Source organism: Crocodylus siamensis, chromosome 2, assembly GCF_052110815.1.
Source record: "Crocodylus siamensis isolate JL-2025a chromosome 2, ASM5211081v1, whole genome shotgun sequence".
Lineage (NCBI taxonomy): Eukaryota > Metazoa > Chordata > Crocodylia > Crocodylidae > Crocodylus > Crocodylus siamensis.
In genome coordinates, this window is record NC_143396.1 from 101,562,058 (window position 1) to 101,706,236 (window position 144,179).

The following is a 144,179-nucleotide window of genomic DNA, read 5'->3' on the forward strand; positions in this document are numbered from 1 at the left end:
TAGACACGCTTTCCAATGCAAGACATTCTTTGTCAGGTCTTTGATTACAGGAAGCCAGGAACAGATGCTGTACCTGTGCTGTGTTTGGCTTCCTGTGATTAGAAAGCTGATGAAGAATGTCTTGCATTCAAAAGCTTGTCTAACTTGATCCCAACTAAATAGTTGGTTCAAGAAAATATATCACCCTAAGAAATCCTTGCCTCTCACATAATTTCTGGACTATCGTAGCTGCAATTACCTTTTACTACATGTTGAAAAATGCCATTTTTCATCTCCAGACTAGATATCTGTAATTTTTTGCCCTCTTTAAGTGTGGATCAACTCTCTGAACTATCTAGGCCAGTCACCTTTCATGCTTTACATATGCACTAGTCAGCCTTAAAGTTTGGTGTATTAAAATAATTATGTTTCAATAAATTTCTGCCAATAATTGTAACATACATCACTAGGCTTTTATTTAAGTTTAACAATTTTACATTTTTGCTTCTCCTGTACCATGATTTCTCATTCCCAGTTTTTGACCAAGTCATTGTCAGGAGCTTCGATTCACATGGTCACTTTTTTGTGTTCAATAAAGCCTTTATCATGAGAAGAGCTATTAGAATTTTAATGCCAAACGCATCCTATGAAATAGAGTAAAGTTCTTTACTGCCTTGACCTTTCAATATTTTGCATTTTATTTCATGGTAACATCATCCATTCTGCACAGATTATCAAGGCTGTCCACAGGAAGAAGACAGCCCATCAAAAATCGTCTGTCTAATTTGGCTACTGTATCCATTGGCATTTTTTATATTTTAGCTGTTAACTCTCTACTATGCTTTCTCATTGATATGAAAAAGGAAGAGTTCATTCCCATTTAAAAGGAAACAACCCCTTTTAAAGCCTTCATTCTGTGTAGAGATCAGAACCTTCTACATTCTTTGTGTTCTCTGAATAGGAATTGAGAGTGCTCAGAACCAGGCAGCATTAAACTCCTCCTTGCAGCAATGTCTAGATGTTAAATATTTTTTCAAACATTTTTACAGTGTCATGAAGTCCGTAGGCCAGTTCTTTTCTAACTGAGAAATCAGGCCGGACAGGGTGACACACCTTTGGCTATGAACAAGTGTTCACAGGACCTGGCTCAGGTTTAGGCAGTTTAATTTAAGCTGCCTAAACCTGAGTCAGGATCATCATAGGCAAGCATTCTCCACTTGCCAGGAGGAAGCATGGGCAGTCATAGGCAAGTAAGCTGGGGGGGAGAGGCTTGCAGTGTGTGGGGGGAGGAGTTGGCCAGTCTAGAGGGGGCTAGCAGGTCTGCAGGAGGGTGATGAGTCCAGAAGGTTTGGAGTGGGGGAGGTTAAAAACAGCACATGAACAGACTATGGAGAGTGACTGGGCTTTCTCGGCACTGGGGCTGTGCTGTGAACGTGTGCAAGCATCCACTAGGCTGGGTTATTCCTAGCTAGATTGTATTAATTTCATGACAATATAAATTTAGTTCTCATTAGAGGAGAACAAACTTTAGATTAGTAGTGCACACTTTGATATTTAGATCACCTTAACCTTGGTTAGGGTGGTTTAAATATAATGTCTGTACATACCCTTAGAGACTAACTAGGTCAAAGAGGCATGAGCTTTCATAAGTGATATCCTCTGTTGTCAGATGCTATGGCCATATAGATATATCTATGCTATTGCCAGTGAAAACTCATGCATCTTGACATCAGTTAGTATTTAAAGTGCTATCCTGCCCTAATTTCTCCCTGACTTCAGACAAAGATGGCTAACTGCCTCTACTCATGGTAGAAATCAGAATTTCTCAAAAGAATTTTAGGTTTACACCAGTAGAGCTGAAAGCAGCCTCTGTCTGAGCAGGAGATGGATAATTATATCCCCATGCAATATTTGAAAAATATAAAGGTTAAGAAGCACTCACTTCTTTGAATAACCTCTGGGCAAGTCCTTTGCTAAGAAACAATCTTAGTATTTTACTTTCTCTCAAGTGACGATCAAGTTAGGCAGCAAATAAACAAGTTTCAGTGATTTACCCTGTGCTAAAATTCAAGACAAACAAAAAGTGTGGGATGTTTAAAATGGATTTAAAATGAAGGAATCACAATTAAAACTAGCTGAGAATTTTCTATCAAAAAAGTTTTTGGCAGAAACCAACTTTTGAACAAGATGAATATTTTTGTGAAAAGTTCCTCTTTTTAACCTAAAATATTCCCCTTTTCAGTTTTTAGGAAAAAAATACCAAAAATGAAGGAAATAATTTTTTGGCAAAAATCATTTTTTGGGGGTTTTGTAGAATTATTTTGTGACCATCTTGTTGATGATACTTAATTTTTGCTGCCCAGTTTTCTATTGAAAGAATAGAAAAAAAGTTAACTGAAACAATTTTAGTAACTTTTATTTAAAAAGAAGAGATTTATCAATACCATGTTATAATTTGGTTTTTGTTTTTTTAAAAGCCCAACATATCTCCACCTCAACAAAATCCTCCCAGCAAACAACAAACCAAAGGGATAAAAAATAAAACTATATGTAATGATCCAATAATGAAGGGTGAAGGATTGGTAAAGACAAATATTTTTCAAAAATAAACCAGAATCTTCAACATGTTCATTAGTTCTTCATGTCCTTCTAGTGTTTTCAGCAAGCCAGAACATTTTGGCAAAATGACTTTCTTTGATGCTGGCAGTAAGTTCTTTTTTCAGTGAAGAAATACTTTTAAGAACAGATATAATCTGATTTTGTATTAATACTATTAGAGGTATTCATTTCATAATTAGGGATGTACTCAATTTACAGTTTAATGATTTCATGGAAACTGGGATTGTCCATGAAATACACAAAATCCTCAACAACAAAGTTAATAAAAATAAAATGGTGGCTCACTAGTGGGAGCCAGTGGCCCTTGCTGCCAGGAGGGGAAGGCGCTGCCTGGCAGGGCAGCATAAAGGGCAGCAGACAAGATGGAGACTATCCCTTCTTCCCTCCTCCCCTTGCTGCAGCCTCTCTGCCAATCAGCACCAAAGGGGGGGGGGGCACACAAAGGACAGCCAATGATCAAGATGGCTGCTGCATCCTTGTCCATCCTTCCTCTGGGGGCCTCTCTGCCTATCAGCCCCGAGGACCAAGGCTGCCTTGATATAACTACAGAATTAAAGCTTTACGTTGTTATCATCCTGCAAAAATGGATAAGTAACCCTACTGTTTTTAAGGCTAGGGACAGATATTCATGAAGTCCAAGCCTGAATTGATGAAATCTCTGTAGGTTAGGGTAACCTGCGTAGACTGAATGGATTTGCAAGTGGATAGACTTTCACTTTTGATTCAAGAAATGCAGGCACATGTCTGTAGTGGCTCAGACCAGAAGTCAGGGAGTGCTAGAGTAACCCCTTCCTTCCCTTCCACAGTGCTGAGATTAGGATGGGGGGGGGTGTGGCTAGGCCCCAGCAGGACACTATGATTGGGGAGAGGTTTAAACCCCCAAGGTTGGCCTGCACAGTCCCCAGCCTGGGTGTGGCTTGGGTGGGAAGCAGCCATTGCCAGCCTTTTCCCCCTGCCAGAGCTCAAGGGTGTGGGGAGTGTTGCCAGACCCTGGCCCCAGCTAGCACTCTGAGGCAAAGGGGAGGAGAGGGAGGAGCTACTTGTGTGGACTGCATGCATTTGTATTATCCTGCTAGCTGGTGCTTTGTATTTGCCTAAATCTCAAACTGACAGCACTGACAGGTCCCATTCATTGCAAACCAGGTCATTCTCACACTGCTCTCTGTCCCCTGCTGAACACTGACAGCTTGTGGGATGGGAAAATTGCACTCTGAACAGACTCAGTAACTAGTGCATAGAATCAATCACCAGCATTAATTGCTGCATAGTGAAACTTCATTTGATATAAGGGTTTCAGGGTGGGAGATGTCTCTGGCTTTGAAGCAAGCTAGCAGCCAACAGGGAGCTTATCAGAATACAAAGCTTATCAGCTCATCAAGAAAACTAAGGTCTCTCTCTCATTAGTTCAAGCTCTTCTTACTGAAGGGTACAGATATTTTGCAAGGCATTTGCAAACCACTAGCTTCGTGCTCAGGAAGAAAGGAAGGAGGGTGGCTGGCTGGCAGACATTACCAGCTGAGCTGCTGAATAGTTCCAGAAAGCCCTAAGTGGAAAGCCCTATTCTGTCTGTCTTTGTTCCAGTGAAATTGGAGACAGACACACATAGACACCTCTCAGAATTAGCTAGCATGGGGGGTTGGCCATATGTTGCCTAGGGTCCCAGCTGTGGGACAGGAGAGGGAGTGAGGAAAGAAATCCCTGCTTGAGCAGTGAGTGGCAAGCGGAAGCCTGGCAGATATTGCTGTGCCCCTGCCAGGCAGACCCTGGCTGCAGTTCCCCACCCCCTTCTCAGCCAGCTGGAGCTCAGGCTAGGGAGGAGAGGGATGGGGCCAGCCCTGCTTTCTGGAGCAGACAGCACAGCTGAGCCCAGCCCAGGGCTGAAAAGCATGCTGGGGGACTCTGATTTAACTTAAACCAGGACTGGGTCTGGGACAGAAGTTCCATAAACTGGTTTGACCCAAGTCAGTTAAGTCTGATACTACATTCAACCAGGTTTATCTTAAACCAGTTGCGGCCATTTTGAAACTTGTTATGTGCATTGAACTTATGTTCTGTTACAGGTTTAAACCAGTTTATGATCCCTTAAGTTGGTTTACGTATAACTTCTTTCCCTAGCCTAAAAGACAGAATGAAGAAAAGAAGATGTGTCCTTGAAAGTGCTGGCAAATAGCAGTAAGTAACTGACTACCCGCTGGAGCCTCTGCTGGGAAAAGAGAAAGTGTCAGCCAGCAGCTAGGGAGTGTTGCACACTCATTGCATTGACCTGTGACAGGAATATCAATATTGGAGCCTTTCTGGGAGTGGCTCCTCCCTCCTGTAATGGGCCAACCGCCTGCTTACTCTCCTGCCATGCCTTGATCTTACTTGATTAGAAGATGGTTATAATCAGTGGAACGTTGCCCATTTTTCCGCACCCTGGTGAGAGGGGGCACTACCTGCAGCTCCTTTTCCTCCCCTACACTGCAGCCCAAGCTTCGCAGATGGAATTGACGTGGTTTGACCTGGGCCTTGTTATGTTCTGGCCCTCCTCTTTACTCCCGGGGCTCCTCACTGCCCCCTCTCTTGCTCGCTCTGGGGCTCCTCGCTGCCCCTCTCCTGGGGCTCCTCACTGCCCCCTCCTCTCTCAGGGCTCCTCACTGCCCCCTCCTCTCTCAGGTCTACTTGCCGCCCCTTCTCTGTCGGGGCTTCTCGCCGCCCCCCTTCACTCCGGGGCTTCTCACCGCCCCCCCTTTGCTCCTGGGCTGGGGCCAATGTGCCCCCAAACAAACCTGCGCCCTCTCTGGTGCCAGGAGACCCCACGCTACTGTGGAGCTCCTATGAGGCCTCCTCCACCCCTAATAGCCTTGCCCGGTCCTCTGGTCAAAACAGTAAACATAAAACATAAAGCCCCTGGGCTACAATATAAAAACTAGACCATCTGGTCAAACAAAAATCTACTCCATACTAGAGAGTGAGGGAGCAAGGGGGGGAAGGAGGGCTCCCAACCTCAGCAGTGACTGGGGGGTGCTCTCACTGCCAGAGTCCTCCCCTCTGTCTGTCCGAGCTGAGTCCCTACTCCCACGGCTGCTGGAGAGGGACTGCCCTCCTGGCCTCCTACCTGGGCTTAAGAAGGGATAAGCCCTGCTCCTTCCTGGTCAGCTGCTTTTACCAGTTTCCCTGGCAACCAGCACCTGTGCAGCCCTGGTGACTGGCAGCTGAGCCTCCCATTTCTACCACTAGGGGTCTCCCAGAGCAGTCTCCGCTGTCAGGCGCAGGGCACCTGAGTGCACTGAGACATGACCCCAATGCAGCACATGCAGGATTACTTTCACTTTCTCCCAGAAGAGGCAGACACTGCTAGTTCCTCACTTGGAACACACACCCTGGCTTCTGTAGCTGAATTTTGGAAAGAAGGTGAGTGCTATATACCAGAAAAAATGGCAATGTTCACTGTAGCCATATTTTCTGGACAAAGTTGCATTGGTCTTTTATATGTGTCTACAAAGCCAGAACATTTCTGTTATTGGTTCAGCCTAGACCCAGATCTCTTTGAGGACTTGAATTTCTATAGAGGAGGGGACCTGTAGTCCTCACAGAATAGCATGCTGAAAAAAGGGAAGTTGTGTAAAAAACCTCCCTTTTCTGACTGAATGAGTACAGGTCATGCTGTGTGATAAAACCACAGACAGGAAAGAACCAGAGAAGGAGCCAGAGTAGCTGTTGGGGGGGTGGGGGAGCTAAAAGGAAATCTCTAGGGTACACCAAGTAAAGGTATTGTTTGTTTGAGAAATGATTGCTCGAGAGCCCTAGAACTGAGAAGCACTTGAATATCAGCACCTCAGAGTGACAGCTTTAGTTCTGTCTTATTTGCCTGCTTAGTTTAGGACTTCTGTTAGCTGGATAGATGTGAAATGTTTTAGTTTAGGAAGAAATAAGGCAATGGCCATATTATTACAGCACCACTATTTTAAAGATAGGAGATATTGTTGGAATTGGAATGGGCTTTTTAAGTACTTTGATTGGACTCATTCTAACATAAAGAAAGGAAAGAGATGATTTTTGGAGTTCCCACTTTAGCTTTCACCTTTAAGAACATAATCCAGATAGATGGAAAGACAAGGAAAAAACCCAGACAATTAAAGTGAAAGTACGGGAACAACCGAACGAGGAAAAACACATTGAGGTTTCACGTTTATTGATATCGTGCGTTGCTAGGCGTCTTAACTTTTTAGTTTGTCAGACCTCAAAACTGGGGCACTTTTCATAGTCTGTCTAAAAGCATTTAATAAATTCTGTTTAATTATTGATAATCTATGTCCTCATGACCTACCCACAGAGCTGATATCCTTCTGTCCACAGAAATATTTATTTTAAATTCCTTTATTAAAAATAAATAAAAGCCTGCCATTGCATGACCTGACTGTGAGTTGAGATAACAGCAGGTCAGGTTTATTCTTACTCAACTTTCTTTACATGCCTGAAGAACATGGTTTTTGGAGTAAATTGCCTTGACTTGTCACTCTAGTGGGAGCTCTGATCAGTCAGTTAGTCTGCTTCTTTGATGGGTACATGTTTATTTTATACACTGGTCTTGTTTTAGTATATTTAATATTTGGATGCAGATCCCAAAGGCTGAAAAATCAAAGCTGTTGGGCTAGATTTACCCTCATGAAACCAAGTATTAAAGGACATCTAGCCTCAGGGGAAGGTAGCTTCAATGTTGGGTGGAAGCTACATTTGAACTCTGCCAAAAGAAACTGGATCTCTGGCTCCAGCCCTTAGTGGAGTATATCTGGGTGGAAAGGGAAGTGGGGGTGGCAGGGACTAAGGGTCCCTTCCTATCCCTTACAAACCTCTTCACATATATTGTTTTGCAGGGCTTGCCTCTTGGATTCCACTGACAAGCCCTAGGAGAGCGCTATTATTTCAGCTTGAGCTTTGTTATGATATGTATCACCAGGTGGTGCTGTTATATAGTCTTCCAAGTTATTTTTCTCAACATGTAATCAAGGTTTTAGTCTTGGAATAAATGCTTGTATTGTTGTTCATTTGGTTACATAAGCATCTTTTGAGAGAAGCTGGGGTGTGAGCAGCAAAAAAGTTTTGTCGCGACCTTCATCTTTCTAACTTCGGTTAATTATTAGGCTGAGGATTTTCTTGGGAACCAAGTATTGGTACATGGCTAAGAAGACTGCCTGCATCTTGTTCATGACTATTTTTACTCCTACATAAAGTTACAGTTATCACAGGCACACTTTGGACCACTGATTTTTATTCCTCTCCTTGGAAACTGACTTGCAAAGTATAGAGTAGAGGATGATGTCAGAGCAGGACACTTCAAGTTGTGGTGAAAGAAGGGACAGAAAGGTTGTTTAAAGTAGGATGAATAATTGTATTTTAACTAACTTGTATTAGCTAATGTCATTTTGCAGTTTACTGTAGACAGGACACATACTTTTGTCTACACTGATGACTAGAAAATGATATTTAGAGATTTTCTTTTAGGAATTGTCTTGTAGATAAAGTAAATATTCTTTTAGAACAATGGTCTAGGGGAATGGCAAGGGTTAATTGGTTCTAAAAGTTTGTTTGTGACAAAGTTTTACATTCTCAGCCTTGCAGGCAGACACTGTGTCCAAACCTAGCAGACAAACAGGCTGGGAAATTGAAAACATGCCCTGAAAACCCATAACAAAGATAAGGACCTGCAGAATTGGCATAAGTGGCCACAGTGAGCAGCTGTAAAGCCCCTGGGATTTCTGGTTTTGATGGACTGACCGAATTAGGAAGCCAGGGCTGACTAAATTAAGACATCGGGTAAGTGACCAAATTAAGTTCTATGCATGTGATATATTTGCGAAACAGAGGGATATGCTGACAGGATGGAACATGAATAATATGTCCACAGAGAAACCAATGGGCATTACCCCAAAATGAAGAGTCATTAAGGGAGAAACAATAAAGAAAAGAGGGATTTCACAGCAGTTGGGGTGATCCTGAGGGCAATATGAGCAGAAGGCACACCATTGGAAGGGGTGGGCATTGGCCTTCAACCTCCAAGACTGCTGACGGCTGATATTCAAGCAGAGAACCATGGGACAGTGCTTGTGTACTGGCCAGGCATACCACTCCTTTGTGAAAACCCTGGACCTGGTAGATAAGTAGGATTGGGGAGGGGGGTATTTTGTTTGCTTGCCTGCATAACTCTCATCTGCTATTATTACGTGTCAATAAAATTAGCCTATTATTGAATGGAGGAGTTGTGGTTAGTCTGAGGGTTTGTGTCTGCCCAGAACCAGGTATCAGGACTGGATCATAAATTCAGTGTCAACATACATCAGGGCTATCCAACTGGGCTCATGAGCCACCTATAGCCCCTGATGGGTTAAACTGTGGCCCTTGTGCTTCTGGTCTGGTCACCTCCCTCCACTTTGCTTTTTTGTTGTTGTTGCTGTACGGCAGAGTGACAAGAGTGGTGCCTAGACAGGGAGGAAGGTGGGGGTGGGGGCATGGCACAGTGCATGCAAGACACCTCTGTAGCATAGCATGTCTGTCAGGGGCCCCTGTGGTGCAGTGGGGGGCTCCCATTATGCATCTGGGGCCACTGTAGTATTACAGAGCGAGCACTCATGCTGGGGGACCACATGGGGTAGTTGGGAAGTGGGGGCTTGCATGGCAGATTAGGGCCTATGTAGCATGCTGGGCAGGTCATGTGGTGCATCATAAGACCCACCCGGTGTGCAGCTGGGGGTCTTGCAGCCCCATCCACTCAGAATTTGGACAGTCCTGGTCTGCATAAAATTTATGTTGTGTCTGTTTTTATATTAGAAGTAGTGCTAAAACACGCACATTTTTTAACATGCTATAGTGCAATGCAGAAAACCCTAGTGCAGATATAAGTTCACTGAAGATCATATTTTGAGTGTGGAGAAGAAGGACTCCAAGTATGTTCAATAGTTAAACAAAGGCTGATTTCAGCACTAAAACGTTCTGCTTTCTTGAAATGTAGGAATAATATAAAGAGATATACTAGTATAAACTGCTGAAGCACATTGGCCATCCTCCAAGCTAGTGCTCTTTTTGATGGAAATTTTAGTACTTCAGGAGGACATAGCAGGCACATTTAGATGTCAATAAAATGATTCTCTGTGGGATCCACTGGCCACATTTCAATGTTAAGTTATGGTGATGGCATGAATGATTGACTGTCAGTCACAGCTGAGGTAGGCCCACATGGTCAGAATAGTGGGGTTTTTTTGCCATCCTGCATTCAAATTCCAGCTCTTGAGAGAATTTCAGTGACTGCATTGATCTTTTACTGAGAAGAGTCTGCCTGTCTCTTTGAAGGCTTTTGTTGTGCCAGTGAGTGTCTAACTACATGGTAAAGGAACTCTAACCAGCTAGCAAGTTATTGACTGGTGTCTGAAGTGACTGCGTGCACAGCCTATACAATACCATAGCCAAGGCTTGAACTTAGGTTTTTATCAAGTGAACCGGAAAGGCAACTTTTGAAAGTTGAGAAGCTGTTGCTAAACGTGGACAGAGAGATGAGACTGAACAGAAAGCTAAATAATATAAACTCTTCCATTACAGACAATTTCAAGGTCTCCAAAATATGAGATGAGTTTTCTGTGTTTTGAGAATACAATGTATACATGAAGGTAGTATAGAAAGGAAAAACAAATTACTTTCATGGCATGTCATATTTGTCCTTGGCTACATAGATAGTTCTTTACATAGATGAAATGAATATATTGCATGGGTAAAAAGGGTATGCCTCATGTCAGGAGTAATAAGCCATTGAAAGTTGTTTAGACTCAGAGAACTGAAGGGTGCTTGCTTCTCAGAGAAAATCAGTAAATTAAAGTTTTATTTAATGTCTTACAATTTTCTTTTTAGAGGTACCAAATTTAATAGATTATTTTAATAACAGAAACAGATGAATTGTGGAAGTGAATAAATGAATTATTCATTCTATCTATAAGATGGTTAAGTATTTTGTTAACTCTTTTAAGTATTTCTGGGATGAATTTGATCTTTACTATTGTTTGTATGGATTTGTGTTACTATAGGTCCTGTTCAAACAGAAGGTTAGGTAAGTATACCATAGATTCATTATTAGAGCATGCTTAAATATAATAGTCTTTGTTTGTTCTTTACTAAAAGGACAATAAAAACAAATAAAAAATATTAATCAAGTCAAATGAGTCTTTAGGCTGCTCTGAATTCTTTACTTGGAGATTTTTATTTGGTGTAAAGAATCCTTGTCTTGAGAGAGAGGAGAAGAAGGAACCAGGGACACTTGATGTCTAATCCAGGCTCTCCCCACAATTTCTTTAGGAGTTTTTGACATTTTTTGTGAATTCACATATTCAGAGTGTGGTTTAATTTTGTGCCTATGTCCAACTTGAGACTAGGACCAGACCTCATACCACCTTTCAGGTGCCCATGTACAATTTTGTTCCACCCTGCTTGAGTCCCTGAAAAACTGTTAATACTGAAGATGGGTAGGATGAATTGCTCCTCACTGCCTTTTTGTGACTTACTCTTACGGCCAAAATAACAATGTGTTTACAAAAGTAGATAAGTTAGTGGATTTTCTAGGACTTGAATGGGGTGAATATAATCACCAAAGTCCGCTTTGGCATATAGTAGTACATCAGAATCTGCACCTTAGTGTGAAGTGGCCCATGCAAGCCAATAGGAGTTTAGCAGTTGTATTTAAGAGGGCCAGGAATCCACCCCTGAATTCCTGATTTTCAGAAAGGAAGAGCATTTCCAATTGGATACCCCAAAAACTGAGGCACAAAAAAACATTGATTTAAAAAAAAACTACTAATATGGAAATGGCAAGTTTGAAAGGTTAAAGATATGAAAGATTAAAGCTCCCCACAAGCATGCAATTGTGAGGAATTTTTCATAATGTGTTTAATTTGCCCTGAATACTAATAACAATAGTAAGTATAAAATGTTTCCAGATGTATGGAAGTTTCATAAGAATTATGTGCCTGTGCCTTCAAATCTGAAGTTCTGTGCAAAGATAGTTGATTCATAGCCTTTCATACTAGAAAGGCACTACCTTTCATGCTAGACCTTAAGAGTTTCATAGATTTCATAGACATTAGGGCTGGAAGGGACCTCGGGAGATCATCGAGTCCAGCCCCCTGACCAAAGGGCAGGAAGTCAGCTGAGGTCATAGGATCCCAGCAAGATAAGCATCCAATTTACTCTTGAAGGTGTTCAATGTAGGTGCTTGAACCACCTCCGCTGGCAGACTGTTCCAGACCTTGGGGGCTCGGACAGTAAAGAAATTCTTCCTTATGTCCAGCCTGAAACTGTCTTGCAGGAGTTTGTGACCGTTCGACCTCGTCATCCCTTGGGACACTCTGGTGAACAAACGTTCCCCCAGATCCTGGTGGTCACCCCCGATAAACTTATAGGTGGCCATCAGATCATCCCTGAGCCTACGCTTTTCCAGGCTAAAGAGTCCCATGGCTCTCAGCCTGTCGTCGTAAGGTCTGTTTTCCTGACATCTGATCATGCGCGTGGCTCTCCTCTGGACTCTCTCAAGCTTCTCCACATCCTTTTTGAATTGTGGAGCCCAAAACTGGACGCAGTACTCCAGCTGCGGCCTCACCAAGGCCGAGTACAAGGGGAGAATGATGTCCCAGGATTTGCTCGAGAAGCATCTATGGATGCAAGCCAGCATTTTGGTCGCTTTACTAGCCGCAGCATCGCATTGCAGGCTCATGTTCATCTTGTGGTCAATGATGACCCCCAAGTCTCTTTCTTCTGTAGTGCTATCCAACATAGCACTGCTGAGCCTATAGGGAAGCTGCAGGTTTTTCCTCCCAAGGTGGAGAACCTTGCATTTTTCGGTGTTAAACACCATGAGGTTCTCGTCTGCCCATTTGCTGAGCTTGTCCAGGTCAGCCTGGATCACCCGCCCATCTTCTGGCGTGGATGCTTTGCCCCAAAGTTTGGTGTCATCGGCGAACTTGGCCAGTCCACTCCTGACTCTAATGTCCACATGGTTAATGAAGATGTTGAACAGTATGGGTCCAAGGACAGAGCCTTGAGGGACCACACTGGTCAAAGGGCACCACGATGAGTGACTGCCATCAATTACAACCCTTTGGGTCCGATCACGGGGCCAGTTTCCCAGCCCGCGGATCGTGGTGGAGCCAAGGCCACAACTGGGCAGTTTGGCCAAGAGGTGATCATGGGATACCAGATCAAAAGCTTTTTTGAAGTCAAGATATATGACATCAATCTCTTCTCCCTTGTCCAGGTGATAGGTCACCTGGTCATAGAAGGAAATGAGATTGGTCAAACAAGACCTACCCGCAACAAACCCGTGCTGGCTATCCCTTAGAATGTTAGCCTGGGCCAGTCCACCAAGGATGGCCTCCTTAATAAACTTTTCTAAGATCTTCCCCAGGATAGAAGTCAGGTTAATGGGCCTGTAGTTAGCTGGATCCACTCTCCTCCCTTTCTTGAAGATCAGCACCACATTGGCCTTCTTCCAGTCTTCGGGCACTACACCAGAACACCAGGAGTTTTCAAAGATCCGTGCCAGGGGGTGGGCTATGATGTTCGCCAGCTCCTTGAGTACCCTGGGGTGCAGATTGTCAGGGCCGGCTGACTTGAAGGTATCCAGCTTCTCAAGGTGTTCCTTCACGAGGTCAGCATTTATGGAGGGTAGGGGATCCCCATCACCTGGTTCTCCCTGTCCCATAGCAGGCATGGGCATCCCGTGTGACTGATGAAAGACTGACGCAAAGTACCTATTTAATAGGTTGGCTTTTTCCTGGGCGTCAGTTGTCAGTTGCCCCATCTGGTTTAGCAGGGGTCCAACATTGCCCTTGCTTTTCCTCTGGCTCCCCACATATCTGAAAAAGGACTTTTTGTTGTCCTTGATGCTTGAAGCTAGTTGGAGTTCAGTTGCAGCCTTGGCTTTCCTGGTTTGCTCCCTGCAGGATCGGACCAGCGCAGAATAATCCTCCTTGGATTACAGTTTAAGAATCCACTCAATGCCCAATCTATGGTAGTTTGTCTGGATTTTTCCTTTTTTTGACTCATCATAAAGCATCATTCACAATACAGATGAAATCATTGAAGATACCTTTTGAAATTTGGAGCAAGAAAGTGGGAGGGAACTCCCTGGAACTTGCTTAAGGAAACACTGAATCATCCTTTTCAAATAAAAGTTGTCTATCTACTCTCAACAAGGTGAAGATACTGGGATTCCAGGATATATTTGCTTTCTAATCACCTTCCATTGTTTATAGACTTCTTGCAGATAGATTTACATTTGTTGATTGAATAAGAATTTGGTTAAAACATTTTGTTAACTAAGCAGTTTGTTTCCTAGGTCAATCTTTAAAATAAAGGCAGTAATTTACGCTTCCATTTTTTACATTTCTCTGAGTTGTAAAAGCTTTTGATTTCTTCATATGGTCAATTGACTTTCTTTTCTGGTATCCAAAAAGTAGATGCACAAAGTTTTTTCAAGAATGTAGTTTGTAGAAATTGTATTTATGTATGCAATTTGGTAAGTCATAGCCTCCGATAAAAGAAATAATTGAATAACAGAATTTTGGCACCTAAGGTATATAAACTGTGATTTAGTGTTGGATATGATCCTTGGGAAGTGCAGATCACATTATTCAGAAACCTCTTCCTAATTGTAAGACCTTGCAGAAGAATCTCAAATTTTCATTTTGTAAGAGATGAAGAGTTTCATCAGTTGATGTGCTTTGAACCTCCTGGGAGGTGCCAACCACGTTTCCAATTGGCATTTCAGAGTTTCTATCCCTTTTCCAGATTTTTTCTACTACGTTAGTTAGAACTATTTTAATAGTAACACACAGAAAAAACATCAGAAAATTTGTCATCCAACATTTTCCTGGGCAGATATTTTTTATGGTTGTATACTATGTCCTCCTTCACTTTTGAAACCATATTGTCCCCCACCTCACGTAAGAGTATGTCCAGACTTATAACAGTTCTGAATTATACAGGAAAGATTCAACTCTTGTATTAAATACACCACCCTTACTCATGCTTTGCTGCCCCTCACTGAAGAGACTGAGATTTTGTATGCCTTTTCATTCTTGCTTAGCTTTTTTTCTTATTGCTGAATCTTGTCAGTTATACTTTCAGGGTACATACAAGCATCTCATTAAAACTGACCTAACCAAAGTTAGGTTGATCTAAATGATGGGAGGTACAGGTGTTCACAGAGCTTAAATTGCCATACAAATGGTGAACCTCAGAGGTGAACTAATTTTAGATTGACCTGGTTTAACCCAATCTAAATGGGTTAACTCTGTTTAGTGAATACCTGAACACATTCACGGCACAGGTCTGGAGCTGGGAAAGCCCAGCCATTTGCCCAGCCCTGGGGCTGTGCTGTTTTGAGCCCCCTAGGAAACCCCCTTGCTGATAAGCCAGCTCCCCCTAATCTCACCAGCCCCTTCCTCACCCCTCAGTTACTTACCTCAGCTGCTTGCACTACTTCTGGCAGCAGTGTGTTGGTTCTGGATTTAGGATTCAGGGGAGTCCCTCAAGGGAGCGATCCTCAATGCACAAGCTAATTTGATTCCATCTCGTACGAAAGGCAGCAGGAGGGCACAGCAACCCCTCTGGCTCTCCAGGGATCTAGCAGACCTTCTGAGGCTAAAAAGAAAGGCCTACAAAGGATGGAGGATGGGATTCACTTCCAAGGAGGAATATTCTGCACTGGTCCAGTCCTGCAGGGAGCAAACCAGGAAAGCCAAGGCTGTAATTGAACTCCAACTAGCTTCGAGCATCAAGGACAATAAAAAGTCCTTTTTCCGATATGTGGGGAGCCGGAGGAAAAGCAAGGGCAACACTGAACCCCTGCTGAACCAGATGGGGCAACTGACAACTGATGCCCAGGAAAAAGCCAACTTATTAAATGGGTACTTTGCCATTCAGTCTTTCATCAGTCCCATGGGACACCCATGCCTGCTACGGGACAGGGAGGTCCAGGTGAGGGAGATCCCCTGCCCTCCATCAATGCCAACCTCGTGAAGGAACACCTTGAGAGGCTGGATACCTTCAAGTCAGCCGGCCCTGACAATCTGCACCCCAGGGTACTCAAAGAGCTGGTAAGCATCATAGCCCAGCCTCTGGCACAAATCTTTGAAACCTCCTGGTGCTCTGGTGAAGTGCCCGAAGACTGGAAGAAGGCCAATGTGATGCCTATCTTCAAGAAAGGGAGGAAAGTGGATCTGGCAAACTATAGGCCCATCAGCCTGAGCTCTATCCTGGGGAAGATCTTAGAAAAGTTTATTAAAGAGGCCATCCTTAATGGACTGGCTGATGCCAGCATCCTAAGGGATAGCCAGCACGGGTTTGTTGCGGGTAGGTCTTGCTTGACCAATCTCATTTCCTTTTATGACCAGGTGACCTATCACCTGGACAAAGGAGAATAGATTGATGTTGTATATCTTGACTTCAAAAAAGCCTTCGATCTAGTATCCTATGATCACCTCTTGGCGAAACTGGCCAATTGTGGCCTTGGGTCCACCATGATTTGCTGGCTGGGATATTGGTTCCATGGTTGGACCCAAAGGGTGGTAATTGATGGAAGTCACTCCTCATGGTGTCCTGTGACCAGTGGGGTCCCCCAAGGCTCTGTCCTTGGACCCATATTGTTCAACATCTTCATTAATGATGTGGACGTTGGAGTCAGAAGCAGACTGGCCAAGTTCGCCGATGACACCAAATGTGGAGAAGCTTGAGAGAATCCAGAGAAGAGCCACGTGAATGATCAGAGGTCAGGAAAACAGACCTTACGACAACAGGCTGAGAGCCATGGGGCTCTTTAGCCTGGAAAAGTGCAGGCTCAGGGGTGATCTGATGGCCACCTATAAGTTTATCAGGGGTGACCACCAGGATCTGGGGGAACGTTTGTTCACCAGAGTGCCCCAAGTGATGATGAAGTTGAACGGTTATAAACTACTGCAAGACCATTTCAGGCTGGACATAAGGAAGAATTTCTTTACTGTCCAAGCCCCCAAGGTATGGAACAGCCTGCCAGCGGAGGTGGTTCAAGCACCTACATTGAACACCTTCAAGAGTAAACTGGATGCTTATCTTGCTGGGATCCTATGACCCCAGCTGACTTCCTGGCCTTCAGGAGGGGGGCTGGACTCGATGATCTTCCAAGGTCCCTTCCAGCCCTAATGTCTATGAAATCTGTGTGCGAGATCCAGGCTTTTTAGATATCAGTTAACCTCTGCTACCCATCCTAAACCATTATAATGCATATTCATATACCTATAACTCAGTTCCCAAAAAACAAACTTTAAAATTCCATTTCTAAGCCAACACAATGAACACCTGCACATGCTGCTCTGGTTTAGGTGTAGGCAGCTTAGAGTAAACTGCCTAAGCCTAAACTGGGGCATGTGAATGTTTGTGGGTTTAAGGGCAGAGATTGTGATGCAACAAAATGTCATGCAAATCTCTGAGAGGACTGACAAGGTGTTTTCACAGCACCTAGAAATTAGACAGATTTTCTGTCTTTCACAGGAATTTGGGGAGGGGGGAGTGGAAACTCAAGTCCAGGCTAGAATTTTAAGTTATTTACTTTGCTGTACCACAGAACAGATCTTCAGACTCAGAATCATGTGGAAAAAGTAACATGACTATCAAAAAGAACTCCAGCACAATTCACAGACTTTAAAAAAGCTTTTGACAGGGTGTGGTGAAAAGCAGTTTGGCTGGCAATGGAGAAGCATCACATCAGTCCCACGCTGATAAATCTTATAGAAGAACAATACAAGTAATGGAGCCCTACTTGACAACAGCATTGTGGATTGGTTTGCAGCATCAGTAGGAGTAGGCTAAGGCTGTCTTCTCTCACCATGCTTATTTAATTTATACCTGGAACAAATCATGTTAGAAGCCTTAGAAAACTTTACTGGAACAGTGTCAGTTGGAGGACAAGAAATTAACAGCCTTCATTAAGCTGATCATGTTGATCTAATAGTTGGAACTTCAGAAGAGCTTAAGGAAATAACAGAAAGGCTACATAAAAGGCTACAAAGAGATATGGAATGGAAATTAGTGCAGAGAAGAGCAAAGTCATGATCAGCCATTAGTAATGATGATGCATTAGTGAAAATTGGTGAGAAGCTAGAAAAAGTAACACACTTAGAATACCTTGGATCACTATCACAGAAGATGCTACATCAGAAAAAGAAGAAAAACAAGAATAGCCATTGCCATTGGACAACTAGCAAAGCTGAAGAAAGTCTGGACTAGCAGCAACATCACAATGAAAACAAAACTCCACCTACTATATGCTGTCGTCATTTCAACAACTCTTTATGGCTGCAAGACCTGGATACTCACTAGGGCACCAGAAAAGCAAACTGAGACCTTTGAAATGCGGTGCTTCAGAAGATTTCTACACCTACCCTACACTGCACACAGAACAAATGAATCTGTGAAAGATCAAATCAGATGAGAAGTCAGTAAATATGAACCCTTACTCAAAATCACACTAAGAAGAAAGATGCAGTCCTTTGTACATGTAACAAGAAGACCCGACACCCTTACCAACACCGGGATGGATGAAGAAGAGGAGGAAGATCTAGGACAAGCTGGATTACCAACATCAAAGACTTGACAGATTAAAATTAATGGATTGTACAAGGATTGCAAAACACCAGGAAGAATGGAGGAAAGTTATTGCTACATCAAAGGTGCCCCAATGGTTGGTATGGCCTCAGGACTGACTTGACTTGACTTTCCTGTAAGTGTGTTGTATCATTCTCATAAATATGTGTTAAAACATAGTTTTTGATCAGATGTTTCTAGGAAGAGGCTGGGAAGGTATTTATTTGGGATAGTTTAGGAATACTACATTTATGCTGAGAGCTGGACTTAAAATCATCTTTAAGGTCCCTTCCATCCTATACTTGTCTGATGCTACATCTTAGAGGTGGATGCTAGTGTGCTCTTATTTGTAAACACAGTGATTCATAGATCCTAATTTAATCTGTAAAGCAAATTAAAAAGTGTTTTCAACATATAGATTAAATACCTTGCTATTTCTTTGTTGCTGAAATCAAGAGGAGCTCATAAGGCTGGTCTAGCACAATGATTCTCACCCAGGGTGCTGAGGCACCTTATGGTATCTTAAGAAACTTTCAAGGGTGCCATGGGGTGTCACACAATGGATACAAATGAGTGTTCATTGTACGCAGTCTAGGTCAAGGCAGTTTGCTTTAAGGCACTTAAAACTAGACCAGGATCAGTATACACAGCAATTCACTACTTCTGGGAGCCCTACAGGAAACCCATGGGCATTTAGGTTGATCTAACCCTGGTTAGGTTGATCCAAAGCCTGCATATACCCAATATTAGCATGTCTAGGTGTGCAAGCATGATTCACAAGATAAACATACAGATTTCAAATAGAAATTCATGGTTTCAACAACATTCTGATTGGTTTGGTTTTTTTGAGTTCTTTGCAACTGAAGAATGGTTCTATTTAATTTTTCTGTAGTCAAAAATCTACTGAAAACTAAGAGCTGGCATTTTCTAAGGGATGTCTTAAGTCTAATAAGGGGTGCCTTGTATCTAAAAGGGTTGAGAACCATTGGTCTAGCAGGGTCATATGCTAATTCAGTTATCTGCAAATTTTAGGCAAAAACCTATAGAGAATTCATTAGGCTTACTCTTGATTAAGAATTTTGTTTGGCATAAAAAAGATAAATGTTTCATGACATGGTGATAGTAAGGTTCAGAAGGAGGAAACCATTTTACATTTTTTATCTAGTTTATGTATTAAAACTTTTGGTCAGGAAATGAACCTGACACTGGGAATATAGCATAGAAAATATGACAATGCTGTGCATCTTTCCAATTGCTAGCAGAGGTGAAATTTTATTTTGTTTTTTGTGGGAGGGCTTCCTATTGCCCTAAAATATTTTCAGCATCCTGAAGGAGTTATTGCCTTAAAAAATTAAAATTGTGGGTCTGACAGAGTATGTTTTCAGTAGTGAACAAGTTAAGCTTCAGGTGGCCTGAAGACTTCCCTAGGAAATATGGTTGTGTACTGTGCTGTGTTTTTTTTTAGTAATGCCATAATCCTGCATTAACTTGGAACAATTTAAATTAAACTACCGGTGAAAGTAACTCCTTGTGGCCACATCTGACTCAGGATAGATTGGGTAAGCAAGACATTGATTGTGAGCTCTTAAGGTGTCCGTCACTGTTTCCCTCTTGTCTTGGAAATAAGCTTAGATGGTAGAGAATTCACAGCAAATTTGCCAAAAAGACTAATTTTGTTCTCATCTTTAAAAGTGCCCCAGGGTTGTTTACTCCTTTCTGTGCAGAATATGGGATGCTGATGACACAAATGATTATTTTTTATGTTAAGAGCCCAAATGTCAAGTGGCTAGCTTTTGCCTTGGCCTCACAGTTACAGGATTTGCTACAGCAGTAACTAAGGGCTGCACAGGAAAGCACTGTAAGGAAAGAAGTATGCCTTACCTATAATTCCCTCCCTATTCCCTTCTTGCTCCAGGGGGTAGCAATTCACGGCAGTTCTGTACTAGTTGTAAACTACTCCTCCCTGTGCCAGCTCAGCATTGCTGGTAGCATGTTGAAAGAAGCAGTCAGGGCTCCACCCGTCAGTAAATGGATGTGCAGCTGCCCTTATCCATGCATGCCCAAACCTGAGATTTGGATAGCCTATTGGGACTTCAGGACCAATGGAGCTTTCTTTGCAGGGCACTTCCTCCAAATTAGTCTTGCCTGAAGCAAGGCAGACCAGTGTGAAAATGTGAAGCCACAGGTGTAATAACTCACTGTATGTTAAGTAGCAGGTGTTCATCAGAGATTAGTGAGGAAGCAAGAGAAGATGACAGAAAGGTTCAATGTCAAGAACTAAGCCTTTCCTTAATTTAGCTGATTTGTTTCCATTACTGAATGACCCTACTGTTCAAAATTGAATGTGACTGTTCTGACTTTGTTGAGTAGAATCATAGAAAATGAGGGCTGGAAGGGACCTCAGGAGGTCATTTAGTCCAAATCCTGCTCAGAGCAGGACCCATTCCCAGCTACATCATCTCAGCCAAGGCTTTGCCTAGCCAGGTCTTAAAAGCCTCCAAGGAAGGAGATTCCACAACAACTCTGGGTAACCTGTTCCAGTATTTTACTACCCTCCTTATGAGAGAGTTTTTCATTATAACTAACCTAAACATCCCTAACTGATACTTGAGACCATTGCTCCTTCTTCTGTCATCTGCCACCACTGAGAACAGTCTGGCTTCATTCTCTGTGTAACCACCCTTCAGGTAGCTGAAGGCTGCTATTAAAGTAGCTATTGTTACTATTTGTATTGCAGGACCCTTCAAACTGTTTCTACACAGAATTATGAGAACCCAGAGAGACTCAGTCTCAGCTACAGCGAAGAAGGCATATGAAAACATGACTTTAAATAAGTTTACCTCTTTTCTGCTCTTGGTCTAGCACTAAGTTAGAAACGCCATAGGCTACTCCAATGAATGCTGTGTGCCCAAGGGACTCATACAACATAAGGGAAATCGTAAGCTAAAGTAAAAGCTGTAGGTGCTATTACTGATAAATCATCTCAAGGTCTAAAGACATACAGAAAATCATAGTTTATGTTTTAATTGAACAGCTTATTGGTTAAATAATTATGTCGCCATATATATACATACACATGGAAGTCCATGTGAGTTGCTATCTTCCTAAAAGCAAGGAGGACCTGTGGTCAAATAAATGTGAAGGTTTTTAACTCCTTTGAAAGTTTGTACCAAATATTCAAGGCAGAGCTCTGAAGTGCTGGAAGCTGCCTTGGAGTTGTCTGGAAGCTTGCTTAATACTTCTTTTGATCTGTAGCTCCTTCCCATTTAATTACCTTCCCATTTAAATAAATGTCAGGCATTGATTAAGGACTATATAAGGGTATATATATAACATATATCCCTGAGGCACTGATTAAGGAAGTCCTGCTGGGTGCTTGTGATTCTGCACCTTTAAATTCAGTTTAAGAACATCAGCCCAGGCCAGTGGTTAATAATTTGATCAGGTACCTCACTGGCATGTACCTGAGTGGTATTCAATGTTTTTCAGTCAAAGAATCATTGCTCTTTTACCTAGGAGCAGATCAGGCACATGGTAGACAGACTAAGGAGGAGGCATAGGTGACAGGTAGGGGATGCATGGGGGTGCACGTTCCACCCCCCCCCGACAGAGTATAGAGGAAGAAGTGCAAATTTCTTTAAAAAATTGTAACAGTGCAAATATATGTGCAAAAATGGTGTTTTTTGTGTTTGTACCTCTGTATATTAATACCAGCCAAGATTTTTATAGCTAGTTTTACCACCACACAAATTATTACAGACAAGTCACAACCCCTGAAAATACAGGTCTTTTAGAATATTGATTTGGGTTTTACACCTAGAGTGTTAAGAGTGCAGCTCTACATTGAGTGTATTACTAAGATGCACTCAAAGAATAGTGTCTTCTTTTGAAATGATAAAATATTTAGCTAATATATTTTTCCATCTTGGAGCTAATTAAGCAATAACTGTAAAGGGAGCATGTGAGGCAATAATAATTTCTTATTGCGCTGATTAAATCTGAAGCCATGAGCAGCTGCTCTACTTATGTAGGATTCCCCCCTTTGGCATGTAGTACTCTGCACAGAAAGACTTGAGGGACTATTTTTGTTGTTGTTTTATGAACTGTTTTTGTTTGCGTGTTTGTTTTTAACTTTTCGTGTGGTGGTTTGAAATAAAATAATTCATGTGAGTTAGAAGGACATGAAAGTAAAGAATTTGGAATTTATCAGTTAATCTGCTCAGAAAAACATCATGGTTGCATGCAAATTTCTGGTATCTGAGTCACTGCATTCCCTTTAATGTTCCATTAGATCTTAAAAGAGTTTGCTGTAAATGTTAACAAGAGTTCCTGCAGGGGGATTCTCATCAGTAACTTCCTCATAAGCATCACAGAAACACTAACATGAGAGTGACTCTATGGAAATAACCTACATTTTTCACTAGTCTGATTTGGATGTGTTGCTGGGCAACATAAGGTAGCAAAAGGGTTATATGTAGTCTCTGTAAATATGTGTAGGATCTATGTCAATTTTCAGGTAAAGAAAATAGATTTTTAGACAAACAAACTAGACCTAACAAAACACAGAAGTTGAAAACCCTGAAGTATACGGTAGTGAAAAGAAGTTATTGAAAAAAAGAATTGGAGAAGACCCAAAGCTGACGTATCCTGTTTGATTTTTTTGTTTCTGGCTGAAGGGCTTTGTATTTTGAAACGGGCTTTTGTGTCTCACTACTAGTTCTTTTAAATACTTGGGAGTGTGTTTGAGTGTGTCGACATTAATGTACTACTGCCTGATAGGTTAAGGTTCCTTTTAAGTGAGAGCTTTGTTCTTCCTAAATTGCTCAGGTCAGTTGTGCAACATACCCCTACCGTTTAAAAAAAAAAGAAAGAAAGAAAGAAAGAAAAAAGTGCTGAATAATCCCAGATGGCTGATGCAAACCTGCAGAATTTGCATCATCATTCAGCAGGAGTAACTTGGTATGACAGGAGCTTAAATACAAGCCCATGCGGAAGCAGAACTGGTTTCCAATGACAAGGCAGCACCAGCCTGTGCTGGGAGAGTTCAGATGTTAGGGAATAGCATTTAGATTTCAATGAAGAGTGAAAATACACCTTGAATGGTTTACCTGTGTGTAGGAACAGCTTAGAAGGCATTGGAAAGACACGGAGAGCAATTAGCTACTCACAAATAGAGGAAGAAACCTTAAGTGTCTGCCACAACTTTTTTTTTTTTAAGTTTTGTTTGTTTTGAGTGTGCTGATTGCTAGCATGTTTAGGAAACCTGCTGTACCTACAGTCACTAATAGAAGCTATGTGGAGGGGCAATCTAATGGCAGGTTGCCTTCTATGGGCAGCAAAGAGCCAGTCCGGGAAGAAAAAGTAGTGCTGAAGAAAAAAGTAACTTTGTTGAGAGGGGTATCCATTATAATTGGTACTATCATTGGAGCAGGAATCTTCATCTCTCCTAAAGGAATTCTGGAGAACACCGGCAGCGTGGGAATGTCCTTGGTTGTCTGGACAGTGTGTGGTATCCTCTCACTGTTTGGTAAGTTAGTCAAAGTTTATAATTGCTCCTTTGGGACAGCTGGTGAATTCTTCTCTCCTTATTTTTGCTATTGGATATCAAAGATCAATCTGATGCTTGAGGACCAATAAGACTATGGATACTTATTTGTTATTTGATAGGCTCTTTCAATGGTACAGTTGTGTGCAATCTATATTGCCTCTCTCATTATGGTATAAAACTCTACTGAAAGGCTTTATGAAGACTCTAAGACCAAACAGTGTTTTTAATGCATCCCTGATATATCAGGAGAGGGAAGTATCCATTACTGTATTGTGAAGTGTGGTATATGTTTGATGTTTTTGTTTTAAATGTATGGATTAGTTTACAGCATGCTTGCAAGGTGCTGGCAGCTGGAGAGATGGGCTGGTCATTTTGAACACCTGTGAGAAGTTTAAACAGCTTTTCTCAGTTCCCTGCTCATCTGATCCAGTTGACTAACAGAAACATTTACTGGCAAGAAATTGAATGAAATTAAAACTTTCTGCAACTGTTTTTCACTTCATTTATCAGTTCACGATATTTTATGAAAGACTGCATCCCCAAAATTGAGGAATTTCGAAACATGCACATAGTGTGAACTTTGTCTTCTGGAATGCATTTGGCTACAATTTTTGCACATTTTCATTAGTAAAAGTATTAGAACTCCTTATGAATGCCAATTTATTTGTCTTGTATAAAGAGCTGCATTCACAGTGGATATCAGCACCCTTGATTATGTGGAACAGAAGGTCTATTGACCAACTTAATGAGTTAATCACAAAAAACCCTGAGCAACTGACATGAATACTGGCTTTACTTAAAATCCAGACTACTTGTTTCTGGCACGTGGTAAAGAGGGAAAACACTTAAGCAGCACGTGCCTGCTTAATAGATGGGACATGTGAATTTTGCCTTGGGTAAATTGCCCAGGAACATTGATTGTTGTGAAGGAATACAAAGAATGAAAAAGAACGTTGAAAAATGTTAGGGCCCCTTCTCATCAGAGGTTGAATATATTTCATTAGAGAAAAAATATAAGACACAACAATAATTTGCCATCAAGCTGTGAAGGTACTGCCTAATACCCAAACCTTTCTCTTGAAGTAAACACAGTTTGGGATCCCGTTATATGCTGGCCTTTAGATAAAACTAAAGAGACAACCTTGCCTGAACACAGGATATTTGAATTTAACCTTCATAGTTATATGGTACATGAACAAAGTGATTAAATATAGTACATTATTTTTTCCCCTCTGCCTTTACATGTTGTAATAAGATGTCATACATTTTTCACATCATCCACACATTGTAAAATGTCATACATTCATATTGTGATATGTTGTGATAAAATGTCATACATACTATTTCTCGTCACCGGTGGTCCTGGTGATGCTCATTGATTGCAATATTACAACAGCTTCTTTCAAACTGATTCTGTCTTACAACCTTCCAGATAAAGTTAGCAAGAAAAAACACATCAACTGGTTTCTCTAAATGTGACTCTCCAATCACTTTAGGTAGAATATCAGTTATATATATTAATACCACACAAAGACTTCAGCAGGGCCCCAAATCGAAGCAAGTGCGATATGCATGGAGTTTTTAATAAAAACATGTTATAATGGCTGTAGAATACATCCCTATGAATGAAAAAAAAATGTATATTATGTAGAGCTTTCTCTATTGTCAGACTATATCACAGGCAGGTAGGTATGTGACCAAGAACACTGGGCATACGAGTGGTTTTGAGTGTTGTGCCGCTTTGAAAAATGTGGTTTATACCTTAAAATGCTATAGCATTGTTGGCTGAGGGACTGCATCCTTGACCACTGCATATATATCACTGATCATAACACTGCAAGCCATGATTTATTGAAACCATATAGTTCTATTGATTCTGTATTCCTGCATGTTACTAAACCATTTATAACGGTATTTATGAGAAACACCTCTCCTTAACTAATGTTGTCCACACATGGAGCTGAGAACATTTGAGCCTCCTGGCTAAAATACTTTGTTCTTCTGCTCGGGGTCATCTGCTTTGCTGTTCTGTCAGTGGCCATGTCTACATGAAATTACTGTGTGTGAATGATTACTGTGCATTACTTTAGTACTTGCATAAACAGATAGTAAATAAATGTGGAGTAACCCAAGTTACTGTACAGTGGTGCTAGTGAATGTCTTCTTTGTGATGCTACTGTGCCTAATAATACTCCACAGTAGCGTTGCATCACAGTTTTTGCCATGCAACACTCCGGTGCACTAATATTGGGCTACTGCACCGTCAGGGTCTCAGGTAGACATGGCCACTGATTGACAAATTTGGACAGGAAGACTATGACTCTTAGGTCAGACTGGAAAAGACTGTGCCTTTCTCTGTAGCATGTGGTCTGGTCTCCTTCTTGTATTCATCCAAATTCATGTTAAGCAATTACTTCTGTCATAGCATTAGCAGTAGTCTAGGTTCCTCTATTTTTACCTGTGGGGTGTTACAGGGTGTTTTTTGGGTTTCTGGTTTTGTGCTTTGAAATTGTCTTTGTGGGTTTGAAATGGTCATATTGGGAATTCCTTGGGTAACAGTTTGCCTGAAAATACAGTGGTCCAGGAGACCCCTTTCAGTTCTTTGTTCTTATACTCCTAAATCCTTATAGTGGCTACCTACTCCCAAATGCTGCATGAAGGGTGAAGAAAGCAGGTGGCAGTCTTAGCGAATGCTCCACTGGTATGGTACCATTTTTTCTCAAATCCATTTAAAAAAGGAACAACCATTCCTGACTTTTGCAGGAACAGACTACCACAACACCAATATTGTTTTATTTTATTAAGTGTAAACATGTTGAAGACTGTGTTCTCCTATTCTATTGAAGAAGAGTCCTCCTGTTAAGGGGGCATGAAGGCCCTCTACGTTTAAGACAGAAATGCAGTTTAGGAGCGCATATCAGACTGTGCAAGTGCTGAAAAACTTCATTCTGGGTGTTGGTTAGCCATTGTGCACGAGGAATTCATAGATATTAGGGTCAGAAGGGACCTCAGTAAGTCAACCCCCCCAGTACTAGAGTAAATTAACAGTACTTGCAAGTACATTCCTGTATCAAGAGTGCATGCTTCCTGACATTGTCTCATCAATATGTTTCACAACAAGGGTTAAAAGTGTACAATTTCCAGGCCTTTGTCATTTCAGTAGGTTCTGAACCAATGATGTGTCATCCTGACGGGACTTGTGTGATAGGTAACCAGACCAGTTAGCATGACACAGCATTTTCATTTACCTGTTCACTATGAATTGGTTGAGCAATGAAACATTGTATCAACAAATAAGCTATTCAGTGTCTTAGGATCAAATGTAATTGAATACATTACACGCACACATTATTTGAGGCTGCTTGAATTAATGAAAAAAAATTTAAGAATATTTAAGATTTAACCAGCTCTACTATTTACCCTGTTCCTACTGTTTGTTATACAACATAATATAAATACATTTTTCATAGGTGCACTCTGTTACGCGGAACTAGGAACATGCATCAAGAAATCTGGAGGCCATTACACATACATCCTGGAAGCCTTTGGACCATTACCTGCTTTTGTTAGAGTCTGGGTGGAACTGCTTATAATACGGTGAGTCTCCTGTAGGTTTTCTTAACCCTTGTTGTTCCAATGTCAGTAAATTGAAACGCAGCAAAAAAAACTTGACTGGTGATGGACAGAGATAGTCTAATGCATTTTGACTCTCAGACTTTATTCTGCTTCCGAACCGTTTTCTGTTTGGTTTGCTAGCACTGGCATTTTGGTTTGCAGACTCTCTCTCTGTGTCTTCTGGAAAAAACCCCAAATCAAACTAGTTTTCATTCAAGTTCAGCTACAGTACTTGGTTTTATGGCTATGACATTACAAGGCTTACCCTTGTTAGTAATATTTCTGGTGCCTATGCAGTAAATAATAATACTAATGAATTCAGATAGGACTTCTCCTTGTACCCCTCATGTGTTTGGAACACATTACTATAGAACTGACTATGGCAACATATGATACCCCTGTTCAGCTTTTTATATTTATGCCTCCGTCACATAGCACAACCTTTTTAGATTTGAGGCGCCCCTCAATAGATTCCAGGAATCCCTCTGAAAATGTCTGCTCTTAGTTTTCGCTTGTGCTTTTTACAACAGATAAATACTAGAGTGATAATTCTGTTGCAGAGAACTCAGACCACAGCAGGGCAGAATGTTTTTGACACTCTGGATTCTTATTTGAAATTTCTGGGTTTATCTTATGATTTCAACACCTAACAGTATTAACATTATATGGCGCCCTGTGGTACCCTTGAAAGGGTCTCAAGGCACCCCAGAGTGCCATGGCAAACTGGTTGAGAATTACTGACATGGCTAGATGCAATAAAGGATGAAGAGCCATGAGAGTACATGATCTGACTCCCTAGTAGTAAGGCTCAATTATAACAGATTTATGCTTCAATATTTCTACTTCTTGTTATGGTCAAAACAAGAAATAGCAAAAGTGCTTGGAAATTTAAATGCAACAAAACAAAACAAATTAAATGGTGGACTCTGATCCTGGAAAAATGGTATAACTCTATAATTGAGTTGGGCGAAATCCCAGATTCCTGAAAAGGCAGTTTTATTGTACTGGTTTTCAAGAAAGGTTTGAAAGATAAGCAAGAATCTTATCACTCTATAAGTTTGATAGATGTTTAAGTTAAAATTTTTGGGTGCCATTTGTTATATCATCTCATAGCATGGGTAAAAGGGGAAAATATATTACATGAACGTCAGACCGGATTTAGGGACAGATATTCCACTATAGATAACATTTCATTCTTCAATTTTTGAAACATAATTTATATGCAAATGCACAAATCAGCACCATGTATGTTGCATTTGTAGATTTGTCAAGAGCCTTTGATAGTATAGATAGAAGTAAACTTTGGGAAAAACTGATAAATGAAGGGATTGACCCTTCTCTTCTGCATTTGTTGATAAAATATTATAAAGATACATGGGCCCAAGTTAGGTGAGGCTTGAAGGCTGAACTTGCACAAAAAAATTGCATACAAAAGGGGTTAGACAAGGACATATTTTGGCCCCTGGCTATTTAATCTTTACATGAATGATATTATTAGAAATATGCAGGATGTCCATTTTCATCCCCCAAAATTATAAGCAACCCTGATTCCTATTTTAATGTATGCAGATGACATTGTTATACTGTCAATAAGTCCTATTGGATTACAGAGAGCAATTACAACTTTTGAGCATTTTTGTGGACAAAATAATTTAAAGATAATTTATGATAAATCCAAAATAATGTATTGGGGAAGTCATGGGGAACCAAACTTCAAGTTGTTAAAACCTATAGATATTTGATGTCTTATGCACAGCTTCTCCATCATGGAAACATCATATACAGTCAACTAAAATTAAGGCAACCCAATTGGTTGTGGCTATAAAGAAATTTTATGAAACAACAGCAGGGCGATCAGTCCAAGCTTTTATATCAGCATACAAAGCCAAAGCTACCTCTCAGATCTTATATGGCACTGAAGGATGGGGTTATGCCTCTAGTAATGATGTAGACATACCTCTCTTCTGGCTCTGCCTCCCTCAACTCCTGCATCTTTTCTGAGATTAGAGATGGGAATTGATTCTATTTTAACTAATACTATTATTAGAATGGTGGGATTTTGGTTTAAAATCTAATCTTTTACCATCTCATCTGCTTAAATTATGCTACATAGAAGATGTTAATTATCCCCCTCCTCTCCATTCACCCTGGTTAGCTTTTCTTTCCCGCACTTTTGCACTTTCTGGAATGGGATACTATCTCAAAGATAATGAAAGATCTTTCTCCCCCATTGAAAAGGTTCGAACTTTCCAGAGGATACGATATATTGCCAGGCAGAATTATTTTGTGGTGGCTAGGGCTACTCGCATTGCCCCTTTATATACTCTTTGGAAATTAGATCGGGGGGAGAAAGTTATCTACAGTTGGATCTCAATAATAAATGGCAATTCTCTTTGACTAGACTCAGGACTGAACAGATGCCCACAGCTGTTCTGGTTGGACATAGATTTTCCATCCCAAGGGTTAAAAGATGTTGCCCAGTCTTGTCTAGGAGTTGTGGAAGCTACTGTCCACTACGTGTTAGAATGTTCTTTATATAATGATATAAAAAGAACCTATTTATTACCGTACCTGCAGAAATTGATACACTTCTCAAACGGAGAGCAATTAATCTGGCTTTTGCAGCAAACAAATCCAAATGTAATAAACTGTCTCACAATTTTTGCTTACAAGGCTGGGGAGATAAGAGCTAAATATCCTTTATTACTGATATGAGTGATACATTTTACATTTTAACATTAGACTTGATTTTATTGTCTCCATTGTATAACAATATTATAGTTTCATGTCTTGATTTACTACTATATTTATATTAATAAAATGTTTTTATGTTGGTGGGCTCTATTTTTAGTATAATATTTGTAGTTTGGTTACTTTGTTCAAACATATTTGTATTATGGGTGTATATGTGTTATGTCATTTTTGGGAGCATGGCATTTACCCAGAATCCTAAAACAAATTAAAGATTTGGTTCGGTCCACAAGATACATGGCAGTTTAGGCTCTGTCATATTTAAACTGATTCAGTATTTTTACAACCTTTCAAACTTTTATAGAAAATCTTGTAATGATGAAAACCAGTAGAATATGTTTAAGTTAAACAGGATTATATGGAAATTGCTGGAACACTCAATTAAACTTCACAGAATACCATCCTGTTGATAGAAACTAAATTGCCCTGTGGAATTTAATATAAAATATTCAAGATATAAAATTGTATAGGACAATTTAAAAATTCTGTGGTAAAGTTATTAATCTCCACAGTCTTTTCCGATAGGGAACTTTGTTTCTGGAAAGAAAAATATTTTCTTAACATTGCAAATCAGCCCAAACGTCACACACTATGTTGGATCAGACTGCAAGAGAGTAAATAAAACTATCTAAAGAACATTTCTGGGTTAGCTGAGTGATCAGTGATACTGGCTCTCTCATTCACACACAGAGGAATATAATAACACTCAGTGCCTGCTTGCCCTCTCACACCAATTCAATCCTGGTATTATTTTAACTTCAGCTAATACCTTATTTACACAGGTGTAAATGAGAGAGAAATAAAGCTCCTAGAATTTAGACAGTGCACATTTACATCAGTTGAGATGTACAGAAACAGACTGAAGGTCAGATTAGAACTTCTAAGGTTTCACATGCAACTTCCTTCCTCAATTCCACCTCTTTCTTCCAGAGCTTTGCCTAGGCTTTTTAGAGACCTTAAAAAGAGACAGTGATAGCTAGCTGTGCCACCATTATTTTTACACCCCTATTTCCCTGCAAAATAAGCTTGCAGCGGCTCTAGAAAAGTCTTACGGGCTTTCATTTTTCTGGGGCCTTTGCTAAGAGTTGCAATCCACAAACAAAGAACTCAGTGGATCAATGTTACAGAGGTTTTTTTGCATTATATGAACAAAAAGATTATATGAAAAAAATTCCAAGTTCTGAAGAGCTTTTGTTTTCACTAGCAGGTATAAAAAAGGTTAATACCTTTTGATCAAGGTATAAATAGTATGATACCATGTGAGTGGAAACTTGTAATGTGCTGCCAGCACATACCATTTTTCTAAAAACTGGTGCAGCTGGCAGTATGTTCTTGTTCAACTCATGACAAAAAGCCTATTAGCAGCTACCATCTTTAAATGCTGTGGTGACTCCTGCATAGTTTTAAAGCTTAGTGGTAACATGGCTCTAGGGGGAAAAAAACCTCCCTAATTGCATTAGTGAAGGGAAGAGTACTAGTGAGAAATTCGTTTAAATATGAGGGTTGGTAGGACAGTTTAAATGTCTCTTAGATTTGTAACAGTTCCTAAAATGATTGTGGGGGGAGGAAATGTTTGTTCTTAACTGTGTGCTCCAAGAGCCTGTGGGTGTGTTAACGCTGCAGTCTCTCACAGGGAAAAGGGCTTAGCTGAGAAAACTGCGTGCAACATTTTTGATTAAAAGAACTAATACACTTACAGGCCTTTAGTTCTCCCAATGGCAGCCAATTAGTTTACAGCAGTGAGAATCAGAAATACAATTCTACACAGAAATTTAGCAGTATGGTTCTATCTGCAAGCTATAACAAGTCTGTTCCCTTGGCTGGCTTTCAGATTTAATGATTCAGGGATGTTTTGACATTATTCTCATTCCATGTTAATATTTATTAGGTGTAAGGCCGGTCATGATGACAACAAAGGTTCTCATGACATCAGTGGGCTATTACTTTTAAAAGAAAACCAAAGTTACTTGGTGTTCTTCCTGTCTTTAACCATGTTAGTGCATGCTAGAATTTGTAAACCTTATGTAATACATTATCAATTCACATGAAGCTTGCACAACAGTGACTAATTTGCTGGTTTGAGAAATAGGAGGAAATAAGACCTGCAAATCATATTTGAAGTGACCACGTTTTTGTTACTGTTTTATTCTGCTTTGTTTGTAGGTGAATTGCTTAACTCGATAGGTAACAGGTTCCCCATTGTCACAGGCAAAAAGTTTCTCACTGTCACGTAACACTGCAAACACATTCCAAGTGTTGGGGGGAGTACATTTGTATTTGATATCTGGTGACCATTTAAATGGACAGTTCCAGTCTCCATAAGTTATAGCAGCTTGTAGATGCTCTAACTTGTGCCAAGGGCCAGCCCCAGCATTGAGGGATGTAGCAAAGTAGCTTCCTTTCTCAGCTATGCTGAGTTTTAGCAAATTTCCTTTCCAAAACGTTTATAATCTTAGGTACAATTTAATCAGCAATCACAGCCCTGAGATAAAGCAGCTCCATGTTCCTTATATATGTTGTCTATGCATTGCTATAGATTAACCATAATTTCTTGATTATTTCTTTCTGTCTACTTTAGGCCTGCTGCTACAGCAGTAATATCCCTAGCATTTGGACGCCATATTTTAGAGCCATTGTTTATGCAATGTGAAATACCAGACCTTGCAATTAAGTTTATTACAGCAGTTGGCATCAGTAAGTATCAAACTTGGGGTTGCAGAGAAGGGTAAAGGTGTTAAAGTAGAAAATAATTGTATGTTAATTAGATTATCAAGTGATGTGAACTGTTACAGAATTACTTTGCATTCAGGGCCTGCAAGGGTACGCGTGCATGTGTTTCTGTGTGCACATGCCCATGGACACTATTGTGAAAAAAATATCAAGTCATAGTAGTTTCTATATCAGGGCCTGATCTTATCCCAACTTCAGTCAATGGTGAAACACCTGTCTACTTCCAGTTTCACTCTCTAAGGAAGTAAGTGAGTAAACGGCAAAGAAATGGAGGAGCGATGCCAAGTTGTAAGTGCTCTGTCCAGGTTTTAGGAGATAAGAGTGCCAAGAGTGAGGCCAGGAAGCAACAGGCTACTTCTGATTGGTGCAAAGTCTGCATGAAATCATTAACACTGATCCTGCTCACTCCCAGTAAAGCTGTCAAATCCCATTACTTACTCTTTATTTTAGCTAAGTGATGAATCAGATTCTTTTCTTTCAGAGCAGGTGTTTTTCTCAGTGCAGGTATTACAGAGTAGTATGAATACACAGTAGGAAAAGCTCATCCTACTCTTTCTTATTTTGCAATTGGCACCTGCATTACAGAACTCTGGTTACTTCTTTTGGAATCAGGGTGCAAGTTCCTTGGCAGTGCTTTACAGAATAGCTAGTTTGGCAAATTCCTAACAGAGACATAACTATACTGGTAAACCTATGCCTTGTGTTGGCATTGTAAAATCAACTTTCAGCTAGTGAAGCAAGCCTTTATGGCGGTATGCAGATGAGCACAGACATTTGGTTCCATGCGGACAACTAGCAGCAGCACACCTTGTACTGCTGGTACTTGTCTCTGGGGAATGCGCCCTCTGGTAAGTAGCAGGTTACCTCGGATGGGGTAGGGGATGCTGGCTTTTTTGACCCTGGGATCTCCTGAAATGAATCTCCCCCTCCCCTGCTTTCGGTGCTGCAAGGTAGCAGTGTGGGAAATGCCAGAATCTGCCATGTGTGGCACTGCATACTGGTGGTACCACATATTGCATGGCCACGCTCATTTGGACGTAGCCTGTGATGTCATAAAAGTACCATTTTGCTGCTATGTAATATTTCATGTTTCTACACAAGAGATTTCTGATGACCCAGACACGTCCATCAGGAATCACACTTCTTTATACCTACCACCGACACAGCTACACTGACAGAAGTCTATAGTGCAGACTTCTGTTATGTAGCCCTAATAAAAGATTGTTCATTTTAATTTGGGAGCTAATATTTAAGAAACAAAAGGCCTGGAAAAGGGGAATTGAGGTGTGCTTAATAATCTAAGCCATGCAAAAAGACACTTATTTTACATAGGCAATTCAGTCAAATAGTTTCTTATTTAAGGTGTGGGATCTGGGTTGACCTTGACAATTCCAGTTTCCAGTGTAAAGAAATCTGTCATTTGTGGAAGTTCTTCATTGTAGACATTTTCTCCACCTGGTAACCCCCCCCCCCCCCCCAAAAAAAAGAAAAAAAAGAAAAAAAGAAAAAAATCCCAACATGACTACCATTGTATCTGTTTTAATTATGTAGAAACCATGGGTTTCATATGGGTAATTGGATTAAGGGCTTCAGTGTTTGAGGTTAATAACTTTTTATAGTTACATGTGCCTAAAATAGTTCAGGAAAAGATAAGAGTAAAACAGATGTTCAGTAACTTTAAGGTCATTTAGACAGAAGGAATGTTACATGGGGACTCCAGTAGAGTGTTTTGTTAAGTACGTGTAATTGAAGCACAATGAGTGCACAATTTAAAATACAATTTTTATTACTTTTCATTTAATTGAAAATCTGTGCAATAAGCCAGGATTTCACACAGTAATTAACGAAAGATGCAGCTTTGCAGGAGGGTGGAGTTATACTGCAATAATTACGCCCTTAAGGGAAATAGGAGTTAACAGAAAACTGTTGCTATGGTAACTGAAAAAGAGTTTGTGTGGAGCCAGGTAGGATGAGTGTCTCACTGAAACTAGAGATTCCTGTAGAAAGTCTTGTCAATTTGAGCAGTAATGTCAAGAGACACATTGACGCGTGGGATTTAGTTTTTAATTTTGTTCTTTGGATTACAGCCTACAACACCATAGCATTTCAAGGTGTGCATAATATGATATGATAGACATGCATAAGGGGCTGATTGCAAGTGCAAATGTATATAATTGTTCTTTATTTTGTTGTTATTATTAGTCGCTGTGTGTTTGCAATATAATGCTGGCAGTCAGGATCTTCTTGTGCTGTTTCCTGCATTCACTTGGAGAAAGACATACCTTTACAATGGAATTTAGTGCTGGAGAAGATAATCTCTGTTTCCATTCAAGAGCATAATTTAGCCTAAGTCAAGCAACAAGTCAGCCACCCTATTTTTTGCCTTTCTTTCCCACTTCTTGTCACTTCTTTTTGTTTGCTGTGATGGATGATGGTGGGTAATAAGAGTGCTTTCTGCAGATCTTGTTAGAAGCATCATTAAACTATGTGCTGGTAATGAGAGAGATTTTGTTCTGTAGCCTTGCCGCATTGGCTTTTGATCTCCTCAGCAAGCGTGATTCACAAGATAAGCAGGGTTGGGCCAGATTAGTACTTGGATGGGAACGTTCCCAGAAAAGCTAAGAACTGTGTTAATGATTCAACAAGTGACACAGTTTCCTTTGAAGCAGAAGAGTGCCTGAGCATTGTGTAAGGGCAGGGGATGTGTTACTGATGAGAGACAAAATGGACTTCCTAGGCAAAGTGTCCCTTTAAAAAATCCTATTACTTATTATTTTACAGCACGAAAGTACACATGAAATTCCTTTGCTGCCATGGAAACATTTAAAAGTCCTTGAAGCAAATGTCCTGCCAGTATAACCCAATCCTGTCTATATATTGTGCCCCTACCAGTTGGGCCTATCATAAGACTTTAGTGAGGTGATTCAGCCTAAACTTAATTGACTCATTATACATCAAAAACATATGCATGGGGATAATCTTTAGATTCCCTCCAAGTCTTCTGCCACAGAAGTGGAGCCCAGTTCCTTATTTCTTTCCACTGTCAGTATCATTTTATCTCAGTTTGTAAGCCACTGCAAGCAAGAAGCCTAGACATACACATTTCTTTTTAAATGAAATGTAATTTCTTCTTAACATTTATAGGATCCCCAGGTCTGGAGTCCCTTAGCTGCAGGCTTTGCAAGACCATAAAGTCTATGTTTCAAGTGGCTTAAATTAAATATCATATTTTTTGCTATGTCCACACAGTGCATAGTGAGGTGATTAATGTATGTTAATATGCTTGGGGATGTATTACATTATATAGGTATATTAAACTGTATTGTTGCCATGTTATCTGAGTGTGTATACAGTTTGAATGGAACCAGCTTAATCAGTTCACTGATTTGCATATTAAGCAAGAGAACCAGGTTGAAAACAGGTCAAAATCTGATATATGATTTATGAGTTTTTAACATGTTTGGGTGTATTACTTTGAGTATTTGGCACTAGAGAGAAGACTCAAATTTCCCTTGCCCTTGTGATCTGTCACAAAAGTGAAAAGCCCCAGTGGTATGAGACTAGACACAGGCAATTTTGTACTGAGGAAGTGCAGTCAGCATTGCCCTGAAAAACTTCCAGCATTTGCTGAAAAAAACTGAAATTTTTTGTTTGGCCAAGGCAGAAATTTGCATTAATTCAGAGCTTACTTGCAGAGGTGTAGCCAGCTCAGCACTCCAGGCAGAGGTGATGGGTGGGGAGAGGGAAATATGTTGGGTGGGGAGGGGAGTATCACTGTCACTCCAGTGGAAGCTGATTCTGCTAAAGCTATGGCTATAGCAGAATGCTTTTGCGTTGCTTCTCCTGGAGAAAAGGCAGCCACATGGGCTCCCTGCGGTCACTCCTGGTTTCTTGTTTGTTTCTTCTCCTCTCCCACAGACACAGGACTGTCTCCCACCTGGAAAAGCCTCCTGGGAGGTGTCATTCTACTCTCCCTGCTCCACAGATATGCTACTGGACCTGGGCCTGTGCCTGCCTGGCTCCTACAGATATGGGTGCAGGGATACCTCTGTTGTGGTTAAGACCCCTGGAAGGAGGGAGCCATTCTCTCTAAGATGGTGTCTGGGGCTGCTGCCCCCACTCACTAACCCCTAGTTATGCTACTCCTTATGTGATTCCAATTAATACCTTTTTCTCCAGCTTGGTAATTGCCAGTGCCATAAGTTATGATGCCAGGTATGTCTACAAAACACATTGCTTAGTTACATGGATGTACCTGATCTGGATCTGAATGGGCTAGCTCAGGTGCCCAAGGCAATATACCTAGTGAAGTAATCTACCTGGGCTAAAATACTATGCCAACTAGCCTGGGTGGAATGCTGTACTACATGGCGATAGTGCTTCTGATACCTGGGGTAGCTCAGTACAGACAGTCAAGAAGTCTGAGACTGAACTGATTCAGTCTTTGCAGGTTACTTTAAGGTGCAGAGATTAAATTGAAACAGAAGTGAATAGACTTTTACCTTTGATTCAGGAAATGCTGCCACATTTCTGCAGTGGCTCAGGTCAGAAGCTGGGGCATACTAGAACATGGCTCTCTGGCTGTGTGTTCACTTCCTCTTCTTGCTGCCCCAGAAGTCTCTGGAATTTGCAGTCTACAATCACAGCTGCGGAGTTGCTCATCACTTCTTCCTGTTTCCAGGTGCTTCTGGGATTTGTAGTCCACAATTGCAGCCAGCAGTAATTTTGGTATTTAACATCCCCCCCTGGCCCCTGGCCCAAGCCCCAAGCTGGGGTTTGCTGGGGGGGGAGACAGCCCCTCCCCCCACAGACTGGGCTGCATCCCCAGCTGTGCTTGCCCCTACATCAGCCCTCATTGCTATAGCTAGGAAGCAGAGGGGTGAGGCCAGTCCTGCTCTCTGGAGCAGACAGCACAGCCCAGTCCAGGGCTGAAAAGCATGTTGGGATGCTGGGGGACTGTGACTTAACTTGAACCAGGACGGGGTTTGAGACAGAAGTTTCGTAAACCAGTTTGACCCAAATCAGTTAAGTCTGATATTACATTCAACCAGGTTTATCTTAAATTAGGGCTGTGCAAAACACCATTGTTTCATTTCAATGTCTGTGTCACCATTTTGAAGGGCCACTGTTTCATTTTGTCATTGAATTTCATTTTGAAGCACTGTCCTGTTCGGTTTCATTGAAACTGTTTTGCTGTTTTGACTCATTTCAACGTTTCACCCATAGGCTATAATGGGGAATCATGAAAATGCCTAAAATGTTGTCATTTGTTGCCTAATTCAGATGCAAATTACAGGGATGGTAGCCCCTTCTGAAGGTGTGAACCCTGCCAAGTTTCAAGGAGATAAGTGGAGAGGTTGCTCCGAAAATACACCTCAAAGTCTTGAGAGCAAAATTCATGACACTTGCTGGCAGCAGCAGCCTCCTGTCATCCAGCGTGCAGATGCAGGGGCTCGTACACCTGGGAGGGCTGTGGGGCTGTGCCGGACTCCTCCTGGGGGTGCAGGCCCCTGGATTTGCACCTAATGACAGGAGCCTGCTGCTGCCATCTGGGACTGGCACTGAGTGCAGCCCACACCCAGTCCTGGGGAAGACTAATGCTGCTGTTGGCCCAAGACAGCAGTGGCAGCCTCCTGTCATCTGGGGACAGATCCAGGGACCTGCACCCCCAGGAGGGCTGCGGGGCTGTGCTGGACACTTCCTGGGGGGTTCAGACCCCCGGATGTATGCCAGATGACAGGAGGCTGCCGCTGCTGCAGGGACTTGTGCTGGGCAGAGCCCACACCCAGCGCCAGGCTCCATGGAGCTCAGCCTGGTGGCAGGAGGTGGAACACAGCCCCAGCTCTGCCCGCCTCCCACTGCCGGGCTGCACTCTGTGGGGCTGACGGAGCCTATCGGAGTGCAGCCCAGCAGTGAGAGGTGGGCAGAGCCCGGGCTGCACTCCAATCAGCTCTGCCAGCCCCATAGAGTGCAGCCCAGTGGCAGGAGGTGGGGAGAGCCAGGGCTGTGCTTCCTGCTGGGCTGAGCTACATGGGGCTGCAGAGCCTCTGGGAGTCCAGCTCTGGCTCTCCCCTGCCTCCCACCATTGGGCTGCTTTGAAACTTGAAACTGTTGTTTTTAAATTTTTGAAATGTTTTCAGTGCCCTCATTTAGGTTTGAAGCTGCTTCAATGCTTTTGATTTTGTTTCGGTTTTGCTGCTTCAAGCTCAAAATGCGTCAAAACAGCTTCCAAACTTAACGCTTGGCGAAATTTTGCACAGTCCTATCTTAAACCAGTTTCAGCCACTTTGAAACTGGTTTATATGCACTGAGCTTCTGTTCTGTTACAGATTTAAACCAGTTTCTGATCACTTCAGCTGGTTTATGCAGAATTTCTGTTCCTAGCCATAGAGACACCCTAATCAGTCCTCTCTGGTAGATTTCAGATAAGAAGTATAAAGAGAGAGTCCACTTGGATGTTGGAATTGCAGATCTGATTCTTTTGCATGAATAATCATGTCTTCCATGCCTTCTTTTGAACTGGTGCACACAGTTCTGCAGAAGGGAAGGTCTTTTGGATTATTTCTTATCACTATCATTTAGGTCACAAAGGTTGGCAGGGCAGGCTCCCTTCTGTACCAATATTACATATTTGGCTCCTTGCTGGCAAGTTAGTCAAGATTAAACTCTACTGCTCTTTACTGTGTTGGGATCTATTATACCTTTTATATTTATGACTGTGTGAAGGATCAGATTGATGAAAGTGACTGGACAAACATTACTGTAGCATTTGACTTTATATTCATTCTGGCCCTCTTGCATTCCACAGAAATCTACTGTCCTATAAGTGTCTGCTCTGCCTGCTGTGACACTACTACTTTGGCTTGCTTCTGATCATTATGTTGATTCTGAAGCAGGCCCTCTGCAGTCTGTGTTTCAAGGTGTCTCTGTAAGGCTGTGGCATTCGTATGATGCTCACTTAAATCACAAAATATAATCATGGTGGCCATGATGGGAGGATGCATGTGTAGGTACATATCACTTTGGTGCTATCATGAGCTTGATCTTGGACTTAGGACATATCCTTAGTGTCTCTGGGCTGTATCCAGGAGCACTGACATGAAGTGTGCTCTGACCACTTGCTCTCTCTCCATATGTGCCAGATTCTAGGAATGAGACAATGTAGCTGCCTTATGTATACACTAATAAGGATGCCCAAGCCAAAGAGCAGCACTTGTATGTTATGGCATCTACAAGTGTCTGCTACACCTGCTGTGATGCTAGCAGTTACCCATTTTGGGGAGTGGGTATGTACAGAGTGAGAGTGCATGGGGGGGCTGTGCTTCATAGTGGATTTCCCAGGCACAATGCAGAGGTGGCATAGATATGCTTAATAGCTTACACTGGTGCTATGTCTCTTTTTCCCTCTTACTCAGTGTTTTTTCCATGACTCTTCTTCTCTGCTGCCTTTCACTGTCTCCTCTCTTCTCTCCTGTAAAATTATGCCTCTGTTAAAACATACGTGCAAGTATGAATTCCTATAAACATATTAAAATAAGAGATGTGCACCAATGCAAATAGTAAACATTAAAAGTAGTCTGTAAATCTACATAATTGGTTTTACTGTTGAAACCTAAAGCAATTAAATTCCAAAACCAAAAAAAAAAAAAAAAAAAGAAGAAGAAGAAAAGAAAAATTACCTAATAATTTATGTTGTTTATGTATTTAGGTGGCTGCACCATTTCAGTTTTTACTTTGGTTGAACTCAGTATAACAAAGTCGACATACAAATATCAATGTGAAATTTTGCATTCATAACACATGAACTGCTTATGAATTTATAGCTTGTAATTTGTGCATGAACTGGACTTCACAAGAACACAAAATGCTGTGTGAACTGAAATTAGCATTCTCACAGGGCTATTTCTTGCTGTTTTGTTATCTGATATCTCATACATTTATCAGGAAGCTGATTACTGCATTATAAAATAGTGATTATAGCAGAGTTCTCTTTAAGGAGATGCTTGTGTTACTCTTTCCTCAGTAAGGTAACCAAATGTTGGGCATTCAAGAAGACTTGAAATATTTGGATAATGCCACTAGATTTCTTACATAGTCCTGGAAAATCATCAGTTTAAAACATATTTTGTTGAATATTGCATTAAATGGCAATTACAAAACATTGATGATCTGAGTGTAGTAACAAAAACTAAGAAATTCAGATAAACATAGGGGTCTGCAACTTGATTTAACACAGTTGTGCCAGCATAGGCCTGGAGGAACTTGTGATACTTAAATTATATTAAACCAATTTAAAATTAGGGCAACACAGTGGTGAACCAGTCACATAGTGTTTTCTATGTATTTCCAGTTGTACATACATACACAAGAGCAATACATTAAAAGACAAAGTATCCTTACCTTTATGGAGATTTTGCCACAAGTCAGGTGGTTTTACTTTTATTGTGGCTCAGCAGAACCTGTCTTTATTCTGAAGTATGATGAAACATAGAGCTGGGTGAGAGTTTTGACCCAAACCTTTTTCAGTGAAAAATGCAGATATGGGGATATTAAATATTTTGTGAAAAGAACTTTAAATGTTGCTATTTTTCTCATTTAGAAAAAGGCAAAACTCATGAAATTCAAAACAGCCTTTTTGTTTAGAAGTTTCCTATAATTTTATTTTTAAAAAATTGTCACTATTTTAAATGGCTTAAGTTTGAAATAAAGTGATGTATTAAATCTTGTAATACTTTTCCATTTGCCAAAGAAATAATTTTGGGATCAGACTGCACTGAATATATCTTGGACTTTACAGTGAACAAAAAAATCAATTTTTGGCTCAGCTTTAAACCTTTCTCTATTTTGAGGCCTAAGCATCGTCCTTAAGCTTAATTCCAGCTTGTAAAGACATTTGATGAAACAGCTGTCCTAGCTACCTGAAAGTCTGTGCTGAGCCTAACCTGCAGCACCTGTGCTGGCATTTTCTAAGCTCTAGGCATCAGATTCTGGAGCTGTGATTTCATGAATCTAGTGGCCTGTGAGATAGCTGATTATACAGATAAACCATTGCTGTTAAGGAGGTTTTGAAATACAGAGGGATTCTGATGTGAAGCTGATTCATTAGTTCCGCAAGATGGAAAGAGAGAGATCAATTGACAGGCTTATGCTATCATATTTAACTCTTCCTCCAGCAAGGGAATAACAGCCATTTTTCTTCTTTTGTCTGGCAGTGCATTTCTTCACTTTATAAATATGCAGTTATTGAAACCTCTTTACGTCCTCTTTTCTTTTGGACACATAATTTATATAAGCTAAAATAATTAGGAGCCAAACCAGATGACTTATTGTTTTTATGTTGTGTCAGTCAATGATCCCTTAAGAGCCGCTTTCTCCAGCAAAATCTATGCCTGAATCTTGGTGGCTCCACAGACTTCTGGAACCAAAAGTAGACTACACCACTTTGGGTTCTAGTTGTTGTCCTGTCCTTAACTGCCAGCAGGTTAATTAAGCTGCTGAGAGAGATAGATTGCTAATTGGCTCAGGTGTAGCATTTCATGAATGTGGATTCTCTTGAATAAGAAACAGTATAGCTGCATTCACATGGTGCCAAGGAAGCAGTGTGTTGCCCCCTTTCAGGACATACAGCAGGAAGCTACCTGTTATTGTATCCAAAAATATCCTGTTTCAGGGCTCTTCAGATATGCCAGGACACAGCCGCCAAATTTGGGACTATTCAGGATGGTCTTTACTTTAGCAAAGGCCCTTCCTTCTCACTTGTGAATACAAGGATTGTTTGCATTTAGGAAGAGTGCTGAAATCTACTGGGTATCATTACCCCCTTGGCAAGGTACAGATGTTTAAAAAGACCAAGGAATCAATCTAACTTATGTGGGCTTCTGTAAGTGGCCTAGGTTAAATTGGTAGCTAATAGAACACATTTGCCCTTTGGGGACACACAGATTGCCTGCAGCGGCTGAGGCCAGCAGGTTTGGGGGGCTCTTACATGCCTCCCAGCAGGCCTTGTAGGCTCCCCAGGCTGCCAGAGACTGCTGAGCACAGCTGAGATCCTGGGCCACTCCTGATTGACTACGAGGCACAGGCAAGCACACCCCCAACCTCCTGCCATGCCAGCCCACACCCTACTTACTCCTGAAGCTTCCAGGGGCATCTGCCTTCTTGCCCTAGCTTGGATGCTCAGTGTTCCCCCCACATACTCTTAGTACTCTGGGACCCTGTACTCTTTTGACCATGTGGGTCAAAAACATCTTGCAACACCCCAGGTGCCCATGGCCCAGGTAGACCGTGGCTGAACCATGGAGGTCACAGAGTTGCTTCTGTGTAGGCACAGTCCCAATGATCTGCCCCACTGCCACCCCAACCCACCAGAGGTGATGGCCCATACTGGCTTCTGCTTGGAGCAGGGAGGGGTGGGTGGGGGAAGACATGTTGGGGTCCAGGTGGTGGGATGTGTTGTGTGGGAGCCAGGCTTGTGGTCCATGGGGTTGTGCTCTCACACATGGGCATGGGAATCCCTGAGTGGGTGTGCAGGAGCCAGGGCTGTAGTCTGAAGAGCTGTGCCCAAGCACAGGAGTTCTGGACTCCATGTCAGATCTGTGTGTACATCATGGGGTGCTTTGCGATGGGGTGTGGGTACACAGTGTTGTGTGCCTATGACACTATAATGGGTCTTATACCAGGCACAAAGGTCAAATCCAGGCCTGAAGGCCTCTGGGCCCCAACAGTTGCCTAAGGACACAGGTACCCAGGTGCAGGGGCACAGGCACGTCCCTTTTTTCCCCCGCCTCACTGCCTGCTAACAGCTGATAGATAGCTAGAGGCAGGGCTGCAGAAAGTGTCTGTGCTGACTCTGGGAGAGTGTGGTAGCAGGGCTCCTTGGGTGCTCAGCCAGAGCAGTCAAGTGCTAGTGTACCTCTCTGCCAGGGGGGATGGGTTGTGGGGGACTGTGAAGGAGCCTGGGATTCCAGAGGACAATGCTTTTATTTGAATTGATAGGTGATCTGGTATGGAAGTTCAATTTACCAATCTAAGCTAAATTAATTAAGTTTGAGTGCACATCGATCCAGGTCTGCCTTAGAGTGGGTTCCACAATTTTTAGACCAGTCTATGTGCGCTGAACTATGGTTATGGGTTTAGATCCATTTCCAATCACTTAGCTTGCTTTATGTGTAATTTCTGTACCTGGTCCTTGTTACTGTTTCAATAATGATTCAAAAAGAGATTTCTCAGTGAGTAGCAGAGTAGGTGGAAATTATATCACTAAGAACAAATATATGCAGTGCTAAATGAGGAGTAGAAACTTTTAATTTTACTAGTAATGGTTGTTGTTTTCCAAAAATGCAAATCTGCAGTCAAATCGACATTCATATAGTGGTCTCAAGTGACAGGAGTTGCTCAATGAAGAATTTAATCAAAGGCAATGCTATAGCAGCCCATCAATTTCCAACAGTTAACAATTCTTGTGCTGAGTAAAAGAGAAGCTTTAATTTTATGCAAAAGGAGCTAGGAAGGTACTGAAGAAACTGATGGTCAAAGCAGCATGCCCAGAAGTGGACTCAGACAGGCCTAGAATGGGGCTGGGGAAATCAGAAAAGCAGACAGCAACAGGAGAGAAAAGGTATTAGGGGGTCGCTGTTCCTTTCAAGCACCAGATCCAATTGTTTGGATGATGGGATGCTTCTATCTGGGATGCTGGGGAGACTGAGAGTTAATTTGAATCTGGAGGGGACCTGGGACCTCTCGGGCTCAGAGTGTATACCTTTTACTGCTTTAGCAAGATAAGCACTTTTATTTAACTTTTCCTTCTTCTCTTACAGCCGTGGTAATGGTCCTGAATAGCATGAGTGTCAGCTGGAGTGCCCGCCTTCAGATTTTCCTTACCTTTTGCAAGCTTGTAGCAATTTTGATAATTATAGTCCCTGGAGTTATGCAGCTAATTAAAGGTATGAACTGAAAAGTAAATGCTTTTTAAGTGCTTTTTATCTTTGCCCTCCCACTCCCCCCAAATAATGCTTATGCTAGCAAAATCTCTTAATTAGTCTATGCCTGTTTAACTTAAGCTCTGTACTGTCATGTAATAGATTAAAAATGGCACTACACTGAGATAAACTGGTATTTACAGCAGCATGCCAATGAGAATATTGAGACTGGACCCTGCATTTTAAATGAAGGGAGACGGAATTGCTCCTCTCAGCATAAATGTGCAGAATGAAAACTCTTGTGAATGGGACAAAAACAGTGTCAGTGGCAAATGGACATATCCTGTTGTTCTGTATGTTTTAACAGACTGGACATTAGGGCTAAGTACAAAGAGTCAGAAAGCCCAAAGTGGAATCAATTCACTTTTCACAACTTAGTTTAAGCTGCATAGCTTGAACTGATAAGCAAGTGAACAGACATTCAGTTTTGATTCCAGAAATGGAGCTACGTGCCTGCAGCGGCTCAGGCCAGAAGTTGGGGGGTGCTAGATCACACCTCCCTGCTCAGCTGGAGCAGACAGTTAGGGCCAAGGCTATCCTGCCCACCCTGTGGGAGGGGAGAGAGAGGGGAGGAAGGGTTGTGGGGGAGGTGCAAAGCATCTTGGGATGCTGGGGAAACTGAGTTAACTTGAATCTGGAGGGGATCTGGGATAAGTTGAATAAAGCAATTTAAACTAAATCATTTAAGTCTTATACTACATGCATCCAGGTTTATCTTAAACTGACTTTGGCTATTTTGAAACCAGTTTATGTGCACTGAACTTCTGCTATGTTTCAGATTTGAATCAGTTTCTGATCACTTATACCAGTTTATGTGTAATTTCTGTCCTTAGCCTAGGAATTGTCAGGAAGAGCAAATTTACCCTTTATTGCCATTAACATTTAGCGCTGTTCCATATTGTATTTTTTATGAAATAGCACAGGAAGTTTTAGAATTTTTAGAAAGTCATGCATGCGAAGGCAAGTGTAATAATGGGAACTAAATTACCACTTCAGTGATGTAAATTACAAACGCTACAACAGGGGTAGGCAATGGTTTTTGGCCAAAGTGCCAAAACCCCCCACGATGCCTACCTTGGAAGGTGCCAGAGTGCCGGCATGCCAAAAAACCAAAATGAGGGCAGGGTGCATATGGCAGGATGCCCTGCTTGTGCCCCTTGCCCCCCAGCCCTGCTTATGAGCCTTGCTTCACATCCAAAGCCCTTGCTCCCCACCTCTGATGCCCCTTGCTCTCCACCCAAAGTCCCTGCCCCCTAACCCCGGCTCTGTGGTTGTCAGCAGCTACCCAGAACTTGGGCTAGCTGCAAATGTCTTCTGCCTCTCTGCCCTGGCCCCAGCCCTGGGCCTCAGGGAGGCAGCACGTACTGGCAATGCTCCATGCTGTGCTACCCTCGCCGCTTCTGCAAAGCAGCGTTGCAACCTGGCGCGGCAGGGGCACAGAAAGCTGCCTGCTCCCAGCTCCCTGCTGCCCTGCCAGACTTCCCCTGTGTGCATGAGAGCAGCGTGGGCAGCAGTGCTGGGTTGTGCCCCTCACTGCTGACCCCTGTGCTACAATATATGAGGTATGTAGTACTTGAGGGACAAACTTAACTGGCCTTTCCAGATGTTAAAGTAGTACGCTAGTATCTGCAATTATTTGATGCTCACAATTCATGCACCCCTTACACTTTCAAGGGGAAGAATGAACATAAAGTTAGCAGTTTGGGGGTAGTACAAACCTAGTAAAAGAAATTTGAAGAGTTCATGGGTTTGTTAAACAGTATTAAACAGTAACACCAGGAATCAAAGAGTCATTCAGTGTAGGGAATAGAGAAGCTGCTGATTTTAGTAAGCCAGTGACAGATTCTGTCTGGCAAATATTCTAGGGTGCCATCGTGGGGAAGATGCCTTTAAGTAGTTTCATATAGCCTCAACTTTGGATCAGCAAGGTGGTGGCATGTGTACTATCGTGTCCCCCCACCTTAGATTTTTTCAGGGATCCAGATAGCTCAACTTCTTTAATTCTCCATGGTAAGCAACAGTTTCTTACACAAAAATCTCCCTTTGCAGGACCCTGATTCACTAGAAAGATTCTTGGTCTCATATTTCTTTAATCTTTTTACAGATGTCATGTCTCCACTCTATCACATTCAGGCCAAATCCTTGCTCAGGGCTAGATTTTGCCACCCTCTACTTATGATAAATAGTAGGTTTCTCAGTATGACCCTCATCCAGCCTAATCTCTCTATGGCACTGCTGCCTGGTATGCTGAAGAGCCAATAGTCATGATAAGCAGTGCTGTTCTTTGAGTCCTTGCACTACTGCTCCTTTTGTCTTTATGCCCTTGTAGTCCCCCAACACAGAGACACCAAGAATCTTGCCTTCTGTTGTTGTGTTCATTTCTTACTTGAACAAAATTTCAGGATCAGTGGGAATTTTGGCGAAGGACCAAGTGAAAACTAAGGAAGGGATTTATAATTATATCCTTAGTTAATTAGGAAGCTGAACAGAATTCTGCTTATAATTACCATTATTCTGCACAGGCTTACAGCTTCCTAGAAAATCTAGGATATAACCATTTCAGCACAAGCTACATTAGTTTTGATAAAACTACAGCAGAGAGAACAAGAGGACCCCTACTTGAGGGGCACTGCAAAGACATACAATTAAAGTTTTGTGTTCATTATAGCTGTACTATAATGTACTATATCTGTACTGCCAGACTTTCCCTCCTAGCAGATTGTGTTACAATATTCCTGGCCAGATAGGAAAAAGATATCTGTAACCAAGTCTTTGTTTCACTGTGGAAATTCTTCATAGAATCCTTCAAATATGAAGGTTTATGATTTGGGTTGTAAGAAAACCCAGTATTTCTAAGATATGAATGTTGATGTCCCTACAGAGAAAATTCTCATATTTTCAATATCACTCTTCTTTAGCTTTTTTCTCTCTTTAAATTAGCAGAAATGCATTCAAAACCATCTTTACAGGAGATTAATTCTACAGGGTAAAGTACTGAAATGATTTATTGGAAATACAGGCTTATGCTACTTATTACTATATGTAGCTACCTCCTGGGCACTATTTTCAATATATTTACTCCTAAGTGTTTTAGCTGATAGCTGAATAATTCTTGTTTAATATAATGTGATTCATGGATATGAATATTATTCAGTGGGAAACCGGTGGGTGCTAATAGCTTAAATTGTACCACGATTTTAGATATTAGGTTGCTTTCTTTTTTAAATGCTGTTTATGAGTGAAATGCTAGTAGTGTTCTGTGGGTGTGTCGACATGGTCATTAATGTGTAGTAGTTACTGTGCATTTAATTTAGTACTTGCTTAATGAAGTACTAATTAAATGCACAGTAACTACAGTTCCTGCACAGACCGGCACACTGTTTTTCAGTGGTGCTTATTGAGCAGTAGCTTAATACTACTGCGCAGTAGATTATTAGCACAGTTTCTGCCTGGCACACTACTGCACAGTGTTATTAGCTACTATGCATTAAACGTCTCATTTAGATGCACCCTGTGTGATTTTTAATTTTATAATCTATGTAAGAAAACTATAAGAATATTTGGACTCTATTCTCAAATGCAAGGGTACAAATCATTGCTGAGGTGTCTGGAATTGCAACAACGAGTAAGCCCAGAATTAGGGGCAAAAACGAAATTAGGATAAACATAGAAGGTCAAGCTCTGCATTTGACTGTACATCCGCCCCTTGAAACCTTGTGCAAGAGTCATCAGAATTTGGTTTTAAAGCCCATATATTTCAAAGCCATCTCAAAAGCTGAGGTTTAGTTAGTTGTGTTTGATTGACTTTGTTTCTGGTAATGATACAACATTTTTCTTCCTATGTTCATAGGAGGCACAAAGTTAAAAATAACAACGATAACAAAAAACAGCCTCTTGATTATCAGTGAATGTGCAAAATCAATGAGATGAAATACAATTGATCATTTTAGTCTGTACACTCTCATTTAATAGAAATGCGTGAATAATGCATATTCTGTAATTTCTTTGACAGTGTTTGCTTCCTTTTCTGTTTACAGTTTGCAAATACTTCTTTTTCCCGAGCTTCTTTATTTGAAATTGTTCAGCAAAGAATTTCTCAGGAGTATTTCTGGGTATAGCTCATTGTGACTACTCCATATTTCATAGTTGGTAGGGTTGGAAGGGACCTGAGCAGATCATCAAGTCCGACCCCCTGCCATGGCAGGAAAGAGTACTGGGGTCAGCAAGGTGTTCATCCAGCTTCCTCTTAAAGACCCCCAGGGTAGGAGCCAGCACCACTTCTCTTGGAAGTTGATTCCAGATCCTAGCTGCCCTCACAGTGAAGTAGCGCCTCCTGATATCTAATCTGAATTTACCCTCTGCCAGCTTGTGACCATTATTCCTGGTCACTCCTGGTAGTGCTTGGGGGAACAGGGGCTCTCCCAGTGCCTGCTGGTCCCCTCTGACTAGTGTGTAACAGGCCACTAGATCCCCCCTCAGCCTTCTCTTGTGGAGGCTGAACAGGTTCAGGTCCCGTAGCCTCTCCTTGTAAGGCCTGTCTTGCTGCCCCCTGATCATGCGAGTGGCCCTCCTCTGGACCCTCTCCATGCTGTCCACATCCCTCTTGAATTGCGGTGCCCAGAACTGGACGCAGTACTCCAGCTGTGGCCTGACTAGTGCTGCATAGAAGGGGAGGATCACCTCCCTGGACCTGCTTGAGATGCATCTGTGGATGCATGACAAGGTGTGTTTGGTCTTTCTGACTGCATCCCCACACTTCCGGCCCATGTTCATCTTGGCATCAATGACGACTCCAAGATCCTTCTCTGCCTCTGCACTGATGAGAAGGGAGTTCCCCAGCCTGCAGATATGCTGCTGGTTCTTCCCCGCCCCCAGGTGCATCACCTTGAACTTGTCAGTGTTAAAACTCATCCTGTAACCTGTCTAGGTGGATGCCAACCCCTGTAACCTGTCTAGATCCAATTGCAGCCGATATACTGTCTGTATTAGACACACCAGTAATATACTCTGTTTCTGATTAAAGAGGAGCAACCATTTCTATGGATGCCCAGCAAAATCTGTCTAATGTTAGCTTTTTTGATTAACATTACAGACAACAAGTACTGTACTATACTTAGAGTAAAAAGTGAACATAAATGAAATGTGGATATAATCTCAGAACCAGATTAGAGACAGATATATAACTGGACCATTCTAAAGGGGAACACAGCTTACTGCCTGGGAATATGTATCAGTGGTTCTGGTGTAGCTGTTTCACCTGTCTGTTCCTAACATGGAGAAGAGAAAGTAAACTTCAGCAACCTACTTCTGACTGCAACTAGAGTTTGAATTACTGCAATTTAGCTCTACTTACTGCAGGACAGCCTGGACAAATGAAGCCATTACATTGCAGTTACATACCGGCATAACTACTCCGTCCCATTTTAAAGTGGTATAACTGATTCATCTGTCCCCTGTGACATCATAGGCTAGTGAAGAGTTACTTAGTTATGTAGTCCCATTGGCTAGGGACAGCCATTACACATAAACTGGTTTAAGTGATCAGAAACTGGTTTAAACCTGTAACAGAACAGACAGTCGGTGCAGATAAACCAGTTTAAAAATGGCTAAAACTGGTTTAAGATAAACCTGGTTGAATGTGGTATTAGACTTAAGTGATTTGGCTTGAACCGGTTTATGCAATATCTATCCCAGAAGCCTTGCTGGTTTAAGTTAACCATGGACCCACAGCATCTTGACCTGCTCTCTGGGCTGGGCTCTCTGCTCCAGCCCAGCCAGGCTGCCCCTGCCCCTCTGCTCTTCAGTCAGAGCAGGGATGGGTGGGGTGAAGGTCTGGCCAGGAGGGGTTTAATTCCCCCCTCTCTATCCCACCTGCAGGGACCAGAGCTGGGTCTGCAGTGGGTCAACATGGTCCTTGAGGCAGAGGGGGCAGGGAGGAGAGTTAGTCTCCGTTCTACGGCCACTGATGAGCCCTTTTTGGGGGCAGCATCCCCTGTCATAATGTGGGAGAGTGCGAGCCCCTTCCTGCAGGGGGCACTCTGCTACAGGGCTGGCAGAGCTGTGGTGGGCTGCACGTGGCAGCACCATGGTCTGGAGTGGGCCAGTACCCTGCAAGCCCACTGTAGCACTGTCACGCTCCACAGCAGTTCTGCTGGCCCACAGTGGCTCCCAGTGGGAAGGGGCTAGTGCTCTAGGAAGTTGTGACGGGCTGAACTGGTTTGCCCGTCATGGTCACTCACCACTCACTGCTCCAGCTGGTGGGCAGGGTTGGGGCCCAGTCCCTGCTGCTTGGTCTGTGCTCAGAGCAAGCCCCATCCTGGCAAGAGGGGGCTTATTTCAGCCACTGGTCCTAAGCACAGGCTGAGCAGGCTGAGCCTGGGCAGACCCCGCTGCAGTGCCAGAGGCTGAATAAGGGGGAGGGGGCCTGCTGGAAGTGGTCTTTCCCAAAGCACAAAAAGGCCACAGTGGGGTCTGCCAGGCCTGGCTGCTGCTGCCTGTGCTTGGGGCCAGCTCCCTTCTGGCAGGAGGTGGCTTATTCAGTTGCTGGCTCCAAGCACAGGCTGAGTGGTGGCTGCAGCTGGGCTGGGCAGACCCCACTGTGGTGCCAGCAGCTTTTCTGTGCTTGAGGCAAGCTTGCTTCCAGTAGGAGGGGGCTTATTCAGCCATTGGCACTGCAGCAGGTTTGCCTGGTCCGGCTGCCACTGCTCTGTGGTCAGGGCCAGCAGCTGAATAAGCACCCTCCTGCTGGGAGGGGACTGGTCCTGAGCACAGAGCGGCAATGCCCAGGCCAGGCAGACCCCACTGCGGTGCCAACAGCCTCTCTGTGCTCTGGGCAAGCCCCCTCCTCGCAGGCGGGGGTTTTTTCAGCCGCTGACTTCTGGCACCACAGCAGCATCTGCCCAGCCCAGCTGCAGCCATTGCTTGGCCTGTGCTCAGGGCCAGTGGCTGAATAAGCTCCCTCTTGCCAGGAGAGGATTTGCCCCGAGCACAAACTGAGTGGTGGGGGCCAAGCCCTGCCCCTGCCTGGCAGCTGGAATGGCGAATGGGGAGTGACAGTAATGGGCAGCAGTGGGGCTACTCTGCAGGGCCAGCAGAGCTGCTGCAGAGCATGGCAGCACAATGGGGAGCTTGCAGGGCTATGGCCTGCTCCAGACCCCAGTGCTGCTGTGCACAGCCTGCCACACCTCTGCCAGCACTCATTCTTCCCCACATTATGATAGGAGCTTCTGCTCCCAACAAGGGCCTTGCCCCTTCCTGTTGCAGTGGTGGGGCGGAGGCATGGCTAGACGCCAGCCAGCAGGGCACCTTAGGGTGGGGGGGGGCAGGAAAAGGGGTTATTCCGATGTCATCCAGCAGGGGGCCTAATCCGGGGTAGGGAGACTGGTGGCAATGGCAGGCAAACCCAGCTGCCAGTGGGGGTAGAGGGGAGACTAACTCTCCTCCTGGTCCCCCTTTGGGAGAGCACCCAGCAGACTTGACTCTAGTCCCTGCCAGTGGGATAGAGAGGGTGAGGAATTAAACCTCTCTGGCCAGTTCAGCCTGGACTGACCATGCCCCGGCCCCCCCAGCACAGCTTCCCTGCTCCTGGCCTGAGCAACTGCAGACATGTGCCTGCATTGCCTCAGCCCAGAGAGAATGTTTGTCCTCTTTCAAACCAGTTCAGCCTAGGCAGGTTAGACTAACTTGCAAAGGTTGAATCAATTCAGGCTCCAGCTTTTTGAATGTCTGTCCCTAGCCCTTGAGACTAACGGTAGAATCTGAATTCAGTGCAACTTCTCCATAATGTCATTTAAAAAAAATTTTTTTTGGGAAGGGGATCAGGAAGTCGCAATCTATCCCTAAGCAAACATGATTAAATTAAAATTAAATTAAAGGAATGTTTCAGGTGTTAGAATTCAACATATTTTCTACTTACATTGCAGGGGAAATTCAGCACTTTAAAAAAGCATTTGAAGGGACAAATACCAGTGTTATGGGACTACCTCTTGCTTTCTATTCAGGAATGTATGCCTATTCAGGCTGGTAAGTTAACCAAAGATATTCACTTGCATTAAAGATTGTACTGGAAATGAACATTTATTTTGTAACAAAGCTATTTATTGAGGCAGTAAATTGACTGGCACATTCTTAGTCTTGTTTGGAACTATATTCAGGAAAAAAATCTGCCACTCTTAGTTATTCTGTAGTTACTCTAGAAGTAGCCACAGTGAGGAAATAGAATCATATTGCAGGGACAAGAAAATAAGCACGATCTAAATAATCATTGGTTCCTATATTTTTGGCTTCAAAGCTAGAACTGAAGCGAACAACAAGGAAAGCATTTAAAATTTTATGGCTATTCTTAGAATGTATATAATACATATTAAAAAGCTCTTTAATGAAAGCATTCCTTTTGTTAAATAAATGGATAATTTTCAAGAAAAAATGTGGTCCATGTGGACTTGAACATCTACTTCATGAAAATAATTACTAAATGCTTAAATTTACTAATAAATCTAAGTAGGTCATAAAGTAATGCCATAAGAGTAAATTCTATTTTTTTTTTCTTACTGGTAGCATCTCATGTAGATGTGCCCAGCATAGCAACTGAATAATACTGCACAGTCACAGCACCAGCAGTACTAATATGCCACTGTGCGGTATTATTAGGCTACTGAGCAGCAGTAAACCTTAAAAGTGTTCACCAGCACTACTGCGCAGTAACTCCAATTACTGCACATTTATTTAATACTTGATTATATAAGTACTAAATAAATGTGCAGTAACCACTGTTCAGTAGCTTGTTGTGTAGACATGCCAGCTAAGTAGTATATTGCTTTATCGGCACATCTACACGACTTGTTTACTACACAGTAAACATTGTGCATCTACATGTGTGGCCCTATTAGGTCACAATAAACTAACTCTGTAGCAGGATAATACTTGTAAATGCAAGTACTACTGTGCTGTGGAGTTACTTACTGTGCAGCAATGCACATGAAGACACTGACCTGGGTACAAATTGTGGCTGGTCAGCCCAACCAGCAGAGGGCCACACTCCTGTCTGCTGCCTAGCCAAATGGCTCAGCAGCTGCAGGAGCCTTGTAGCCTAGCCAGTTCCTCTGCCACCCAACGCAGTCACCCACTGCCTGGACCTGACCCCTTGTGCCCCCTGTCCCCCCAGACCATGTGCCACCCTGCTGCCATCAGCCAAACCACAGGACTGACCCCCATGCCCCCTGCCAGCCTGAGGCTGGCACTTGGAGAGTTGTGGCCAGAACTTGGAGCTCCCCTTGGCTGCTGCAGTGGGGCAGAGCAGGAGCAGCCCTGGCCTAAAATGCTCCTCCCTGGCTCAATTTGCTGCTGTCCCAGGTGCAAGTGTAGATGCTGCTCTCAGGAGCAAATTGCTCTGCAGTTTAGTCATGCACATTAACTGCATGTGTACACATGCATGCACGAGTAGTTAACATTTTTTTCCATAGGAGTAATGTACCATTTGATATGAACTGCAGGTATCTTCCTCAGCAATTACCTTTTGAGTTCTTTTCCCTCCCTGTAACTAGCTCCACAGTTGCTGGCTTGAAACAAGTTGATGTTCTGAGATTCTTCCTTACCATTTATTCATGTCTAGTCAGTGCTTCCCTTGTGCAATACAGGCATACTTTAGATAATACTACAATACACAGACTGGATTTAGATGGAGAGATCTTTATTTGTTAGCCTTCTTTTCCTTTACCAGAGTGTCCCAGGTAGAAGAGTACCTTATTTTATATAAAAGATTAGAACTGAGTGCTAAGTTATTTATTTATTTATTTATGAAGCAAGCACGTGTAGTAGAGTTCTCTGTTAGCCTTTTATTCCTCTGTTGCAAGGGAATTATAACTGTGAACAAAACTCTTTTAGTAAGTTGTACATGGGTCACCCAAGAGGGTTCATGGCCTTTGCCTGTTACTTCATAAAATGGAGGTAATATCTTTAATTAGACCATCTAGATATTTGCAAAAAAAATTAATTTGCAAGCTTTTGCACACACTTGCCCTTCCTCAGGCAAAGGAGAATGCAGAGATTGTAAAATTTCTCCTAGATGGAAGTGAAAATTCATATTTCACAAGAGAGCTGAAAGTGTTATAAGGTCTCCTGGTTGGAATAATTCATTTTGTTTTGCAAATATCTAGTTAGTTTAATAAAAGATATCACCTCTGCTGCAAGTTCTGATTCCTGTTCCATGTAGACCAATATGGCTACAGCCTGTGTCCTTAAAATGAAGGTGGCATATTGACGGCTCAGAGAAATCTACCTCTTTTATATAGAATTTCTCTCATGAGGGCACATGGATCCGTACACACACTCACATATTCCCTCTGAGGCATACATATACAATGAGATTAAAATACATTACATCTACATTAAAATACTTGTCTTACAATCTATTTTTATATGTATTGCCTTTCTGAGAGTCCCTTGGTTCAGTTTAGTCACCACTGGAGCAGAGATTGCAGACAGTGAAAGAGGAGGTCTAAAAATATGATTTTAGTCATGCTGTTTTGTTCCATCCCAGACATTACACTGATCATCCCAAAACTTGTGTAATTGTTTTTAATATTGCTGTTTTCCCTTCTCACTTACAAATTTTCAGTCCAAGTTTCTCAATGGCCACTTGCAAAAGTAATTAAGATCTAAAGATATACAACTTTTGGCAGTGCTTATCCCAACCTGCTTATCTCTCTGTCACCAGCTCAGATTGATTGCTTCAGAACAGGACAGTCCACAGCACTAAGCAGCATGTCAATAGCTTTGTTTGGTTAGTTGCTACTTTAAGGAGCACAGAAAAATGTTATGCTTTGTTTCATGTTACTGGCAGAATTTAGCATACGCACTATAGCCTAACATTAAAATAAGGAACAAAAATAACAGGGATATTTATTGGCTGTATTTGTGGTTTATGTAGCAAGAGCAAGGTATGTAAATGCCAGGTAGAATGTGACAATCAGGAAAAGAGTCTATGTCAGGAGACTTCTGCCTAGCAGCAGGAATAAGACCTAAAATATGAGCTCAAATGGCAGTGCCTTATTAGTCATAACCAGTATCCCCACCTCACTTCCCCATCCCTGTTATGCTCTGTGTACTTCAAAGTATAGAAATAATAACCACTTAACTTTAAACTTACTAGTGTTCATAGCCTTGCAAATAAATATGCACCACACTCCCTTGAGTGCAGCCTGCTCATTGGTTATGCTGACAATTGTGCCATAGCTTATGGGAAGAGCATCCTGGGTTGCTGGTTCTATACCTGATATTGGCTGTAACTTCCGGTATTGACTGAAAGTTTAGAGGGTTTTTTTGGGGATTACTTTTAACCTGGTCTCTGTGATGATCTGGTCAAGGTTACTGATGTCATCTTTTTTTGTCATTACATTAAATGCAAGCTTAAGGTCAGGGCCTAAGTCTTCAGACTTAAGTTAGTTGAAAAGGGTTTTTAGCTATGCTTATTCAGTATGTGATCTTGAAAAGAACTTAAAGCACAGTGACGCTGTGCCTAGAATTTTGAGGTCTGTTTTATGACAGAAAAGAAAATCTTCCCTTCCAAAATGTAAGAGAGAAGAGTGCCCAGGTGTGATTTGTTCCATTAATATAATTGTACAGGTAGGTCTATAAAGAGTGATAATTGACTGGCCTGTTAAATGAACCAAAAATACCCATAAGCCTCTTTGAAAATTAATCTAAAATGAAAATGTTGTTTTAAAACAAAACCCTTTATAATAATTTTTCCTGCTTCTAGGTTTTACCTCAATTTTGTTACTGAAGAAGTGGAAAATCCAGAGAAGTACGTATATTATTTTTCCCTTTCCCTTTTTAAAACAAATGCAACATTCAAAATGCGGCGAGAGAAGCAGAGATCTTTGGAAATTCTGCATTCTAGTCAAGTTGCTTGCTTTTCCAGCAGATCTGGTATCTATTTGAATTGCTACTGCTTGAAGATTTGCTATTTTTGGCCTGTTGTGACCTTGTTGTGTATTCTGCTTTTATGTGCACAGAAAGCAGAAAAGTAAGTAGGTCTCTAGGGTTCTGATTCTCTCCTTCAGGATGCAAGTAACCATCAATGGCTTCATTCTTGTAGTCTTTCATGGAAAATCAGACCCAAGAATTTTTCTGAGTGCTCCGTTATGTGCAAACTTTATTATTACTTAAATATTGGTCTAAATACCTAATTCTTCTTGTTTGAAAGTTAATGAAAACTCATGACTTCAGAATCAGGAATGCATCTAGATCAACTTATTAACTGACAAAGGCCCCAGGAGAGCATGACAGCATGACAGGAAGGTCTGTTACAGACCTTATATAGGGGAACATAAATTACTCCTTAAATACCTATTTGTAATACATGCGAAGGAAACTTGGAAAAGTTGTGGAACTTTGGTTTGGGAGATGTATGCTCTAGGTCCCAGTAGTACCTCATTGAATGATTGTAAGTCTGGTGGATGACTGAAAACAGGTTTCATCAAATAAATACAAGTTCATTCTTTGAGGACAGTTTACAAGTTTACTTGATAAAGATATAATATGCTTAGACGTCACTAAGATGTTTAACTTACGTAGTGCCAAAAAATACTGATAATTTAGAATTATACAATATCAGTATATTTCATGGATCAAGGACTAGTGGACCACGCCCTTCTCCCTGTACCAGTGGCCCAGTCCTGGCACGCGAGGGCCAGGAGAGGCCATGTTGGACCTGATCTGTTCCAAAGACCAGCCCCCACATCACTCATCTGGCCTGTACAGCCTAAAGATTGAGCACTGGTGATCTTGAAGCTTTGCAAATTATCATGTAACTGTCATTAGTACATATGTGCTGTTCTACACAAATACACAAGTAGTAATTGACTTAAGAGTAAGTTACTGATGGTTTTTGTTTTGGAAATCTTTGGAGGGCAATCCTCTTCTGTTTATACCAACAGAAGTTTTCTGCCATTAACTTAAATGAGTACAAAATCATGTGGAAACCTACATATTTTTGAGCATGTGGGTACATGCAGACATTTGCCGCATCTGATTTACAATCATGTAGTTTACTTTAAGATGTGTGATTGTAGATCCCAAGCAGTTTATGACCACATTTGCTGACACTGGAAGCCTCACCGGGAACCCAATCTAATAACTCGGGGGACAGGGAGTGGCGGATGGGATTGGGGGAGCCAGTGGGTCCACAGGGAAATTTGGTGGGTTGGGAGGAGGGGAGGCGTTGGGATTGGGAGCAGTTGCTAGGTTGGTTGGTGAGGGGGGAGTTGATGGGTGTGCAGGATGATTATTCACCTGGGGGTGAGAGGGTCGGGGGCTAAAAATAATCTTGTCAGGATGGGTGGGGTGGGTAGGTGCAGATGTTTGGTAGATCAGGCTAACCCTTTCCCAATCTAACATAGTCAACTGCCCCAAACATCTGCATGGATTGGCATGTAGAACAACCTAAGCCTAGTTAGCTTGATCTTAATGTAACATCCACATGTACTCTCCAATGGTTAGGACATATGAGTCATTGTTTTTTATCAACAAAGTATATTGCATTACATGCTCTGGATTATATCCTCATGTTCAGCTGAGATGTGTTTAGCACACTTGGGGAGAGGTGAATGCCAAGGTGGCTTGTAAAGGTGCCTCTCTTGGGAGTATCCAGTCTGGGATTTTCTTTATCAAAAGTGAATGCTTAGAGAGCTGGTTGAACTGTCTCTCTGCACTGCTGGAGCAGATCCAAGAAATGTGAGAGGTATGCTACTTCAGATATGCAAAATAGCTGGGCCCAGATAACCCGTCAGATTCAGTGTGTTCCTTTAAAAGGTGTTGTCATAATTTAAGGCTCTACCTTGCATGGGTAACATTGTTTCCTCTTTACTACAAAGCTGTTGAAGCTTCACTTCACTCTTTCTGTTCAGGATGCTGATTGAGAGGGAGATAAAGGAAGATGCCCTGTGTTTACAGTGCATCTGAGGACATATTCTTCAGATAAAAGGAGAAGTAGATAAGAGAAGAGATCAAGGTTTCCAATGCATTATTTAATAACTCACAAAGCATAATTGGACTGAACGAATTATTACCTGCTATGCTGAATGAGACCTTTGTGCCACCAATAAATCAGGTTTTCGACTCCATTAAGCAGTCCTGAAAGAGAAGCAGTTAAATAAAACATTGGGCATTTTTTAGTTCAGTTGCTATGTTCAGGTTCTGTTGGAGAGATTCTGCTAAGGCAGATCCTGAGAGAAATTTTGCATTATAATAGGAATCTCACTGGAGTCAGAGCTGAAACATAAAACTGCCTAACTAGTATAGCAAAAAGGCCTTCAGGATAGCATAGACTAATTCTAATAGGGCCTAACCCAACTTCTACTGAAATCAGTAGGAGTCTCTCCATTAATTTTAATGAGCAGTGAATCAGGCTACTAAGTGGCATTGGTGAAATAGCCATTTAACAGACCTCCCAGTAACATAGAAATTCTTTGGGTTGAAATGCTGACTTTCCTTTGCATATGTATTATGTTAAAGAACTCATATGGTAAAGCTGTGTTAGACAGGTATTACATTATAAGATTTAAATAAGAATTAGGGATATTGCTGTCAACATGTTAACAGTTGTAACTGCTCCAGGTACGTCATTTGTAATATTTTGTAAATGGCTGTAGATGCAAATTCCTTTGAGAAGCCAAGGAGTATGTAAAGATTCTTTCTGCATTATGTTGTGTCAGGGCATGTGTTTGCTTCACAACCCATTACAGTTGTACATTTGCAGGTGTGTTGCCGTGTATAAAATAACTGGCAGCTGGTACTTGGCTGAGTGATCAGATGACTCTCAAACAGCTTTAAACCAGTCTTCTCCAAACCCACAGTTAATATGTACTCAAAAAGTTAAGTGGGGAATATACTTAATTGCATCACTGGGGGGGAGAGTTGTCTATCACATAGAGTACTTGCAACAAGCTGCCAGGTGCCCCCCTTTGTTGAGACTTGTTTTCTTCCTTTTAACTTACTGAGCCTCTGAATCCTTTTGCTCAGCTAAGTTGTGAGGGGTGATTAGTATGGGCAAATATGGTACAGATTGTGCAAAAGAACATGAGGGGAGTGTCTACATGAGAAGCTAAATGCACGGTATCCTAATAATACTGCACAGTAGCGTGTTATGGTAGAAGAGTGCTCAGCTGCTGAAAATAAGTGGAGGAAAAAGAGGCTATAGGAATTTTGGGGAAAAGGCAAAAATATAGAAGGAGGGAAGTCAGAAAATGAAGGAAAATGCAATTTATGTTTGAAGTTGTATTGTTGTTTGGGAAGATGGCTGATACCTATTTTGGATATGATACAGTCTTGTCCAGAAAAGTGTTTACACGTATCACAGTTTATCGTAAGCGTAAGAATAACTGTGCGTCTTCTGTCTTCTACTAAAAATCTCTACATTGCCCCTTCTCATGTTTTGGAATTAATTTTTTTATTTCTTGTAAGCACAAACATAAAGAGATGATATCTTCAAGTACTAATGAGGCTTGAAGCAACATGGAGGTTAATGTTAGTTTCTCATAGCTTTGAAGGTTGCAGAGTTTAGCTGCTTTGGTATGCAATTTATTTTAATAACCTGAAAAAGGTGTTACTAAGCATATATGCAACTGCAGTGCAATACAATAGCCATGTTTTTTTTTCCATTCTATAAAATTAACTTTTACATATGTGTGGTTGAGTCGATAATGATTATTATTCAAGAAGAAATATTTGAATAACCCTTAAAGCAAAACTTCATTAAAATGACTTCATGTAGTCATGCCAGTTGGAGCTTTGATCTTTTCAGTTCTCATACATTATAAGGATTAGGCCTTGTCAGGACTTGGGTGATATGATGTATTGTCTGGAAAACAAGTTAATGAGCTAACAACCAGTAGTTTGAAAGAAAGAAAATAAGTTTGAGACTTTGGGCAGCAATATCAGGATGTGAATAGAGATGACTGAAATGGAGTTCACTGAGCCTTCCCACTCATTTCTAATATATAGTCTTTGGATTTACCCTGAGGTTCAGGGGAATTATGCTGCCTCACTGTCCTTCCAGCCAAGACTACAATAGCAGTTCTGATGTAGCTATTATATCTTGGCTTCTCTTGAGCGTGGATCAGATTCCAGGATTGGGACCTTAGTTTGTAAGGAATATTTAGGATTCCATCATCTGAAAGAAACTGTATATATTAGTAGTATATATATGTACATTATAGCAATACCTTGAAAGCCCAATGAAGATCAGGGCCCTATTATGGCAGATACTGCTCAAACATCTGATTAAGACAGACCTGTTGAAGCTGGATACTACATGGTGCATCGGTCAGGGGTCCTGGGCTGTCCACCATGTAGGCTGCATGCCATGGGGGCTGCCTGGGCTCCCCAGAACTACCACCATGTAAAGTCCCCTTTTCCACACGTGTCCCCCCAGTCTAGTTAAGCTGGAAATTAAAGTAATCTTAAACTATACCTGGACCTCTTGAATCCAGGTTTAAGCACAAAATTATCCCTCTTCTCTGGAAATATAAGCTATATTTTGCTGTTACTCTTACATTGAAGAAACAAGTCTAGTGTAATGCCAACATAAAATGATGAAGAAGAGATATTTTAAAAAGATGTAAGGTCTAATAACAATTTATACAAATATCTGAAGGTGGTAAAATCTAGTATAAGGAAATATTGTTGCTCTGAAATGGTACTGTTAGAAGCTGTGATTAAATATATGTGGCATAATCTCCTTTTTTGTAAATGGGGTCATTTTATTTGCAAATATTCTGTTTCTGTTTGTAAAATAACTTTGGCCCAACCCAGGCAATCTATCATTGTTTAAAAAGTTACACAGTGCAAAGAATGTATTATTGAGATGTATAGTGTTTATAAGCCTGGTCTCAGATTGATAAATCATGTCTTGTGCTGTTGAAAAGCCAAGAAATGAATTGCTTTGCTATGACCTTGGGGTCTGAGATTAGTCAGTTTGTCTATTAGACTTTTCCAGTGTTCTTCTCACTTCATTTATTCCTTCTTTTCTAAGGCTCATAGCAAGTTACCAAGTCTTGCAATCATCAGTCATTTTGGAAAAGCAGGGCATCTAACTGCTTTGTATGATCTGTTATTTCTTTTGTATTGGGTTTAAATAATCTGTGCATCATGCTTAATAGATGTATTGTCTGCTTCCAACTTATATGAATTAAAACCTGAATGTCACACTTATGTCATGAAAACTAAAAGGGAGAAGTGCTTTGTGTGAGGAAAATATCCAGTACTTTCTGAGCATGATAGGGATGTAAATGAATGCAGAGACAGTACCTCAGGAATATCTGAATAATTCCAACATTTCAGCAGTTTGTATTTCCCCCCCCCCCCAATTTTTGGCATTTTTCAATGGAATCCTGATTTAAATCAGTAACTTAAATCACACTGTCACTAACCATTCAGATTGGGATTCCAAATCTGTCAGTCTGCCTCCTAACAAAATATTCATGGAAATGAAAATATTCAGTGTTTTCATGATTAGGAAGCAAGGCAACACCATTGCTGTATCCTTGTTGTTTTGTTTATTTCACTATTTGATGCTCCAGAGACCAGCTCTGCTTCTTGAAGGAAAATGTATATATTATACATATTGCTTCTGCTAGTTATCAGAAAATGCATTAAGCTAAAACTATGACTTGAAAAAAAATTCTAATGTTTTTGGTAGTTTTGAGTCGGGAAGGATAATGGTGTTGTAGGTAAGGTACTAGGTTGAATTGGCCTTGGTTAAATTCCTGGCTCAGCTACAAACTTCCTGTATAAGTGCAGGATATGTTATTCTTTCTTCCTCCCTGGACTGATTTTAGACATGCTGATGTCATTTAATACATTTAAGACTGACCCTTGGCATCAAACCCAGAACCTCACGACATAATTGCATGAACCTCTATAACCTGAGCTACAAGATACAGTATGTTAGTGCAAAGCTACAATGGCCTCATAAACCTTAGTTTTGTCCTGCCATTAGAATGTGACAAAGCAAGCATGAATTACAGTAAGGGCCCACTGGGAGCTGTGGCTGCCCAGAGCTGCTGAAAACAGGATTTTAGAAATTCATTTAAGTGCATTTGATTACTGTACATGTGCCCTGATGTAAACATTTGGGTCTTAACTTCCTTGTTCCTTAGTTTACACATGTGGTAAATGCAGATGATAATATCTACTTCTGGTTTAGGGCTTCAGTCAAGTTTTATTACCTTGAGATCCTTAGGTGGAAAGTGTGTAGGAGCAGAAAGTGGGGGTGCTAGTGTTGAATAGGTTCTAACTCTAACTTTGAAAATATAATTTGTATTTACAAGCATTATTTTTAATAGTTCAAGGGAAAGAGATGCCTTTTTCCTGTTAGGGCTCCAATTTGATAAAGATTTACACAGGTCCTTATCTTTATGTTCTATTAATGTAAGCATCAATAGGACATAAGTATGTAAACATGCATGCAAATGAGCAGCATCAGTGTCTAGGACCATTGGCATATATGAAATGGGTCTAGTTTTCTTTCCAAATGTATTTCTAAGCAATCTAGTGCAGTTGGGTACTGGTATTTTTTTCTTTTCTTTAGAGGCTGTCCTAGGCTAAGGCATCCTGCCTAAAGGAAGGAAGACACAGAACAAATACCTCTTGTTCTGCTTCATGCGTGCCTAAAGAATACATTTGGCTTAAAGTCAATTTGTTCATGTAAGGCCAAATTGCCAAATATGTGGTGTGTAAATTATAGAATTATATTGTAATATTTTATCTGGAGATTATCAAAGGTGAAAAATATTAATCCTTTACACATTCTGCAAAGATTATTTGCTCATGTGAATTTATAAGGTTTGAACTCTCCTTAAGTGAAATAGGAAGTAACTGAGAATATAATTTTTTCTCAGTGTAATTTGTGGTTCCTTGTGATATTTTTTTATTTGAATATTTTTTCTTTAAAATCAGAGTATACATTTTTAAAACAACTATTTCAAAATAACATTTAAAAAAAAATCTTATTCCTTCTTAAATCTAGGGTCATAGAAGGTAATTAGCATCTTTGATGCTCATTATCTCCTAGTGAGCAGACCAGGCTCCAGGAAAACCTTCCTACTCAGTGGGCAGGGTAAAGCTTTAATAGTATCTTAAAAATTCTCTGGATACCTACCTTAAAATAGTCCAGTGTTGGCATGACAGAGATTATTTCTGCTATATGCACAGTGAGTGAAAATGTTATATGCAGTTAGGACAGCGCACAGGTTCTACTCTTTCCATGGCCCATGAAAGAATGAAATAATCATGGAGCTTCAAAGACTCATAGACCATGTCCAGATAAGCGTGGATGTTTGGTTCCCTGAAGACAAGTAGCAGCGGTATATCTTGAGCCACAGCTACTTGTCTGCAGAGAATGCCTGTGCCACACACACTTTGGTGCATGGCAAGTCACCCCAGTGGCGTGCGCTGTCTGTGCATGCACTGCTGTTTTCTTTTTCCATTGGCTTTTCTGACCCCTGGATATCCAGGTTCCAGAGCCCCCAGGGCCCACTGCACCTGTCTAGCATTTCTTTTCCTACATGTTTAGGCTGTAGATTTTGTAGTAAAACCTGGGGTCCTTTGACCCTAGCTGACTTCCTGCCCCTGGGGCAGGGGACTGGACTTGAAGATCCTCCGAGGTCCTTTCCAGCCCTAATGTCTATGAAAGCTATGAAATCTAATTTTAAAAGTTATCAACCTGCACTTTAAAGACAATAAGTAATGGTGAATCTTCCACCTCCTCTGGAAAACTTTGCATTGTTAATCTTGCTTTATTTTAAGGCTTAAGTTTGATGAGTGGGTCTTTAGGTACCAGTAATTCCCTAACCATGAAGAGAATGTGCTGAGCATAGAAAACAAAGCAAATTAATTTACCAGGTAGAAGTTCTTGCTTCAAAGATAAACGTTGGGGTTGCCACTCATAAAGTCTCTGAAGCTTCAATGAGTAGTATTCTGTAATACACACACATACACTGTGTGCATGTGTGTGTGTGTCTGCACTTGTGGGTGGGGTACGATGAAGGGAGGCAGAGAGAGAGAGTTGCTAAGCCCATAGGAAGTTGCCTTGTCCATACAAAGATTTTTCTTTATAAAATGAATGTTCCTGTTACGTTACTATCATTCAATAAACATGTCGATTTTCACTCTGCATCTCTCTTGTTAATGATACGAGTTTCCATTACATTTGCCTTTTATTTTTGGTGATTTTTTTTGTAAATTGCCTGTCCACTCCTTTCAGAAACCTGGCCCCTCAGTCTTGGACAGATATTTTTTAACTAAATTTTTGAAGAATAAATGTATATGCCCAGATCTTTGAAAACTGAGAGTGCAATAAAAAAAAAAAATCATTATTGCTTTTAGGAGTTTTTTTAGAGCTTCTGCAGCCTCAAAATAGTCTCATTATTAAGCCAACAGCTTTCAGGTCTTTTAATCTAAAATGCATTGGGGTCCCTTGGGTATATGGGAAGAAATCAGCTGAAAAACAACACAGTAATTTTTGCTTAGTAGTTTGCTGGCCATTCGAATGAATTCTAATTAGTCTGAACATGCTCTTTAAACCTTAGCATATAAAGGGTTACATAAAGAGCCCAGATTCCCTGATTATTGGATGAAGGATCTGGGATGGGCTCTGCAAAAGAACAGGGGGAAAAGAGTTCCAAAGGGAATCATTGTAGAGAAGGGGCCTGTTTCCTTCTTTCTCTGCTTCTGCAACCTGGAAAAGCCTCTTGTGGATGGTTCTCTGAGGACAGGAACAGATGTTGCCTTTCATCGCCTTTCTACCACTATAAAAATGTTTATGATGGCATAAAGGCCAGCAGGACATCCATGCCCCTTGTTGCCCAGCAAATAGTGTCTGTGACAAAGGTGGTCTTGATTTGTACCCCTATTTAGCAGTGGATGTCTGTTTACTTGATGATGGAAGAGTGCTGGTGCCTGGAGCTGCCTATGGTCTCCATCCACCCCAGGCAAGTGCTCCAAGGGCATGAGGGGTTTTCCGTTGTCCCACAAGATCAACGGGCAGGACAATGGATAACCCGTGGTTTGCCCAGTGAAGCTGATCAGCTATGCTGGGACACATCCCAGCACAGCTGATTCGTTTCATTTGGTGATGTTGTGTTACAGATTTGAACCAGTTTCTGACAACTTATACCAGTTTATGTGTAATTTCTGGCTCTAGTTGTGGTGAAAACATGGAAGCCTGACTTGGATTCTGTTATTGAACCAGAAGTGATTCAGACAAAACATTTTGGCTAAGTACAGACAATCAAAAAGCCTGAGGGTGAATCAATTCAGTCTTTTCAGGTCAGTTTAAACTAAGTTTGAACCAAGAAGCAAGTGAACAGACATTAACTTTTGATTCCAGAAATGCAGCCACATGCCTGCAGTGTCTCAGGCCAGAAGCTGGGGGGCACTAGAGAACACCTTCCAGCCTTCCAGCCACTGCTAGAGGAAAGGGAGGGAAGCTGGGAGAGAAGCTCTCCAAGGCTTTTCCCCCATCCCTCCATGTGTTGGCCCAGGTGGGGCCTGGCCATACCCCCCACTCCCACCCCTCTGGTTGAGCAGGGAGCAAAGGAAAAACCTTAAAGGGGATGCTTCTTCTCCCTTCCCCACCCCCCAGCACACCTCAGCTGGGGCTCATGCAGGTCAGGGTGAGGGTTTAAACCCCATCCCCCCAACATACTCAGTGGGCTGGCTGGGGCCTGGCCATGCTCCTCTCCCCCTTCTACCTCTGCCAGGTAGACCCCAGCTGAGGTCCTGTCCAGGTAGGGGAGGGAGCTTAAACCCTCCCTTCTCTCCCCCAGTGTGTCTACCCAGCCTAGCATCTGACATGCTCCTGCTGTCCACTCAAGCAGAGAGCAGGGGAAAAGCCTGGCAGGGGCTGCTCTTTCCCTGCCAGGCAGACTCTGGCTGAGGTCCCCTTCCCCCTCACCTCAGTGTGTCAGCCTGGGCTGGCATTTAGCTACCCTCCCCAAACACTGCTTCATCCCAACTATGCAGGCCCCACTTAGAGTCCAGAGCCAACTTTTCCCCCCTCTCCCCCTTCTCAGCCAGCCAGAGCAGTGATAGTGCTCTGGCTTGGGAATAGAGATGAACCAACCCTGCTCCCCTGGAGCAGACAATACAACTCAGGGCTGCAACACATCCTGGGATGCTGGGGGTCTGAGAGCCAACTCGAACTGGGAAGGGATCTGGGACAGAAGTTCCATAAGCCAGTTGGACCTAAATCAGTTCAGCCTGATACTATAGGTGCTGTCAACCAGGGATACTTGAGAAGGCCCTAGGGTGTACTCACGGGTGGGAGGGGACGAAGCACTGCCAAACACTATCCCATGCAGGTGGTGCCCACCCAGCCGGATGTGGGGGACGGGGGAACCTCGCACATGGCAGCTGCCATCACTTTGCACCTGGCCCCGCACCATCCCCCTCCCCCCATGCCACATCTGGCCACGTGTCACCCCCCCTTGGTGCCCGGCTGTGTACCTCACCCTCACCCCCACCCCCCAGCTCTGCGTCTGGTTGCTGGGGATACACTTCTCCATGTCTGGCCGCTGGAGGTACACTGATTGAAAAAGATTGAAAACCCTGTGATACTACATCCAGCCAGGTTTATCTTGAACCAGTTTCAGCCATTTTGAAAGCAGTTTAAGTGCGCTTAAGTTCTGTTGTGTTACCGATTTGAACCCTGTTTCCGGTCACTCAAACCAGTTTGTCTAACTTCTGTCCCTAGCCTTTTGGGTTTAACAAACTGGCATTTTGTTGAAAAATTTCCAACCAGCTGAAGGTGAGATCAAGAGAACTTGATTTTAACTCAGGTTAGTGGCTAGAATTCAAGCCCAGAGGGGAATTAGCTGTTTTGTTTTCACTGCTATTTTAATCAGTTGGCTAATTCAGATTATCTAACCTGAACAAGAACCCTTTTTTGTTTGCAGTGGGGAGTGTTGCAGCTGCTGAGGTCTCTTGGAATACTGGGTTACCTTGCATAACACCATCTGTTTTATCTCCTACCTACAACATGGCTAATTGGCAATGTAGACTTAGCCCTCCAAGTGTAAATTTCTTTGACCTTCTTTGTTTAAGGCAAACCCCTGATACTAGCTATAAGGGACATTCCTTCCTCCCTCCACTGTGGATATAGTAGGCCATAGGTTGTTGAACAATACTGGTGAAGTGAGACAATATGGGAGAGACAGAAACACTGTGTATCTGTCTGTGTGAAAGATACAGGCCGAGTCTCAAGGAACCTGATGTGCAAAGAGTTTTTCAGAATTGTAAGTCAAGTCTGTGACTCCTGCATATGACACACGTGCTTTTTCTGTGACCGAATGACGATTTGAGTACAACTGAAGGGTCTGTTGAAGGAGTGAGCGGGGCAAAGAACAATGAATCAGTACATGGATTCATTTGTGACCTGGAGTAGGTGAGAGCAGTGTAGGCTGCTGCATCTGAAGGAGTGTACAGTAAAACAGCAGATTTGTCAGGGGGATAATTCTCCCTTGTCACCTCCATGGAGAAACCCAGAATGCCCCGGTTTGTTCATGTTTTCCAGGATACGCCCCTTTTTAAATGCTGCACATTTAGAAATAGACTATCCCAAAACTATCAGCTCAAAATCAGTTTCTGTAAGAATTCCTAATATATCTTCAGCATGGTATTTCTTTCCCCCTCCAACTTTTTCCACCTGTTGAAATAGTTTTTATTTAAATATTTTGGGAAGCATACCTGTACAGAGAGTCATTTGCTGTAATGTTATACCATGGGAAATAGAAATTATCTCTCGTTGAAGTTTAAGGCATTTGTAATCTTTGCCACTGGAAACTGCTTTCCAAAAACCTATCTGACTTTTGAATTGGTTTTCTGAGAAGACAATCCAATAGTACTTTAAAATCAGATGACTTTCTGGCCTCCTGTCTCCTATTCCCATAGCATTGTCATTCTATTTTAATGTAAAAATTACAGAAGTGTGAAGCTCCATTTAACAGGTTGGCTGCCGTGAAGAGCTATCTGTGACAAAGGTTGAGCTGGTATGCCAATCAATGCATGTGTATATCAGTCAGGAATGGAGCTGATCTAATCTGTAGCTCCTATAAATGCTGCAGAGATAAATTTTGCCAGTTGATTAGGACAATGGCAATGTCTTACAAAATTATGGTAAAAAGGCTAATGCTTTAATTCACTGTGAAATAAAAAATATATACGGTTTCATCTACAGTTATAATGGGGCAGAATCCCACAACCCTATCTGGTTACCCATACTCACACAAATAGTCATATTGAAATCTGTGCGTAGCCGTATTCACATTAGTAAAAACTGCAGGATTGGATCCTGAGGCTTTGAGAACAGACCAGACAAAAACTTACTTGACTTCCTTGGCGTAGGCTTTAGTAGTAAGAAGTACTATTCCTGTACAGTTGATGTTAGAATTAGAAACCCTTTCATATCTGGACAGCAAAAGGAAGAAAAAAGGTAAAAATTGGAGTGGGAAATAAAAAATAAATACTTTAGCTCAGGATTGTCTTTAGCAAAATCACTGCCATGGGTGTACAAGCGGTACTAAATTAATACAGAAGTTTCAGCACTTATTTTTTTTTTTGCTTCATCTTAATAGGCTGTTGTAGTAACTAATCTTAAATTATGCCATCTTGCTAGGCTAATAATCTTTCATGTTTTAAGAAGGTAGCAAAGATGTTTTAAAAGGGTGTCAGCACAGGAATAGCAAAGATGGTCAACTATTGTATGAATAAAAGGTGTGTGGGAATTATAATTTGCCAAAGAATAGAGAGGGAAGAGAGAGAAACTGAATTTCTATGGGACAGGCCATAACGTTATATAGGTATAGGCCAAGTTATAGAGTATGTACTATTTTTGGGGTACTCTTGGGTTTTACTTATCTGCATTAGCAGCTTCCAAACTAGTTTGCTAATTTTTGGTGATCTTTGGCATACTTGATGACGGTTCCTTCACGGAGAAGGAACAATCCTGGAGATAGGATGTTGCTATCTTAAAAAAAAAAAAAAAAAAAAAAGGAAGAGTAAATGGAGGTATTCAGTCTGGAGTAATTCCGTGTGATAATTTCAACTATGTTCCAGGGTGCCACTCAATGTTAGCATTTTTAGGTGTGTAAGCATAATTCACAAGATAAAGTCAAGGCTTTCATACAAGAACCTGTAGTGTTCAAAACAAACTGACTTGCTGTAGTTTTTCTGAGTTCTTTGGAACAGAAGAATTGCTCTATTATTTTTCTATAATAAAAAATGAGTGAAAAATAGGAGTGGTTCCTCAAGCCTAAACATGTTGAGAACCACTCATTTAGAAAAACCATGGAGAATAGAATCAGTTGCCCAGGCAACATGTCTGGGTAGAAAAGGAAACCTAAGAACTGAGGAAATGTGCAGAATAAGACAAGAAAGTTATTCGCTGATTCAAGAAGGAGAAATCTGTTATTTCATAAACACAACTAAAATTCTTTCCCAATCTTACCTTCTATGTTAACAACCACTTTAATTACCAGAAACACGTTGTGAGATTGTGAATGGGTGGGAAGGTGAGGAATCTCTCCGAGAGGAGACAGTCCATGAAACGATCTCTCAGCTAATATATAGTCTATATTATGAAAAGCCTTAAGAACCAGCTCTCTCTATATGGGTGTATCTTAACAAGACACTACATGTTGCTGCTACTGTTCAGTAGCATTGGAAATGACCCGAGTGGCACCGGGACTGTGCAGTAACCAACTGCACAGTGGGAGGGATGCACGTGTAGATATGCCCCTATGTTTATATATCATCTGCTGCTAAAAGTAAAGGGCCTAAATTGAAATATGAACATGGCTGACTTTGCTGGGATCCATGTAGCTTCAGAAGTAGATTCTGAAAACAATTCAGACTTCAGGAATTGCTGGCACTTGCAATACTGACACTCAAATCAGGCGACTTTTATTTAAGGCATAGAAGTTTCACCAAGGTACTTCTCATTGGATGGGAAAATGTGTTCCTGGTGGTTGACTAGTGACATCAATAGCCAAGCAAGAAAATACAGTGTGCTGTATTTACGGATATACTGTTCCAGTCAGAGCAGATACATGGGATGTCCAGTGTCTTGCACACTACTGTTTTCCATATGGATGTTCCATAGGAGTTAAAACAGCTTGAAGCTGCCATGCTACCAAGGTGAAGGTGAAGATAATCAACAGACATGATTTAGTTGGCCACCTGTGAAGATTAAAGAAGGAATCCTGATGGGTTGTGGGAGGGGAGAAGCAGGGTGGGGAGGGAGGGATGAAGGGTATGGCTCTTTGCTATGGCACCCAAAATGCCTTTCTTATGACAGGGCAGAAGACAGAAAACTCACTGAATGGAAGTTCATAGTTGCCTGTTTCTCTGTTTTCACATGAGTTTCTCTGTGGGAAGGACTAATCACATTCTAGCTTTGAAGCTGCTAAAGCCACTTGGAGGAAAAAAGTTTACACTGAAGTTTGTGGAAGACTTTTACAGTGCTTTGCTGGTTTAGTGGCTCTGTGACTGAGCATCATGGTTTGTGTATTTATTGTTCCTGCAGTTGTTGGGAGTTGACAGATATGGCTTATCTCTATAATTCATGTTTTGTTTGCATTGTCTGGTGTTGCACTGTTGTAGATCAGGTTACTTTGTATCAACCTCAAGCACCTCATCTAGTGACGTGATAATTTGTTGAGTGCGAGGTGTATTTGCTCTTTGCTTTGTTTATTCCTATGAGTCATGGTTAGTAGAAATCAGCTTGCTCAGAGAGGATTTTGCTCATAATCCACCTATATGTCAAGATTTTCATCTCTGCTTTATGTCACTTCATCACTTAACAATGAAATAATATAACCCACCAGTCTCCACCTCCTTGGCTTCCTTCTCATGCATCACATTAATACCTGACATGCATGACAATATTTGTGTATTTTGACACTTAAAAAAACCCCTTTCACTAGGGTATATACAGTACTGAATCTGTAATAGTACTTTTTTAGCAAGGAATTTAGTGGCTGACTGGAGCTTACACTGCAAGGCTGGAAATCTGTTGCAGAACAGGTACAAAGTTAAAGTTTCAGGAATGTAGGAAGTATATTATTTTACTTGAAAGGTCATAGGAAATATATTATTTTACCTGAGAGATCATAGCTGCTACCACCACATTGACCATGATGGTAGGGAGGTCTAGTTTAGCCTGTGGCACAGGCTGTTGTGGCTGCATATTGGATAAGAGGAAAGATCAGGAGTCATAGTTACGATCTCAAAGATGGCAGAGGGGCTTCTAGCTTCCCATGTGTGAAGCGAATGAATGTGACCAGGCCAGAAGCATGTAAGAATGAATTATAATACTTTTGAAGATTTGTCCCCTTATGTAATGAATCTTCATCCTGAATGTGAGAATGAGTCATTGCACAGGGGTCAGTCACTCTGGGCAGCGTTTTATACAGAGGAATAAGACACCGGTGGGTAGGAACTACATCTTTGACCCAGGAACAAGCAGGATGAACTAGCGCTCCTGGTTGCACTAAACGCCTATGACTTAGTGGGGCTGACGGAAACCTGGTGGGATTCATCCCATGACTGGGTGGTACATATCGAGGGCTATAGATTGTACAGAAAGGACAGGGTGGGGAAAAAGGGGGGAGGGGTTGCGCTCTATGTCAAGGAGCAATATACATCAACCCTCATCAAGACAGAATCAAAGGATGAGGAAGTAGAAGGACTGTGGGTTAGGCTACATGGGGGGCAAGGAGAAAAGGATTTGGTGGTAGGGGTCTGCTACAGACCCCCACATCAAGGGGAAGAAATAGATTTGGGGCTCCTGAGGCAACTCTCGGAGACCATAAAAGCTAAAGAGGCGGTGGTCATGGGGGACCTAAACTACCTGGACATCTGTTGGGAGACACAGACAGCAAAGTCCCACCGCTCACGCAGGTTTCTAACCTGTGTACAGGACCTCCACCTGACCCAGGAGGTACATGGTCCCACTAGGGGGAATGCCTTACTGGATCTGGTATTGGCAACGGGGGATGACATAGTAGGGGACCTACAGATCGGTAACCATCTGGGGGACAGTGATCACCTAAAAATACAATTCAACATAAGGCGTCGAGTGGGTAAGGTAACTAGTAGGGTGAACGTGCTGGACTTTAGGAAAGCTGATTTCAGTGAACTCAGGCGATTAGTGAAGGATGCACTGCAGAGTAGTAGTTTTGAAATGATGGGAGCCCAAGAAGGGTGGCTGTGCCTTAAGGAAACTATCCTTCGAGCACAAAGCGAGACGATCCCCGTGAGAGGTAAAAGAGGGAAAGGGGCCAGGAGGCTTCCCTGGCTGACCAGAGAAATCCAGGGCAGACTAAGGGCCAAAAGGGGAGCACATAAAAAGTGGAAACAGGGAGAGATCACCAAAGAGGAATATACCTCTTCTGCTCATGCTTGTAGGGAGGCAGTTAGACAGGCCAAAGCTACCATGGAGCTGAGGATGGCAACCCAAGTAAAAGACAATAAGAAATTGTTTTTTAGATATATAGGGAGTAAAAGGAAGGCCCAGGGAGGAATAGGACCTCTGCTAAATGGGCAGAAACAATTGGTGACGGACAGAGGGGACAAGGCTGAACTCCTCAACGAGTTCTTCGCCTCAGTGTTCCTAAGTGAGAGGCACAACAAGTCTCTCACTGGGAGTGTAGGGAGGCAGCAGCAAGGCACCAGACTTCCATGCGTGGACCCTGAGGTGGTGCAGGGTCACTTGGAAGAACTGGATGCCTTTAAGTCGGCAGGCCCAGATGAGCTCCATCCGAGGGTACTGAAAGCACTGGCTGACATCATTGCAGAGCCACTGGCGGGAATATTTGAACGCTCGTGGCGCACGGGTCAAGTCCCGGAGGACTGGAAAAGGGCCAATGTGGTTCCCATTTTCAAGAAGGGGAGGAAGGAGGACCCGGGCAACTATAGGCCAATTAGTCTCACCTCCATCCTTGGCAAAGTCTTTGAAAAAATCATCAAGGCTCACATTTGTGAGAGCCCGGCAGGACAAATTATGCTGAGGGGAAACCAGCATGGGTTCGTGGCAGGCAGATCGTGCCTGACCAATCTAGTCTCTTTTTATGACCAGGTTACAAAACGCCTCGACGCAGGAGGGGGGGTGGATGTCGTATACTTGGACTTCAAGAAGGCCTTTGACACGGTATCCCACCCCATACTGGTGAACAAGTTAAGGGGCTGTGACTTGGATGACTGCACAGTCCGGTGGGTGGAGAATTGACTGGAGGGTCGCACCCAGAGAGTCGTGGTGGAGGGGTCAGTTTCGACCTGGAAGGGTGTGGGCAGTGGGGTCCCGCAGGGCTCGGTCCTTGGACTGATACTCTTTAATGTCTTCATCAGCGACTTGGATGAGGGAGTGAAATGTACTCTGTCCGAGTTTGCAGATGACACTAAGCTATGGGGCGAAGTGGACAAGCCGGAGGGCAGGGAGCAGCTGCAAGCAGACCTGGACAGGTTAGACAAGTGGGCAGAAAACAACAGAATGCAGTTCAACAAGGAGAAATGCAAAGTGCTGCATCTAGGGAGGAAAAATGTCCAGCACACCTACAGCCTAGGAAATGACCTGCTGGGTGGCACGGAAATGGAAAGGGATCTTGGAGTCCTAGTGGACTCCAAGATGAACATGAGTCGGCAGTGTGACGAAACCATCAGAAAAGCCAATGGCACTTTATCGTGCATCAGCAGATGCATGACAAATAGGTCCAAGGAGGTGATACTTCCCCTCTATCGGGCGCTGGTCAGACCGCAGCTGGAGTACTGCATGCAATTCTGGGCGCCGCACTTCACAAAGGATGCGGATAACCTGGAGAGGGTCCAGAGAAGGGCCACTCGTATGGTTAAGGGCCTACAGGCCAAGCCCTACGAGGAGAGACTAGAGAAACTGGACCTTTTCAGCCTCCGCAAGAGAAGGTTGAGAGGCGACCTGGTGGCTGCCTATAAGTTCATCAGGGGGGCACAGAAGGGAATTGGTGAGTATTTATTCACCAAGGCCCCCCCGGGGGTTACAAGAAATAATGGCCACAAGCTAGAAGAGAGCAGATTTAGATTGGATATTAGGAGGAACTTCTTCACAGTTCGAGTGGCCAAGGTCTGGAACGGGCTCCCAAGGGAGGTGGTGCTCTCCCCTACCCTGGGGGTCTTCAAGCGAAGGTTAGATGTGTATCTAGCTGGGGTATTGTAGGCCCAGCACTCTTTCCTGCTTATGCAGGGGGTCGGACTCGATGATCTATTGAGGTCCCTTCCGACCCTAGCATCTATGAATCTATGAACCAGAAGCATAGTTTCAGTTTCTTGGTTAACATTTACTGCTCATGGTAGCATATTGGTAGTTAGGTTGGAGATTGTAACTGCATTAGTGTGTTGCCTGTGAGGAAATCCCTCCATTTCCTTTTCCCCTCTTCAGCCTTTTAATAGGGTAGAATTGAGCCCTAGGAGTAGTCTACTGCATAACACTAAGCAAGCACCACTCGTATTATTATGAATGATATTTATAAATTGCTACTGTTCATTTTTACAGCATGACTTAGAACTTGCTCCAGGTTGCAGCTTTGTGTTTTGATGGGGCAGAAATGTGATGGTTAAAATGATAAAAGCAGTTGAGTGATGATTTTAATTTTTATTCAGTGTAAAACACCAAGGATAACATGAACTACAGAAACAACAAGGACAGCAGGTTTTCTATTATACATACTTTTATTTTGTTCAACAAGGAACTCTACACAACGTGAGCCAGTAGTTGCTACCAGGTCTAGTGCTTTCAGGCTGAGAGTAGCATCACTGACGCAATACTTTCATTATGATAGTAGACCCAAAGGCTAAGTACAGACAGTCAACAAGCCCAAGGCTGAATCAGTTCAATCTTCGCATATTAGTTTAAGCTGTGCAGATTGAATCAATAAGCAAGTGAACAGACATTTACTTTTGATTCCAGATATGCAGCCACATGCCGGCAGTGGCCCAGTGGCTCTGATGAAGCAGACAGCCTGGGCCAAGGCTAGCCTGCCCACCTGCTGAAGGGGATTTGCAGGGAAGGTGCAAAGCATCCTGGGATGTGGGGGACTGTGAGTTAACTTGAATCTGGAGGGGATCTGGGACAGAAGTTCAATAAACCAATTTAACTTAAATTAATTAAGTCTGATACTACTTCCATCCAGGTTTTTCTTCAACTGGTTTTTGCCATTTTGAAAGTAGTTAACGTGCATTGAACTTTGGGGCTAGGTACAGACGGTCAAAAAGCCTGAGGCTGAATCAATTCAGTCTTTGTAGGTTAGTCTAAGATGCACAGATTAAATTGAAACAAAAGTGAATAGACTTTTTACCTTTGCTTCAGGCAATGCAGCCCCATGCCTGCAGTGGCTCAGGCCAGAAGCCAGGGGGCACTACAGCATGACTCTCTGTCTGTGTGTTGACTTCCTCTTCCTGCTGCCCCAGGGGTCTTTGGGATTTGCAGTCCAGACTTACAACAGCAGCTGGACTCTGCAGCATTGCTCATGACTTCCTCTTCCAGCTTTTAGGTGCCTCTGGGATTTGTAGTCCACAGTCACAGCCAGCAGTAAATTTGAGCAGCGGGGGAAAGGGTGTTTAGCCCCCCTCCCTAGCTCCAGACACCAGCTGGGGTTTGCCTGGGGAGGGGGGCAGTTCCCCATCCCCGCCCCCACACAGACTGGGCTGCATCCCCAGCTGGGCTTCCCCCCCGCCACCTTTGTCAGCCAGCCCTCACTACTCCAGCTAGGGAGCAGAGGGGCAGGGCCAGCCCAGCTCTGGAGCAGACAGCCCAGCCCAGCTCAGCCCAGGGCTGCAAAGCATGCTGGGATGCTGTGGGACTGTGATTTAACTTGCAACAGGAAGGCGTCTGGGACAGAAGTGTCATAAACTGGTTTGACCCAGATCAGTTAAGTCTACATTCAACCAGGTTTATCTTAAATTAATTTCAGCCGTTTTGAAACCGGTTTACATGAACTGAGCTTCTGTTCTGTTACAGGTTAAACCAGTTTCTGACTGCTTAAACTGGTTTATGTGTAAGTTCTGTCTCTAGCCCTGTTATGTTACAGATTTGAACTCGTTTCTGATCACATATGCCAGTTTATGTGTAAATTCTGTCCCTAGCCAAAGTGTCTATACAGAAGAAATGGAACCTCTGTTCATCCTGGGTCAGCTAATGCAATAAGTTATTCAAAACATTTCACATTTCTGTTTTCAGATAAAATATGCTCTGTATTCATTCAGCTTTAATCAATAGTTAAGCAGCACTGTAGTCATGACCAGATTGCACTCAGATCTAAATAAATATTATTTGAGCTAGTGGTTTCTGTTTTTAGATATGCCTATTCATTGTGCGTGTGTGTTTACTGACATTTTATAAGCAATCAGCTAGCAGTTAGCCCTATACTTTGGTATTTTTGATACAGTAGAGTCTTAGAGATCAGTATAAAAGCAGAAGGACTTTAAATAAGGAAAAATTATTGATAACTCACATTACATAAGGGTTTTCATCATTTAAATGACATTACAGTCTGTATCCATGAACTGTGAACTAACAAGATGTGTATAAGATTATAATGGCTTAAGCAGGGCTATAGGGTGAATAATCTGCATTTTATATATTTTGTGACTGAGATCCATTATGTCAGCTCTTATTCACTTCTGCAATTTGTTGTTGTAGCAGTACTATTGCTTGAATCTTTATCTTATCATTATTGTATTCATTACACAGATGTGTAAAAGAATGCTGTTTAACTATCACAAATATAATGTGAAAAGGAGTTCTGACTGGTGCCCATCTTGAAAAGGGATACAACAGAAAGAATTGACATATGGGTAATGAGAATGCTTAGGGCCTGGGAAAATGCTTATATGAAGAGAGATTGAACTCTTGATTGGTATTGTTTCTGTTAGAGAGGAAACATATAGTAGCAGCATGATAAAAGGACACAAAATAGGAAATGCTATGGAAAAGGTAGATTGGGCATTTACCCTTATCTACATAGTACCAAAAAAATAGTGTAACTGTATAGTCACAAAGCTGATGAAAACAAAACACTTTCGCACACAACACTCAGCAAATGTACATAACTCCTTGTTTCAGGATACCATTGAGGGCAAGAACTCCATATAATTCTGAAAAGGATCAGATAGTCTTATGAATATGAACTCCTGCTCCCATCCCGAGCTGTCAAAATAAGCATTTTTTACCAGTTTTGGAAGGGAGGAAAATCCTCATGTTTCAAACTTTTACTTGTACTATCTAACTGAAGTAGAAACTCTCTAAATGTAGACATTGTCTCTAGGAGCAGATTATTTCACATGTACCTGCTGCAGGATTTTTTTAATGAATTTCTGAAATTTCTGGTATTGGTCACTGTTTTAGCCAGGATACTGGTTAGATGAGCCATCACTGGTCTGTACCAGAATGACAATTCCTATGTTCCCATGAAAACAGTTTTCCACACCAAGGCCCCAGTCCTGTGAATCTGCTCTATATGTATTTGAATTCCTAGAGCAGAACTCATTTGTTGTTTTCCAACTGTTTGCTGGTTCATGCACTTCTTTTAACAGACTTAATATTGAGCAAACTGTACATCCTGAAGTCAGGCAGAAGGCAGAGCAGGGTGAAACCGGAGTGACTACCTCATTCAGAAAGTCATCCGCTTTCATAGGCCATAGTCTACTTTGTCAGCTGCTATGAAAGCTGCTAAAGTCAGTAAAGCAACATTTGAGGTTTAAGGCAGTTTGTTTAGGGCACTAAAATGCGTACCATTTTGTGTAGTTTGTTTTGTGTTGTCATAATTGATATCTGTACACTTACAAAGGAGTGTTAATAGTATGTATATTGGGTGGGACAAGAAAGGAAGGATTTGGGAAATAAATCTGTGCTTATTGTGCAGCAGAGGTTCCAGAAACATAGTAGGTAAAATGAAAACTATGTCTATTGTCTCTGTTTATGCCTCAAAGTTTTTACTTTGTTATTCAAATACCAGACTGCACAGGCTTCAGCCCGCTTGGCTTTAGCCTGTTAGCTGTTCTTGCTGTAGCCAAGCTCCCAGCCTTCCTTGTGGTCTTGCTCTGCGGGCCCCTAGGCCCTGTCTCGCTTGACACCTAGCCCAACCCTGGCATCCTTGAGATAGGCAAGGCTGCTTGTGTCCTCTGTATCAGCCCCTGTGGTTTTTGATCCAGGAGAGGATGGTTTACCCTCCGTACCAGCCCTCCTGTGGTTCCTGACCCAGGCGAGGTTATTTGCACCCTGCTGTGCTAGCCTCTCCATGCAGTCCTTGATCCTGTCTGGTCTGTATGTTGGGTGCTCCTCTATCATTCATATTAGCCACAGTTGGTCCTCTGGTATCAAGTTTAAACCACAACATAAGTAGAAGCAACTGTTTCATAACTAAAAACCTCCCCATCTCTGGGTCACTGCCTCACTACAGGCCATCAGTTCCCCTTGGCTCTCTCTTGGCAGCTTTTTGAAACTGCTTGGGTGCCTGCCAGTCTGTTGGCTGTAGGCATCTCCCTCCAGAGCCTCTCTTCCAGACTGCCCTGCTAGCTCCCAGGCCTTGGTTTTACGTGCCCCCAGGGTTGCACCCCTTCCTGCCCATTGGCTCTCTAGCTACACTCAGGGACTGTGTCTCTGGCTGCTAATTAGCTGCCCTGCCTCCTGCAGCCTATATCAGTTGCTTCTCTTTGCCCTAATGAGTCTAGGCTGTTCCTGCTCTGCTCTGTTCCAGGGTCCATAACAACCTCGGGGGCTGTTTTCTTGCTAAGGCTGGCAATTGCAGCTGTTGGCCCCTGCAGGTTACTTAAGTCTCACTCCCTCTTTTATTGCTGCTAACAGGGTTGGGGTTACACAGATGCAGTAAAAAAGAAACAGTTGCCAAAGGATTATGAGATTTTTAAAGTACTGATGGTCATTAATTCACCCTTCTGAAAGGGAGTATTGATTCTGAACACCTTCTGTCTGGATGCTTAACCTGGCCACTTACTTTTTAGACAAAGTTGAAAGTTGGCTTACTAAAGCCCTGTCCACTGAGTACTCACCCCTTCGATGCATGGACATCCAAGAATGAGGTACCCAGCATCACTCTTCTCCTCTAACAAAAAACCCCACAAAACGGGCCATTGTCTACTAATGTTTACTTTACACAAGGTCGTAAAGAACAGTAAAATGTGAAGTTGAAAGTCCTCTTTGAACTAATTTCAGGTGAGACTTGCTCAGAATTAAGTCTGTTAGAAGAAGTGTATGAAACAGCAATCAAATGGAAAACAAGAAACTTGGGTCCTGCTCAAGGAACCAATCAATGTTCACTGAATTACATTTTACATCTTATGTGGCTAGACATATTCCAGACTGTGCTTGGAATTTCCTGGCTGTGGTGTGCTGTGTGAGAACTTGATCATTTTTTGCAGTGCCTGTTTCAAAGTGCTGCATAGAGCATGCAGTACACATACACAGTTATCTGCAATATTTCTAGAAAAAGTCTCATTTCTGTGCTCTCTTGGGGGAAGAGTTATTTACAGGCTGGATAAGTCCTTTCATTGCAATACAATATGGTTAAGGCATTTCCCTTTAATTTTCTGTAAAACCACTCATAGTTTTTTAAAAATATGAACTAATTAATATCCCTCAAGGCACCTGCAGTTACTGTTCTTCTCATTTTAAATTCCTTCAGTAGAAGATCCTTTGTTGGTAAATGATATTCCAGTTTCCATGGTGCTCCTTGTTACAAGTAGCTGCTCTTTTCATCACTGAATGGTGCAATTTCAATTCATGCCGAAATATCAATGGTAACATACAGCAGCAAATTGTTCCTTTATGATCCTTGTCATTGTGGAAACTCTCCTGTTAAGAATTAAATGTCAGAGAATTTAACAAATATGAAAAGCCTGGTGCCTTTTTTTTCTTTTTTTCCCCTCACTGGACCTAGGAATTCATCCTTTGTTGTTGCCAAAGTAGGTTATTAAAATGCTAACAACTATGCTTCCCAAAAAGTTCAGGTACAGGAAATAGGGGGCACCATTTCCACACCCCCTAACCTTCAGCTGCATCTGAGCATAGTGTTTTGTATTCACACTGCCTGTTACAAGGCTGTGAACTTCAGCAGTTCATTTTCACACTGATAGCAGCCTAGCTGGTCTGCTCCATTACATTACTCAATGTGTCACATTGCCATTTGTTATTACATAAATCAGAAACATATGTCTGCAGTATAGAGGATAGAAATACATGCAAATAAGAATTGTTTCCCATCTTTACTTTAAACCCCTCCACTGTCAAAATGCTTGCTAAGGGGAGTCTAGCAAGTGGTATATTTCTATATGGGACAGTCCTCATCTTTTCCTCCACCATCCTCCTCCTACGGTGATGGCATTATTATTATGTAGGAGTCGGTCCCTACTGGTTCAGACTTTCAGGTCCAATCTGTTTCTTTTTCCAGTTTCAGTTCCCTTTGTCTGTAACTCTAACTTCCACACCAGTTCTGCCAGTTCTTTGCCTAGTGCTCTACTCATACTTAATGGGAAAGCATGCACTCACATATATCTACTGCTAGTTTGATATTATATCTGACTTGAAGTCCAGGAGCTTCTTTTTTTGGCCTGGGGACTGTATGCCTCCTGTTCTTAAATCTGGTGTTCACAGATTTAATCATGCGGAATTCACATGAGAGCTGCGTTCAATAAACGATTTCTCTTTCTGTTTTTTTTAAAGATACAACAACCTTTCTTCTCCCCTCATTAGTTTTGTGTTAAGCCTTTCAGTGTGTGTGTGTGTGTCCTATAGCAGGCAAGTAGAACTAAGTTCAAGTGCAGTATGATCCAGGTTGGATGGATCAATGCTTTGAATCTGTTTTGTTTGTTTGTTTGTTTTGTTTCTGTATTTTTATGTATGAGCCTGACAGAGGCTGATGTTTTAGTTTTAGAAATCCTATCACTTGGGGTTGAATGGTGCATAGTGTCAGGACAGTTTGCCTGATAGCACCCATGGATCATTTACTGACCCTGAGCTGGATCAGGCTACGAAATGACCCTTAACCACTCCTCTGGGCTATGTGGGGAGAAGTTTGAGCACCAGTGAAATAAAGCAAGGATGGCAATATGCCAACATTTGCTGGAAGCGTGGAAGTAGTTTCTCAAATTGTTACTGAGCGTCCAGCAATGATGATGTATTTGCATTTTGGCCATCCTAGTCAGTTGGTCATACAGGATCCTTTTTGTTATGTGAAACCAATTATAATCCAAGCAAGGTGAGTCAGTAGAAAGAAAGCAAAGGATTTAAAAACAGCAGAAGAATTGTGTCTCTTGCTAGAGGATTGAAAGGGGCAAGGTGTTTATAGGGCTGTGCGAAGCTTTGGTTCCTGATTCAGTTCGGCGGAGATTCAGCCCTATTTGGTGGCCGAATCTGAAATGAATCAGAGGACCCTTTAATTTCTCCAAATCGAATCAGAGCCCTCTGAATTGATTCAGAGAGATTTGGAAAGATTTGGAGATTTGGACATAGAGACAGCTTTAAATGTTTTTTCTACATACCTCTAGCTAGCAGGGGTTTGTGAGTGCTGTGATGCTGGGGCACATGAAGTGTCCCACAGAAGCACGGTGGGCTCCCCAGCATGCTCCCTGGTGGACCCAGAAGTGCTTCTGGTCCACTTTTGGGTCCACCAGGGAGCATGCTGGGGGAACCCCCATGCTTCTCTGGCTCAGTGACTGGTGCCTCCTGGGTCTGGGGGAGCACCCCAGGTCTCCCCGCAGCTGATTGCCAAGGCATGGGGGACCCCCCCAGTGCACTTTCTGGCAGACCCTGAAGTGGACCAGAAGTTCTTCTGGTCCACTCCTGGGTTCACCACCGAGCATGTGGAGGGCCCCCCCGTAGTCCTGTAGGATGCTCCATGAGCTTAGTATCACATCGTTCACAAGCCGTGTCTGCTACCTCAAGATACGTAGAAAAAACTTTGAAAGCTGTGTCTGTGTCTGAATTGCTGATTCTCCAAATTAACAATGAATCTTCAGATTCGGATTTGGCTGAATCGAATAGGGGACAGTGATCTGAATCAACTAATCGAATCACTGTCCCTGATTCAGGCTGAATCCAAATCAAATAGGGTCCTCTTTGCACACCTCTGCTGTTTAACTATGGCCTGATTCTAGACCATTACACTAGTATTTGCTTTTGTATCTTCACCGATGCCAGTGACCTAGCCACGATATATAAAACGGAGAATCAGGCCTTATGTTCTCATTGTCTCATGACAGTGACAACATCTCAGATGTATGTGGTGATGGAAATGAATCAGTGGCTTAATGGCTTAGTATTTCCCCCCCCTAGAAAGTCATAATAAAAAGAAGTTGAATAGAGGTCATCCTCTTTAAGACCGTGAGCTGCAAGATCATAAATAACAATCCTAGTTTAGAACATATGAATGCTAAGGCTGAAACATTTTGATAGACCAAATTAAAGAGCACTGATATTTTTCTTTAATGTTCCCTATGATAATCAAATTAATACTTATGGTTTAAGACTACAAACCTGAAAAAGTAATTCCCATTAGCATATCCAAATATGCATATGAGTGATCTGCAGCCTTGAATCCCAGGGCTGCAGAACCACGGAGCACACAATATTCACAGCTTCCAAGTTGGTTTGTGCTTGGTTGTGGGGAAGGGCATTTGTGTTTATTTTACTCACTTTCCCATTAGAGAAGATCTTTTCAAGTTGTATAGGAGAGGTGGGAATTATTCCATTTTTCCTTCTGCATAATAGGCTTTATTGTGTGCCCTCCTCCTTTGTGGAAAATCTATGGAGCTGGTGAGTTAATGCTAACTGATCTCTGGTAATAGAGTAGGTGTTACATTATATCACCTTGTTTTGTCACAGGTGGATTGTCAGAACATGCAGTGGGTGTATTAACACATACGAGTGTGAAGCTCTTTGTGCATTAATCTAAAACCTCACAGATATAAAATCTAGTGGGGGTATTGTCTATACTTTGCTGAACCACTAGCCCCTTTTAAGAATCTGAAGCATGATCACTCCCTTTCTGTGCTGCATTTGGTCCATTTCTTTGCATGCACTAGCTAGTATTTGAAAACACTTGTGGAATAAATATCATGGAAACCTCTTCAAATAACCATGTTCCACAGGGCCAAATGCAATGGCTGATTACATTTTAAAATTGCTCAAATTTGGAAGCAACGCACTCAGGAAATGACTCTGGAAAGATTTAGGAGATTCCCAAAGGAATATGTCATTACATAGGGCAAATTTCTTGAAGGACTTAGGAGCTCCTATGCTGATAAATATTCAGCCCACCAAAGAAAAAGACAGTGCATACACTATTGCATAATGAAAATCAAGCATCATTTATTGTCACTGTAGCCACATGAAAGAAATTAAGATTTGCTGATTAGGGTTTACCCAGCTGTAACATTAACTCCTTTCACCATTAGTGCAACATAGTTGGCTTATTAGTCAAATAACTTTCCGAAACAGATTAATTTATTTTGTTTATTTTGGTACGCTGGAGTAATTCTGTTATTTTTGCAATTAATTGGCCCTTTCTTACTCTCTTGGAAATCAAGAACAAAACTACAGTTAATTTTAGTGAAAGCATGAGAAAGCTTTATGTTAGCCTTGCAAACTGCAGCTTTGTTGGGATAAGTACACATGGCTGGGAATCTGATTTACATTCAGGGAATAACTGTATTTCATAACAGAGTGTATGTTTTATCAGTGAATTTAATATGAAAAAACCTCATATAAGAGTGATGCAACCTCATTAAATGGACAGTATATTGAAGAAATACTAGTGGCTTGCTTGTATGCATTCCTAAAACTGAAGTGCCCATTTAATTTCATTGCTTTTACTTCTCACCAGATTACCTACATAAACCCATTGCCTGGGCTTAGTTAAACTGTTGCAAACCACTGGGTGTGAACTTTCATTTCCTTTTTAGAATCACTTCTGTCAATTCAGAACCTGTTTTTCATTTGCTTAAGCTAAACCTAAACTAAGTCTGGTGTAAGTGAAAATAAGAATGTTTGCATAGCTTCTTGCACTCATCAAAGTAAAAGATTTCAAATCACACCTTACATTAACTCAGTACTAAGTAAGCCTTTGGTCAGCTTTTTAAGTGTATTAAGTTATTAACAATTAGTGAGTATTCTAGTTTTTTAAGGATCTGCATATATCCTTGGGATTTATTTTTATCCCATTGTTATGACTCCTCATTGCAGTTTTTGTTTTTGTTTGTGCTTGTTTTTTTGTTTTTTTGTTTTTTACATTTGCATCTTTGGATTTATTGAGCCATCTCCCTTTTTAATCTATATCTCTTCATTTCTGACCTCTTCTTGCTGTCCTTATAACCTCATTTATTTGGATTATATCATTCTTCCAAGGCCAGTGGACTCAGATTGGGTTTTACTAAAACCCAGGTTTAAGTGAATACAAAGAAATGATTTTGGCACAGCCACTGAACAATGAGGGAAGCAGAGACAACATACTTTATGTTTGTGAAGTCAGCTGAATCTGCCGAGAATATTTTGAGTGTGTGCCTGTCATTTCACAGAAAGATCAGCCTGCAGTGGTCACAGCTCTTAACGCTTGCTGTTTGTTGTTATAAAACTTGTCATTAAGCTGGGATATGAGCTGTAGACCTCTGGGAATGTTCATAACCTGATTTATTGAAGTTGTTCTTCCTATCCCCAGGTTCTCTTCTTTTCCTCACTGTGTCTTCTCTATCAGGTTTTTCTTGAAAATATTTACAGTAGGTAGTAAAATAGTAGAGACTGCCAGAGGACCTATGATTCTTTTGCACATAAGGCCAAATCCTAAACCCAGCATACAGTCCAAATGATTGGCCTGTACCCTGGGGAGGTCTATAGGATCCAAAAGGAAGATCTTCTCTTCCAATTGCTAAACTAAAAGCAAAGCCTAAAAGTATCTGTAGTCAGATAGCTTTTGGATCCACACAGTCACAGGAGTTTAGCTATATTTGTAACTCAATATTCCTGGGCTGCTACACTATAACTGTGTAGCATAGGAAGGGTATGTCTTCTCTTCTGGCTCTCTCATTCTTGTACTGGAACTGCCTCATTTGGAGGGTGGGAAGGCAGGATCTGGTTCTGTATAATGGTGATGGGTAAATCTTAAAAAATGGATAGAGGTTCTACCTGGATAAACACTCTCATGTGTAAATGTTGTCTAAACTAGCTAAGTCTCTTGGTAGATATTAAAGTTTCTTGTAGTATTTTTGTTTTGTTTTTTCCTGTTTTTTTAATTCCTCTCCAAAACTGTCAGTTTCCTCCCATTTATAACAGTGGGGCAATATCTTGGGTACCTCCAGGGATCACAGTTGTAACATGACACAAATGCATCATGCACCAGACCCATAGCACTCTGGGGCAGGTGTCACATGCAGGGTGGGTCCTTGGACTGGCCAAAATGGATGCCACATTGTGTCAAGACCCATGTCCAGTGGCACTGTGGTGCCCCGCTGGAGGACACACGATTCCTTCTCCCTCTGATCCCTTGGAATACCCTTCCCTCTTTCTTGCCTTCCATGCCTAGATGTTATTCCCGAAATGGGTTGGGAGGTGTCTCCGAGGGTTCCAGAGTGAGTGTAATCTACCTTCAGCCAATCTGCCATGGCCCTTCTGGCTCTATTAGTGTCCTGGGGCACCTGGTGGCTTAGGGGCTGTGTTTGTGGCCTCTGCCACCCCCGTAGCCATACACTATACCTCGTAGGTGTAACAGGTTACCACTTCAGCATGAATGCAATATTTGGTCCCTCAGACCTGGAAGTCTTTTTTTGAAGCTTTGCCCCACCCTTATCTCGCTTCCTGAGCTCTGGGCTTCTGGTCCTGGTTGCCCTCACTGGGCTCTGGCTTTGGCCCTCCTGGCCTCAGGCTGCCTCTGTTGCCTTTCCTGGCTCAGGCTTTGGCCCTCACAACTCCAAGCTGTTTGTGTCTTGTACACCAATGCCTGCCAGGGCTCAAAACCACACGTGCCCCTTGGGCATCCCTGTGGTCTCCTCTTCACCCCTTACAGCCACATCCATTCTATAAACTAGGATGAAAAGGCAAGCAAACCACTTCATAGATTTCATAGACATTTGGGCTGGAAAGGACCCCGGAGAATCATCAAGTCCAGCCCCCCGTCCGAAGGGCAGGAAGTCAGCTGGGGTCATAGGATCCCAGCAAGATAAGCATCCAATTTACTCTTGAAGGTGTTCAATGTAGGTGCTTGAACCACCTCCAATGGCAGGCTGTAAAAAAACAAAAACCAAAAGCCTCCCCCTCCACTTGGAGTAAATCAAATATTTGGTCAGCCACTACTCCACAGGCTCTCACTTCTCTGTCTTCATGTGTTTGGTGCATGCTGGGGTGTCTCAGGCCACCTGCCCTACTAAGAGTCCTGTCCCTTCTAAACCACCAGCCCTTCCCCCTGCCTTTCTCCAGGCAATGACTTTTAATGCTGCCCTTTAGGTCAGGTGACTCTCTAGCCTTGGCACAGATGTTCCTCTTTAGGTTTAATGGACACATTGCTCCTTTAGGTTGCAGCTTAGTGTTGTTCCAGCTGCCTGCTTATCTCCACAGCCCAGCTAGCCTGCTGTGTTTTTCCCTGTCTAGTAACAGGAGCCTTTATTTTCCTGTTACACATATGGTACACATCCCAGATTGGCCACGCGGTATGCTGGGTACAGCAAAGTCCTGTGAAAGTTTTAAAGATTTAGTTCTGGGATAGAATCCAGAATTTGAAAAGTGTCTTTTTTCCAAGAAATGTGAAAGAGGCCCATCCCAGAATAGCTAATAGCTACCTCATGGTAGGGTACTCACAGGCTACATGGGACACCCAAGTTCATGTTTCTGTTTTGCTTGATTCAGGCCATGGACTTGAATTTTAGTTTCGTATCCCAGGTGAGTATGCTATGAACTATACTAATGTCTGCTTTTGACTGGGAATTCTGAACTGGTTGGCTTTTGAGATGAACCTGAACAACCTTGCCTGGTGAAAGTTGCATCAGAATTGATATGTTTGGGGGAAATGTTTCAGCTTCAGTGAATTGGCGTTTTTTCATTAAAAACTTTAAATTCCAATCACGTCTACCTAGAAACCTCCTGTGGATCACTGCAGTCCTTGCAACAAAGTATGGTTTTTATTGTAACAGTAAGTTGATAGGTCAACTATTTCTAATACTCAAGGCTATTCTACATTGAGCTTATTTAATTTATCGGGAGCAGAAGCAAAATAAGTTAAATTTTAGAGGTGGCAGTTTGGTAGAGAATTAAATTTGGGTGTTGCTTGTCCTTTCTGAGGGAGAAGAATACCTAAAATAGAGAAGAAACATTATTTAGGTAACAATGTGATATCTATTATTAGACCAACTGAATAGCCGGAAAAATTGTTCCTTTCAGGCACAAGCACCCTTCTTCTGGTATAGGGAGAGTCTGCTGGTGTTTGTCTACTCTCTAGGATCGAATAGAAGTGTAAGCCACTATACAAAATGCAGTTCTGAAAATGCAAATACATGGCAGGGAAGATCAGGGGGGATAGGAGTTAATGGATGTGAGACAGGTAGGTGGTGGTGGGGAAATAAAAGAGGGAATGTTGACTGGTGATAAAATGTAGCTGGTAAAATGTAGAGAAGTTACTTGGAGTTATTGGATGGCAGGCAGGTTATAATGTGACATAAATCCAATGATTGCCTATATGTCCATGATTTTTTGTATTCAAAAAATCCACTTCAGATTTATGAAGTGAAGTTCATAGGCTCATCTACGAAAGGTGTTTTGTAAATTCCCTTTGAGGATCAGACCTGAGAGATTGGAGAGAGAGTGCTTGTGTTGTGAGAAATGTGCACTCACAGATAACTGGGTATTTTTGTCTTTGAGAGATTTTCAGTGTGCATTCACTCTGGTATGTAGTTGTTGTTTGGTTTCTCCTAGATAGTTTCCATCAAGGCATTCAGCACACTGGGTGAGATATATTCCATTTCTGGAGGTGCAGGTTTAAGATCCAGGAATGGTGATGGTTCTGTTGTAGGGCATGGTTATTGTGGGAGTGGTGGAGATGTATTGGCAGTTTTACATTTCTTGTCCCACCGTGGTCTGGATCTAATCATTGTACTTTGGGCCTTAGGAAGTTTATAGGAAGTAAAGAAGAATTTTTACAACTATTCAGTTGGTCTAGTAAAAGACAAACTTCCAACACCTCTGAAATAGAGAAGAATATGTGAAAAAAGACATTGATAAGATGCTCCAATAATGAGTGTCTCTGAGGGGATAAAGGAGAAAGACAAAAAAAAAGGCGGGAGGGGGAACAATACGTGTTACAGTTTTATGAAATTAAACATTTTGCAAGTTCTTCTTAATATTTTGGGCAGCTTTCTGCATATGAAAAAGCTTTATTTTCAAGCCAGAAGAAAGACCCTAGCATTACACAAAGTATCCTAACCTTTTCAGTGCCTTATAGATATCATATCCCTCATGTGACCTTACAGATAAATGGTACATCATCAGTCCTGCAAAATGTAGTGCTTAAATGTTAGCCTCCTAACATGGATGCAGATCCATTATATTAGCAGTTAATTAACTTACTTCACAAGGAATGCTCACTTGTGATATTGTATTACAACTGCAGTCTCTTCTTTTTGCATTAGAGTTTGTAGCTCGCTTAAAAGTGAAAAGATTAGGTAAGGCAAATAAAGGAATCTTATTGCAAGTGGAGAAGGATCATTTCAATTTAAGTAACAGAACAGACCTTTTTAGAGCTCTTTTATAGTAACTTAACAAAACCTTCATATCAGCCTTGGTGTGCTGTGGGTGGATTTGGTGACAAAGTGTAACTCTAAACTGAAGTGTCAACAAGAAGCAAGATTATTCATCCCTAAAATCATGGAACTGCCCCTTTGCTTGTGTCTAAACTCACCTTTTGCAAGCTCTATCTCACACTTACTGGTGTTACATGCTAATGTATTGTAAGCCCCCTGAAAGCCTGATCATGTTGGGAGAGAAAAGAAGGTATTGGTGGAGTGCTGCTTTTACAGAAAAGCACTCAGGGCTGAGAGGTCACAAAACCTCTTATTTGGCTCAAGACTTTTGGGAACGTGGTAAGTCCCAGGCTTCAGGCTGTATAATGAATAGCACTTGCTGACTAGTTATGTTTTTTTGCTATCAACAGGGGTTAGTACTGCTCAGCATAATGAGCCAAGACTCAGTGTGTTAAGTATGCTCAGGTTTGAAAGTGCCTTTTTCCTCTTTGGTTTTGAAATACAATTTTATTTTAAAGGAAATTATATTAAAATGAGGTACCCTATGGTGCTAGATACTATAAAAGTTGATAAGTACAAGAGATGCAGAAGAGACAATCTTAGCTCAGAAAGTTAATAGTTTAGGTTGCCTAAAATCAAGAGAGTAGAACAGGGATTATACTTAGTATATAGGGGGCACATGTATGGTGTTAACAGTTAAGAGCTGGGCAGAATATTTTAATGGATAGTAAATATGCTAAAAATGTGATTTCAGTCACCTGAAATTATTTAGAAATCCAAGTTGTATTCAGCTGGGAATACAATTCCAAGGCCCTGTTCGCAGAACTCCTGGAAGCATTCCCTTTTACTAAATAAATTATTAGTTATGGTACTTGTCCATGGCATTGGACAATCAATTTCAGTTTCCTACTGTATCCTAGGAGATTCAAACTCAGATGTCCCGAGGTCTAGGAGAGCACCCTAACCATCCAGGGGCAGAGGGAAGGGGGATCTCAACCTCTCCAATGTTAAGAGCATTCCATGTTTTATAAATAAACATTCATTTGAGCAGGGCCAGGCTCCACTATCGTATCTTCCAAGGAGCATCCCAATCAGAAGGCCAGCACATCATTTTCACTCTCTGTTTCAAAGAATGCAAGATATTTTATAAAAAGTGGAATGGCTTCAGCAGGAACATATTGAGGAAAAGGTTCAGAATAAGTTATTGGCCATGGGTTGGGGACTGGAAAATACACTCACCCTCTTTTTGTAGCTTTGTAAATTTAACTCTTTGTTGCCATTGCAGTTCTTATAAGTGAACAAAGTAAAATATTCAGTTTTAGGTCTGATACTACCTTTTATGTCAAGCACAGTGACATTTTTCATTTAGATTAGAGCAACACCAAAAAAACCAAGTGAATCTCAATCTGATGCCATCTCCCCCCCATATGGTTCATAATAATAATAATAATAAAAATATTTGCACGGGTGTAGTAACAGTGTATGATATTATAACACTATAGTACTTGCATATATTGCATGCTCTCATCTTTGTTTTTGCCACCAACACTGAATGAATGACATAACCTAATGGGGTCTTTTCTCCTGTTAAATGAGACGGTGGGCCTGAAAAAGCACTAGGCTTATGCAATAGCATCATGTTCATCGTGATGTGGTATTGCATGACCATCTTAACTATGTATCTATGGAGCACTAATCACCCTGATTTCTAATGCTGGCAAGAAGTGGTGCAGTAACACACCAACCTCATTTTCTCTGTCTTATTCAGTAGCCTCATTTCCACTTAAAAATGCTGTAAAGGCATTCTATTAGTGAGGATCTGTGTGAAAAATGATAACTGGCTCTCAAGAAAATCCTTATTACATTCTCATTCAGGAATGGCACTGTAACTCTTAAAAATTACAACAAGTAACAGATCACTGTGTTGAATCCCATGGGTGTTCATGCTGTTTGAGATGGCTGAAATTTTCCTTCCATGGTTGTGGTAGCATTTTCTTTTGGAGTGTCCAGAACTCCCCATCTTTCCTCTTAAGTCCTAGAGTTGACATTGTCTTCTGTGTCTCACAGAAGAGTACCTACTTATAACATCCTTTTTTTGCCCATCAAAACCACTTTTGACGTGGTCAGCTGGGGGCAGACAGTAGTGTAATAGTGATCTGAACACCAGCCCTGGGCATCCACTTGGGGCACAAGAAGAACAGCCACTGCTGCTGCCATGGTTGGCCCAAACCCCGCTGTTGGCCTGGCCCCTACTACAACCCCTGCTATTCAGGGCACAGATCCTGGTCGTTATGCTTGGGGAAAATAACCATGATGCATTGGTCAAGAGCTCCCTTCTCAGAGGGAATGCTAATATCATGTGTTTCTTCAGGATTACCTGTGAATCCCTCAATGGGTTGACCTAGAGGACATCATTGCAAGGGTGGCAATGTGATCTGGTGGACAGATCACTGCACTGGGATTCAGGTCACCTGGTTTCTTGTCTTAGTTCTACCAGCTCTTGGACAAGTCTCCTTGCCTATTGCTTTCTCATTGTTGCTACTTTAAAACAGTGATAATGGTGAAAAATTTCCTTTTTAAAGCACCTTGGGATCTAACAATGGAAGGTGCCATATAAGAGCTAGGCACGCACTATTATTCATGTTGTTTTTTTTCCATTAATACTGAAAAGATAGCAAGGTTTTGCATGCTTCTTTTGCTATCTCTGAGGCAAATTCTGTTGGCATGTATCTTCATAAAGTCCAGGTCATCATTGTGAAAGATAAACATAATTAAAAAGTATTTTCCAGGTTGCTCAGTTTAGATGCTTGGAACTGGCGGGTATTATTGTTGCTGCTGCTGTTGTTGTTTTAACTTAGAGCTTCTAATTGCAATACTTCTAGTTCAACACATGTATGCATGTTGAGCATAATTTTTGAGGTATGAATGGCAGGGATCAAATGGCTTTCCCTGGTGTTCTTATTTCCTTCATTTTCCAGGAATGGCTAGCATATTACGAATAACAAACCATTTTGTGTATTTCAGAAATATACCCCTCGCAATAGGCATTTCAATGGTTACCGTCACACTTGGCTATGTATTAACAAATATAGCTTATTTCACAACAATCAGTCCTGAGGAACTGCTGAGTTCAAATGCAGTGGCAGTGGTAAGTGTTGGAGGATAAAATACAGATCTATACAGCTGGCTATAACAGATTTAGTTGTATTTGATTTCTTCTGAAAATAAGGATAAAAAGAGCAGGAAATATACAATCAGATTTCTTTTGTTCAGCTTCTCTTTAAGGCTCTGGTTTCACAAAGCTTAAGTCTTTTTGAATTGGAATAGATTGTTTATTGATTAATAGGCTTTGGGAGATCGTAGAAAAACATTAGCTCAGGTAACTTAAAAAAAGCCAGTGGGACTTAAGCATGTGCTCAATGTCTGGCAAATAGTTAGATGGTGGTGATGATAATTGTTCTTCTAATGGCTTCTGTATTCTGATCAAGTAAATATATTCACATACACATCATGGTACAGTGTACTGCATTCAAAGCTGGTAAAATTTCTCTCAATCCTACAGTTGGTCCAATAAAAGATACCACCCACACAAATCCTTGCCTCTTACATATTAAGAATGTAGATTATTTTATGTTTTGATCCATTCAGACTAAGTCTCCTTTATAGGATGCAAAAAAATCTCTTGATAACATGTTTTAAGCAATACATATTTAAACAATACATAGGCCAGCGTTATCACTTTTATGCCATGTTGATTTTAATTATTTAACCAAATCAGCTAGCTCTTGTTGTTAATCATTCCTAGCTGTGAACAACACATTTAGGAATGATGGGCATCTGTACATGTGCTCTGGGTGTGGGGTTGAGCGCTTTAATTAAAGTGCCTACAGAGACTCGTGTATTCAGTGCCCCGCACGTCGAAGTGGCAGCAGGGGCACTTTATCTAAAGCTTGCTTGATGAGCTTTAGTTAAAGTACCCCTGCCGCCATTTTGAAGCACAGGGACTCTGAATGCATGTGGCATGGAGGCTGTTGGAGTGTGCTAATTACATTAATCAAATCTGCTCCAATGCACTAGTGCTTCAGAGCAACTTCTCTGCATGTCTACAGGCACCCATTATGGCTAGTGTGTCAAGCCATCTTTTCCTCTTTAGCATGAAAGAGTAGACACTCATTTACAGCTGGGTAGACTGGGACAGTCTTCATTATGTGTGGAGAACAAGCCTCCAACTCACATCTGTAGGTTGTAAGATGACTTAACTATTCAGGCAATCTGCCTTGGCTTAATTGGCAAATAGACACAAGTTGCTTTCTAGTCTATGAGAGTGACAGACTCCAATTTTAACAAGAGATGATGACAAATGTACAGCACAGTATGTCAGTGAATGTTGCACAATGGGATATGATTAATGCTTAAAAAATAATATTTTTGTCTCTGTTGTTTTCTGGTAAGAACAGTGAATTCATGTCTTTCTCTCTTTACCAGACTTTTGCTGAACAATTAATGGGAAGATTTTCTTTAGCTGTCCCAATTTTTGTCGCTCTTTCCTGCTTTGGATCTATGAATGGTGGCATATTTGCTGTCTCCAGGTGAGCAGATATGAACATGATTAAAGAGAATATGGATGGAAGGGTTAGGACAGGACTCCAAAGCAAGGATAGATGAGAGCAAGATTTGTTCCTTTTAAATATTGTAAAACATTGGCTGCTAGAGTCTTTATTGTCTGGGAAGATTTACCATTTTGCCTGCATGGGCTTTAATATGTTGATAAATTATTGAATTGTTTTAAGAAGCAATCCCAATTGAGGATAGTATCAAATTAATTATTTCTTTATTTCATGTGATGGGACAAATGTAAAAAAATACTACAAAATTAACTATGTGTTAAAGACTGATCATGTGGTATACACACAGTGCAGAAACTTTTTGCTTTTGATTTCTGAGTGTGACTTCTCCAAAGATACTTTCAAATCAGAATTAGGGGTACTGCTGTTTTCTACATCTCTGCTGTGACTTGTCTTTGTAATAAGGGTATTTAAAGTCTCTCCACATTTATTTCCCATCAGGATGTTCTACGTTGCATCCCGTGAGGGTCACCTTCCAGAAATTCTCTCCATGATTCATGTCCGCAAGCACACTCCTCTGCCAGCTGTCATTGTTTTGGTAAATCATGCAAACAAATGTTCCTGCCCAAGATTGCATATTATAGGCTTGTGCTGGAGGATTCAAGCAGAACTTGGGCTCTGCTTGAGTCTTGCTTATTTATTCATATTTCGGGGTTTGGTTAGGGGCAGAGGGGAGTAAACACAGGAATGAGACTCTGAAGTGATCTATTCCACTGCCTCCTCCTCTGCATCTTGTTGGTAGCACTTAACTCTCTGTGCCTGGTATCTAAATCATGTCTCATTATGCCTTATTTCTAAGGATTTGGAAAGGAAATTATTAGCTGGTCCCCTTTCAGAGAACAAATTCTCATAGAAAAGGATATAGAGAAATAAAATTCACATGCACTTAATTGAAAGTGCACCTAAACACTAGTGTCTGAGAGCACACTAAAGACTCATTATAGCCACCTTACAGTGAAAAACACAACCAATTATATGCAAAGATAATGGAGTGGGAGCCCTCAGCAGTGCAGTGCATATGTGATTAAAGAGTCAGAGAGCATGTGTTTAAAAAGACAGCTATCAGAGAAGCAACTGTGAAGGGGCAATAAAAAAGGGAAATGAACTGAGCAGTATGGTGATGGGTCTGTTACCAACGCAGTGTCACAGCTACAAGTTGGCTCTGTGTACACACTGAACACTTATTTTTATAGAAAAGTGTTAGTTCTAGCTTATACCTCAAAGATTTGTTATCATATCTTGATGGACCAGGGACACAAAAAGATTAGACCCTCCAGCCAATGAAGCTATGCTGGCAGAACCCCTACTGTGGGTACAGCTATGCCAATAGAAGAATGCTTCTATTACACTGACTCCCCACACAGTGGAAGTTAAGTAATTGCAAAGGCAGAAGAAAACCTTTTGATGGCACATGACACACCTCTAGTAGGGGCTTGGACACCATAGCCATGGGAGCAGAAGCTCCATAGCCCTGGTCTATATTGCAAAAGATCACATCACTTCCTCAGCATAGTTCTCCTGACAAACCCCACAGTGGGGTACAAGCACAAGCACAATGTGACTCCTGCCAGCAGAACTGCCAAGGTTCCTTCATTCCAGAAAAACATAAGTTGAATCTTTTAAATTAGGCCTCAAAAACTGAAGGCTCGACTTTATTAGACATGTTTACTTTGAGCTGACTGGTTGCCAATTAACTTGTGATACTTAACTTGTTTGGAATGTCCCTTGCTTACCCTTATATACACTTTGATCCAGGGTACAAATGTTTATTTCTTACCAAAATCCTTGGAGTAATGAAAAAAACATGTTTAGAATTCAGAACAATTGATTAACTCCAAGTACAAGTTTAGGCATGCAATAAGCTCCTTTCTGATTTATGCAGATATTAAAGATCTTGAGGCACTTTTTTAAAGGGAAGCTATTTTTCTTGCTGCTGACCAAAATTTCCCCTGCTCTTTCTGCTCTGCAGCCTCTTGTGGGACAGTTAGCTTCTACTCTCTAGCCAGAAGAAGATGCATTTTGCAAGTGTGCAGAATGTGTATACTTTGTGAGTGCTTTTGGTTTAAAGGGCATATAAATAGAAGATGATGATGTAGATAATATAGGTTGGTCGATTAAAATTCTCCTGCTCTTTGAATTTCTTTTACAGCATCCTCTCACAATGATAATGCTCTTCACTAGTGAACTTGAGGATCTCCTGAATTTCCTCAGTTTTGCCAGGTGGCTTTTTATTGGACTGGCAGTTGCTGGGCTGATTTATCTCAGATATAAATGTCCTGATATGCCTCGTCCTTTCAAGGTAACCTCCAGAATCTTAATGTTTTACACAAGTTTCTCTAACCTGTACCTACCCTTGCCTCTGTCCACAGCCTGATGGCAAAGAAGTACATATTATGGAATAAAGTATTAACCTCTTGGAAGAAAGATGAGTTAATAGCAGATGTATTCTTTAACACTAGGATTAAGATTCCCATCATGCCTGTCTTTAGCATTTTTGCTCTTCATCAGAGTTCTTAATCTAGTCATGTTTCTCTCCAGAGGAAAGAAGTCTTTCCTACTCACTGTTGATGAGGTTAGAAGAGGAGGATTTATAGATTATAGTTAGGCAGCTGTGTGAAAGTGAAGATGTTTGATCATTTCACATATGCACTGGGTTAAGGAAGTGAAGCACTAGTGCTCCAGCAGGTTGTATGAAAATACCTCCTAATACTACACAGTCAGTCTCAGGGTGGTATACATTGGCCAGGGTTTCAGCTGGTCCTCAATGTGTGTTTTGCTTTTGTGTAAATAATTGCACTCACATTTCTGGAACCAGAATTTGATGCAGCCACAAACATTAGTAGTTAAACATCTAAGGCAGCAGTCTCTGCACTTTTTCCAATAATTTCATATGATCAAGGTAACCATTCATGTGTCTGAAAAAGCATTAGGTGTCAGCTGCAGCCATGGCTGGGGATGTGTCAGTGCTCCTGCTTCTGCTGGGACCATGACTTGGAGATTCCTGGTTAAAGGATCTTGCCCCTCCACTCAGGGTTAGACTGATCACTACATTGGGATCAAGAAGAAATTTTACCCCATGGTCAGATGGGTAGGGACTATGGGCATGAACACCGTGTGCCCCCAGAGGCTTGGGGGGGCATGGCATGCTCCCACAGGTGTCATTGGTGCTGTCAGCAGTGGGAGCATGGCAGCAGCAAGTGGGGAGCTCCCACAGCTGGGGCTGTTGGTGGTGGGGGTGGGGGGTTGCAAGCACCAACTGGTGGTTGATGACCACCTGCATATGTCACTGACAGCGTCAGCTAGTGGCAATTGCAGACCACCTGCAGGTGCCTCCAGTGGTGTCAGCAGCGAGGGGGAGGAGGGGTGTGGCAAGCAGTGACCACCCACAGGCACTGCTGGCAGTGTTGTTGGCACCTTTTCAGAGGGGGTGCACAGCTATGCTCAGGGGGTGCATGTGCACATGTGTGCACCCCCTGTGTGTCATCAATAACTATGGGGGTATTTGCCTTCCTCTGTGGGAAGGGGATGGACCTCTGCTTTAGATCTCTTGAGTTGATTGTAACAATCCTTGCATTGTTGGGAAACTGGCAGCCCTTGTTCCCCTGCTTTACCTGTGGCAGTTTAGGGTGCTCTTGGTGTCTTTGGGCAATGTGCCTTATAGGTGTGCGAAGGATAGAATATAAATTTAGGAACTGGTTAGAGAAGGATTTGTATGGGATAATTTGGATTGGAATGATCCTATCTTGAGCAGAGGGTTGGACTTTTCTGAGATTTAACAGGGAATAGGGTTTAACTGTTTCTGAACTGCCTTGTGGTAACTGTTTCTGTCCCTAAAGTTACCCCACAATAAGAGCTGAACTGTGGTAGTTTATGCCTGAAAGAAGCAGGACTAAGTTGCTTTTATTTAGCTGTCACCAGGCAAATTTACACATGGTAATTTAAGATGCATTAGCCATTTTTAAGGTGCATTAAGGGCACAGGTCTAAATGTGTGTGCCCTTAATGTACCTTAATAACGGCAACTTTAGGTGAATCATGCCTAAATTTAATACCTGCTTAAAGCAAGTAACAAATTTAAGTTTGATTGATTAAAGTGCATTAACCCACATTTAGATACTGTAAGGCACCTTAAAGCTATGTGACTGAGTGGGCTGAAGCTGAGTGCATGGGGCTCCGTGCTGCTGCTGGGCACCACCAAGAAGAAGATGTGGTAGGTGCTGTCCTGTAAGGGAAGGGGTCAGTGCAGTGTGGGCAGGACCTTTGCTGGTAGCTCCCTTGTGCTTCTCTCTTGGGGTGTGTTTGCTGGCTGGGCAATGTAGCCCTGCAGAAGTGGGACACCTTGCTACCCATACAGGATTCAGGTGCCCTTAGAAGTCTATGCTGGCGCTCCTGCCTGGGACAGCAGGTGGTCTGAGACTGTGTCTGCCCCCACCACCCAGCATGGCTTTGTCTGCTCCACCCACCTCCATCCCAGGCAAGTGCCTGGCCTCTATGTCAGACACTGTGTGTGGGAGAGGTGGTGTGAGCTCCTGGGGGCTCTGCACAGCTCAGGCTGGGTGCAACACAGGTGGGGACTCAGTTTTGGATCAAGTGGGCCAAGGAGAGAGCTGAACCCCCACCATCATTGCACCCAGCCTGCCTGGGCTGAGCTCCACAGAGCCCCCAGGAGCTCATGCCACCTTGCATTTGCCGTGTCTGGCATGGAGGCCAGGCACTTGCCTGGGACAGAGATGAGTGCAACAGGGAAAGCTGTGCTGGGCGCTTGGGGCAGACACAGTCCCAGCCCATCTGCTGTTCCGGGTGGGAGCCCCAACAGGAGCTCCTAAGGGCATCTGAATCCTGAGTGGGCAGTTAGATGTTCCACCCTGGCAGGGCTGCATTGCCTGGTCAGCAGACCTGCCCCAAGGAAGAGGCACAGGGGAGTCACTAGGAAAGGCGCTGGCCATGCTGCACTGCTCCCTTCCCCTGCAGAACAACACCCACCATTTTTTCTTCTTGGTGAGGCCTGGTGGCAGCATGAAGCCCTGTGGGCTTCACTATCACTCACTGTTGTCCAATGCTGGGGAGGCAGGAGTATGGAGAGATGGTTAGAGCCAGGGCCAGGGCCAGGCTGACCATGTCTGGGGCGACTGGAGGTTCCCACCCCATCAACCAGTGCTGGGCTGCACCACCTGGCTACTGGGCTGCTGCGGGCTTCTGGGGGCTGTCCAGGGTGCTGACCAGGGCTGCTCAGCACACTGTGTTAAGGTGTCTTAAGGCATCCACCTGTAGATGTGTGCCTAAATTGCTTTAATGCACCTTAGGTTAAGGTGCGTTAAGTTTAGGTATGTATAAATGCATGTGTAGACACACCCACCATGGAGCACTTAGTCACAAGTACAGTTGTCACCAAGAAGCTGAGGCATATCGATACCATTTGTTGGTTGTTAGCTTGGGGAAATTGGGTGCTTTTTGGGTATCAGAGTTCCTTTAGTTAAGGAACTGCTGATATAAGGGATGGGCATTTGGTTTTGCTTTTTCTCCTTTTCTTGATCTAGATATAGATCCTTAATTTTTGCCCATCACCAAATTGGGGTACAAAAAGGTAGGCAGACTTTTAACTGCAGGTATTTGTGCTCAGAATTATAGTGCAGTAATCAGTAAACACTAAATCGTACCCAGAACATAATGCTGAAAATCTGCCCTATATTGCAGAGTAGTCTCTGACTTGGATTTCACCACGTGTCCTTATGTAAGCAGTATTCAGTATGCAAGTAGTACCTTACTATGGGAATAGAGCTATTGGGATTATTTGTGCAGCAAGATTGTTTGTAATGTGAGTAAGAGTGGCAGACTCCCTCCCTATTGAAATAAAAATACAAAATTTGCTTTACAGATAAAACAGTGTGTGTATGTGTGCATGCATGTGTACACACGCATGCATGTGCCTTTATTGCATTCTTTTAGACACACATACAAAGAATGTCAACTGCTTAGTCTATTTTTCTTTGATTTCATCTTTAAAACACATTCACAATTCGCAGTATAGAAACGGTAGTGCTTTTAGGCATTAAAGCAAGAGAGAAATCTCTAGAGAATTCTCCATTACACCAGCCATCTCACTAAGCAGTATGAGGAGGCACTTCCTTCAAAGAGGTGTAAAGACTGTGATTACAGTGCTGTTCTTGTAAGTTGAGAGAATTAATTTGATATTGCTATTTTTTTCCACTTTCAAAATGACACTGATAATGTTATCAGTCATGTTGTCAGAAACAGTACTTTCCAGTAGCTATCAGTTGCATAATGCTATCAAATTTTTTTATCCGCAGTCAAATGGTGTTTAATTTGCCCTCCTCCTGCTAGATTTTGATTTTTACCTCTGGAAGAAAATCAATGTAATTTTAATAGTTTTAAAAGATAGTTGGTGACTTTGAGCTTCTTTCTCTGTCTTAAAATGGATTCTAATTGGTAATTATCAAAGAGGAAATCTTTACCATAGTTAGTGCTGCCACTTCTATAATGGAGGCCTGGAGAAGGGACTTTTGAGGATGTAACATATTTATGACCCTTCTTTTTTTTAAGGCTTGAAAGTACTGTAGTGTTTTAGTATGTAATTAAGAGACATTTATGGTACTTACTGTATAACACTTTGTTTAATTTGCTTTCTTTAGTTATTGTCACTTCAAATGCATATTTTAAACACCTGTATTTCTGCAGAACCATTTGATTTGATTTACATTTAATGGTACATTAACTACCACTGTCATCCGATAGCCAAGTTTTACAGTGTTTTACACTGCTATACACTGACTTTCTATACATGACCAAGATATATAGGTAATTTGTACAAAGAAATATATATCTTTTTTGATTTGTGTTTCAGGTGCCGCTATTTATTCCAGCATTGTTTTCCTTCACCTGTCTCTTCATGGCTGCACTATCACTTGGCTCTGATCCTCTCAATACAGGGATTGGTTTTGTGATAACCCTGACTGGAGTTCCAGCTTACTACCTCTTTATCGTATGGGATAAGAAGCCAAAATGGTTCAGAAAGATTGTAGGTAAGCCCATGGTGTTATGGGACTCTTTTGGCAAGCTTTCTGCTGCCCAGAATCCTAATTTATTCCACAACGGTTGGTTTTGTTAGTGACAGCAGTGCAGCCTTCCTCTTCAGTCAAATGCTATAACCACAGTTTCACCAGTTAAAATAAATACCAACTAATTAAAGGGCCATGTTTACAGCAAGGCCATTCTTTAAAACAATTAGCCTGTCAGGCATTTTTCTGAAACAAAAGGCATTTCAAATAATTGAATTCCCTTTCCTCCTTCCCCATTTGACTCCATTTGACTCAGGTCATTGACCTTCCTCCCCTAGCCATTTGCCTACTTTAATAAATGAAGCATTTCCTTGACAGAACAACAGGTTTTTGAAAACTAAAATATCATTGTCATGAATATAGATCTGCTTCTGTGTTCTCTGTGCAAACAAAGGTTAGAGCATGCCAAAATCTCAAGTCCTTTATTAAAACAATCTTCAGGTATATGATTCTGAAGAACTATTGAAAACAAAGCTATAAGATTAGACATATTGGTCCTAATGTATCATTCTCACAATTGGATACATATTTCTATTGTAATAGCTTTCAGCATATTCTCCTGCAGTAGTTTAGCTTTGACATGTTTGTTTGAAACAAACCAAGGAAAATAATTTAAATACAATTTTTGATGTTTCAAAAGTATTTGGGAGTTTTTCACCTATTGAAGAACTGATACAGTAGCATAACTTAAGGAAGGAACTTGGGCAGCAGCCCCAGTTACTTTGTGTGCAAGTGTTGGGGGAAGGGAAGGAGGGAACACAAAAAAAGCTGCGACCACACTGATGGCTAATTGTGTCACTGCAGTTGGCACGGTAGTAACTAGCATGGCCCAGGGCCTGGAACTATGTGTTGCTGTGCCTCTGAGAAGATATCTGAAGCACTTCTGATTTACAAAAAAAAAAAAAAAAAGAGACCAGTTTGGTAAAAATCCGTCTCTCCTTCTGGTGCCAAAAATTGTGTTTTGTGAAGAGCAACCACAAAAGAAAGTAAGTTTTTGGAAGTGCAAGCTGAAATATAAGCAAGATTTCTGGAGAGATTTGAGAAATGGTTGATGACTGTTAATCAAAATTGTGGGGGGGAACTTGCTTTCCCCACCCAAATTATAAAAATACTATTTAAAAAAAAATCCATAAAAATTAGAGTTCAACAAAAATTTGGTTTTCCACTAAACTTTACCAGATGAAAAGCAAAGGATTTCCCCACCTCTGCAAAGGCTGTATGCATACAGCCTACTTGTGATAGGGCCAGGTTTCTTCCTGATAACTGAGGCTGAGTATGCCCCTAAATCTGGGGCATTCTCTATGAAGTCAACTGGGTTGTTTGCAGGTTAAGATGCTAGGCAATAGACTGATATCATAATGTAGTCCTTAAAATAAGAAGTTATTTATTGGATCCTATGCCATAATCCTTCCTTTCTTTCTTTACTGTCATTGCTTGTGTCACAGACCTGTTCTAAAAAAGCACTTGTTGAGATGGAGCCAGTTTTATATAACAGGGCACTGTGCCAAACAGCAATCAATCAGCACTGCTTTTAATAGCTGATGTCTGTATTAGCTTATCATGTCTTAGGCTTGATATTTAGGAACTAGAAAGCATTTCCTTATTTAACCAGTAGAATTGTGTGCACTGAGTTTTGGAACACAGTTACTTGAATCTTTGTGGCCACAGGATGCCAGTATTGAACTACATTATGCGGGCAAAAGAAAAAATATTCTTTTTAAGGTAGACTGGATATATCTGAAGCTTTTTCTGTCAGCTGTGTTAGTGTAGATGAATCTTCTAGTACTTCGGATAACACAGGATTCTCATGTCAGAAAGCAAGCCAGATGCTGGTCTGACACCTACAGACACAGTGCTGTTTCAGCTGGAAGAGTGACAGACACCACTCAGTGGGTGAAACAGCTTGTTCACATTGCCTTTATCATTCCCATAATAACAACTGTAGTTCAAGATCACCAGTGCTGACAGCTTAGGGGTGAAGGGGAGGTGGGAGCCCACTCATTAAATAGCTATTTTTTGTTTTAGAATAAATAGTAAGCAATATCCTTGGAGTAAAAAAAATGATATTGGGTGAATCTACACGAGATGCTACTGCACAATGGTTACTGTACATTTATTTAGTATTAGCAAGTACTAAATAAATGCTCAGTTACCTGACTTACTGCTCAGTAACACTAGCGAATATCTTTTAAGCACTGTCTGTGCTGTGATGTGCTACTGTGCAGTATTATTCAGTGGCTGCACAGTCAGTCTTTTGTGTAGACATACCCACTATGTAGGAGTTGATAGTGCTCCACTCTAAGAAAAAAGAACATTTTTTTACGTGCATGATATAAGTTAATTTAAGATGTTATTCTGAGATCAGAGGGTGGGGCAAGGGGCAGGGAAAGTGATTCAGACAATTTTCCTGACTTCAGTAACATGCAAGGATATCAGAAAAAAAATGATGAGAACAATAAAGTTATGGAGGTAGATAGAAAAGATGAGAAAATGCAACATCGGTTTACCGAAGACAGATCATGCCAGACTAATCCAATAACCCTTTTTTGAAAAGGTAACTGATTTGCTAGATGTGGGAAAAATAGGATCTAATGTATCTGGAGTCCTGTAAAACATATGATATGGTGACACATGGGACATGGTACAGATGGTGTTTAGTATGCCAGTTGTAAGGTAGAGACTGGCTAAAGAAGAGATGGTACTGGATTGTGCCGCAGGGGAAGTATTAGTTTGGAGGGAGGTTACTAGTGGACTCTCCGGGGGTATGTCTTAGAATAATTTATTGTTAATGTTTTCCTTAATGGCCTTGGCTCACAAAATGGGTGCTCATTAAATGTGTTGCTAACACGGTGTTGGGAGGCATTCTTAATATAGAGGAATATCATAATGAAGAGGCAGAACTATATGACTGTGAGGACTGGAGTAACAGAAATGGGATAAAATTCATTTGTACAATGTGCAAGGTTATGCACAAGGGGAATGACAAGGCGGAGTTCAGTTATAAGCTGATAGCTTTTTAGTTAGAAACAACAGAGGATGAGAAAGACCAAGATGTAGAAGTTGATGATGGTGGCAAAAAGCCGCCAACCTGATGCAGCCATAGAAAACAGTATATGTGTTTCAGGTGAGTTAGGTATTTATGCCGTGTTCAAGAAATATAACTTGAACTGGAAAAGGTGTAGAGTTATTAGGATGATGAGGGCAAAGAAGACCTTGAAAATAATCTAAATAAAGAAAAAGATTTTTTTAGCAACACAAACACTGAGAGAGAATATACTACGTTTGTATCCAACAGGGAGTAAACATGAGGGTGGGAGAAGAATCCTTGAACTAAAGGACAGTGCTAGCACAAGAACAAATAATGACCATGAACAAGAATATTATGGGAATTAGAAGATGTCTCTTTTCAGAGAAGTGATACTCTGGAACAGCCTCGATATTGGAGTAGTAGGGGCAAAAATATTAACTGGCATTAAGTGAAGCTTGATCAGCTTATAAAAGGATTAAATGAGTGGGTGTCTGCAGTAGCAGGAAGTCATTCCAGTCCAAAGTTCCTGTATTCTGTTTACCTAGAAAAATACATTTAGTTGATATCCCACTGAGACTGTCATGAGCAGTGTACACTATGAGTGTACAAGCATTCACTTAGTTTCTTCTGGGGAAACATGCCCTTTCTAGGAGAAAGATCTAGGTGTCCAACTGGAAACTGTCCTTTGCAAGAAAGAATACTTAATACATTACGTTTCAGTCTGGTCCAGGATAGGGCTGGAGCAGTGGGGCAAAGCCTCCTACCTGCTCTCCAGACCAGAGCTCCCAGTCTGAGGAGTGGGTGGGGGGCTTTGCCCCTGGACTGGTCTGGGAGGGGAGCAGCAGCTCTTTCCTCAAACTGGGCTCAGGGCTTTACTCTGCTGCTGCCTCTGCAACACTCTGAGACTTAGAGCTAAGGGGGCTGCTCCCCACCTGGCCTTCAGACTGGAGTGACCCTGGTCCAGGGAAGGCTTAGGTGTTTTCCTCTTCTGCTTCACTCCCCTTGTCTGGTGAGGATGCATAGAGCAGGAGACAGTGAGGAGCTGCAGGTGAATGCCTGTATGCTCCCTGTCCCAGAAAGATTTCTGTTGTTGGAATTTTCTCAGGAATCAGGAAGTAGATATGCTATTCATATAACAACTCTTACTTTAACAGCCATTTCTAGACATCAGAGGGTGCCATTTGCTCATTCAGGATGTAGCAGTAATATGTGTTCATTAAGATAATGAGGAGAGATGAAGTGAAGTTGGACTTCATAGGAGATTTATGCTGTCACATACATGTTCTGTCACATACATGTCCAGGAAATCACTGCTTCTGCTATAAGGTTTCTTTTCTTTTCCCAGCCTTTATTCTCTGGTTATAAATATCGGATCAGAGCTCCTGTATAGGCTGTTCATGTGCTCAGTGACAGCTTACTTGAACTGAGCCCTGTACTGGAAGTGAAAAACGGGTTTTAAAGTGGATGCAATGATCAATTTTATTGCTAGAGGGCTGTGGGGGGGGAGGGGTTGTATACACAAGACCCAATATTTCCAGCCACTGTTAAGAATTAAATACTCTGACTATTTAATGCTTACAGCTTACTTCTTTAATCCAGGCTGCAGATCAAAGCATTTTTTGTGGAAAATCTTCCTACCCTAACCATAGTATACATATCCACATGCATATACACACGCACATACACACAGAAAGAAAGTGCAGTATGGAAAGAAATCAAGGGTGATTGATTATTTGATTGTCCGCAGTCTTGTGCCATGGACATACAAAACAGTTATACTGGTATGAAGTGGCAGCGAAGGGGATTTTCTGCATATCAGACTTATCTGTGTAGATATTTTGGGCTTTTTTGTATTTATTCGGGAGCTGAACTGCAGTAATTTGCAATTAATTATTTTAATAATTTGCTCCTATTTGTGGGATAGTAATGTAATTAAGAAAGCCACAAAAATGGAAGTATCTTGTGCATTGATGGCTCTCATCTTTAACAGCACAAGTTATAAAACAGAATGTGATATTCCTTCTTGGTGTCACCTCAGTAGTGAGGAAGTATTACAAGTCCTTTCCTTTTCCTTTTTTTTGCCTTTTTCTTCTTTCTTTTTCCTTGATAAGTGCATTTTAGCACAAAATATAGGTAACACTCACTATTTTTGAACTCCTTTGGCCCTATATTTCAACATTAAAACTGGTTGTTTGAACTGAGCAGCTGGGCAGAGAATCACTTTCCCGAAGTATTGTTTAAGTTAAAAATATGGGTGCCCCTCTTCAATATTCAGAGCACTACTATGCTTAAAATTGGAAACAGAGTCATTTTGGATCAGAGTTCAGCAAAATGAGGTTAGAAAAGATAACAAGGGTGGAATGCTTTTAATTAGACGTTATATGATGCTATGACAGGTACATCTAAATGCTTCCATCAACACACAAAACTGTGTGGTTCCACTGAGCTGATCTTTCTGATTACTTCCCTGCATCTCTAATTTTTTTTCCTTTTGTCTTTGCAGACAGGATAACTTTGACATTGCAGATCATCCTGGAAGTTGTCCCACCAGAAGATGACCAGAAATCATGATCTTTTATCTCTTGAAGAAACATGTGTTTGTCTATTGCCCCATTTCAACTTCAGGTGGGAGTGTGAGGCATGTCTCCACCCTTCCTAAAGTTCAGTGAATGACAGAATCAAACTACAGTTAAAGTAGCCTGAAAATGAAAGTTTCCAGGCCTGGACCTTTCAAATATTCCTAAGCCTTTGTGAAGTTAGTTTGTATGTAAAAAGTAGCTTGTTTTTTGCTACAATAAGAACAGAAAGCACAAGTTTCTTTTGGCTATTGTACACATTTATTCCCTCTTAGAGATGGGAAATGAGAAGAAAGGATGAAAAAAATCTCATTAATGTTTCTCCTTTTAAATATGTTAGTTAAGTAAACGCTTAGTACTTTAAATTGGGGTTTTTACTGCATTGTGAACAGACATTTTGGAAAAGTGTATTTATGTCAGATATATTAGGATGAATACATTGTACACCCTGTTCATGATGAACCTAACATTTATTAATGAAAATGGTCAAATAGAACTATGTAGCAAAAGGCTTTGGTCAACATTATTCTTTCTCTCACTCCATTTTGTACCCATACCTGCCCTCTCTTCATCTCATGAGTAGTAGCAGCGCAACTAGAGCCATGGTGGTTTCACCTACTTTTGTGTGGTGGCTTGGTAGGACTCATTTGGATTAAGGAGAAGATAGTTCCATTTCTACAGCTTGTAAAAATACAGAAAATTAGAATAGCTTCTGAGGCTTAATGTTGATTTTCTGTAAGAGAGGCACCGAAGTTTGCCTGGGATAGTAATTCCTTGCAGTTATAATTTCCCAGCAGTCCTGAAGTCACGACTGGTTCTATCAGAATTGCTTTTTATTTGTACAGGAAATATCTCAAGCTTAGGTAAATGCTTTCAAACTGTTAGATGTGCAATTATCATTATCACTCAGGCAAAACTCCCATTAATGTTTTCTATGACAGTTGGTTAGTAGAAGCAACTGATAGGTACAGTATGGACTGTAGTTTTAGACCAAATGTAATATTTGTAGGTGAAAGGCAGACTACAGAAGGTGCAAGTTTCTGGTGTGGATACAAAGATAAAATATGGGTAGTTTATTAAAATATATTTCAATCTTTTTTGGAATATCCAAGGCCTAAAATCAGGTGTTTCTACAAAACTTTTTTCCTAATTTCCATCTCCAATGAAACTGAAATTTGAAGGGATAAACAAAAATGTGGGGAAGAGAATGAACAACACAGCCTGTTTTGAATTTGAAAAAGTTTTACCTTCAGCTTATGGTTTGGATTAAGCTATGGCTGAGTTATGACATAGTTTTATCCTCTCCTATTAGTAATACTTTGGTAGTTGACACTGAAATATTTCAAGGGCCAAAAGGGTGGTTCTGTATTTTAAGATTGTTCCAATCTTAGGGTAAGGGTAAGTTTTTACTCTTATTATGTTAAATATGTTTTGCTTAAATATTTAATACACTACTTGGAAAATTATTGCCTATTCAGAAGATCACACTACTTTAAAACCTTTGTTACAAATGAATAAAAATTGAAGGATGTCCTACCAGCGTGCAAACCACTATAAGGAATACTGTCAACCCGACACAAATTCAATTTAAAAAACAGCATAGGTCAGATCCTATTCTATTTATTAGGCACCTGTGTTGGCTTAGGCATCTAAATGTCATTTTGTTCTACCCTGCTTGAATCTAAAAATCAGTTAGTGCCAATCATAGATGGATCCTCCTGATTGCTGCTTTTTGTGATTTAGTCTTAAAGCTAAGATGACGGGATGCTACAAAAGTAGGCATGTTACGGTATTTTTTTCAGGAACTTGACTACCATGAAATATGTGTACACTCATTAACTTAAGGTCACTTAGGTAGAATAAGATTTGGCCCAATGATTTTAAAATTCCTTCACAACCTGCATGTGTCTTTGAGTTCTCCTGCCTGTTTGTGGGTTTACATATGTTTGCTGTTTGTAATTATCTTCCTCTCATGTTTCTATGCAAAAGACCCACCGAAATACGAAGTAATGTAACACTGTTAAAAAGTTAAAATTTATAAGGGTTACAAAGTTTCTTTTAGTAATCACTTTTCACTGGCATTAATTTCACAGAAGCAGTTACTTTGTCCTAAGAGAAATCCTATGATTCATTAATTGTGCAATTGTATATTTTAGGAGCAGGAAAATAATTTGTAAAATAACTTAATGTGATTTTAAAAATGTACTGGGGGGCTTATGATTTTAATTAATGATTCAATTTAATGAATTTATACAATGTTGATGGAAGAAATATTTAAATGGGATATTCACTGACTTGTAATACATCCAAACTAAGGACATTTATTAGGCTCTGAAGTCTGATGCAAAAGAGCGCAGGCATTGGGTCCTGTAAAATGCAATGCTGCTGTTGATCTTTTCTGAAGCGCCATCTTCAGATTCTTAAGTCACAGTCCCCTAAAACATTATATTTAGGGCAAGACAATGGGACTACTGTTGTGTGTAAGGATTTCCAGGTTCAGGATGTCAAACTTTTAAATTCTTTTTTGACCCTCATATCCCCTTTTTGGCTATCTCTAATTGGGAAGTATTGCTTAATCCTCTCTGAATGTGTTGGTCTTTTCAGGGCTGGTCCTTGTACAGGGAGACCTCCTGCTGAAGTAATGGGAATAACATTTCTACCTAACTAGAGATGTCAGATGAAACACTGTTTCTTTTAGATAAACAGCACAGAACTCAGAGGCCAAGAACAGGGTTCCAGGGAGCATTATCCACCTTGTCCTCTTTCTGTTCTAGACCACTTCGTATTGGCTCTGTGCAACATTGTGCGCTCTCAGTAGCAAGTCTAAATCATGGCAATCTGTGCAGAAATGCTTTCTAGGATTTCCATAATGCTATAGGAGCCTGGCCTGCTGCTGGTATGCCTTTCTCATCATAAGCAACTACCCCCTTTTCTCTGATCTTGGCTGAAGAGGTAGAATGGGTATACAAGATCCTGAAGCTGCTGTCTTGCACTAGCGCCTTTTCCTTTGCCTGGATCCAGGGCTTTTATATCCCCATATTCTGTTGCAGTTTGAAGAAGCTAGAATGGGTGTGAGAGAGAGAATCTCTCCCTTCAAGAACAGACTCCTCAGGGCCTGACTGTCCAAGTACAGCTCTATCAAATTAGAGCTTCAGTTCTTCATTCAAAGATTTGCATTTGCTTTACACAGGCATAAATGAGGTAAAGGAGGTGATTGATAGCTGCAACACCCCAAACTGTTATGGTTCCTGTAATGGTTTGTTACACACTAACCAGTGGGCACAGAGTTTGGTGTCAAATACAGATATTTGTATATGACTACTGCCTGCACTGCCTAGGGATAATACGCTGTCTAGCTTTCCAGTCAGGGTCAGAGCCCAATTGTACAATGCTTTGCACAAACACATAACTTAATGACAATCCCTATGCCAGACAGGTTAGAGTTTAAGCATACCAGTGTATATCACTGGTGTTTAGGTACTAAGATGCTAAGGTCCATATACAGTAAATTCCTAAACCAGTGGTCCTTTTTAGACTCGAGGCACCCCTCATTGGACTTGAGGCACCCCTCTATGCCTTTTGTGAATTAATCAGCATCCATTTCAAAAATAGATTTACACCCTTGAGAAGTTCTCACAGCATCCTGGTTGCAACTTACTGTCCTATGCAGACATAGTAGACATGACTGTCAACTTTGAAAATTAATAAAGACTCCTAGTACAGGATAGAGAGTATAGAGCTTGGGACCAACCCTTTTGGCAGGTGTGCTCCAAATTAGCCCTGCACCCTCCCTGAGTGCTACTCTGGTCATCTTCCTCTACCTAATCTGTTCTACTTTTGCTTTCTGTGCTGCACTCTGTGTGTGATATCCTGCTCTGCTTTCTGCTTCCTGTCCTATCTGCTGTTGTGCTGCCTGGCCCCCTGATCTGCCACATGCGACAGACAGGCTGCCCATGCCACTTGTGACACCCCTGGTATAGAGGATGAAAAAAACTTGGGGCTTCCTGGCAATCTTGCTATTTTTATCAAAAATTTGAAGTCTGTAGTTTAAATTCAGTTATGTTTTTCCCATATTCAAAACCAGTTCCAGCATACATGTATTCAACCTCCAAAGTCACACTTAGATCTTTATTAGAAAGCAGTGAATGTTTATAAATGTTGTCTGTTAAGAACTGTTTTTGCTACATTTTGAGCATTTCTAAAATAAACTTAAAACCTATTTTCTATATTTTTCAAACACTTACTTTCTATTATGCAACCCAAATCCTGACTGGAGTATATTTTACATATAGGTACAGTTTTAAAAGCATATCATGTGTACTGTAAATGTATATGTATATGTGCGCGTATATATTTTCATGGTTCATACATTCAAATACTATTTTAATGAATAGACTTTTATATTGCAATAAGGCTACCAGAAAAAGGAAACTAATTCTATGCTATATTTCTGTGTATATTTTTTTATGATTTTTTAATGTTCTTGTGTACAAATATCTCTTTGTTTTTACTTTAATTTGTAGGTATCACATACTGGTTTTTGCTACCAGTACATAATAACAAAAAATGCATAATCTGATCTGATGTTGTAGGGATCTATGCTTCAGAAATAACTTTCAAACCATGCATTAAATGACTACTGTCCCTATAAAAAGGGATTTGTAAGTATTTCCATTTAAACACCATTGTAACCTTGAACTTGATGTGGCATTTTAAATCTGTAATTAGCCCACAGGAATTTGTATATATCAATTTACTGAATGTTTTGACTTAAAACTGCCTATAATTAAAAATAAATATCAAAATATATAAAAAATGGAAACAAATTAGATGACCCTTTCCTTTATAATGTTCTCTTTTTTTGAAGAACCTTAGACAAGCTTAAGATTTTTGAACATTTCAGGATGTTATTAGCATGTTTCATTTTAAAAAATTGAATTTTGGAATTAAAAAAGAAAATATGAAAAAATGATCTTTGCCCTCTCCTTTGAATAAGTTCTAATGCATCTTTTATTTCAACAACAAGCAAAAAACAAAAAAACAAAAAACAAACAAACAACAAACCAAACTATTTTGACTGGTTGCATATCCAAACAAAAATCTGCCTCCATTTTAATCATGAAGTTGTATTATTATCTTCAAGGAGGGCATATTTACACTTGTACTTTGCTGAGCAGTACACTAATTTACTCTGCAGTACAGCACCACCATCTACACATGCACAGCAATTAGGCTGGTGTAGACTAATTTACTGCACCATCAGATAGTCCCATCAGACATGAGTACAATTTGATGGTGCAGTAAATTACTGCACTTAAAAGCACATGTAGATGGTGACAGGGCTGGCTGAGGCATGAGAGTGCTTCAGAGTGGGGCTAGCTGGCAGAGTGGGGCTCCCTCTGCTGCATGTGGAGCCCTGTTGGAGCATCTCTATGTTGGTAGGCTGACCCTTTGGGCCCCTGCCAGACTAGGCTGCTTCCACTGGGCTCCACGTACTGTGCACAAATAAATTCCAGAGCTAATTGTTCCAGAGTGTTTTGCTCCTGGGTGCACATTCAATTGGCACACCTGGGAGCAATAAACTCTGGAGTTTACTCATGCACATTAATTGTACATGTAGATGCACCTGGAGAGATGTGAAACTACTTATATTCACAAGGTTAGGAGTTTAATTTTCATAATATTTTAATGCAGCAAAATGGAAGGGGACCTTTGCCTTCTATCTAATAACCCCATAATTCCTAATCAAGCATCTGCCATTATATCATGATCTAGCCAAGTTTTGATCAATAAGCAGACATTAGAATTAAAATATTTTGTAACTTGTGCTAAGTATACATTAAACTTTTTGTATTTAGTGGTCTATACTAACTGAAGCATATGGGAATGGGTAGGAATAGAGATTTAATCTTGTTTAGTTCCTTTAATTAGAAGTGACTAGAGCAGCCCATTGAGAGCAAGAACTGAGCACCAGAGGAATCTTTTTCCATTATAAAGTGAATGAATTAAAATTAACATATATAAAAAATCAGGCTGATTTTACCAAACATAGGAGGTTCCCTTTAGGAATTGTGGTGCTTGAAGGGCTTAAATCTAATGAAGACAGGGCCATTTACATTTAGGATGGATGTTAAACACAACCAGGATTCACAGTCAGTAAGATGGGATCAACAGAAGTGATACGTGCACGCAGCAACTACACAACAAGAGAGTATAAATGAACTAAAATGAAGCATGATATTTCCTGCTGAAGAATACCTTTCTGTCTATGAGAGTGCCAATGTCAAGGGAACACAACTGCCAAACATAGGCCATTTACATGCTAACTCACAGGGCCATAATGGCATATGTGCAGGCTTCCTGGAAAAGCATAACTTGTGAGCTACAGATAGATTATTTGGTAGTCACAAAGTTGCTGTGTGCTGTCCTAGTTGTCTTAAAACAGGTTTTGGTCCCAAGGGAGACAGGAACACACGAAAATGCATTAAAAAGAGTTTATCATAAGAAAGAAGCAGGAAGTAACTCCAGCACTGACATGAGCTAGTAGGGCAGTCTGGGATAATAGACAAGACATGATCAAAACAAAACCTCACTGTGTTGTTCAGTGGCTGTTGGCATTGAGGACACTGTCAAGCCCATTTTTGATTATCTAAGAAAAAGGTGCATCTTAGATGGGGCTGTTTATTTCCTAGCAAAGAAATAGCATGTGTAAAACCATATGGTGTATAGTTTATTTTATATAGCAGTTTCTGTTACAGCTTGGCCTGAGCAGTTTTATCAGTTCAGGTTTGTATGCTGTTAGCTTGTTATTGTACTTAGATTCAACTAAAGAACTGCTACTAAGTGATTTGTTGGTGCAAATGAGGCTGCACTATTGTCAGTGTTGTTATTACATGGAATGTGGGTTAACACCGCTCATAGGTGACTCGTAAAGGGTGCACAGGGGGTGCACATGCCCCCCATGAAGGGGCCAATGCTCCCCTGATGGCCGACACTGATGCTGTCGGTAGGGCTGGTGCCCCCCCGACAAGGCCACCACCGTTGGCAGCTTCTGCGGGTGCCCCCACCCAGATTCAGGAGGCACCAGTCACTTATGGTACCACTTATGTTGCTGCCCATCCTTTTCACTCAGTAGTTAACACATGCCCTCAAAAGCTTGTCTGAAACTGAGCCCAGTAATTCATGTTTTCTGGGTTTGCCTTTCTTTTCAATCTTTTCTGGTTGCTGGGGAAGGACTGTATGTTAGGAAGGTTGGGGGTCACTGTAGGATGATAGCAAGATTTGGGTCTCCAAATACCTAGATAAGAAGAATGTTGTGCTAACTATGTTGTGCTAAGAATGTTGTGCTAAGCTCATTTTTGCTTGGCATATTTAAGAGGAAACTTTCATGCATTGTTCCACTTGGGTTTTTGTAGTGTTGGTGTCCTGGCAATGACTAGCCTAACATTATAACTGATATCTGGATAGGATTTGCTGAACTAATACTTTCATTTCTTTCTTACGTGCAAAACCCTGATTTCTTTTTCTTTAGTATTTTTGGCTATCCTTTGGCACTAGAGCGCTCATGAATTAGCTGACAACTATATGCCATGAAGCTGTACAAGATTGCTGTTCATATTATTTGAATTTGTGCTAAGAGTCTATGTTTGTGAGCTGGGATTCAGCCCATCTGTACATACTGGGGCATACTTGAATATATTCTTGGTTCACTTAAATTTTGTTAATGTGCAATATATTAAAAAAATCATTTTGAATATAGAGTCTTACAATAGGCAATCAATTCTGTTGCTTCAAAGCTTTGCTTGTCCATTTCTGGATTTTACTTCTTGGCGAGGAAATGCAGAGGAGCATAATTACAATTGACTTGCCAATTTCTGTTTACATTTTTTTGTTCTTTTTTTATTAAAAGGATATTTAAAAGCTGGAGGCTGCTTTTGGTTCTTTTTTCCCTTAAAGCACAGTGGGTGGGTCTTCTGTTCTTTTAAACGTCTGAAATGGCTAAAATATGGTTTTCAGTAAAGGCTTGAATTGTAAATGAACAGGGAGTTTCAATTCTGTTTAAATTCTTTATGACAAGATTGCCCACAAAGTTATGTTCTAAAATTGGGCTTTGATATGTACAATCTGTCATATTTGCGGGGATCTAACATTACTAATAAAAGATCTGTAGTGAGGGCTAGCACTCTATGCATATCCCACATTCTCTTTCTTGCACGGTGAGCTACAAAACACTCCAGCTGGTATGCATTTCTTCAGACCTTTTTCCACTCCCAAGAATTCAGCTTTATCTTTGAAGATGAAATTCCACCCCTTTTGCTTAATGTAAGAGGATCCCACCACTGAGAGTTACCACATGTGGGGATGTTATCTATTGCAATGGAACTTTAAGTGACAATACCCATAAATACCTTGCTGGCCTAGTTTTGCTTGGTTGAAATTTGATCAGTTTTTTGAGTTCTGCAAAGTAGCTGATTTTTAAAACCACCGCTTGCAATTGTATTTTTACAAGTTCTATAAAGATGTGTACTATGAATTTTGTGTGATTTTTTTTCTTCCCATAATTGATTTGAATGTTATGACCTTGAGAATGGGAAGTGGATTTAAATATTTTGGGATGGTTTTTATTTTTCCCTTATGTCATTGGCTTTGCATCAGGGAAAGCCATTTAAGGTAGTTTTAGCTGCCAATAACTATCCACTACTCGGTCATTACAGTGTAATTGAATCTAAAATACATTGTATAATTTGCTTTGCTTGCCTAATTATGATATCCAGCTGACTTCTGGAGACACTAATCAACATATGCATAACACACTAGATGAGAACTATACAGTAGAGTGATAATTATTAAAGAACACTGGCTCTTTTCTAGTGTCTACACACAAAACAGGCATCTTTACGTGAGCTCCGGGGTGGGGGTAGGGAGGCTATTACATTAGAGCGGCTCTCAGAATCTGCTCTAATTAAAACATCCTCAGTGTCTCATGCATTAAGTGTCCCATGCTTCAAAATGGCAGTGGGAGTGATTTAACTAAAGCTTGTTTGACGAGCTTTAGTTAAAGCACCCCCCCACACCTTTTTGAAACATGGAGATGCTGAATACATATCACGCCAAGGCTGCTGGAGCATTCTAATTAGACGAATCGAGTCTGCTCCGATGTGTTCTAATTCGGATGCATTGGATCATGCATCTGGCATGAGTATAGATGCCCAAAGGTTTTAAAGTATTGAGAAGAGGTATAAGATTTAAAAATGAATATAATACTTCGAATGTACCATACTCATGTGATGCTGGAAACTGTGTTCTAGATGGCTTGAAGTTCTTCAGATTGTGAATTTTTGTGTGCATTTCTTAGTCCATACATAGCAAATATTCTTTAAAAGTGGTAGGTATAGATTTTATGGGCATGAATAAGTAATAAATCTTTCAGTGAGAATTATTCTATTCATGCTTACTTAGAATCATTTTATTAGGGGCAACCATTGAGTTACTTACTGCAAAGCAAAGGGTAGGAGGTGATGAATTATGCTGAATGGGAGTTTTACCCATTCACAGTCTTGTTTTAAGAATTCTAGCAGCTCTTGTATTGGAAAATAGTTATAGTTTTCTTTCAACTTAAGACTTTGCCCTGTTTTGTACTTTTTCATTCTTTTACATGTCCCAGATGTACTCTCATTTCAACTGAAGATTACAAATATCTCTCCCATTAAAATAACTTCTGGTGTTGCATCATGAAGTTGGTATTAGGAAGGATACACATTAATCTTGCCAATACATGTCCTATTTTTAACCATTTTTTCACATTTGAGAGTTGTCATGTCAAGACAGCAAACCCTTTTTCTATTAAGTTAGAGATAAAAACTGAAGCAGCTGGGCTTAAGCTAGAATTTTTACACTGAATACATGATTTCAAGCATTCCCATACCAGCTCTCCCCTTCTGTCCCTCACTGTTTGTGTAGCCACATGTATTGCAAAAAGAGGATGCTAAGAATTTTTCCTACCCAATACCAAGTCTTTCCAGAGTACCTTGGATGTGTTACTGCAATTTGAATTAATTATCTATGTTAATATAGCTTACTTATACATGATAAAAAGATACCATAAAAATAATTCACTAGGACCCAAAATTGCTGATACTAGGAAAACTGCAAATATTAATACTATAGATATTATATATTTAAAAAAATTAATTTATAAATCTATAGATAGATATTATTACACTTGGCTATGCCACACAGATGTTTGTGTGCACAACATCCATTGTATATTTTCAACAATGTAATTAGACCTAGTTTATTTCCATGTGCAAATGTAGTTTTGGCATGCTGGGTCAGGCATGCATTCATAGGCTGTGTTGAGAGAAGATTTCCCTTCATTTTTAGAGGATGATTTAGAATATATTGCAGTTAGAAGCTGGGATTATTCAGTATTTTTAACTTTTTCAGGTGTTTGGAGGAAGACAGTGTGGGGCAGGGGAATTCTGCTGCATCTTTAGTTGGCACATTGCATGGTGCAACTCAATATTCATAAATTACCTTTGGCTGCTGTTAGTATTTTATAGCTCAGCTTGCTAATTTATATGCCAGACATATTAAAAATGAATCATTAAGTGCCATGAGATTTGACGTTTGTCCCACATGCAGCAGCTTACTGTTGAACAAAGCTGTAGGACTTTTTACTGATGCTAAACCAGCTACCTTTGATTTTGTAATAAATACGAGTCAGAAAAGGCAGGATAGATCAGCTCATATGCTGTCAGCTTGGCAGCAGTGATTGATCGTACCTTTCTGACATGGCTAGATTTGACTGCAAACCTCATACAGCTTGGCTTCTACTTTAGATCACACAAAGGCATTTGAATGATGAAAAGCAAGCTAGCTTAGAAAATACCATGCAGTGTTGTACTGGTGTCATATCTATCTAGCAATATGTGAACTGTGAAGTGTTTCAGGTTGTATCTCATGCTAATAATTACATCTTACGATGAATCCACCTTGACCCATTTTTATTCCCACACCCATATTTTAAACAAGAAATGGTTTTCAAATTCCTTTCCAAAATCTTAAAAATAATCTAGTTTAAGAGCAATCTACTAGGCAGAAAATGTAAAACCTTTATCTAATACAGACATATGTGAGTAACAAAATGCCTACTGTCCGTGTTCATTCACAGTTACTACTTTTAAAAATGAAACAGCATTACCCACTGGGCAAACATTTGTGTGATTAGCTGAGTACTCTATTCCTGGCTTAGAGATATTTACTTCCAAAAATATAGGTATTTGAAACAAGCCTGCTCCAGATTAGCTTTGCTGTATTGCAGTTAGGTTTTTAATAACGATGACTGCACCAAACCTTAAGTGCTTGAAATAATATTTTATAGAGCCAGACAACTTTCTTGAACAAAGGGTGAAGGAGGAACAACGGTGTCAGGCTTTTCCTGTATGTATTTATGAGCAATTTATGTAATCACTGTAACACTGTCACTCGTTGGAGGAATGTTCCAATGGTGGAAACCATAATGTGTGTGCCTGTGTACAAAAGATAGACTGGTGCAATATAATGTTCTCTCTCGCATGTGATGTAATGTAATGTCATTTGAAATGTATTTATAGTCAATCTATAATGCTTTTAGTTAACTTCCTGTTGTACTGTACATGTGGTTTTGAATATATATATTAAGGCTATTTATGTAGTAATGCATTTCTATGTGGGAAGTGAAAAAACTCAAAAAAATATTATTTAATACAGCTTTTGTTATATTAATATTATTTCTAGGACAAATCATGAATGGGTACGTTGCTGATGTGCTTTTATGTACTATCAAAGTTTCCATCCCTGATATGCAAAAACAAGAGTCGAATAGAAAACCACGTAGCCACCCACCACTAAAAAATCAATTAATGTAGAATGTGTAGATCATTAGATAAAACCCAATAACCCAGAAACACTGGAAAGCTTTGTGCACTACTGCAGCAGCACAAAGCAGGCATAAACCTAGACTCGAGTCACAGAAACCAACCAGTATGTACCGGTAAATCCGGCCCCAGACAAAGAATGATATCATTTAAATTATGTTTTAAACAGTGAGCTTATAAAGCAGCGTGGAATAAATCAACAATACACTTTTTCAGGTTTTCTATAGGGAAAAAGCAATAGCTCTTCGAGTTTCTTCTTAATATCCTTTAGATAACTTCTGTTCTCCAACATAAATGGACAGAAAAGATGAACCCTATCTTTCTCATACATGACTGGCTGAAACATAAAAATAAATGAGTCCTTCCCTCCTTTATAGCGTTAGTGATTAGACACCCCTCTGAGGGGGTACATGTTAGGCGTCAGCAGCTTGTGATCTTTTCTCCCTTGTAAGCAGAACTGGAATTTTCAATTTATATCGTTCTACTACACTGTAGAATGAGTATTTGCTATTGCCTTCCATCCTTCTATATGGTTTGACTTTATAATCCAGTTTGCTGGCTCCCTTCATCATCTTTACTTAAAAACCTCTAATTGATTGTGAAAAATTTTAGGACACACCAAAAACACCAGAATGCTTTGCATAGTGTATTTACCAGCTCTCCTGTTTTGGTGCAACTTTGTGCCAGAAACATTGGCTTGTTATGTTGATCTTGGAATGAGTAGATCCAAGATGGCAGAAAGAAATTAAGAGGATCTAGAAAATTGTAACATCTTTTCTATACAACTATTTATGGGTAAACACGTAACCCCCATAAGCATATGAATATTGGTACTTAGAATACGACTGGAGGCACATAAAAGTTAATTTACATATTAGGCAATAGTCATCAGAGCAGCTGTATGCATCCAGGTGCTGGCTATATTTTACAGAAATAGCTGTGAGTTCACTTGTACAAATTCTGAGGCTGGCTAGAAAATGCGACCCTTAATGTACCGTACTTATTAGTCTCATATTTTTTGCAATGTTAAATAATACAATAAGGTTTCTATCTTGCACTTGTACAATATCATATTTTTCAACACTGGCAAATAATGTGACAACCATCTGCTAACACCTCATCTCTTTCTTTTTTTCTTTGATTTCACAGTTGAAATTAAAATTGATGAAGGCAAGTACTGAACATTTCAGCTAATAAAAAGGGAACTTTTTTTTACTTTAGATCGATGATTTCAATCAGGACCATGTTAGCAGTCATTGATAGTCATTACACTACCTTCACAACTGGCAGTAAATGGCATCCTTGTTGGAAGACTGCAGGCACTGACTGGCAGTAGAGAGGACCCAGTCCACAACATGTCTGTAATCCTTTTGTAATCAGTAGGAATGCTCACATGCTTAGAGGTAGGCAGAGGTGTAATTAGTTTGGTAGATTTTATCCACAGCTCATACTTATTTACAATAAAAAGGGAATCTTTTTAGAATAGCTTTGTGATATGTTGGGAGAGCAGCACTGGAAAGCAACCTAGGCTACGTAAGGTCTTTGTCAAAAAGGTGGCCTCATTCGCCAAGACCATCAAGCCGGGTTCTTTTTATGAATGCTACTTTCATCTACAGAAATGGAAACCCAATAAAAATATTTTTTGTGCATAAAATGATAGCAGCTGAAATATAGTTTTGCATTATATGCCCTTTCTTCCACATCGGAGGGATGTTTTAGAAGTAATATATTGCAAACATTTTAAAATAAAACATAATCCTTGAGACTTATATAAACTTTTTTTTCTTTTAACAAAAGTGGAGTTTTTGTGTGACAGAAGAAAAGAATGATGGCGGGGAGGGGAGGAAATAATGTACAAGGAGCAGTGCATGGTTCACCAGTTCTGAACTACAGACAAGAGTGAACGCATTGCACATGGAAAATTATGCTACCAGACCTTGCAACAAAGATTGTAATGTTAACACTTCAGCTAATGGACTTATTTCCTATTTGTACTACTGTTGAAGCATTCTTTTGAAGCAATGCTGCAGTAAAATCTGCAGAAAAGATTCCTTATTCCTGGCAACCTGAATGAAACTAGACATACAATATTGAAAGCAACAGACAGATAACTTAGGGCTCAATTTTGTATCCGCTGAAATTAGTGGGACATTTTCAGATTAATTCAGTGAAAACAGAATTAGGACAAACCTTAGGATCTTAGAAAAATCCTACCCACAAATAACTTTGAGATAGATGTGAAACATCGCATCATGGAAACTTTGAAAAACATGTTACTGGTGCCTAGTGGATGCTATGGGCATATGGAATATTTAAAGAAGCTCTTGTATCAATGAAATAAGGGGTTTCTGTATTGTTGTGCTCTGGTTCATTGAGGGGAGAATGAATGCAAATCATAAGGGAAGTAAACAAGTCAGAAAGTCTCACCTCCTGGGGACAAGTGCATATGGTTTACTCTGGTTCAAAAGGCTGGACAAACAAAGTCAAACCACAGCCCACATCTGAGGTCAAAGGGATGTATTCATGGAGACACAGCCAGGACCAAAGAACTGATAAAGCAGTGTTTGTATTTAGCAGGATCCCATGTGGAGGCTGGATATTACCTGGCAAGCTTAATATGTAGATTATTTTAGTATACATTTTTTCTGCAATGCTAAAAATAAAATAATTCTGTGCTGGCTAATTACTTCACTGCTATTTCTGAGAGAGACCATGACTGCAGGTGCTAAACTGAGAGGACAGATCTGCTGGGAGTAACCACTGTAAACTGCAAGGAGACAGCTGTCTCAAGTCTGGTTGGGACAGAGAAGGACATGGGTTGTCATCTGTGAAAGTGGATGATGGAGGCCTGAGACTTGAAGAGTGCACCCTGGAAAGGACCAGAAGGGGTCAGAGGTGTAGTTAACCTCTAGGATGACCAACTTTTCAAAATGCAAAAGCAGGACATATGCCCTTGGCACCCTCCACCCCCCATAGGCTGGAGCAGGGGAGGATGTGGGCTGCCTGCTTCAGGATTTGGGGCTGCCTTCTGCAGGGCTTGGGGCTCCTAGCCCTGCTTCCCTCCCTCCGGGGCCCTCCACAGGCCAATGGGCAGGATCCGGTGTGGGAGGGTGGAGAGGCTCAGCACTGTCGCTACTTCCAGGAGCCCTTAGCCAGCAATGCTGCCTGGCAGCAGTGCGGGGAACAACTCTGTACCACTGCTATTGCTGCTGCCAGGTGGGCAGAGGGTGCCTTGCCATGGCATTATGGCTGGTGCAGGGCTCTTGGCAGCAATGAAGGCACTGAGACTCTCCTCCCTTCCATGCTGGGTCCCATGTGCTGAGCTGCAGAGGCCCCAGGGGAAGAGAAGCAAGGCAGGGAGCCCTGAGCCCACAGCAGGCAGCCCACATCCCCCCCTGCTCTGTGTATAAATTGGGGGGGGGCATGTGCCCTCCACAAGCTCCCTCCCTGAGAGTGCATCAAGGAGGGTGGTGCTAGAGCATGCATCTCCGCTAGGCTGGAGCAGACTGCTTGAATCTGGAGGGGATCTGGGACAGACGTTCAATAAACTGATTTAACCTAAATTAGTTAAGTCTGTTACTACATCCATCCAGGTTTATCTTAAACCAGTTTTGGCCAGTCTTGAAAGTGGTTTATATGCACTGAACTTCTGTTGTGTTACAGATTTGAACTGGTTTCCTATCACTTATACCAGTTTATGTGTAATTTCTGTCCCTAGCTCTGAGGTCTTGTCCGTATATATTCCACAGTTAATGCACATGTGCTTATTACATTCATATGTGGGATTATTTTGGCTGGCGCTGACTGTTAGGAACTGTGCCTTTGCCCTAAGCATCTTCCTACTCTAACCTAAGGTCATAATGGGTAAAGAAATGCCTGAAGCAATAAGTTGGAACTTGCAGTGTTTGTACTTCATTTACTGTGCAGCCTTTTCTCTGTTATATAAACAGTTTGCAAATCATTAGCTACTTAGCAGCAGGTAGTCATCTAGGTTGTTTAGTTTTTTAATAATGTTTCTTTTTTTTCCTTCCAGAAGGTGAATTCTATGTTGTGCCTGAGTTTGTATTGGCACTAGTCATTTTTCTGAGTGAAGATCTCTAAACCTCTTTTGCAAAGCAATAGCGCTGCTTAAGGATGGGCATAAACAATCCTGGTAGTAGAAACAGGGCTGTAATGCAGGACTCCCTCCCACCTGTAGGTGAAGGGCCCACTGAACTGAATAAGAGCATTGAAGGCTGCCTGGACTGTTTATGTATTTTACATTAACCAGCTGTTGGTTTAAGAATGACTGAATGACCAACCGACCAACTAACTGAACACTGACAGCTAGAGGCTAGAATCCAGAGTTCTGTTTTAGGGAAGTGCTGTAACTACTATAATATCATACTTCTAACCCCATGAATTTTGCCTTCTTCCTTGTCTTGTGAAGTGAGTCTCAACCAAGGTGGCACAGCATCCTGGGGGTGTCTTGAGGTCCTTGTAAGGGTGCTACACAATGCTAGCACTGTTAAGTGTGCAAATGTGATTCGCAAGATAGGCCCAGAGATTTCTGATCTGGTGTGGTCTTTCTGAGTTCTTTGCAACAGAACTGCTCTATTATATTTTTATAGTCAAAGTATGAGTGAAAACTCTGAAAAAAAATTATCTCCGGACCACCCCTGCCCCTCTGAAAGCTGGTGTCTCTTTGCCTTCTGTGCTGCCTGGGCTCAAGTTGCTAAGTAGCCAATCACTACTTCCCAGCCTGTCCCACCTCCCCAGCTCCAAGGCAGGGGGCATTGGAGAAAAGAAGCTTCTGCCCAGTGAAGCTCCTGCCCCGGCAAGAGTGAAAGTTCAGGTATGTGCACTGGGGACTTGTATTTGGGGGAAGTGGACCAGGAGCCATGGGTGATCCCAGCAGGGCTGGGCCCTCCTCTGTGTCACTATGTGCGGCTGGCATGGAGGCCTGGCTGTGCACCTGGGACTGGGGCTGGGGACTGTGAGTGATCCAGGCTGGGCTGGGCTGGGCTCTGCTCTGTGCCGCCACTTGTGGTTGGAGTGGGGACTTGGCCTCATGTCCAGAACTGAGGCCAGGAGCCACAAGTTTCATAGCTTCATAGTTGGTAGGGTTGGAAGGGACCTGAGCAGATCATCAAGTCTGACCCCCTGCCATGGCAGGAAAGAGTACTGGAGTCAAATGACCCCAGCAAGGTGATTGTCAAGCCTCGTCTTAAAGACCCCCAGGGTAGGAGCCAGCACCACTTCGCTTGGAAGTTGGTTCCAGATCCTACCCACCCTGACAGTGAAGTAGCGCCTCCTGATATCTAGGCTGAATCTACCCTCTGCCAGCTTGTGACCGTTATTTCTAGTTACTCCTGGTGGTGCTCAGGGGAACAGGGACTCCCCCAATGCCTGCTGGTCTCCTCTGACTGGTTTGTAACAGGCCACTAGATCCCTCTCAGCCTTCTCTTATGAAGGCTGATCTGGTGTGGTCTTTCTGAGTTCTTTGCAACAGAACTGCTCTATTATATTTTTATAGTCAAAGTATGAGTGAAAACTCTGAAAAAAAATTATCTCCGGACCACCCCTGCCCCTCTGAAAGCTGGTGCCTCTTTGCCTGGTTCAGGTCCCATAGCCTCTCCTCATAGGGCTTGCCCTGCTGCCCCCCGATCATGCAATCAGGTCCTCTGGACCCTCTCCATGTTGTCCACATCCCTCTTGAAGTGCGGTGCCCAGAACTGGATGCAGTACTCCAGCTGTGGCCTGACCAGTGCCTCATAGAGGGGGAGGATCACCTCCTTGGACCTGCTTGAGATGCATCTGTGGATGTATGACAAGGTGCAGTTGGCCTTCCTGACTGCACCCCACACTGCCAGCCCATGTTCATTTTGGCATCAATGATGACTCCAAGATCCTTTTTTACCTCTGCGCTAATGAGAAGGGAATTCCCCAGCCTGCAGGTATGGTGCCGGTTGTTCCTCCCCAGGTGCATCACCTTGCACTTGTCAGTGTTGACAGGTTCTGATAGTTCATAATTCTGAATGGATTTGACGGCCACAGAGAGACAAGAAAGCAAGCAAGGTGACAAGTGATCCAGGTTGGGCCCTGATAGGGACATGGGCATGCTAACAGCCCTGTTGTGATGCCACTGGAAATGCACCATTCCTGCGGCAGCTGCATGTGCATCTGTCCTTTGTGCACTGCTTCTACCTGCTGGAGGAAGGTATGTGGAGGCTGAGCCACTGGTGGCTACGCATCCTGCCTGTGACTTCCAGGCCACCCTCTACAACTGGCATGACCACAGACCCCACCTAGCTACCTGGCTGAGTTTCCTGAGCACCTGGGTGGTGGGGACACGAATAGCATCTACATAGTTGGTAAGGGCAGGGGCAAGAGCACCCTGAGACATGCTGAGATCCCTGCACACTTTGGCCCTGGGTGTGCTGGTGGCCCCAGAGCAGGTAAGTGAGAGCCACCTGGGCAGCCTCCTGCTACCACGTTGAGAGGGAAGTGATTTCTTAGCCCCTGGGTGGGTGATGGGGTGTCTTTAGCAGCAGACTCACCCCAGCCCCGGTCTCCAGACCACAGAGACTGCAGCAGCCTGGAGTGGAGGGCTGTGTGTAGGGCTCCTGGGCAGGGAGGGTGGCAAGTAATGCTGGAAGGGGTTTCTCTGTTTTCCCTTGGTGCTTGATGCTCCCAGGTTCTGATAGTTCAGGATTCTGAATGGATTTGATGGCCACAGAGAGACAAGGAAGCAAGCATTGAGGGGCCAGGAAGCTTACCCCCCACATACCCCGGCTAGATGACAGAAGTTACCTCCCCTGCAGGCCTTAGGACTAACCTTTGAAGAGGATTGGGAGTTTATATACACTTCTGTCTCCTAGTGGCTAGTTATAGGTACCTTCCTTCTGAGTGACTAGGTAATCTGGATTTCCCTTGGGAGGCAATTAGCCCACTATTTGAGCCATTAGATACATGCTTCTTTTTTCAACGTTCCCTCAAATGCCCTTTTTAATTAGGGTGATCATATTATTTTTAAGGTAATCCAGGACACTGCCCCCCTCCCCTCGCTGAAGTCAGTGGTGCTGCTGCAGGCAGAGGCAGGCAGGGGCATGGGGCACAGTCTGACAGAGAGGTGAAGCATCATGGTACACCAGGCACCACTGCTATTGCATGAGAGCAAGGTAGGTGGAGTGCAGCAGGTACCACCCCACCCACATGTGCCTGACTCAGCTCCTCCTGAGCAGCTGGAGGTAATGGGTGGACTGGGCACTGCTCCAGTCCACCCGTCTTGCTCCTACACAGCAGCAGTGGTGTCTGCTTGTTCACCAGCCTGGCCTGCCATGCCACTCTGCCTCTCTTCTGGACTGCACCCTGCACCCCTGAGATGCTGGGACTTTTTCACCACCTGGCTGGGACCGGCCTATGAAATCTGGGACTGTCCTGGCCAAACCTGGACATACAGTCACCCTATTTCTAATACATGCTTTTTTATGAAGATGGAAGATCTTTTAGACCTCACCCAGCATTCTGGAAGGAAGAAGTCTCAATGTCTTTTTTAATCAAGCCATGGATTTATATGTGTTTTCCCAAGAAGGGTAAGTTAGCCTATGTACATTAAAGGTACACTAATGTAAGTCATAAATTCATGGTGATGGGGACAGAGTGAAAGGCCAGGTATTCTCATATGGATTTTCACTTAGATACAGTATTAAGAGACATATAATAGCTAGGCAGTTTTGTAGCTTCTTTGAGGGATGTCTCAGTACTAGAGATCTGAACTTGTAGAAACTTAGGGTTCACTATATGTTTTCACTTTAGCACTGTGGAAGCCTCATGATCTGATACTGATTTTGGTAGGGCTGTCTTACAATCACGTGTCTTAGATCTCTGGTGAAGGACCCTGCCAAAACAATTATTGTGAGCCACTGAGTGAAAATATATTTGGAGAAGCACTTTAGGAAAAAGAAGAAATTATTTATTTTATTTACCTTGCAGCTTTACAACTGTGGTTCTTCCAGATCCATATATGTTTTTGTAACCTGCTTTCCTTCCCCGCTGCAATGGAGTCTGATTTTGTATTGGTGAAGTAACTGAGAAATGCTTAGAATAGATTCATCTTTCTTGCCTTTGAGTAGGCATAAGTACTGACAAAGTACGGGCTGAGATTAACCAAACATGAGCACAGAAAGCTTGTATATGCCACATGTGGAATATATGTAAACAACAGACCTTGGAGAACCACTGCTAATGTAAGGCAAAATAAGGGTTTCCTTTAATATTAGGTATTTTCTACAGATGTATGTGATTTCTTCCTAGGAGGTAAAATTCCTCCATAACAAAGTTTTGGGGTGTAATTATGCCTAAGCTCTGGCCTGGAGCTCAAAGCAGGATGCTGAGAATTTGGAGAGATGTAGATTCAAGCCCCGGCTGAGTGAGGGGGACCTAGGCCCTAGAGCTCCCACTTCCTGTGTGAGTGCCCTAACCTGTTCACATATCAGGGCTCAACACATGAGAGGCTCTACTTCCTTGTATTCTTGGTACATACATACATAGCTGCATACCTGCTTGACTCGTGCATAACCTACTGCACATGTTCAGTAACTCCATTGTTGGTGTCACTGGGCATAACCCTGGGTAACTCAGAGGGATGGAAGACACGAGTGTCAAGGAAGTCCTTCTGCTCCAGGCTCAGAAGAGCCACCCCCCACCCCCTTGCCCAACCTTTGTAACCCTTTCTTTGGCACCTGCAATCTCCTGTCCTTCTGGAAAGCAGGCGAGCTAAAACTTATCTGTGGAATGCAAGGGCACCACTCAGAGAGAGAAAGGAGGAGGGAAAGGGGAGAAAGAGGGGGGCCACCTGGTGGAAAATCACTGACAGTGAAACTGACTGGGGTATCAAGATCCCGCTGTTGCAGGGTTAGGTGTGCAGGATTTGAGACAATACAGTCTCCCTGTGCCTTTTACTTGAGCTCAAATAAACTCTCTGCTGCTCCCCCAGTGTGTTTATTTGGCACGACGCACACCGGGTAACGAACCCAATTGTTGCCTCCCTCGGGCACCTTGTGCCGGCAACAGTTTTGGTGCCCAATGTGGGGCTCAAGGCTAACATTTCACCTTGCCCGGATCCCTCCTGGGGTCGACAACTTGCGGCAACAACCGACGCCCGGCGTGCACCGGTGGTTTCATTGGGGGCCTCAGCAGAGACGTGGTTTGATCGACCCTGGAGGGCACAACGGTGCAACGCGCTCTAATAGTGGAGAAGCGATCGTGGGTGACAGTGTGAAACCGGTCCCTCGGATAAGGTAGGATAAGCTCAGAGCATTGTCTGTTAAGACCTGGGGACGCCCAGTGTCTCCCTGTAGGATCTGGGGACTCCCAGTGTCTCCCTGGAGTATGGGCAGGGACAGAGTACAGTTGGCAGGGCACGGTGTACACACTTAGAATGCATTCTGACTAATTGGAAACTGTTTAAGTCAGATCTCATGACTAAAAATGATCTTAAAAGGTTCTGTACAGTGAAATGGCCTCAATATCAACTGGAGGATCAGGAAAGGTGGCCTCCGGAAGGGTCAATTAACTACAATATAATCCTCCAATTACTCCTGTTTTGTTAGCAGACGGGTATGTGGAATGAACATTTGTATGCACAATTGTTTATGGCTTTATGAAATAAGACAGTTATTTTGCAGAAGTGTAATTTGACTCCGACAGGATCAGTAGTTGTTAGTGTTGAGTCTCAGCATTCCCCCCCCATTACTGTAATGCCAGAGTCGGCATCCCCTTCGGCTTTAACACCTCCACCATATAAAGATCAGATGCCCCCGGTTCCAGAGATTCCTCCCTCAGTGGGATTTTATCCTTTACTTACTGAAACTGTAATAGCCCGGCCTGGGGCAGATGGGCGTGCAGCCCAGACCATGAAAGTGTACACCCATGTACCTTTTAACCCGGTGGACCTGGCAGCTTTTAAAGCACAGGCTGGAGAATTTTCAACTAGCCCAAGTAAGTTTATCTCTGTCTTTGAGGGATGTTTAGCTAGTCACAAGCCTGATTGTGATGATTGTAATATCCTTATGCGAACCTTATTATCTGAAGTAGAGCGGAATCAAGTTATTTCCAAAGCAAGGGAGGAAGCACAGCGGAGGCATGAAAGGGATCCCGTCAATGTTCCTGGTCCGGCAGATGTGGTTCCCCTAGCAGACCCTAGATGGGACCCTAACAATCCTGTGAATCATACCCGTCTTACCTCTTACAAAGAACTGCTTATTCATGGGCTCAGGCACTCGGCTGTCTGACATAATAACTGGGCAAAGCCATATGAAATAGTACAGGAGCCGAAGGAAAGTCCCATTGCATTCCTACAGCACATCCGGGACGCCATTTGGCAAAATACCAATGCAGACCCTGATGATCAGGCGACGGAGGCGATTATAAAGGGTATTTTTACCAGCCGTGCAGCCCCTGATATAAAGAGGAAGTTACAAAAGAAGGAAGACTTAATGGGTATGTCTGTAGCACAAATCCTGGAAACTACAAACAGGGCGTATACTCTCAGAGAAGGAGAAAAGGACAAGAGACAAGTTAGAATGCTAATAGCAGCAGTACAGGCTGGAGTCAGAGAAAGGCCACAAGAAGGCAGAGGTATAAGGGGTCATGGGCGCGGGCGCCTTGGCCCACAAGAAAGATGCCTGGGACAGAACCAGAGTGCCTTATGCTGGCAAGAGGGACACTGGAAGAATGAATGCCCAGAGAAAGGGAGAGACTGTACTCCTGTAATGTTAGTGGAAGGACAGGGCTACGGGTGTCGGGGAAACGGACCACCCCACCCCCAGAACCCCGAGTAAAAATGCGGGTGGGGAATTCAGAAATTGATTTTTTGATAGACTCCGGGGCAGCACGGACTGCTGTAAATCAACCTCTTCAACTTCCCGTAGCGGACTCTCTCACCGTGGTGAGTGCCACGGGAAAAAAGACTCAGTGCCCAGTGTATGCTCCTGCAGAATGTGCTCTGGGAGACGGGGCTCTTTCTCACAAATTGGTCTACCTTCCAGATTGCCCAACACCCCTGCTAGGACGAGACCTGCTTTGTCGATTAGGTGCATCACTGCATTTTACCCAGGATGAAATAACCCTCACATTGCCCCCTGAAAATGCATGGATAATGACCCTCACAGTTGAACCCTCGGCCATGAACGCTCCCCAGGAGTGGAACCAGTGGGAAGACCAGGTATACCCTTTGGTGTGGGCAGGGGGGGTCCCCGGAAAGACTACACATCAAACCCCCATTAATATCCAACTACTGCCAGGAAAAGGTCCAGTACGAATCAAGCAGTACCCAATCAAAAAGGAAGCCAGAAAGGGACTGCAAGAGACTATAGACTGTTTCCTAAAGTACAGCATACTGCAAGAGTGTCAGTCAGCCTGGAACACTCCTATCTTGCCTGTACTAAAGCCTGAAGGCACATATCGATTGGTGCAGGACCTAAGGGCAGTTAACGAACGGGTTAAAACTATTCATCCCCTTGTCCCAAACCCGTATACCTTGCTGGCCTCCATAGGGGGGCAGTATACTCATTTCTCAGTTCTTGATTTGAAAGACGCTTTCTTTACGATTCCAGTTGACCCCCCCCACCTCAGGAGATATTCTCTTTTGAATGGGAGGACAGAAAAAGGGTTAAGAAACAACTTTGTTGGACAGTATTAGCCCAGGGATTTAAGAACTCTCCTACCTTTTTTGGCCAGTCCTTAGCTAAAGACTTGGAGGAGTGGAATAATGAGCATGAAGTTCTCTTGTTACAATATGTGGATGATTTATTAATTGCTGCCATAGATTTAAACTCTTGCCTTAACGCCACGGTAAGCCTCCTGAACTTTATTGGACTTTGAGGATATCGGGTGGCTCGAAATAAAGCTCAAATTGCTCTCCCCGAAGTACGATACCTGGGATTTCACATAAGACAGGGGGAACGCCAGCTTTCAAGCGAGCGAAAGGAGGCTATATGCCAGGTTCCCATCCCAACCAACTGTAAGCGGCTCAGGGCGTTTCTTGGCATGGCAGGTTTTTGCAGAATATGGATCCCTGAATTTGGACTATGGGCAAAACCACTATATGACTGTGTAAAAGGGGCAGACCATGACCCCTTTTATTGGACTCCAGAAGCTGACAAGGCATTTAAAATACTAAAAAGGAAACTAATGGAAGCCCCCGCCCTGGGTTTACCGGACCTTTCTAAACCTTTCCAATTGTATGTGCATGAACCAAAAGGGATGGCTCTGGGAGTGCTTACTCAATTGTTGGGGGGCGTGGAAACGTCCCGTTGCTTATTTCTCCAAACAGCTAGATCCAGTTGCCAAGGGATGGCCAGCGTGTTTACGAGCAGTTGCGGCAACTGCCCTAATACTTGAGGAAGCTGAAAAGTTAACGCTGGGAGGAGTCGTGCAGGTGTATACCCCTCATATGGTCCAGGCTCTGCTAGATGCGAAGGGGGGTCTCTGGCTCACCCAGGCTCAGGTGGCTCGGTACCAAGCTAAGCTGTTAGAGAACCCTGAAGTGACTCTGCAGCCCTGCCCCTCCCTTAACCCGGCTAGTCTCTTACCTGAAACGGAGGAAGAAAAGCATGATTGTTTAGACATCATAGATGCACAGTACTCCAGCCGTGCAGACCTACAGGATCAGTCACTTCTGAATGCTGATTCTGAGTGGTACACTGATGGCAGTAGCATTGTTGTAGAAGGGCAAAGAAGGGCAGGTTATGCTGTTGTGACCCTCTATGATGTTGTTGAGGCCAAGGGTTTGCCCGTCGGAACATCTGCTCAACTTGCTGAACTGGTGGCCCTGACCCGGGCGCTAGAACTGTCAAAAGGGGAAACGGGTCAACATCTATACTGACTCTCGGTATGTTTTTGGAGTACTGCATGCCCATGCTGGCCTATGGAAACAAAGGGGGCTGCTGACACCTGAGGACGCCGAAACCTGCTGACACCCACATGCATGCCCTCACTCCATCAGTGGGGAAGCTCCCGGATCCCTAGTACTCGTACAAATCAGACCCTCAAGTGTCATCTATCAAAGATCTGCCAGGAGGCCTCTCTGCGATGGCCCGATGCTTTGCCCCTTGCTTTGCTTCATATCCGTGCCCCCTCCCCAAGGGAAGATTAGGGCTTAGCCCCTTTGAAATTATGTTTGGAAGGGCATGGCCTATGAACGGGAAGCCGGTTCCAGCAGGGGAGTGGGAAATAGGATGTAATATTTTGTCATGGTATATGTGCTCTCTGTCTGCTGTTCTTTCTTCTCTCCATAGGTACACTAAAGACTTGCAGCCTCTTCTGCTGGATGCTCCAGTCCACTCATTACAGCCGGAGATTCCATGATCATTTGGACCTGGAAGGATAAGCCCCTCCAAGAGAAGTGGAAAGGACCTCACCCTGTCCTACTAGTTTCCCACACAGCGGCAAAGGTCGATGGACACAAGAACTGGATTCATCACGAGACAGACTTGGCATGATCTTTCTCCCGGCGTATGGAGTGGGCCGGTTAGCCAAGCTGTATCGTCAACTTTCTGCGTTTCTTACAAAATTTGCCAATGACACTTTAGCTATTGAAAAGAGCCTTAACTCCGAGATTTATCAACTTCGTTTATTATCTCTTCAAAACTGTCAGGCTCTAGATTATGTTTTAGCATCTCAGGGCGGGGTATGTGCTCTAATTGGGAACGAATGTTGTACTTATGTCCCAGAAAATTCCCACGGTATTAACAAACACATTTCAGCTGAACAGGCTTTTGAGCTGTGGAAAAGTCAGGAACGTGAACCCCCTGTCTTTGATTCTCTCTGGAGCTTGTTGCCCAACCTCGGAGGCCTAGGAGTGGGCATCCTTCACCTCCTGATCACCAGTGTTGTGTTGTGTTTAATTACTCTCCTCTTATTTGCGTGCTGTAACGCCCTCCTGCACAAAGTCTGTGCATCCCCCTCCCTGAGCGCTTCACTATACCCCTGCATTGAAGATCCCAATCCTCAAACACTCAATCACTTTTTATCTTCAGAATATGAGAAAACTCAGCCAAAACTTTGTTGAGTATTCTCAAAGCGGGGAGCTGTTGGTGTTACTGGGCATAACCCTGGGTAACTCAGAGGGATGGAAGACCACGAGTGTCGAGGAAGTCCTTCTGCTCCAGGCTCAGAAGAGCCAAACCCCCCCCTTGCCCAACCTTTGTAACCCTTTCTTTGGCACCTGCAATCTCCTGTCCTTCTGGAAAGCAGGCGAGCTAAAACTTATCTGTGGAATGCAAGGGCACCGCTCGGAGACAGAAAGGAGGAGGGAAAGGGGAGGAAGAGTGGGGCCAGCTGCTGGAGAATCACTGACAGTGAAACTGACCAGGGTATCAAGATCCCGCTGTTGCAGGGTTAGGTGTGCAGGATTTGAGACAATACAGTCTCCCTGTGCCTTTTACTTGAGCTCATATAAACTCTGTCTGCTTCTCCCCCAGTGTGTTTATTTGGTGCGACGCACACCGGGCAACGAACCCAATTGTTGCCTCCCTCGGGCACCTTGTGCCAGCAACACCATGAATACTTGTGTATCCACCCTGCACAGGTAATAGAATCATGACTGTTTTAGTTCCAAAATTTCCACCTATGTAGCTGGAAAATTACCTGCCAATGGTGGTGAGTACTAGAGAGTGTACGATGGAGGATAGATTGCTCTAGTTATTCCCTGTTTGTATGTTTTCCCTCTAAAGTATGCACTGTCAGATACAAGTTATTGGGCTAGATGAACCATTGGTCTGACCCAGTATGGTATGTACATTCTTATGTTTCTTACATTCTTGTTTTATTTAATGTCTCTAGTTCAAGAAGTGTAGATTTTAATAATGAACTTTTGACTCTCTCCCTTTACCACAATGTACCAAAATATTTTGCCTAGTAAATAATTGGAGACATCATTTTACATGCTGTATTATGAACTATGAATGTATTATACAATATTGATTGTGGGTGTCTACTACAGACCACCTCACCAGGGGGGCGAGCTGGACCTGGAATTCTCAGATCAGCTCATGGAGTCTGTAAAGTCAAGGGATGTGGTTGTCATGGGTGACCTAAACTACCCAGACATCTGCTGGGAGGAGCAGTCAGCCAGGTCCAACTGCTCACGTAGGTTCCTAGCCGGGATACAGGACTTCCACCTAACCCAGGAGGTGCACAGTCCCACCAGGAAAAATGCCTTGCTGGACTTGTTCCTTGCTACAGGTGATGACCTAGTGAGGGGTCTGCAGGTACTCAACCACCTGGGCGACAATGATCATTGCCTGCTGGAATTTACTATCCAGCACAGGGTGATGAAAGCAAGCAGTAAGGCAAAGGCTCTTGACTTCAGGAGGGATGACTTCAATGAGCTAAGAAGATTACTAGGAGAGGGTCTTGGGACAGGCTTGGCAATCTGGTGATCGCAGCCAATGAAAAAGCTGACCTCTTTAATGAATTCTTTGCCTCCATATTCCTGAACAGGGACTGGGACATTTCCTCCACTAGGATTATGGACGTACCCAGGAGAGGCACCGCCATGCGTAGGATCAGGGATGACCTAGTTAGGAAATTGTTGGAGGGACATGTTTAAATCAGTAGGTCCAGATGCTCTTCATCCGAGGTTGCTGAGGGAATTGGCAGGGGTCATAGCAGGGCCTCTGGCACGGCTTTATGAGCTCTCATGGGGCTCTGGACAGGTACCAGAGGATTGGAAAAGGGCCAATGTGTTCCCCATTTTCAAGAAGGGAAGAAAGGAGGACCCAGGTATCTATAGGCCAGTTAGTCTCACCTTGGTCCTTGGGAAGACCTTTGAGAAAATTATCAAGGAGCACATCTGCAAGGGCCCAGCAGGGGAGGTAATGCTCAGAGGCAAGCAACATGGGTTCATTGAGGGCAGATCCTGCCTGACTAACCCAGTTTCCTTTTATGATCAGGTCACAAAGTCCCTGGATGAGGGTGTCAAGGTGGATGTTGTCTTTCTGGACTTAAAGAAACGAAAGCTTGCTTAAAATTTTTTTTCCAACTACTTAAGTTGGTTTAATAAAAGATATCAGAGTCCCAAAGAACCTTGTCTGGACTTTAAGAAGGTCTTTAACACTATTTCCCACAACATTCTGTCAAAAAAACTAGGTGATTGAGGCACTGATGCCTACACAATCAGATGGGTGACAAATTGGATAGATGGTTGCACCCAGAGAATGGTGGTGGATGGGTCATTTTTGACCTGGAGGGACATGGGCAGTGGAGTCCCCCAGGGCTCTGTCCTGGGGCCTGTACTGTTCAACATCTTTATCAGTGATCTGGATGTGGGGGTGGAAAGCACGCTGTCCAAGTTTGCTGACAACACCAAGATGTGGGGTGAGGTGGGCATGCTGGAGGGGAGAGGTCAGTAAGGTGAGGAAGCAGTCAGTAAGGTTAGCTGCACCTTGTCATGCATCTACAGATGCATCACAAGCAGGTCCAGGCAGGTGATCCCTCTCCTCTACGTGGCATTGGTCAAACCACAGCTGGAGTACTGCGTCCAGTTCTGGGTGCCGCACTTCAAGAGGGATGTGGCTAGCATTGAGAGGGTCCAGAGGAAGGCCACTCACATGGTGAAGGGGCAGTGGGGCAGGACCTATGAAGAGAGGCTAAAGGGCCTGAACCTATTCAGCTTCCACAAGAGAAGACTGAGAGAGGATCTGGTGGCTGTTTACAAACTCACCAGGGGTGATCAGTGGGAATTGGGTGAGGCTCTGTTCCCTTGGGAACTGCCGGAGGTTACTAGGAATAATGGCCACAAATTGTTAGAGAAAAGGTTCAGGCTGGACATCAGGAGACATTACTTTACAGTCAGAGCTCTGGAATGAGCTCCCAAGGGAGGTGGTGTTCTCTCCTACCTTGGGGGTCTTCAAGAGGAGGCTGGACAGATATTTCACTAGGGTGTTATGACCCCGCACTCATTCGTGCCTGGGGCAGGGGGGTCAGACCTGATGATCTGTTTAGGTCCCTCCTGACCCTAAGCACTATGAAACTATGAAATATATTATAGCCTACATTATGAATATATTTCTTGCTACATTTTGTCATAAGAAAGGTGACGAAATAATTCATAACGAGTGACTTGCCAGATTTATCCCTCTTTTCTGGTCAGGTAATGTCTGTGACCAGATTGTTGTTTCCTGGGATTCAGCTGCAGTTTAGATTTATTGGATGCATATCTTTTTGAATTTCTAAATATGAACATTGTCCATTAATTGTGGTTGGTTAAATAAATTATATGATATTATTCTAAGCATTCTGTGTAGCTTACTTTATTTTTCCAGATAGGAAACAATTTTACTGAAATTTTCATAATAGCTCAGCTTTTATTTTTTTCCTATGAAATTATAAATTAATAAGTAATAATAAATAATATACATATATATTTTAAAAATGGCCACTGAGTTAAACTGCCTTAATTTTGGGATATTCAAGCTATTTTAGGTCTGCTTATTGGAGCTAGGCACCTCCCATTCTACCGATTCTAATTGGAGCTGCAGATCTCATTTGTGAAAAAGAAGCTTCTGGTCTATCAAACCGAACACTTTAAGCAGAGACTTCTAAAAGCAAACTGAGAGTTTTGGCTGCAAAGTCTGTCATTGAAAGTCCATCACTGAAGTTTCAGAATATGGCGAGTACTATCATTTACAAAATGTGCCTTTGGTCACTGGTGTATTTTGCACAATTTTTATGTTCCTTGCATCCGTGGTAATGTTACAAAAAGACCAAAAGTTATCATTTCATAGACAGTAGTGTAGTAGTGTGAAATTGAGGCATGATAATGGATTTTGCATTAGCAGCCTATTGTGTAGAAACTCTTTTCTTTTCATTAAGAAAACAGGCCTGATTTGTATCATATTGCTGCTTGTTGATTTATGTTTCTAGTATTTCAGGAATTGATTACTGTAACTCTGTTTTACCTGGTTTTGCCATGTATTATAATATGCCACACTTAATGGTTTTCCAAACAGCAGTTCATGTTCAGCTGTTGTCATGGTTCAGGAAATTCCTTCTCCCTTCAGTTTTGTCTAGCTTCTGCACATGCAGCAATTGATAATGTTTAAAATTCTGCATGTAGTGTCGAATTGTCTTTCTGTCATTTATCTGGTATCCCATGATCACCTCTTGGCCAAACTGCCCAGTTGTGGCCTTGGCTCCACCACGATCCGCTGGCTGGGAAATTGGCTTCGTGGTCAGACCCAGAGGGTTGTGATTGATGGCAGTCACTCATCGTGGTGCCCTGTGACCAGTGGGGTCCCTCAAGGCTCTGTCCTGGGACCCATACTGTTCAACATCTTCATTAATGATGTGGACATTGGAGTCAGGAGTGGACTAGCCAAGTTTGCCAATGACACCAAACTTTGGGGCAAAGCATCCACGCCAGAAGATGGGCGGGTGATCCAGGCTGACCTGGACAAGCTCAGCAAATGGGCAGACGAGAACCTCATGGTGTTTAACACCGATAAATGCAAGGTTCTTCACCTTGGGAGGAAAAACCTGCAGCACCCTTATAGGCTCGGCAGTGCTACGTTGGTTAGCACTACAGAAGAAAGAGACTTGGGGGTCATCATTGACCACAAGATGAATATGAGCCTGCAATGCGATGCTGCGGCTAGTAAAGCGACCAAAATGCTGGCGTGCATCCATAGATGCTTCTCAAGCAAATCCTGGAACATCATTCTCCCCTTGTACTCGGCCTTGGTGAGGCTGCAGCTGGAGTACTGCGTCCAGTTTTGGGCTCCACAATTCAAAAAGGATGTGGAGAAGCTTGAGAGAGTCCAGAGGAGAGCCACGCACATGATCAGAGCTCAGGAAAACAGATCTTACGATGACAGGCTGAGAGCCACAGGACTCTTTAGCCTGGAAAAGCGCAGGCTCAGGGGTGATCTGATGGCCACCTATAAGTTTATGAGGGGTGACCACCAGGATCTGGGGGAACGTCTGTTCACCAGAGCACCCCAAGGGATGACGAGGTCGAACGGTCACAAACTCCTGCAAGACCGTTTCAGGCTGGACATAAGGAAGAATTTCTGTACTGTCCGAGCCCCCAAGGTCTGGAACAGTCTGCCAGCGGAGGTGGTTCAAGCACCTACATTGAACACGTTCAAGAGTAAATTGGATGCTTATCCTGCTGGGATCCTATGACCTCAGCTGACTTCCTGCCCTTTGGTCAGGGGGCTGGACTCGATGATCTCCCGAGGTCCCTTCCAGCCCTAATGTCTATGAAATCTATGAAATCTTCAGCTTTATTTTAATTTGCTTGCTAAATATTCTCTTTCCCTGTTCTGTGGCCCAGCTATTTTTTCAAGGCAGACTAATACCTTGCATTGGAAGAATTCCTTCTTTAGAAAAAATTGCATTGTGAAGTCTGTCTTCTTTGAGGTATGTGACTGGACTTAAAATTTAACTTCATGAATTAATAGTCAAAAATAATAATACATATAATACATTGATTGATATTATGCTATGTTAAAGTCTCATTATTATTTTACTTTTGTATTTATGAGTATGCTGAATATTTAGTGTTTATATATTCCAGTCATCTCTGTGGAATGAGAAGTCTCTGAATTACACCAACTTGCAGCTTGTAGAAAAAAAAGCAGAGCAATTCACAACTGAATGAGTCTAAGTCAAAATTATTTGGTTTTCCTGACAAACATCATGCAAAAACAATTTACAAGAGAATGTCTATCCAATGCAGGAAGTCTGTCCAATGCAAGTGTGTGCAGTGGTTCAGAACTTGCATGTAAAGATGAACATAATATGGATGTAAAAACATAATATTAAACAGGAATATGATCTGGTTGAAAAACTGTTGCTTTCTGTTCAAGAGAGAAGTAGTTAGTAGTATTAGTCTGAAGTCAGGCAGAAGGCAGGGCACAATGGCACCTTTTACACATTCTCCGGGAGGTGGTGCTCTAATTAAAGTGCTGCTGCATCTTGTGTATCATTGTCTCTGCCTTTAAAAATGGTGGCAGGAGCTTTAGATAATGTGCCCCTCCACCATTTTTAAGCGTGGGGATGCTGATACATGAGATTCAGGAGGCCTGATGCATGAGATGCAGGAGGTAATTGCCATGCTCCAGCAGACTTGATTAAAAGAGGGCTCTGACACACTGGAATTCCAGCACATCAGAGCAGCCTCCACACTCATGTATACGCACCTTTAGATACTAACTTGTTTGGTGAGGCATAAGCTTTCATAGGCGGCAACACACTGCATCAGATGCTATGCATGCTAAGCTATGCCTCAACAGTTTATGCCTCTCTGAACAAGTTAGTCACTAAGGTGCTATCCTGACTTGCTTTCTACCTTTTCTACACATTAAATCATCTGTTACATACCATAGCATTCCATTGACTTACTCATTTTCTGGCTTTGTATTGCTGTCAGCTGGAATAGAGAACAGGTAAAGTTGTGTCAGGTCTGCCAATAAATGGCTTAATTTTTTTTTCTCCCAACTGTATGTAAAAGAAAGAAAATAGGACAGAACAATTTACTGCAGTTAAGGCTGCAGCAAAACAGGCAGCGATATGTCGACTGCATGCACCAGCTTCTGGGGAAAGGGAAGCCTTTTCACTGTTTTTATCTCTGGGGGTGTAATATATTCTCTCCATTGACTGATTCCTCAAGTTAGCTGCCGATGAGAGGAAAGGGATGGAGCTGCACTACCATGGAAATGAAGCAACCACAACAAGGCAGAATTGGTACAAATCACAAGGCTTTCATACAGAAGCTTCTGGCTTTAGCCTTTTCACTTGGACATGGTCCTTGTTGCTGCCAGTGCCTTTCCTGCAGTTGCATTATGGGGGCATGATAAGGATCTGCCATTCACATTTAGGCAGGAAAATTAGGCTATGACTTATAATTCAGTGCCAGGTAGAGATAACTAAGATTTGAACAAGCTAATCCAGTACTGTTACTGGAAACATTATCACTTTTATTTGGAATAGAGAATGGAACTCAGGTCTTTCAGGTGAGTAGCTTAACTGTCAAGCCAGAGAGTTATTTATGCCGGGCTTGGGCTCAGTTAATGTTAATATACAAAGTGGAGCAAATTTCAGTAGACAAGAATGATAGAGATCCACTGAGATCCTAGTGGTTAAAGTGCTTTCTTATATCATGGGAGACTTGTGTTCAAATCTCTGTTTCAAATTCGAGGAGGGGGAATATAAATTTGGATCTTCCACAGCTAAAATGAGTAATCTAATCAATAGACCATACACATTCCTCCTGGGTATATTTGTATAATGTCTGAATCAGTAGTTATGCTGAAGATACCTACCAAATTGGGCCAACCAACAAGAAAAGCAGGAGAACTCTGAGTTTGTAAATCCTAACAGGATATAGCCCTGTGCTACTAGGCAATAGTGGAACTTGATAGGTTGTTCACATATGAAGAGATGTGTAGGTACTTAAGAGACATTTTGGCTAAAACTTAGGCACCAGAGAAACTTAGGCAGTGGTTGAGTGAATTTGAGAATCTAAATTTTGGACTTAAGTGCCTAAAGCGAAAATTAGGTACCTAAGCCCTTTGTGGATCTAGGTCAGGGAAAATGTCAGTGTACAACAGAGTCCCATAAAGCTAGACCACTGGTTTTAGATTCTGTCTATGACAGACCCTGATATTAGCTTTGTCCTTGGTGTATTTTAATTTTGAAATAGAAATATCAGTTCTTGTCTTGCACAGATTTATATTTGTAAGATTTTTATGGCACTCAATTGTTTGCAGCCTTTAACATTTTACACTCTTCAGTAATTTTGCACATGATTTAATAACATCTCTCTTCACAAAATGAGTGAAATTACTAACTGAAAAATGAATTATCTTGTTCAATATGTTGTGAAGCTGGGAACTGTGAAGTAGTCTCCAATGGCTCAATGCAAAGTACTGTTCAGGGCAAAGTGGGGCAGAATCTTGGCCCATTAGGGCTTATTTACAATGCTGTGATGAGTGTTTGAGGAGGATATGTCTTGTCTGCCCCTAGCTCACCCTAGTCCACAGGCACAAAAGTTTACCAGTAAAATTTTGCTCCAGGCTTGTTCCCATTTGCCTTCTCTCAGGACTGAGAACAAGTGCTAGGAATGAACCCAGAGCAGCCTTGCTGAGATTTCTGGTTTAGAGCTTATCTGGTAAGCAGGGCATGCTCAAGCCCCTCAGTGCTGAGATCTTCCACTGCTCCAGTGCAGGCAAGTTATTAAAATTTATAAAATTTATCTTATAAAATTATTAGACATTTGGAAAAAAATGACCAAAATTCCTTTGGTAAAATGTAGAAAAGCAGAATTGAAAGGCTCAGAGTAGGGATAAAAAAAAAATCTACCTTCTGTGTATAAAAAAGAATGCTTTGCAGCCTTAATCCATTATTAAGGGTGACCATTCATCCTTGATAATCGGAACAATTTGTGCTGGAAATTTAGTCCCATACATGTGAATTGGAAGCGATCCTATTAGTGTTTTACTACATCAAGTCTGATAAACTCCCCAATCCATTTCAGTTAAGCTGTTATTGATCCACTTAAGAGATCAGTTTGGCTTGGTTCGATTATTTTGTTGGTGGATATTGTTTGGCTCAAATCTGAAAGTAGGAGAAAATTTAATTTATAAATGTAAGCATATATAATTATATATATTTGCCTCTGTGTGTGTACAGATATATATTCTTCTTCATATCCTCACCAGGCACTTTAGTTTCAATGTACTTTGTTGTTCTGTAAATATATTATATTTCAACCATTGTTTATCTGGGTCAATATACAATGATTGAAATGTGTACACACACACACACACATACACACACACACACACACGTATGTATGTGAGCTAGAAGATCTCAGATGATAGTTTGATTTTGCACAGTTGATTTCTTAGTTCTTAATATGGTAGCTGGGTCTATGTACAGCCGTTGAACTATATAATGTAGTTACAGAATTATGACATCAGAATAAACTGGAAAATAAGAATGTCCTGAGTGTAGTTTCATAGTTTCATAGTAGCTAGAGTCGGAAGGGACCTAGGAAGATCATCTAGTCCGACCCCCTGCCTTGGCAGGAAAGAGCACCGGGGTCAGATGACCCCGGCAAGGTGCTCATCTAACTTCCTTTTAAAAATCCCTAGGCTAGGAGCCTGCACCACTTCCCCTGGAAGCCGGTTCCAGGCCCTAGCCGCCCTGACTGTGAAGTAGCGCCTCCTAATATCTAATCTAAACCTACCCTCCGCCAGCTTGTGACCGTTATTCCTGGTCACTCCTGGCAGCGCACGGGGGAACAGGGACTCCCCCAATACCTGCTGATCCCCCCTGACCAGTTTGTAGCAGGCCACAAGGTCCCCCCTTAACCTTCTCTTGTGGAGGCTAAACAGGTTCAGGTCCCGTAGCCTCTCCTCATAAGGCCTGCCCTGCTGACCCCTGATCATACGAGTGGCCCTCCTCTGGACTCATTCCATATTGTCCACGTCCCTCTTGAAGTGTGGCGCCCAGAACTGGACGCAGTACTCCAGCTGCGGCCTGACCAGTGCCGCATAGAGGGGGAGGATCACCTCCCTGGACCTGCTCGAGATGCATCTGTGGATGCATGACAGGGTACGGTTGGCCTTCTTGACTGCCTCCCCACACTGCCGGCCCATGTTCATCGTGGAGTCAATGACGACTCCAAGATCCTTTTCCGTCTCCGTGCTGGCAAGAGGAGAGTTCCCCAACCTGTAAGTGTGGTGCCGGTTCTTCCTCCCCATGTGCAACACCTTGCACTTATCAGTGTTAAACCCCATCCTATTCTCATCCGCCCACCGTTGCAACCTATCAAGGTCAGCTTGTAGCCTATTGCACCCTTCTAGTGCACCCACATCCCCCCACATCTTAGTGTCATCAGCAAACTTGAACAGGGTGCTTTCTACCCCCTCATCCAAGTCACTGATGAAGATGTTGAACAGTGCGGGCCCGAGGACCGAGCCCTGCGGAACCCCACTGCCCACGTCCTTCCAGGTCGAGAAGAACCCATCCACTACCACCCTCTGGGTGCGGCCCTCTAACCAGTTGGCGACCCATTTGACCGTGTGGGCATCGACACCACAGTCTCCCAGCTTTTTGATGAGGACAGGGTGAGAGACAGTGTCGAAAGCCTTCCGGAAGTCCAGAAAGACTACATCCACAGCAACCCCTGCGTCTAATGATTTGGTGACCTGATCGTAAAAGGCCACCAGGTTGGTCTGACAAGACCTGCCACTGATGAACCCATGTTGGTTGCCCCTGAGCATGCATTCCCCGGAAGTTGTAACGATAACTTCATCTGGAAGTAGAAAAATGCTGAAAGGTACAAGTGTCTACAATCTCTTGACAGAATAGATGTGGAGGCTGATAAAGAACACAGCAAATACCAGCAAAATACCAGCAGGTGGGACAAGCCCACGGTAAATGTACAGCAACTGCAGAGAAAGGAGTGGCCAGAAGACTGGATAGGATTGGGAATCTTTTCCTTCATTCTTTAATAAAATGATAGTCAGTAGAAATACATATGACCCACATGAGGGTGGGTAGAGACTAGAACTTTAGCTTGGAGAAGACTGAAATATTCACTCCCATCAAATTAGATCCTGCCTTGTTTACTGTGCTTAAGTCCTGCTGTGTGGAGGGCTAGGCTTTTTGTAGTCATCAAACTAATCATAAACCAGAGCATTTGAGGACTGACTGAAATTTCCCCATTTGTACCCCATCTATGTAATCTACAGCAACATGTTTAACCTGAAGAACTTGAGGCTGGCTTGTAATGTTGTTATAAAAATATGGATTTGAGTAATTATTGGAAATATTTGCTGTAAGAATACAACTGTAGACTATTCATCTGCCTGAAGAAGGTGTTTGTACTGAAAGCTTGCAGTTTTTCCAACTATTTAGTTGATCTAATAAAAGATATCACATCTACCCAAAGAACCTTGTTGGTTCTAAAAATATATGAAGATTAAAAAAATTAAGAAGCAAATGTCTAGGGAAAATATACAGAAAAGTCTTTGGTCTACATTCAAAGTACCCCAGTCCTGTTCTTCATACTGTTAGGGAGGGATATGACATATTTCTGTACATCTGTCTATACTTATATCATACTGCAAACTCCATTTCATTCTGCAACCACCATTTTGATTGCATCTTACCTTTACGGCTGTTTTTTAACCTTTATGCTGATATCCCTAGAGGTGTTAGCGTAACGCAAACAATGCAGATCAATCAGGGCAATCTCCCATTCCAAAGGAAGTACGTTAGGGCAGTGGT

The 144,179-nt window shown here is 42.1% G+C and overlaps 1 protein-coding gene across 1 annotated transcript; it reads left to right on the forward strand.

Moving 5' to 3' along the window:
- Positions 1–23,219: 23,219 nt before the first annotated feature.
- Positions 23,220–111,783, forward strand: SLC7A11 (solute carrier family 7 member 11). The gene is made up of 12 exons (XM_090036542.1): positions 23,220–23,761; positions 27,253–27,379; positions 32,727–32,842; positions 44,695–44,820; positions 52,779–52,878; positions 56,615–56,659; positions 92,695–92,818; positions 94,156–94,259; positions 94,737–94,833; positions 96,445–96,594; positions 101,157–101,334; positions 106,902–111,783. The coding sequence occupies exons 1-12, from the start codon at positions 23,485–23,487 to the stop codon at positions 106,967–106,969; spliced, it is 1,512 nt and encodes a 503-aa protein (XP_089892668.1). The 5' UTR covers positions 23,220–23,484; the 3' UTR covers positions 106,970–111,783.
- The last annotated feature ends 32,396 nt before the right edge of the window (positions 111,784–144,179 follow it).

What these genes read in the sequence shown, in the direction of transcription:
- SLC7A11 (XM_090036542.1), top strand. Translation starts at nt 23,485, where the DNA reads ATGTTTAGGAAACCTGCTGTACCTACAGTCACTAATAGAAGCTATGTG. An exon ending in GTGGAACTGCTTATAATACG is followed by an intron (nt 27,380 to 32,726) that starts GTGAGTCTCCTG and finishes TGTCTACTTTAG; the next exon opens with GCCTGCTGCTACAGCAGTAA. An exon ending in ATGTATGCCTATTCAGGCTG is followed by an intron (nt 52,879 to 56,614) that starts GTAAGTTAACCA and finishes TCCTGCTTCTAG; the next exon opens with GTTTTACCTCAATTTTGTTA.